General features: G+C 34.2%; 1 protein-coding gene across 8 annotated transcripts; it reads right to left on the reverse strand.

The window, feature by feature from the left end:
- Window positions 1-11,837: 11,837 nt before the first annotated feature.
- Window positions 11,838-107,464, reverse strand: LOC143253282 (uncharacterized). 8 transcript variants are annotated; one of them, XM_076506891.1, is made up of 15 exons: window positions 107,270-107,464; window positions 104,996-105,071; window positions 93,478-93,638; window positions 91,959-92,015; window positions 90,972-91,049; window positions 77,382-77,556; window positions 68,701-68,764; window positions 63,956-64,055; window positions 63,638-63,831; window positions 49,287-49,351; window positions 43,682-43,744; window positions 40,821-41,039; window positions 16,490-16,648; window positions 16,215-16,300; window positions 11,838-13,847 (listed from the first exon to the last, which is right to left on the reverse strand). In XM_076506891.1, the coding sequence occupies exons 1-15, from the start codon at window positions 107,327-107,329 to the stop codon at window positions 13,842-13,844; spliced, it is 1,563 nt and encodes a 520-aa protein (XP_076363006.1). In that variant the 5' UTR covers window positions 107,330-107,464; the 3' UTR covers window positions 11,838-13,841. The 8 variants fall into 8 exon arrangements, with proteins under 8 accessions (XP_076363006.1, XP_076363007.1, XP_076363008.1 ...); XM_076506892.1 differs by lacking the exon at window positions 91,959-92,015 and having other exon boundaries at window positions 107,270-107,463; XM_076506893.1 differs by lacking the exons at window positions 104,996-105,071; window positions 107,270-107,464 and adding an exon at window positions 96,607-96,900.
- Window positions 107,465-144,179: the final 36,715 nt, after the last annotated feature.

Raw genomic sequence — 144,179 nt, forward strand, 5'->3', positions numbered from 1 at the left:
TTTTGCACTGATGAAACAAGAGATTCCGCACTTGCAAGGTACTCACTGTTTTCTTTATCGACATGCATCAAAACATTGCCTCCAAAGTTGAAAAAGGTCCTTGACACTACCGTGAAGACCATCAACTGGATTAGGGGTCGCGCTCTGAACTACCACTTCTTCAAGTTGGTTTGTGAAGATTTTGGAAGTGAGCATTCAATTTTGCTTTTCCACACAGAAGTCCACTGGCTGTCATGTGAGAGAGCTTTAACGCGCTTCTTTGAACTGCGAGAAGAAGTCAAAACTTTTCTGAAGGGACGTGACTATGATCTGCCCGGAGAAATAGAATCACAAGAATTCAACCGAATGCTAGCCTATTTGAGTGATATTTTCACTCGTATGAATGACCTGAGTGTATCTCTTCAAGGGAAAAACATAAACATATTGAAATGCTGCGAAAAGTTAAATGCTTTCAAAGAACAGGTACATCTTTGGTATCGACGAGTTAAAAGAGGGAATCTTTCAAATTTTCCATCACTCGAAGAAATGATAGGTGAGGATGAGTCCCTAATTCCATGTGTGTGTGAAGAAATTGTGGATCATTTGCAAGTATTGTCAAAGTCATTTGATGGATATTTTGGAGGAGAACTGGAAACTTCTGAAGAATGGATTATGAATCCATACTCCTTCAATTTGGATAACATGTCGGATGATGAAAAAAAAATCTTATTGAACTGCGCACAACTCGAGTTCTTGAAATGCAGTTTAAAAGCAAAACTTTGGAACAATATTGATGTTCGGCAATGGACATGTTTCCAAGACTTTGTGAAAAAGTACTAAATGTGCTCATCCCATGCGCGACGACACACTTATGCGAGTTTAAATTTAGTGCCTTTTTGTCAATCAAGACAAAATTTAGAAATCGCTTGGGTGCACAGACAGAAGTGCCACGCTTTGAAAAACTTGTAAGAAATAAACAGGAACAAAAGAGTCATTAAATTTAAATTGGCTTATGAACATTTGAACATTTCAAATTAAAAAAATTCATTTCATACATGGATGAATTTTTTTTGTAGGCCATGTAGGATTTATGCAACTTTTAGTTTGTTGTATTTTTTTTTATTTTCCAAATGTTTCGTTTTTATTTATATATCATTAAAAACTAATTATAAAATTTTGTTTTGGCTACCTTCACCTTTATTCTCAAGTAAATAATTACTGTGAGGAGTGCGAAAACATATTAAAAATTTTTTAGGCGTGCGGGGCATAATAAAGGTTGGGAACCACTGTCCTAGACGAATGCTCTTAACAGTTTTAGAATCGGAAGCTCAAGAGCCGTTCGCTGCATGGGTTCGTCGATTAGAAAAACATTGCCTTATGTACATCTTTCTTAACGCCTCATAAAATGCTGTCACAGCGGTAGATTGTTTGTTTTTGAATTTTGCGCAAAGCTACACGAGGGCTATCTGCGCTGGCCATCCCTAATTTAGCAGTGTAAGACTAAAGGGAAGGCAGCTAGTCATTACCACCCACCGCCAACTCTTGGGCTACTCTTTTACCAACGAATAGTAGGATTGACCGTCGAATCATAACGACCCCACGGCGGAAAGGGCAAGCATGTTTGGTGCGACCGGGATTAGAACCCGCAACCCACAGCGGTAGAAAAAATAATACATTTACAAATACACCACACTTATAATCGCATTGTTATGTTTTTAATGTACTGTTTTCATTTATTTGTATTATTTTTACATTTTTTGTCATACATAGCTTTAAGTAATTCTACGCTCAATTTTCAGATTTTTCTGGAATTAAATGTTGTAATTTCTAGCAATTTCAAGCAGTAAATATGATTTATACTTTTCAGCACTGAATTCAAAACTATGAAATTGTAAAATTTTATATATTCGCATTATATTTAGAGTAAGTTATTAATAATAGGTAAAACAATTGCTTATTTCAGTTTTTACATGAAACAGTTAAATAAAAATTATTTACATAGGAGAAACTGCGATCCCTTTAATTTTCACACTTTTAGATCCTGTCTAAAAAGAACCTTACATTCCACAAACATGGACAATTCTATCAAAGTACAATTGTTCTAACCTTGTTTGAAATTAATTTCAGTTTCAATAATCGCCGTTATGATAATAGTATTCCAACTCTTTAGTACACTTTCAACACCAAAAGGCAAAACAGAACAGCAGCAGTATTACTACTAGAAGAAGTACAATATTCTCCACTGATATTTTGATGATATCGGAGTAACGACATAAGCATAAAAACATGACAAGTTAAACAAACTAAATATTTCAACCGGCCTTCTCGAGGATCAACAAAAGTGAAAGCTTACCCATACATCTTAAAAGCAGATCCCAGAAAAACATCATGGTAACACACGAAATTGTAAAACGGTGCTCTTCTCGAAACATGGACCCCGCATGGTCAGGTGGTTTAAGGTGTTCGAATCGTAATTCAAGGTTTGCGAGTCTGAATCCCTGTCGCACCAAACATGCTCGATATTTATTTTAATTAAAATTTTAATATCCGTACCAGCCGTCTTGAGAATACATTTTTATTTCAAATGAGTTTCTCGTCATCACAAATTATGGTGCATCAAAATAGCTGTTATGTTGATTTTCAGATCTGCGCTAGCCTTCCCTAATTTAGCAGTGTAAGAACAGAGGGAAGGAAGCTAGTTATCGCTACCTACCGCCAACTCTTGGGCTACTCTTTTACCAACGAATAACGGGATTGACTTAACATTATAACGTCCCCACGGCTGAAAGGACGATCATGTTTGGGATTCGAATCCGTTACTCTCAGATTACGGGTCGAGCGCTTTAACCACCTGACCATCCCGAGCCGTTTGTAAGTAGCTAGCCAAAATGCATGTGCCACATAGATAAAAACAGCAACAACTGTGGACCACAAACATAAGTTTGCACAGAACAATCTTTCAGAGTGAATGCTTATGTTCTATACATGTTTTGTTACAGGAGTAATGGGTTGAACATACAAATATTTCATTAAGATACTCTGATAACATACAAAAACTTTGCTCAATTAATCCTCATGTCTTGTCTTCAAGTAAATACTTTAATTGTGATGATCAGTAATGTGTTTTCATAACAATATATTTCTGATCACTGAATATTTTAACACAAAAAAAAACAACAACAAAGGTTCAATACACATTAACATTTACTAACCACAAAACAACTAATCTCTATTGAAAATAATATACAATCTTATTGTTACCTTAGAAGTGCTCATTAGTTTACATTTTGATCTTTCCCGAGAAATCAAAATTATATTTTATGCATAAAGTAATTACGACGCTTCTAAGAATCTAACTAATGAAAGCAAGATTACTCATAATACAGTTATTCAAAAACTATGTCCTATAGAGAAGTATATAGAATGTGGTGAATGCACCGTTATAGAGGTAGTATGTGTTTCTCATTCACTGTAAACTGTATTTGACCCAGTGACAATGCTTTCAGTTGTCCTGGAACATGATGTCATTAGCGTACGTAGCCATATGGGTCCAGTTACTAAATCACATCCAGTTGACCCTTAATGTTACTGAATTTAATGAAATTGCATTAAATTTACTCCATGATGTCATAGGTTAGATAAAACACAATGGCAAAAACATATATGTGATGTTACTCCAGATTGGTCTTAAAGATGGTGTTCTCTTTTACTTTTAGTTGCAGCGATCATATGTATTGCTACATCCCATTGACTCGACATAGCATGTTTATGTTAACGTATCCTGAGATAGTAAAGAGTGTCCTTCAAAGAGTGCATTTAACTGAAATGATTCCTTTTTAGTGAAACATTTCTATGCATACTGGTCAATATAGCACTCACCAGTTTATAACCATCTTGACAATGTATCCCTTTCTCTTGTTATTATATTCCCAATGGCATCATTAGATGCTATTTCATAACCTCATTTACGAAAGGGCCTGGCATGGCCTAGCGCGTTAAGGCGTGCGCTTCGTAATCTGAGGGTCGCGGGTTCGCGCCCGAGTCGCGCCAACATGCTCGCCCTCCCAGCCGTGGAGGCGTTATAATGTGACGGTCAATCCAACTATTCGTTGGTAAAAGAGTAGCCCAAGAGTTGGCGGTGGGTGGTGATTAGCTACCTTTCCTCTAGTCTTACACTGCTAAATTAGGGACGGCTAGCACAGATAGCCCTCGAGTAGCTTTGTGCGAAATTCCAAAAACCAAAACAAACCATTTACGAAAGTTAATGTGTGTTTGTGTTTTGTGTTTTCTCATAGCAAAGCCACATCGGGCTATCTGCTGAGCCTACCGAGGGGAATTGAACCCCTGATTTTAGCGTTGTAAATCCGAAGACATCCCACTGCATTAGCAGGGGGCACGAAAGTTAATAACTGACTCATTTAACTACGAAAATACTTGTGTCTTTAAGTTTAAAGGTAAAAGCCTATACAAAATTTGAAGTGTATTATATTTTACGCTATTTTTTTATCTCTCTTCTCGAGCAAAACTCGTATAAAAACGCAATCGATTTTCGGACAAGTTCGTGTTACCATACATAAATTTACGGTAATCGAATGAGCCATTCCTGTGTGATGGTTGCTAAAACACACGCACGCACATACACAATGGCTCATTTTTGTATTAAGATTTCCATGAAACTGATTAAGCATGAGATTGATAAATCGTTGGACTTGAAAGAACTTTTTCCAGATTTCGCGTCACTAAAAGTCCGAAAAGTTAATACACTATTGGTCTAAATGATTGACGTTTAAAGACCAATTCTTCACTGGCTCGTTTTGAATTGATGTCAAAGTTGGGAAGTTTTTACCAATCTGATTTCATATTTTCTTTTTTTTTATTCAGCTCCGTTAGCAAGTTTGAAAGTAACGCTTTCTCAAATGTTCCTCCTTTATCGACTTATAATTTGTTGAAATAATTAGAGACATAGTATGGATGAAATAGGTTTATATTATGACAGAAAGTTTCATTTAAAGTGAAAAAATATATTCATGTGATTAGCAATGTGAAAACCTTAACCGTAAAACTTTTGTCAGCAGTGTATTTATGAAGATGTAACGCTAAAATCCACGGTTCGATTTCTCATTGTGAACAGAGCACTGGGAGCCTATTCCAAATGTTTTGTGTTAAAATAAACAAATAAAAAGTGCGTAGTGTGTATATATTTTGATATAATTGACTAGTGATACTTTAAGAGAAAGTAACATGCACGAGCATTAATGTAAATATGAATTGCAACGTATATAACGGCCCGGCATGACCAGGTGGGTTAAGGCGTTCGATTCGTAATCCGCCTGTTACAGGTTCGAATCCTCCTCCAGGTCAATCCTACTATTCGTTGGTAAAAAGAGTAGCCCAAGAGTTGGCGGTGAATGATGACAACTATCTGCCTGCGCTAGCCGTCCTTAATTCAGCAGTGTAAGACTAGAGGGAAGGCAGAGTAGCTGCGCACGAAATTAAAAAAACAAACAATCAAGGTATATAAAATTTAACTATTTGATTTTTATAGTTTAAATCATTACGTTTCAATAACAATAACTTAAGTGCTCACCTAAGCAAATGATTTCAGATTACTGAATACAAAAGCCTATTTTTCTACGCAACTTTGTATTAATTACACTATAATGAAATAAGGTTATAAAACATTGTCGCTACGGAGATAATTTGGTGTGATGATATATATGTGTTGTTTATTTAATGGACTAGCAATCAGCTTTGGAGTTGTTAAAAGTTATGATCATTTCCATTATTCGTTGCTAATATCGTCTGTGAGATGACCATAAACATAAAACATTTTATTTTGCTATTTCTATTTCTTCATTTATTGAATTTATAGACCGAAGTTCGATAATACGCATTACTCCAAAAATAAACAACACATTCTCAGCAATAGCTTAGTTCAAAAATGTTTATAAAAGCCAGCACTGCCTTTCACGCGTAAGAATGACCAATTGCTCTTGTCTTGTTTGAATCGTTGAGTGGAAGTGGTGATCAAATAAAAACTTTACTACGTTTTGTTGTTCTTCTTGCATTTTAATGAATATTTTATTTGTAGATTGATCATTATTCGTCACATATTCGTTAATACGCTTGCCAATTTCACGTTTCTCATTTGTTTTTAAGATTTTTTTGTGCTTTGAAAGACAGGCAGGTCGTTGCCCTTCTCACAAGTGGTAGATAGCCATAATTCTCGAGCGAAGTAAGCGCGAAAACAAGAACGAAAAGTTGAGCAATCATAATAGATGTGATTTTCTGAAAAGAAAGAATAACGTTATAGTTGTGTCAAATTTATCTTTTATATGATACTAATAACGTTTTAAAGCTTTGTATTTTAAAAACGGCTGCAATGGATATTAAAAATTTATTTTAATTAGAGTTTTAATACCCATACCAGCCGTCTTTTGAATACGTTTTTACTTCGAGTGGGTTTCTCGTCATCATGAATTTCTGAAGTCTTGCTTTACACAGAAAGTAACATTTTTTTAGTCTTATCAAACTGTTCAAATATAACTCTTTGATCAAGGTAACACTTATTAACTAATGAGCACAGTTAGCCCATTATGTAGTTTTATGCTTAATTCCAAACAAACAAAATTATTTGTAAGCGACTTCTAATTTTTAAGAAACTAGTTGAAAACTAGTGATAGAAATATAATAGACCTAAAACTGAAGTTTTATTATAAGAAGGATTACATAATATTGCTTTTCCTCAATGTTCCCAAAAAACCAAGAATTAGACCTTAAACTGTCAAAGTAATTTTATCCTCACTCTTATTTGTTTATGCAAGTCTTTATCTGTTCATCACTATATTTTATGCAGAAATGCTTTCACTTTTGTATCTTTCAAACTCTTTATCAAAGACAAAATTGATGGAAATCTTTGTTTCGTGTCAGCAAGTTCACCAACCCTGAACATATCTCCCAGTTATGTACATTGTACTTTTCTATTGTTAATATTATTTATACTTAGTAACGTTTCTTTTCAAATTTGGTTTGTTTTCAGGCTATGCGTAAAAAAGTTGAGTATTGGAATTTTTCATTCGATATTCCCATAATTATTGAGAAATTATTTTCAATTTCAATATTGTCTCAACTTCAGACATCGACCATCCTGTTATAATACAGTTGACACATGGAAATTTGCAAGTGAAAATGGCGCCTAAAACTGAACCATATTCAGGTCCACAGGAACGAAAATAATAGTGATATTCTTCTAAGCACATACCAAATGAAACTATGTTGTTACAACGGATAAAGAACATACCTACTTAAGTAACTCTAGCAAAGTTTACACAATTCATCATCCTACGGCTGGTAATATGTTTCAAGTTTCGTATATATCGCAAATGTATGTTCTTGCAACTTATGGTGGGTGAAAGTTTCAGCGATAATGGTAAGTTAACATCTGTAGACTTGAGGAAATACCATATTTGTATGAACTGCAAGCTGAAGAAGATATGGCTTTACCAAAACAAACTATTCTGCACACATGATAGATCCTTTACAATATTGATATACAAACAGGAATTAATTTTCGGAAGTCTCACATGAACTGCTTTGTTCATGTTGCTGAAACAAACTCTCCAAACTTCTCCTGTGTACACGTTTTATGTCAATGCGCTTCCAACTAAATTATTAGTTGTGTATTTCCTGATATTTTTCTGAACGTTGTGTGGCATCCTTAGCCACCAAACATGAAAAGCATAATAATTTAAAAAAATAGCGATAATTTGCATTTTAAACTTAAACTCTTACATATCATGTAAACTTTCTCCTTTTTTCCAACTTTTAAAAACACGCAGTTTTGGTTCAGTAGGGATTTAAAGTTGGATTATTTCGCTAAAATGATAAATAAAAGGTTTTCTCCATGATACGTTGCTTGAACAAAAGATGGTTGTAAGAATTTCTGCAACCACTAGTCTTTTTTTTTTTTAATTCTGAAGAGCATGCTTTATAATTTTATACTTTATTTGAATTATGATAATGAAGTATGATAGGAAAATGAATGTTTTTGTAGAACAATATGAGATAGGCATAGTTAAATCATTTTTGTTTGACAATACTAAGTTTAGTTTCGCCGTTTATTGTTTAATTTATATCACAACGGCTTATGGTCCTGCATCAATGGGAAAAAGAAATAATCGAACATAAATATAAGCATATATATATATATACTTATAAATAGAAATAAAACGGTTTAAGTTTTACTACGAGTATTAAATCAAGTTTGCTTATAACAAAAGTAATGCTAAAACTTGTTTCTATTGTACGCCAGTTATTGTAAACAAAGTCAAATTCTGTCCGTTGGTTTTCGAATCAAAATTAAAATATAATTTGCAGTTTTATAAAACATGGAATCATCGGAAAATTTTAAAATAATATACGAAGAAATAACGTAATTAATTAAAATCTACAACCGTTTTGTAACGGATTTACTAATTTATATTTATTTTGATATATATATGTTTCTCTTTGGTATGTTTCGAAATGCATGTTACGTGTATTGTTGGATGTCTACTGTGAAAGTACCACCTGTTCTCTAAATTTTTAGTTGTTTTTTGAATTAAGCAGAAAGCTACACAGTGGGTTATCGGTTCTCTGCACAAGGTATCGAAAGCGTAAAAATCAACAATATCCGATGTGCATATGCAAAATACCAGTATTGTTGCTAAAATTTCTAGAAAATCTCCTGTCAAGCTTATCAACGATAACCAACACTATGTGGGGACACATTTTTAATAATATTGTTGGTTTACTACAGTTAGTACAGTGTAAACTTCGCAGGCTATAATTGTGATAGATGTTAATTAATAGGAAAACTACAGACATTTGACCAGGAACGTTTACAGATTTTGATCAGTATGAATCGTTCAACTTTAGAAAATTAACTTTGGACGTTAGTATTTCCACGAGGATATTAGATACCTTCCTCGGTGAAAAGTTAGCTCATTAACCGAGTTAGGTCAGCCATGTCCCGTTAAGATAAGTATACTTGTGTATTCTATAATATAGAATTTTCTCCGTGAATCGTCGGTAAAAGATTCAGTATCTAACTAAACATAAGACTCAATATTATCTGTAAGTTTGTAAAATTGTTGTGCATAAACCATTTTCGTCAAAACTATTTGTAATAACCATTATTATAAATTGTATTGTTGTTTATATTATATATTTTGCGTTAAGAAAGAAAATTGTGAATTTCAATCTTGTTGGCAAATATCATAAATTTTATATATATTGACATCCAGTTAACTTCTAAATTTCAATTCCAATTATTTGAAATCGTAATACGTCAATGTACGTAAAATAATAAATTGAAAACTCGTCCTTGTGTTTTCTCATAGAAAAGCCACATCGGGCTAGCTGTTCTTTCCATTAACAAGAAACGAACGCCTGATTTTATAGTTGTAAATCCGTAGACTTATTGCTGTTCCATCAGGGGACGAGATTTGACCGAGATAAATTATAATACGTAACAGTAGAAAGTAATTCTAAACTATATTCAGTTGGTTATCTCACAAGTCAATAAAATAAATGACACAAATACATCTTGGAAACATATCCAAATACTTGAAATAGCTAATTCTCGGCATCATAATCCAAATATTATCTAGAAGTTTAATCATATTGGAATAAACTAAGAGGCATCATAAAGGTTTAATTATCCCTCTTTGCCTTTTCCACTACATTTTATTAGTATTGTATATATAACGTTTTTTTCTCATGTAACATATATACTGTTGCACATTTATTTTAGTGCCTACGCTTGTTTCTCTATAGTTTTCTTTTTCACATGTGACATATATTCTTAGCTGTGTATTGTACAAGTTCCGCCTGTCCTCCAAATTTGTAGAACGTTCTTGAAAGTGAGAATCGACAATACTTGCTTACGAAAATGCTCTAAAATATTGTTGAAGTGTCGAGAAAATTGCGTGATTCCTATGAAAAGCGGCTAAAGAATATTATTGGACAGCTGCAGTCAATTTGCTATAGGCCTAAGAAGCTATAATTGTGGTTAACGTCAGTATTTGACCAGGAACGTTATAGATTTCGAATATTACAAACTGTTCAACTTCAGTGAGTTACTTTAGACGTTACTGTTTCTAGGAGGTAATTAAATATCTTTGCTGTAAGAAGTGAGCTTTAAGCGGTATTAGGCCAACCGAACTATCTAGCTTGAAGTGAGGTGTGACAGTATTAACTCAGAATAAATTTGCTCGAGGTGGACCTGGATTGTTAATAAAATATTCAGTTCTAGATCGAATACAAGACTCAGTACTGTCTGTAACTTTGTAAAAACTGTCGTATATAACCCATCATTTGTAATAACTATTAATGTTGTTTTGAATTAAGCACCAAGCTACACAATAGGCTCTGTGCTCTGCCCACCACGAGTATCGAAACCCGGTTTTTAGTGTTGTAAGTCCACATACATACTGCTGAGCAACTGGGGGCATAACTATTAATAATAACCGTTATTACGAATTTGGTCATTTTTTTGTATATTAAAATATATTTGTGTGTATCAATCTTGATTACAAATAATACAACTGATAAGAGTAGAGGAAATAATTTGTCTTGTCAATTGGATCCTAAAGTAATTGAATCAGCCTAAGATGGCTGTTGATTAATAATAATAATTTATAATTTTAGATACAACTAAGATATTCAATAGTATAAAAATTTGTAAATTCACTTGGCTCGTTCTGAATATAATATTTTAAAGCAACTGGATTGTATGCCGTCAATTTATTGTTCGAATCTATCGCCAATAAGTCATAGACACCAACTACCATTGTACTTCCTTTGTGGACCTAGAGGCCATAAATTGAATTTGAAGGCAAATACTAATTTGTAAGAAATATCTTAAGTCAGAATGTGAAAACTGCTCTAAGAAGAGCTAAAACCATACGAGAATATTACACTTAAATATGCCAGTTTATTTAATTACATAAGATGTTACTGTATCACCTACATATTTATAAGGAATGTAAAAGCTAATGGTGTGAGATGAGAAATATCCTTTTGGAAATCCAAAATCATACCACAGCAGCTTGTTTCATAATTAAAAAATAAATATGATTACAAGTTATTCCATGAGACTAAAATTAAAGTGGATAAATATTTTTAGTTCTTAATTCACTTGACATAAAAAGTGCTCATTTCTACTATCTAGATTATTTATGATTTAGTTACACAAATTCTGAAATTTCTTACATCTATGCAGGTGTGGACATAGATATTCTTCTCTCTTTTAATATATTTGGTCATAACTATAGATTTTTTCAATTATAAAGTAAAAAAAGTTCAGCTACAGTTTCTTTTTCACATATTTAATGCTATTCAGATAAGATCATTTATGAACTTTCATTTTCGTTTTCTTGAAGTCACTTTATGCAGAATGGAAGAATTCCTCTTTGAATTGCAAATATGAGAGTAAGTAACCATAATTTAGGTGTATTAGTATTATTTAAAAGTAAAATAGTATTTTCTTATAAGCAACTCTCTTAATTAAAAAACAGGACAAGGATCTGTAAGTTTACTTGTAATTCTTTAGTATTATTGTGTGCCTAAATATATCAATATTCAATACATTTTCATTTTTAGGTACATTAAAGACTATAAATACCATAAATCAATTATAACAGTACTTTTTCAACACTTTTTCATGTTTCGTCATGACTGGTAATTTTGTTTTGTATAGTTATTAACTGAAGAAATTCTCTGGGATGCCAGTAAGAAAGGGTGTGTTCTATAACTGCTGAGAAGCTGATAACACAGATATAAAACATGTGTTGAATAAAAAACACAATGCTTTGAAATTTTTAAAAAATAGTGATATTTACTACATTCTAACTGTACAATCATATGAATTTCTACACAATTAATTCATTAAATAGAATAATAAAACAAATTACTACAGTGGAACCCCTCTAAAGCAGCCACCGAGACAAACTGGCCTGATTAGAGGGGTTCCACTGTACATAATTAGGAATTATGTGAACAAAAAAAGGGACTGTGATTGAATGACCACTTTCAAGGGGTGACCGAATCTGAGGGGTGGCCACTTAGAGGGGTTCCACTGTAACTGACAGTTTCAATAAATCACTTGCTTTATACTGTGGTCTTTTTTCATACAATTTTCTTAACTGTTCTGCAGCTTGTTATACAATTTATTACCAGTGTAATGATGTATTTAAAAAATTCATATCACTGCATTCACTCTTTTATTAATATAAATGCATGACTATTTTATGCTGGCATATCTGTAAAAAACATTATATGCAGAATGGAAGGAAAAATTAACTGAGATATAGGAAAATGACAAACTCTAATTTATGTGGATTATGCGTCAGTTCAAAAAGACATGCTCAATCTCAATAATAATGGAAATATGTATTATTAAAACAGTTACATGAAATATCTACACAATGCTCTCAATTCATTTATGCAAATACTACCTCACAGCAATCTATATATGTTATCAAGAGTACAAATATTAATGTGATTTAAGAATAAAGAATTTGCATATCTTAATTATTCTAAATAGTTTTATGATAAATCAGTTTAATGTAATTTACTCCAGATGAATTGCAAATGACTTCAACTAACAATAAGTAATCATTGATTACCATAATGTTTTACTTTAGGTATAACAATAAGGTAGGAATAGTTAATTTTTTTATGCCAGTTTTTTACCTAGACTGAAAGCTAAAGCTATATGACTAGTAAAAGCATGTTTAAAACATTTTCTTAATTTGAATTTAAATTCCTACTGTCCACTATATTCTCTCAGTTAATTATAAGGATTTGACTAAATAGTTCAGTTAACATTTGAAGAAAATTCTTAGGACCATCATGGAACTGGTTTGCTTGGTCAAAGTTTCATTTTCTGCTTTTGTTTTGCCAATTCAATCAAAATAAAATATGATTTAAAAAGAGAATCAGGGGCTGGATAAAATACCTCAGAGTCATATTTGAGCTATTATAACACCTACTGGTAACTGTATGATTATTTACTACCACGTTACTGACGCACAAGTAAACTTGTGATGCCAATTCCAAAACTTAAAAATTTAAAGATTTTGTATACATATTATCAAGATATCTCAGTAATAGTAGTTGTATGACTATACATATACCATTATTTTATCTAAACCTAGCTTAAGTTTTAACTTTGTTTTAAAAAATAAACTTGAAATCACAGAATGAAAATGTAGGTTTCACTTTAAAAGATCAAGTTATATTATCACAGAATTAAAAATAATTACCACAACATTACAAAAAAAGGTAATTCATAAACATATTTACATATCTACACATGCTTAATGCACACCCAGTATTTTAATAAGCATTACAACAATATATTGTATTTTATAAAAACTTGCACAGAAAACTACTCATAACTAAATGCTGTTTATAATACAAAATGATAAATAACAAACTTTACAAAATAACAAAACAGCAAATCTAAGCCTCAACAATTATTATGAGCTTTGCCCACAACTACATTGATAATGCAATCTACAGATATCAAGATTCATGAGAAGAATTAGTAGTAATGTAACCATAGAAATAAATAATAGTGAGAAGAAATAGTGGTAATGTAACCTACAGACGTAAAGCCTGATGAGAAGAATTTGTGGAAATGTAATTTATAGACATAAAGACTGATGAGAAGGATTAGAAGGAAGGCCAAAAACCTTGAGCATCACAAGCTTTTGCTTCAGGAAATGTCTATCCTACAATATGCATTAACTATGTCATTATTAATGATGCATACTAGGTGTTCATCTTAGACACTGAATGAAGGTTGTCAGTTGAATCTAAACCTGTTAAAATATATTAAAAAACTGTAAAATGAATCTCCCAACACAACATCAATTCACTACAGAAATACAATGAGCAAGTACAAAATATATCAAAAACTATAATAATGGCAGAAATGAGAAATTTAAGAAATAAAGCTCTAATCTGTGGACTATGAAATGAAATAACATCTTTAATGTTATACTATGGATATTATTTTAAGTAATAAACTAAATTTCTAGACCTGAACCATGACAATATTAGTTACAATTAATATTCAACACTACATTTCTGAATATTAATAGCTACCCTGTCAAATATGATAGAAATGATATACAAAACTTTATATGTGGCAAAATAATTCTGCTTGTGTTTGATAATTTCACCAAGCAAACCCATCTTCAGTGAAGGTACCCAATGACCTATGGCAGAGTTCATAGAATCTTTTTGTGGCTTGTCTGTGACATATAATTAAGACAACTTATTGGTAACAGTAATTATTATTGTAGAGTTTAATTCAGTATCTTGATAGATGTTATTACATGATTGTTTTTATATTTCCAAAATGAAAATAAAGACATTTATGTCTTACAATGATCACTGTTTGTTAATTATATTTATTAAAGGGTAATTATGATCCAAGAAATTTAAATCCTTCAATTTTAATGTGAGTAATAAACATAAGCAAAAATAAAATTTCAAAATTTTCATTTTGAAACAATAATTAAGAAGTTCTGACCAAACACAAGTTGTTAAGGAAAGGGTCTCTTTCCTTCAATTGTAGAATAGCGTTGTAGTGTGTTTGTTAGTAAGCAGTGCAGGCAGCATTGTAGAGTCCCTAATTTCAAATCACCAACAATAGGAAAAGAACTGGCCACAAAGAAAACATTTACTTTATAACTTATTATTACTTTTAATACCAAATATCCAATGTAAGTAAGATGGTTTTCACAATATTACTTCTAAAACCATTTTAAAATCTTTTCATCAACCAGCACAGGCTCTTCTTCCATCAGAACTTTGTAGAATTGACAGCAACTGCCTGTTGTGGAAACAAGTGTAGAAAACAATGAATGGTGGAAGACTTTCAAAACGTCATCCTCTACACTTGTGTCCCTACAACAGGCAGTTGCCATCCATTCTACAAAGTTTAATCATGAATACTCTGCCTAAACAATCTAGCAAAGAACACCTTAATGTTATTTTAAACATGTTACTCAATTGAATTTCATTTAATAACATACATTCATGCTTGCTTTACTACTGTCCTTCCACCCTCTTTTTTCTAGTGTTCCATTCTATTTCACTGCTAGACAAGTGTGTACTTGTATACTTCACATTTTACTCTGAATAAATTGGAATGTCTAGTTACAGCTGCTGAACATTCAACACCTACATACTGCTCCTGCCTATACAGTCGCTACTATCCTGACTAAGCCATTTTTTGCTACAATCAATATTGTTCTCTGCTTGTATATTAATTTCAAGACTACTATCTGTGCATCCCACTGTCAATCTTTATTGTTTAACTTAATGCTATCTATTTGATAAGGATAAGACCATGGCCAGAGGCTTTTGCTAGCTTTTTGCAAACCTTCCTTCAATTAAATTGGTGTATGAAATGTTTACAACAATTATATGATCACTATATATCTTAATATGTGTGTGTGTGTCATCACTAGTCTTACAGTGCACTGACTAAATCAGCTATGTATATGTTGAACAAGACATGATTCAAGAGTGATCTTGATTGCAAATCAGAGTTGATTTCAAAAGGTTGAGGTCCATCTGCCAAATTTCAAAAGATAGTGTCTAGTGTCCAGCATGGCACTATCTATTGTATGAAAATGTCCAAGATTCATAGAGCCTTTAGTTTGATTGCAAAAATTACAATAACCATTAATTAAATGTAATCAGTGTGATTTAATAAAGTAACAAAAATTGCTTATTAACAAAAAAATAAATTCATAATTGTCCATTGGGAACCCTTGCTACTAATGATTATGTAAGCTATAAACCCAAAAATATCTCTTGGAAGTTAGTATGATTAGAAGACTTATGTTAGTTTTAAATCCTTACACTGAGCCAAAGTGCAAGATAATCTTCATAAGAGAAGAAAAATTCTAAAACTATAATAAGCATTATAACCAATAATATAGAGTTATCTAATGAGACAGAAATATTCATAGGTGTTAAAATTAATTAAAACTATTTAAATGTGTATAAACAATATAACAAATAATACCAAAGGGACAAATGAGACATAGAATGTTCTTTATCCACAAAACTATAAATATATTTGCAAGAGACATCCAAATATTGATTGTAATATTCTTAATGTCACAAGCTTATATAATGTTGATATAATACATTGTAAACAATCTACTTACACCTGACTCTATAAGTTCTCCGTTTTGTGGAAAAACATCAGCTTTGACTAGAAAATCTGAAGGATACTTGCTTCTTTTTGCATCAACTGTAGGATAAGGTAAAGCATTCTGAGACAATATACATTATTTTTAGTTAAAATATTACTTCACATGAAACTTTAATATTAACATAGGTGTTTCTTCCTTAAGTCATAAAATAAACTAATAACCTTTGGCTGTTCTGAATATGTCTAAACTCACTACTTTGTTTAAAACATTAATTTTTTTTCATTTACCAGGAATATGACCTTCAGTCCATTCAAGGTCTTTACTGGTCTCTAGTGGGATTGTCCAAGTTTCTGGATCAGGAGATTTAATACCTGTGACCTCTTCTGGTGACTTAACTGTGGTTAAAGGAACAGGTCCAGTGGGAGGTGCAGGAATAGGTGATGGACCTGTCCATATTAAAAAACAAAGTTCAATTATTTGAATTAAAGTTCCATTTAGACTGTTTCTTTTTTACCCAAAATACATGTTGCATAATTTTTTGGTATTATTACAGTTGTAAATCCTAATAAAAAGTTCTGTACTCTAATTATCTTAAGCATATACTGATAAAGGAAGGTTATTTTAAAATATTCTGTCAGTAACACGTCTTTGTTTGTTTAGAATTAAGCACAAAGGTACACAATGGGCTATCTGTGCTTTGCCCACCAGGGGTATTGAAACTTGGTTTTTAGCAGTGTGAGTCTGCAGACATACTGCTGTACTACTGGGGGTCTAACACATCTAAGTGACAGCTTTTTTTTTTATTGTTGAATGTCAGAAATGAATTATTGTGTTCTAAAATTACACATATATATACATTCTGTTGGAGGGAATTAGTTATCAGATCATCATCTATTACAACTATAGTAAGTAGAAAACGAGTAATTACATAAATACTAGCTAGTTATTCAATATATAATTCAATAACATAAAGAAGTAAATCAACTGGATATTCAATTCAGTGTTTGCAATTATTTAGACAGTGAGAGATAGTGCATCTGTCATTGAAGTTTTGTAAGTTTTGTACTTGTGAAACAGGAATACTTGAATTTCTGAAAAAGTTCTGTTAAATGTTATTTGAACAGTTTTATTTGAAGTTAGGTCTACAGGTAAATGCAGTCTGTAAAAAACGTTATTTACTTATTAAATAAACAAATTAATTTATCACAGTACAGTACTAAACTTATGATTTTTATCAAGTAATCAAAAAGTAAATGCCCAATGATAAAGCAATTTACAATTACAGTTGGATGATTAGTGGTATTTGCCAATCGATTAATGCAGTTCACTTATAATTCTTAGAAGCATAAGTGTGGTGGTTTTTACCTTCGTAATCTCTTCTTCAAATTGGTGTACGCACATTTTGCTAAAATTATTTTGCCACACATTTTGAAAAATTCCTACTTGGCAAGTGTTTTGCTAATGTTGATTAAATACCACCACACAATCCCTAGTGTGTTTCCTTTTCAAAATTACTGTAGTACCACACTGGTCTTCTATTAATCGAATGAAGTTACAATCAAGTAATGAAAACATGCTTTATTATTACTAATAAGGGTAATACTAATAATATATGTGAAAAGTAATGCAAAACTTGTTAATACAATTAAATGTATGAACAGGTTTTGCACTACTTTTTGCATATATTTTCATGTGGAACAGAACTTACTTTTAAATTCTACCCCAAAACAGGATTTCCTGTTCAAGTAATGTAAATAACAAAAAAAGTCCAACTTCTGATTTTTTGTTTATGAAAATAAACATATAGCTTAGTGACATTTTCAAGCACAAGTTTCTACATAGTTAATAAACTTCAATACCTTAAACTATCAACAGTAAAATACTTAAAAAGAGTGACTACTTTCAATTACAGGTCAACATCACGTGTCAAGTAGTTGAATACTTCTTTCACTGCTGTAAATAAACTTATCATTAAAAACGTGTACAAAACATAATACACGATATATGATGAACAGTACTGATGTTCATAACAATGAAATTAGAAATGCCATAGCTCCCTAGATTAAGTACTTTTGTTAAACATCTTTTGAACATATGATTCATGGATGTTTCAAATTATATTAAATGTTGTTGATCCATACTTTGAAAAACTATTACTCAAAAAAAAGAACAGATCAAGCATGTTGTAAGGGGGAAGTGGGTGGTTACAACAAGTTTGGTTTTGCTTTCATTTTCATGCAAAGCTATATGAGGTGTAACTAGTCAACACCATCCATGCACACTTTTGAGCCACTTGTTTACCAAAGAATAGTGGGGTTGACCATAACATTATAACCCTCCAGTAGCTAAAAGAGCAAGTATATTCAATAACGAGTTCTAACCCCGCAACCCTCAGATTAGGAGTTGAGCACCCTAACCACCAGGCAATGCTAAGCTGGGGTCTAACTAACTAATGATAACTTATATTACTTCCAGACTTAATTTTTCTTGTACTTACTCACTATAAGTAGCAGTGAACTGGTTAAAAAATTAACTAGGAACATTATAAAAATCAATATGAGTATCTCAGCCGAGTTACAAACCAACAATTTCAAAGATTATATCTTTATTTCTAGTGATGTGGTTGATGTGAAAATACAGTTAAAATCAAATTGATTTACGAGAGAGTAATTGATGTAATCGCTCCTCACAAGGAATCTATTAAATTGGGACATACTAATATTGTAAAACATTTCCACTACTAGTACTACAGTTTTGCTTTATCCTTTTTACATTTGTTCAACTTTTTCATTCTGTTTCTATAATAATATCTGACAATCTTTTAAAAGAGTAAAAGATCTTAATTACGGGCATCAATATCATAGTTCTATGGAATGTTACAAATATATCTCAAAATGTTATCGGCTTATGTCCCTGATATAACAATATACACATATTGTTCATGTAGTATAACAACATGAATGAACATTAGGTATACGTGTGTAACTGCTTTTAAGTTCAAGTATTAGAACTATGCATCTTTGAAATAGAGGTATAACTGATTACATTACCAGCTGTAGTTACAACAATATATATATAACACACATCCACACACACACACACACACACATATATATGCTTTTAGCACTAATGTTACAAACTTCTGACCAGATATATTTTTATATAAATATAAAGAGTAAAGGTTGACACCTAAATCCACATTTTAGCGTTCTAAAAGTTTGTTTTCAAACACAGTTACAGTATTTGGATGTTAATATAAAAAACACCTCCAAAGTATTCTAACTTTCAAACAGTATACTTATAACAGCTGCATGTGTTGTAAGCAATACTACTTTGATCAAATAAATATTTTAAAAGTCTAAGCACATTTTTAGAATCTAAAACAGGCAGGGCATGAAAATATATTATGATGATGTTTAACTAGGGTTCATACTGTTGTAAATGCTAGAGTGTTGACTTTAGAAAAACTGAAAAATACAGGGTGTCCCAAAAAAATGTATAACACTTTGAATGATTATAACTCACTCAAACTTTCTTTTTTTATAGATGCAACTGATTTGAAGTAATGTGAGAAGCAAGACTAAGCTTCAAGAAGAGGTAATTTATCTTAAAGTGCTACTGGAAGTGTGAGAATGTAGCTGAAGTGCAAAGACAGTTTAGAAAGGAGTTTGAAACAGATCCACCAATGCAACTCGCCATAACTTGCATCAGTCCCATATGAGAAGCAGAGCTGTTGGAAAGTCTCCATTGATCTCCAAGAAAATCTGTGTGGCAAACAGCCCGTGAAACAGGAATCCCAAAATTGAGCATCCATCGCATGTTCATTGAAAAAGTTTTATTCCGGCTTTAGGCCACTCTCTCATGAAGATGATTCTAACCATAGAGTTGAATATTGTGAGTGGTACCTGGCAAAATCTGCAGAGGATGCACAGTTTCCAAACAAGATTGTTTGGAGTAATGAGGCCACATTTAAGTTAAATGGCTCAGTTAATCACCACAGCTGCACCTACCGGGCACCTCAGAACCCATATGTTATGAATGAACACCTGCAAAATTACCAGGGGTTTCAGTGTGGTGTGAATTATCAGCATCGGGCATAATTGGACCATTCTTTTTCAAAAACACAGTTACTGGTCTTGTTTATCTGAACTTGCTGCAAGAATCTGTCATGCCACGCATTCAAAAACAATTTGGAGATGAGTTTTATTTCCAGCAAGATGGAGCACCTCTCCAGTACCATCGTAATGTGATAGCCTATCTTGATGAAAGTTTGCCAAACAGATGGATTGGGTGAAGAGGTAGCACTGAATTTCCCCCAACATTCACCAGACCTCACATCTTTGAACTTTTTATTTTATGGGGATATGTCAAAGATAAGGTTTATATCACAAAACCTGCAACAATCAATGAGCTGAGAGCAGCAATTGTAAGAGAATGCACCTAAATACTAAATAAAATGATTCGTGAAGTTTGCAATTCCATCTGTCTGTGTTATCAGCAGTGCCTGGATCAGAATGGTCATCAGTTTGAATACCTGCAATAACTCAAAAGATTTTACACTTGTTTTCTTAAACTTGGATTATAAAACCAAGATATATCTTAATAAAGATTGTATTTATAATCATTCAAAGTGAGTACTGGATATTTAAGATTATAAAATGATTTAAAATATCAACATTAATTAAAGTTTATAGTTTTATATTTGTTTTGAATTTCATGCAAAGCTACATGAGAACTATCTGTGCTTTATAGTTTTAAGTAAAATGATATATCATAGTCAGTTTTTTATTTTTTATTTCTCAAAACATTTATTAACAATTTATTTTACACTAAATGTGATATAAATATCTTCATCTGGAAAACCAGCATAATATAGCATATTTTCAATTAATTACATAAATTAAACATAACGGAGATGTCATGATATTAATATAATCACATTTTATTGTTTTATTATTAGTGTATAAATTTATCTTTATTCAAGTGCACATCTAAATTTTCCTACACATTCTGCATATGAGCAGCATATTCCTGATAAACTGAATATATGTAGGCAGGAAACATGCTCTGCTCAAACATATAAAATAGCATCCTGTAATGAAGCTTAGCTGTGATTTTATTAAAATTGTATATTTGGTGACAAAAGCATCAAAGTTGGTGGGTAACTGGAGGAATACATACCCATTTATAAAATAATGTGATGCTTTTAAAACTGTATCTGTCTGAAGTTTTTAGGAACCCAAAGTGATCACTATATTTTTGTATATATAAGCCATGCTTTAAAATATATAAAAAAAATGTAATTCTAATAAGCTTTTCTCCCCTTAAACTTGTCCATTTGGTAAATTTTGTGCAAAGCTATGTTATTTGCACAAGTAAAGTCACACACTTTTCATGTTTTATATAATCTGCAGACTTACTTTGAACTACTACATTAAAAAAAATATAGAACTATTTTAAAATCAAATTTTGACCATTAATTACTTGTTCAAGTTTATAAATAATAAATCTCTTGGTCATATATCATATAGAACCTACCACTGTGTAAGTGAGCAAATGAGCACACTGGTTTAAACAGCCTATCACTATGTAACGTTACATGTTTGTTTGTTTGCAATTAAGCAAAAAGCTGCTCAACTTGCTTTCTGTGGTCTTATCACCATGAGTATCAAAACCCGATTTCTGATGTTGTAATTCCACAGAAACACTGCTGTGCCACTAGGGGACCAACGTTACATGTATAAGTGTCCAAAATTCATTTAATATTGACATACATAGAATGCGTAACATATATTGTCTTCTCACTACACATGAAATAATTAACTAGTTCCATGACACAATGATAATTAGTCAAAGTCTATATCTTTTAAGATTATTATTATTATAATAGAAATCCAATATTGTGCATATATATATTGTTATATAATAGTGCTTGTACTAATGTTTATTATTTAATTTTACTTATCAATCTTTTAAAAAGTTTCTTATCCTATATTTCAATGTAAAGATTAGTGTAAAGTTACGGTGTTGGTGCATGGTGGTGAAGTGTAATGTGTATACACTAACAGTAGATATTATAGCAGTGGTAGACAGTAAATACAATTAATGGTGTCAAAAACAATCAACCTTGTGAAGGCAGCATAGCCATCCATATCGCAAAGCAATCCACCCCCAATAAACTCCAAACTATGTCAGGAAGACACAAACAATCCTATCCAATGTCCAAGTCAACAAAACAAACTGACTGCATACAAGACACTGGCTAAACACCTAATCTGATTCTATGATTTAGGAAGGATACCAAAGCTAGATGAGGGTCACAGTGTTGAGGAGAGTCTTTCAGCCAACAATGTCAAATGGCACTAAACATGTAGGCTACAATTTAACAATATCATGCTAAAAAGGCCAGAAAAGAGACAACTACAAGGCAGTGGTTGTGGAAATAACAATGTAGAGCAAGTGTCTGTAAATGCACCAGATCAAGGTAACCAGTATTTCTGAAGATGCTGTGGATTTGTGTTTCTTCTGTGGACAGGCAATCAGTGGCATATTAGGGGCCCCAGGGCCCATGGTCTTAATGGAGACCCATTGATAATTTTACCCCATGTAAAATTATATGGTATGTAGGGCCCACAAAAAGTATTAGCCCCTGGGCCCACACAACCTAAAATCCACCACAACAAGCAGGTGGTTCTGATGAACTTCACAAGGCATCCACCTTTGATTGAACAGCCATGTGTGTATGAATGCAACCATCATCAGAGACACAAAACTTCCAGGCAAACTCCATATGGGAGACACAAGACTGCTCTTGAATGCTCAACAACAACATATGACAAGACCATTACCACCATCATGATCAAATACAACTGCATATATGGCATTTGCAAAGGATATGCAATATCTTGTAGCAACCACGAAGAAACTTGGAAATCTTTTTCTAGAAGAGAGTACATACTTGTTGGTTCTGTATACCAAGAAGATTGTTAACCAGTGAAAACTGTGAAGGATACACACATGATTTTAAGCTAATGGATGATATCAATGTATGCAACGTGGTAGCCTTCTTTATGAAGTCCATGTTCAAGACTTTAACTGAGAATAAGCAACAACTGGCCTCAATAAAATGAGACCTGCAGCTCTTCTCACACATGTGCATTGTACACCAGATACAAAATGAAAGGCCAGATGAATTATTTTGCTATGAGAGTCAAGCCTGACCACCATCACTGTTACAAGGAGGATCACTTCACCTGGCCACTAAAAGTGATTTGCTAAATTGTCTTGAAGGCCCAGCTGAGGCTAGTTCCTAGCCTTCTGATGTCAGTTGCACAATAATTGACAAAGCAGGTGTTGAAGCCCAGAACTGCAAAAACATTTGATGGGTATTTTCAGTATGCATTTATACTCTAGGTCATGACACAACCATAATGAGTGAAACACCTTGACCTGGTTTTGAACAGGTGTGTCCTTGGCATCCCAAAAGGCATTGGCAAAATGAGTGCATACTTATGTCATTGGTTCTCAATCTATATCAAAACTAACAGAAATGTTGTGGATGCGTGGATGAAAATAAGAAGGTAGTCTTTGACTTTCTTTCAAAGTATTTCATTAGCTTACTAAAATAACAGGACAAGGAAGTCAAAGCCACCAACAGGTAACAAATTCTTTGTGTTCCTACTCGAAAGGATCTTGTCTCACTAGTGCCATGCAACCATGAAAAGGCAGACACCCATTTGCTGCTCCATACCTCACAAATCCACTAGAATACACTCATAAACACTGTAAACACAGATGTCATGGCCTTTGTCATTATGGTTTCCATGCATTTCCTGTTCAATTTCAGCTCTGGTTGGCCTTCAGATAAAAGAAGAGGTACTGTTATCTTGCCAAACATAAAAACAGGCTAACCTCATTGAGTTTATGATGCTTACTGTTTACAATGATGCCAAATAAGTAACCCTTTCCACATACATGTTTTCATCTAGAGATGTTTCATAAAGAATTGGTCTGAATTCAACTTTGCAATATTAAGATAGTACAACTCTCAAGTTCCATATTTTAAAAAAATACAATAATGAATCAGGCAGCCTACCTTTAATAAGAACTTTAGTCAGATGAAATTGGTGGCATTTATAGCTTATGTACTTTATGTATTTACTTGATATCAGAAAAAAATACAAAGTAAAAGAACTGCTTGTTGCTCTACGAGTTGGTGGATGGAACTTAGAAATCAAAAGAAAATTGTGTATGAAGATGACTGCATTAATGTTTGGTTTGAATTTCACACAAAGCTACACAAGGGCTATGTGTGCTAGCCATTCCTAATTTAATAGTGTAAGACTAGAGGGAAGGCAGCTGATCATCACCACCCACCACCAACTCTTGGGCTACTCTTTTACCAATGAATAGTATGACTGACCATCACATTATAATACCCCCACGACTGAAAATGTGAGCATATTTCGTGTGATGGGGATTCAAACCTGCAACCCTCAGATTACGAGTCAAGTGCCTTAAACACCTGGCCATGTCGGGCCAAACAGAAAGGAAAAAAGCTGATGCTTTTCTTAAATTATTTCATCATCTGTAACAACATTAAGGCAAAAGGAATTTACATGAGTACTTTTAAACCAGGAGAGAAAACTCAATTGAATTTGAATAGGTAAACTGATAAATCTGATACTTTTTATGAACTGAAATTGGAAAAAAAATCAACACAAAATTTAAAAACTTTAATTGAAATTCAGACTCAAATTGAAATTACATAAAAACTGAAATTCCAACTCAAATTGATAAAAAAATATCAGTTTGTATTTTGGTTTTTCACAGGACACTTTTGAATATCTAACCTTTCACTGGTAGAGGATCACTCACTGCATGTGTTAATCCCCTGACAAACCCAAATCATCAGGTCAGACTGGACCTTTCATTTGTGTTTGGGTACCCATTATATCAACCATCTTTCTTTTTCTCTACATTCTTACTGACTTCATTATCCCTCCCCCTACATCTGTCCTATCATATAAACCTCTTAAAGGAATGGTATTCTTAATAAATTCTGTTTGGCTTCCACTGTTATAAGTTCTTAATTCCCTAATGAGGTTGCTGCTACCTGAAACGTGACTGCTGACTGTATTTGTAGATGTGCCAACATGGAACAAAATGAAAAAGGAAGTGCACCTTTCTGAAAATTATAAAAATGACCTTGTTGAGAGGATGACCGGCTGACTTACCTTTCCAAATCATCGGTCAGTATATAATCAGAATTTGACCTCATTAAACCTAAAATCGACTAAAATTTCTGTTGTTTTTTTTTACAAATTCTTTTTTTTTTTTATTATTATTATTTGAAACATCCATACACAGCACAATTACTTGGCATGTTAGCTATTTTTTTTGTCTTCTTAGAAAATGATTGATACTTAAAATGTTTTCCTCTAACATTTTTATAGCATATGACACAAAACAGGCCATGATATATCAATGGAAATTCTGTGGAGTGAGTCAACTGTGCTTAACTGAGGTGCACGCTTAATGTTACTAAGCTACACCCATATCTGATCAAACTGTCAAAAGCTGTGCATTAGGCTATATATAATTCTTTCAATGCTCATCTGTCATAGATAAAGCTAGAGAGAAATAGTGAGTATCACTTAGTCCCGCTGTATCATATTGAGGAAAACTTTCCTTTGCATATTTTGTTTGGTTGCTATTTTCTACATTTTTCTACCCTTTTTAGATGTGGGGTGTTACAAAACTAACAAAGTGTATTCATATTTTACAATTTCTGGTTCTTGTGAACATGCAAAAGCAACTTGCAATATAACTGGTTGCACTATAAATTTGAAGCATCCTTGTGCTACCAATCTAACAAAACATCTGGAAAGACATCATAAAGCAGAATTTGAAAATCTCCTAAGAAGACGCAAAGCTTCAATGATGAAAAGATCACTCCAATACAATGAGAAGACTCAAGACCATACTGAGACCAAGTGCACAAAAATCATTCAAGAGTTTTTTGCCCAACAATAAATATCTCAAAGGACATAAAAATGTTTAATAATGTTACGATTAAGTTGGTGACCCTAAATGAGAGATATTTTTCTGCAATAAACAGTGGCTTATGTAAAATAATCAATCCAATTAAAAAGGCACTTAACACAACAACGGATCGGAAAAAAATTGGGACTTTAGTTAACGAAAAAGTTACAGAAAATGTGAAGCAAATAAGCAAAGAGCTGCAAAACATCACATTTTGACTGGAAAGACCTGTGTTAGCCATTAATACCTAAGTCATTAATAGAAACTCTCTACAAATAAGAACATTAGCTGTCAAAAACTTCTTTTCAGCTCATTTGGGTGAAAACATCACATAAATAGTTATAAATGTGATAATGCTGTGGTTAAAGCTGTGGAATTGATTACCAATGAAAGAAGTGAGACTGCTAATGCTGAAAGTGATACAAGTAAACTACGTTATATTAAACTAGGCAGTTTTTAATTTTTCTGTAAAATGTGCTGTTCATGCTTTGCAACTTTCAATAAAAGATGCTTTAAATGGAGGGCTATGTGAAAGTACCGTATCTTAGGCACAAAAACTGTGAACTCAATCTACAATGAATAGTTTAAAGCCAAAGAAATATTGCATGCCTGTCATAGACGTGGTGATGCGATGGTGCTCAAACGTGATACGATTTCCTGTTTAATGGAATTCTGTTTATTGAAATAACTGAATTGGACTTAAAACTCTCTTTAATTTTGGAAGAAATATCAAGAAATTATGCATATTAGAACTGGCTAAAAAATCTCCAGTACAGTAGCAAGATGTTTTAAAGCATGGTTTGTTTGTAAAAGTGAAATATCCAACATCAAGTGTTTGCTGGCTCACAACATCATAAAAGCAATGGATGCGAGGGAAAATAATCTTAGAAAGGAAGTAATATTAACATTATTATATGTAGAGTGTAGATTTAGTGTCATGTTATCTGAAGCAGAATAGGAATGAGCCATATATTATTTGATCAAATTTGATGGCAAATTATGTGCAATGAACCTCAAACTTGAACTTCAATTAACTTCAGAACCTGAAGAGTAGATGACATCTATTACATCAGAGGATGAGTTGGAAAACATGATTATAATGGCTGCACAAAGCAAGAAAAATTCAAGCACTCTAAAAAAGGCCATTGCTTTGGCTCTGAAGGACTTTGCTGTCTGCTGGAATGCTTTCAGTATTTACAGTCTAGCTTCATGGCGGAACATACTGAAGATAAAGCATGAAGACTATTGGCTATAGTTGTGCATATTGTTCCAGTGATACAAATCAATGTAGAAAGATTATTTTCTACATTTAGAATGATCTCAAGTCCCAAAAGAAACAATTTTGTGGCCTGAAAACATTGAGAATAAATATCTTATTTGTTCATTCTAATTTAGAGATGCCAACTCTTTCAAATGACTGAGCGTAATGATTGTAGACAGAGCCCTTTATCATTTGCAGCTACTACGCCTGACCTAAGCTGTTTATTATATTATTATAACTATTATTATTTATTACTGCTATAAATTGCTCATTTATGACTGTGTTTTGTGTATTTAATAAATTAATTTAAAAACTTATTTTGAAATTATGTCTTATTTAGTTCAGAGTAACAAACATACTGGTAAAACAACATTGAACATGCACAAACAGTAAGCAGAAAAAGCCTTTGTGTAAGGACTAGTTTATATCATGTTTATGACACTTATTGTAATAGTTTTGCAGCTGTTGCAACCTTTGCTTTCATGAGAATGTCTCTGGATGGTTGGGAGTTATAACATTGTCCATTTGGCTGCATGCACATCTTGTGTGTTATAATACTGCTCAAAACTGAGGTGCTCAAGTTTGGTCGGAACTTGCTTTTGTTTTTAGTCACTAAACTAAATATCCTTTCACTGTCAGCGTTAGAATGGAAGATTGTAAGAATTCAAAGCATAACCATACACAGAATGTCATACTTCTGGTTGCCATTTCCATCCTTAACTGTAGACAGCTGAACCCAAAACTTGTCAACATTCAACTGAAGGACAGTTTCTGAGAAAGTATCAGTTTGATAGTTCATATATTGCCCTTCCAACTTGTCAATAGTGTCGTGCTCATGTGTATTGACAAGGACAGGATACCTGTCTGTGAAGAACCGTAGAGAAGAGAAGTCTTTGCTGACATTCAGTTTTGGATCAGCAACCTTTGCATGAATCAGTAGTTCATCATTTAGAGGGAAATGTTTCATCATGTAATATAGTATTTCTTGACACTGGTGTAGAAGCTGATCAGGTCCAGGTCCTTTTCATATTTAACAATGTATTCCTTGGCAGCATTTCCAACAGAAACTGCCTCATCAGATTTGTGTAAGGATTCATTGTTGTAGTCAAGTTCAGTGATGTTGTCTTCAAGATATTCTGGCTTGATGTATCTGAAAAGTATATTTTTAACTTGTGTAACCAGAGTTCTATGCATAATGTGTATGCAAGGTTCTCTTTGCAATATCAAATTGGCTTGCTCAAATAGAGGAATTGCAGACTGAAGAAAAAGGAAAAATAACAAGTTCATTTTGTTGTCCAAGAAAACTGTTACCTTATCTAACTTGCTCTGCACATAACTTTTCTTGGTTACTTCCTTGCTAGCCTTTGTTTTTTTTTTTTTTTTTTTCATCGATTGTCTCTTTAGTTCAAGGTCAGACTGCCTAAACACATACTGAGTTATATCAAATGTTTCTTTGTCTGCTTTTGGAGACTGTCGTCTTATGTCCCTGTGTGGCTGAGAGGATATCCTGTCTGTTAAAGTCTTGCTGCCTGACTGAGCTGCACGTTTATATCCTTTTGAATCTAGTTTTTCCTTTTCACAGTGAAAATATTTCTTCAATAGCTTCCACATGTCCAATATTCTGTTGAAGCACACCCCAAGTGATAGCCATCTTATGTTAACAAGTTGTAAAATTTTTCTTGTTTCTTTGTCATACATTCCTTGAAACTCTTTGAAATGTTGCTTTCTGCTAGCACTTTTGTCCAGAAAATAGTAGATATCAATATATCAGAAACTGGGCAGGGCAGTTCTTTGTAAGCTTTCTGGGCAGCAATATTCATGAGGTGACAGGCACAGCTCATGAAGTAAATGCTAGGCTGTTGTCTTTAGATGTATCCCATCACACCTTTACCTATACCATACATAACTGAGGCATTGTCTGAAGAAAAACTACGACAGTTTTCCCATGAAATTTTCCTCTTTGTAAGTTCATGGTCCAAAAGCTTCAAAATATTATCTCCCATTGGAGCTTCTTCCCATTCCACTATTGTCAAAAGAGAACAAACAATTTTTCCAAGCAAAGGGTCAAGATATCGTACAACCACTGGATACAGTTTTGAGTCATCCATGTCTGTGGATCCATCTGTGGCTAAACTGTAAACACTGTTAGTAAGTATGCTTGAAATCATTTTGTCATCTTCACAACTCAACATTTATACAATGGCTGTAGTTTTGGTTCTAGCACAGCCATATTTTTTTGCTATATCAGAGTCTGGGAACATTTTTCTGAATAGATGTCCTGCATGATCAGCTATAGCTAGGGGTACATTATGAGCAATGACGAATTGCATGAACATCACTTATGTATTTATGGTTTCATATTCTGAATTCTTACTCATAAATGTCGTTATCTGCATCGTTTTTGTCTTCGCCTCAGCCTTTTGTTGGTGAGATGCCGATTTTGTATGTCTGGAACAATCGTTTATCCCGCCATGAGCCACAGAAAAATCGATGTGACTGCCACTGACTTTTGATGCAATGACTGGATATTTTGCACTATACTCTTTCCTAAATTTTTGATTCACAGTTTTAGTCCTTTTAGATTTGCCAGAAACAAAACAATCTGGTGAACAAGACCTTTTTTTCCAGCTTGTGAATGATTGCATTGACGTTTCTATGCCGCTTAGAAAACGAGGAATACCCATCTACGCGAGCACTGATTGGATGACAAGCACTGATGACGTAACTATAGATTCCCCCTTGCACCCAGTATGGAGAAGAACCGCACTTAAACTAATGGTAGACGTCAGAGATACAAATATTTTTTATTATTTCAAGCACAAACATGATTATTGCAAGTAACCATTTGGACTATGTCTTATTTATTATCAAAATTTATTTGTATCTCACTAGAAATTTTCTTTTCACCCCTTTCAAGCCCTGGGGGAACAATTTATCACTTTATTGTATAGGCCTATATAATATATAATAACTTGGGAGTTGCCACAAGTCGTAATATTTGTCTGTATGAGCGTATAGTCGTAATGTATACACCAAAATCGTAATGGTTGGCATATTATACAATGCTTGTATTTTTTCATATAATAAAGGAATTGCATTAGAAACTCATTTTTACCATTCATATTTTAAAAATTGATGTTTGCAAAACTATGAATGAAAAAGGTATTAAAGAATTTAAATAAAATAAAAAAATTAAATTTGAAAATAACAGAAAGAATGAGTGGTTTTTCATTAAATCCAATGGTTTTTTGTGTGTATTTATAAAAACTGAAATTTAACAGAAGCAAAAAGAAGAGTAAATAGGAGTAGGCAAACTCACTGCTTTATCCCCTAGAAAGAGAGACGAAAGGGGGCAGGGAATATCTGATATGTGACATACATTTCTGAAGGAAATGATCTGCAGCTTGAGCAAGTCAGAATACCAAAATATTTGTGTGTTTTTGAGTAGAATGCTAACTGCAAAACCTATCAATTCACAAATCTTCTAAAATCCAGTCACAGAGGACTACTGGATCTGACCACTAAAAATATGTATCTACATGTTCATTATAACATGCCTGAGGTAACAAAATTCAATCCTCAAGATGCAGTGATGACATGGATAAACAATATACCAAGATGCACGAAGGAACATACTCAAGACATTTCATATGATCAACCCTACTTTAAACACATTTCCTCACAATGAAAGAAAAGAAGATGATGAACTCAGTGTTGTAATTAGAAGGCAATGTCTTTCGTAGTTCTACTTACATGACATAAGAGTGTTTAACAGAAATTTTATTTCCATCCCAGAGTTGATAAATAAATGCAATAAAGCATCATGTATTTAAAACTGAAGATATAATTATGTAACTGAAAAAATTCCTTAGGAAAAGGCCTGTAAAAACAATTTTTGGTAATTAAAAGACTAATCAAATAAGAACTGACATCTAATGCTTCTTTTTTTGACTTAGTGTGTGAACATTTGGCTGCTGTTGTTTTTTTTCATTAATTTCTAAAAGAAAAAAAAAAATTGAAAGGTTCAAACCCTAAATCTTTGCATACATATAGAACCTTCAATAACAATTAATTTCTGAGAAAGAAACCCCCTGGACACCTCCCCTAAATCTGTGCCTACTTGTAGAATATTAAAGAATAATTGTTAATTCCTTCCCAAAAAATTAAAGGAGCCCAGACCATCTAGCATGATTGAATTAAGGAGTAGTATCACAAAATTATAGTTGAATAGCTGGAGTAATCAAAAATAGTAAATAATTGGAAACTCTAATTCAGATTAGATGACTATTTTCATGATATAAGTTGATTAATCATAATTTTGATGAATTGATTAGTCTATGAAACATCAATTTTTGTAATTGCTGCTTATAGGTAATAAATTAAATTGCTCAGCTCTAGTTTAGAGCATGCTTTTTGCACCAATGTTACAAATGTTTGACCTGAAGTTAGTTGTATAAAATGAAATGAAAATGATTTTAAAACACATTTATACAACTAAAAGAGTAATGTGTGTGAAAAGCTTTTTAAATATCTTTAAACTCCACAAAAATAAAATTAAGAGTAGGCAAATGTGGACAACATCACCATAGGCATAAGAAAGGGATTGGTAAAGATAATATATTGTTCAATAAAAAGGGAATGTTATTTGGAGAATAGATCTGTCCTCCATCAGAATCAAATTTCATAAAGCAGCATTTAAGTGTTTTAAATTTTTGTGTGTGAATTTTGTCATTTACTTATAGACACTTGGAGAAGAGTACTATCACCCCACTGTTGAGTTTTAATATTTGTCCCTGATATCCAGGTTTTTGAATGTCACTAGATCTAATATCTCTTACTGGATAAATTGATTGCTTTGCCATTCTTCATCAAATCATTTTACTGAAAGTGTCTTTTGTAATAGAAGTGTTTGATGGGTATCACATGCTGTGGAATAGGTTTAATCCACTTACATTTAGCTTTGCACATTCAGTAGAAAGGTGTCATGTTAGATTTGATTCTCACCAACACAAAATTTCACCTATGCTACATCCATCATAGATATGGAAACTGGAAGCCCATACATGGAGTATGTAATTTGAAGAAGTCCACAGACTAGTTCACAAGCACTGGTATCTAAATAGATGCAAGGATTGGTGAAGCGGGTGGAAGAGGGAAGCTTGGAGTCAAGTGAGTCACTGTATCTGTGAGAGGTGAAAAGAGGACAATGTATTTCTGGAGACATCTGCATTGGCACACCAGTAACCATTGACATGGATACAAGCACTTTCAAGAGGAATGAAGTACTCAACAGAGAGTCTTGATATCAAAAGTTCCATGTCACAAAGAAAAAGTAGTCTGAGCCTGTCCTGCATATGAAGTAAGAGGTCCCCAAGTAAAGTTGGGGGGGGGGTGTTGAGACTAAAATGGAGGGCTGAACCAGTCACCCAAAATAAGAGGACTTCCAAAGAAGAACAGAAGTTACAACAGAGGAAAACAAAATGGTTGAACAATATGCCTCAGGAATGTAACTTCTGAGTTACCTACCAGACCTAATTAAAAAAAAAAATTAAGTCACTGTTTCTGTTGCTGTTGTTTTCAATTAAGCACAGAGCTACATAATGAAATATCTATGTTCTACCCATCATGGGTGTCAAAATTCGGCTACAGCCAACTCGAAGGGAAAGACTAATGCAGATGAACCAAAGGAAGCAAAAGGCAAGGAGCTAAATAGGGCTGAGGCATCCATGACTGGGTAGAGTGAGAAAACTGCCCATCTGAAATTAAGAAAAGGCCAAATCAGGGTCAAGAGAGGAAGACTAAAACATGATTAACAACTTCTTGTCTTTGTGGGATTGATAAAAGGATATATGTTAAACCCTAAAAGGAGGGCTGAGGAATTGGGTCATATCATTTCAAACAGGTTATACAGGGAAAAGAACAAAAAAAACAAACTTGAAAAAGAACTTGAGGATTTTCAAAGGGCTGTAGCATGTGGAGTATATCAGTAGACAAAGTGGAAAAGAAGAACTCCCACATGGCCAGAGCCAAAAAGTTACTTCAGAAACATATCACCTAAAACATCCCTGACAGTTAACTCTCACAGTGGATGAGCTTTAGGCAGTAACACAAAGACATGGAATAGAAGAGGGAGATGACCCTACAAGGCTGTGTATGATGAAAAGTCTGGTAGGGGTCCTTGCTACCAAGAAGAAGAATCCAAAGTGAGAAGTGATGACTGTTGAAGATTTGCATCAGTTTAAAATGCCAGGTATACCCAAAAAATACATCACAAAGAAAAAATAACAAGACAGATGTCCTGGAGACAGACACAAAGGTCAGAATGAAAGGTAAAGTGACAAAATACTCCCCAGAAACAAAGATATCTTGCTAACTGGGACAAAAATGGGAGAAAATAGAAGGCAAGGGGGAAAAATGTGTGTGTCAGATGGCCTACTAAAGTTGATAACACTTTGACGGAAAGCCTCCAAATGAAGGTGAAGCATAAGAATGAACAAAACAAAAGTTGAGCACAAGATGAAGACAATTAGATGAGAAGAAAAAGGTAGTAAAAATAGGAGATCCTAATCTAAATGTAAAGATTCAGTTAAAGGGGGCTAATGTAATAAGAGAGATCTAGATTGAGCAAAAATTACAGGAAAAAGATAGAAGAAAAGTACCAGTGAAATCCAAGTGAAGGATGAAATGGGATTATCTGCTCTACAGTGAGAAAACGGAAGCAGATGTGGAAAAAACAGTGGTGAAATAGTACCATGATAGAAAAGGCTCATATGATGTAATAGAAGCAGCAGGTTAAGGATCCTTGATCTAAGATAAAAATGGAACCAACCATATGGTATGTAATGGCAGTAGTATCACTGACCATCAGAATGTCACCAGTCACCTTTATAGTATTGGGTGACTACTGTGATTGAGTGTTAGAAATCTAAGGAAACATCAGAAATGTGGTAATGTGAATGTGCAATCCATGAAACTAACTTTGCAGTGGTCCATTTTTTGTAAAAAAACGTACAATTTTGGTTTATTAGTAGCAAAAAACGAGCTAGGTATAGTGATGGTGTTTTGGTCTAGTGATAACCTTGAAGAGCACCTGATGAAACCCACATATTGGATTAAATAACAAGAACAGACAATGGTGCAAGTGTCCCAAACATCCACAGTCAAATAAAATAAAACCAAATTGAGCATAATTCCACTGAAATTAAACTGATAAAGTTTAAAATGTCCTATTGTTCTTTCTTATAATAATGAAAACTAAGGAAAGAAAAACTACTCAATGAAAAGTAAAGAAAGGTTAAAACAATACGTGTAAAAATTCTGGCATAAATCACGAAAAAACAACTGATGACCAGCAATGCCAAGGAAATAACAAGTCTATTTTGAAACATTAATGCTCATGGAATTACTGAGAGTGGTAGATTTGTAGACCTGCTATTGATATACTATAGTCCAACGATGATTATATAATACATTGGTGCAATACACATTATAATATGTAGGGGAAACTTTCTTCACAGCTTTTAAGATTGTGCAGAAATTTATAAGTCATTTCATGTGAGGTAATGGCTTGGTGGTGCAGAAAAGTGGGTAACATTTCAAAATACTTTGTTGCAGATTAGAAATTCTCCCAGAGATATTTTGAAACGTATCTCAGTACTTCATTTTTTGTTTCAATTCTTCTATTTTTCAGATGGTTTGGATTCATTTAACATAAGACCTATAATACACATCCTTTAGTTGAAAAGAGAAAGAAAAACAAAGATTACTTAAATTATATTAAACAACTATTTTGTAACCAATAATTTTCAATAATCATGTAACTCACAAATCTTGTACGATGTGAAATTCTTTTAAATATATATTACACTATTAATGCACATACCAAGAATATACCTATATGTGTTTAAAGTACTTAAGCTGCTTTCTTCGTCTTGGTGCAACCTACTTAGAAAGATCAGTTGAATCTCTAAATATGTAATAAATATCCATAACCTAAGTATATACCCATATCAAAAAATTAAGGAATAACATACATTTTCAAACAAAAAATAATCAATTAAACACAAATCATTAGCACAAATCTAGACATACTGACACAGTGGAAACTTGAAAATTTACTAGTAATTTAGGTAGAAAAATAAGCTCTTTAGCATTTATTAGATGAATATTTCTTCCCATTACAGCTTTCCTTAGAATTCAAAATAATATAATCTCCAGAAAAAGTAGAAATTGATATATAAGCTGCAGAATAAAGTTAATGACAAAAAAACAACAAAAAACAACATATAACACTCTACAAATATAAATAATTTTCAGATGCTTACATTTAAGCCCATCAAAACAATGGGAATGTTTCCCCAAGGCCATGATTGTGGCACAAGAAAATTTGTAGGAATTCATCAAATCAGTATGAAACATTAAAGCAAATATTAACTGCATCTTCAATTGCTTATGCATATTCATGAATTGTTTCAAAAAACTATTCAAGGTAGGGGGACAAGCACAGTTTTATTCCTGGGACCCAAAGTGGCTTCTCCACAGCCCTACTTACATGTACCTATTTTTATCACACAAAGCAGGATTATATAAGATATATGACTAAGTTTATAACCATTCCTTTGTTCTTTATATTAAGTTACAATTATAAATGATGTTGGTTTTAACACCTGTTAATATTATGTCTTAATTCTATAAATCATCAAGTACTTGTCATGTCATCAGTTAAATCTTACTGAGTTATGATCAGTTAACAATGTTTCACTTTAGACCTATACCAACAAACAACAAATCTCTAATGCCTAATAAAAATACAGAAAACAATATTATTCAATTAAAATCTACTTTTATTCTGAAAATGCTAATTCCACTAACAGGTAGTTACCACAATAGGGTAAAATTTAGAGTGTGTGTTTTCTTATAGCAAAGCCACATGGGGCTATCTGCTGAGCCCACTGAGGGGAATCGAACCCCTGATTGTGCATTGTAAATCCAAAGACATACCGATGTACTAGCAGGGGGCATAAAATTTAGAACCCTACAGTTATGAAGAAGAATTGTGAACTACGAGTAACTAAGCTGAATAAATACTTGTATGGGAAAAGAAGTTAAGCCACAAGTGAATACTGATTACTTGATCTGTTTAATGTCTAATGAATCAGAATCCTAACACATCACCACATCTTATAGTTGAAATATATAAAGTTAACAAACACAATTATAACAGCCTCCATATTAACACAAAACCAAAATATCAGTTTTTGAGAATATTAAAAAAGTCCAAATAAATTCTGTAGTGAACTGTGAACCTTAAAGCAGTGTTGCTAACTCTGTTACATACCATTTAGTTACTGATAATCACTCCAGAATTCCACATTTATTCCATGTATAGTGGACTAGATTTGTCATGTTATTGCTCTGCTTACAGTGAAAAATGCACAAGAGTTAACCTATAATAATCTTCTCCATGCTATCTAGTGAACAGTTTAATTGTATGATGTATCTCTACAATCTTCTCACTGCAGATTTGAAATGAGATGCCATTCATTTCTTTCATCTGAATAACTCTGACAGTTTGTACTTTTGTAAAAAACAAAACAAAAACACTTTTGCTCACAACGAACTGGTAGCACTGTCACACAAATAACTGGAAACTAACATTTGTTTCGACATGAATGTCTCACATAATGAAAACTTGTATCTAAAATCAATTTTACATATAAAATAAAAAGAGCTTAAAAATGGTAAGCTATTTTGGTAGCAACTGAACATTTCTGAAATTGTAACAAATATCACTAGAAGAATGTAAAAAATTAAAAACTGAGAAAGATATTCAAAGTGACAATCTTTGACTCTTTGCATTGTGTAAACTAAAGCTTTTGTATAAATAAACACATTGGCCAATGCAATGTAAAATTCTGGACACCCCTAATATTTTAATATTAATATTACTCTCCTAGTCTTACCATTCTCATCATTAGAAAAAAAAAAAGCATCACCACTATAATTCCCTCTACCTCAATCAGATTCCTTCCAACTCCTATTTTTCTCATTATCATTCTCATTTTTAAAGTAAAGAGCTCAAGACTGAACACAATACTCTAAATGTGGCCTATTTAATGACAACTTAAATTCCATTTACCCTGCCATTAGCAACAGCACATTGCTTGGAAGGCTTAAGAAATTGATGAGCCAAAACACCAGGACCTTTCTATTCAATAACATTTATAAGGTTATTCCTTCCACACTTTTACCCACAATTCAAATTGTGATAGTCCACATGCATTTTATTGCATTTATTTTTATTAAAATCATGTTGTTTATTTTCTCTACTCACCAAATAATTCAAATCTTTTAGTAAAGCAGTAACATCCTCACCACAGCTAGTAACATCCAAAGCTTTAATGTAGCCAGCAAATTTAAATAATCTACTGACTATATTATTTATGTAAAACAAAAAGAGTAAAAATTCTAATACTGAGCCCTCAGGTACCCTATTCATGTCATTAATCTGGTTTGACTGATTTTCATTTATGGCAATCCTCTATTTTTTCCATCTAGTCAGTTTTGTGTTTAATGAACCAAACTATACCCCACACAGTGACAATTTTTAACAAGTCTTTTACATGGAACTTTGTCATATGCTTTCTGAAAATTCAACTTTACCAAATCTACACCCATGCCCTCATCTATGTACACAGCAATATCTTCAAAGAATGTCAAAAAATCACTAAAGCAAGGCTTTGCCCCTAGTAAAACTACTTCCAATCTTCTAGCACCTGCACACTGTTCAAGGACTAGGAGACAATAATAGCAAACAGTACACATAATCAATATGTAACCTCTTTCAAAACATTTGAGTAAATATTATCTGGCCAAGGAGTTTTACAATTCTTTAAACTTCCTAATTTTTTCTTAAGAAGCTCAGAGTTTATGTGATCATACTGTTCAATTGTTGGATATACAAGAATGCTTAGATTTAATTATTAGTTAGTTTATTTACTGATTTTATATTTAATGAATATTTAGTTTTCATAAACAAGTGTTAAAAATTAACTATTTTAAAAGTACGAGTTATGACAGATTTCATTATATAACTCAGTAAAAGTCATATATTGTGTACATTTCAATTGTTGACATCATCTCTCTTGAAACTTCTGTTTTTCTCACTATCAGAGTATTGTTATACCATAGTCTCATAATTTGTAGACACATTGAGGCCTCATTTGAGTAATATATATGTGACCAAGCATTAATAACTCAACCATCGCCTAATCATTAGATATTAGCTTTGTATCATTCCTCCAAGGCCCTATTCCCATCCTAACATTTTGCATGCTCTTAATATATTTGATGAAATTCTTACATTTTCATCCAACCTTTTGCATGTATTGTTTGGATTTGTCAATCTCTTGTTTGACCAACTCTTTCAATTCTTCAATAATATTCCAAATCTCTTCATTGTAGAAGTCAAACTTTTTATATTTATAATTCTTTTCTTTGATTTTATCTTTTGTGAGCCATCCTGCTTTCTTTACTTGCAGCAACCCACTTTTTGGAACATGCCTATCTTGCATATTTAAGAACTTAATTTAAATATTTTTACACAGTTAATCAGTTCCTCCAACTGATTCAGCTGCAATTCATAATTGATAATTACTGTGTCATATCAGCTTGTTTTATTTTTTTTAAATTTGGAATTAAAATCCCATTTTCATTATTTCCATATGCAACAAAATATCAAATCTAATTGGGCAATGATCATTTGCATCCAGATGTTTCTGCAGTCTCTAACCTATCAACCTTTTTTTTTTTTATTATAAATTAACAATAAATCTAAAATAGCATTGTTCCTAGTAGGTTCATTAACTAGTTGTTAACAAAAACCATCACAAAGTTTTTTAAAACCTGTCTTAATTATGTCTTGGCTTTTAATATTTCCCAATTTATTTTCCTAAAATTAGAATCTCTCATACTTATAACCTCATTAACAATTGGATTCTTTATCACACAGAAGAATTTCTTATTAATTTCACCAGTTTCATCTAGTGTTCTGCAAAAAATTCCAACTAAAACCTTTTTTGCCTTATAACCACTAACAAAAACAAATAGAATCAATCACATTGATATTAGTTTTCACATCCTCAACTACAAATCACATTTTACATATAAATTCACTCCTCCCCCTCATTTTAGAATTCTACCCTCATTAAATAACCTATAACCCTGTGCTTCAAAATTCCTTTAATCAAAATTGTCTACATTCATCCATGTTTCAGTAATTTTCATGATATAAAAATTATCTGTTACAACCCTTAACCTAAAGTTATCCATTTTATTTCTTATACTTCTAGTATTATAGGTAATTTTAATGGTAGGCTAAAACTGTTATTATTATATCTTGTTTCCATGCTATACCACTTTCTAAATCTTATTTTTTTTCACTATTAATAAGACTCTCTCTTCCATCTAATCATAGATTAAAACTGTCCTTGCAAACAAGCCTGCCCTTACCTTATTTAAATGTAAAACTATTCATTTTAAAAAGTTCCCTTTTCCCACTGAACTGATCCCACAAATTCTACCAATCAACCTGTTCTTCCTTAAGCCCAGCATTCAGTCCTAGTGACCTATTCATAATTTCATCCCAACAGTTTCATCTCAGCAGTATCCCTGACAGGATTAAGTTATTAATGCCTTTTTATTTGAATGCCTTTATCAGTACCTTATACTTAACAATAACCTCTTCTGACTTATCCTTCCCTACATGAACTTCAAAGACTATCACTGTTAGCACCCTTGCATCACTTGCTCTGTCAGTAACACCCTCCACTTCTGATTCTGGGTGCCGTAATCTAATTATTTTCTTCCTATTCACTCCACAGACTCATACCTACATGCATACTAAAGAATTTCATACAAAATATATTTTGCATTCCCATTCCTATATGTTCCTTTGTTACACTTCCATCCTTGAGTTCATTATTTACACAAACTAAAGAGTGAAATCTGTTACTTAAATACTTCCTCAAATCTCATGAGGGTTAATAGGATAAGTATGTAATTAAGAGTTTTATTCTAATTATAAAGTTTCAAGTAATAGTAATAATTTAACAATCTGTAAATAAAGCATAACACTGAGCATTTTTTAAGACCTGATTATAGCACATTGATTTAATTATTGAAATCTAACCTAATTTTCAACTTGTGAATGATACAAGAGGTAGAGAAATATTAAAATGTAAATGAAAACCAATAAAATTCCTTGAGAAACACAAAAATTCAGATTATTGAAACAAATTGTGCTTTTCACTCACTTTTGGATTCAAGATCTCCATTCACAGCCTGAAGAGAATTAGGACGAACTGCATCCTGTGGAGGAACTTTTAAAATCTCCTTATTTTCTGACTCTACTAGTTCTTTTGCTGCATCTCTTTCATCTATATCCTTTTCTAATTGTTCTCCATTTATCGTTTCTATCCTCGTATTACCTGTTGTTGTTGGTTTTGGCAATACCTTAGGTTGCTTTCCATAAACTATGAATGATGAACACCATCACAAACAGTTTCTAAAAACCTGTCTCCATTATGTCTTGGCTTTTAACATTTCCCAACTTATGTTACTAAAATTAAAATCTCCCATACTTATCCTCATTAACAATTGATTCTTTATCTCACATTAGAGATTCTTATTAATTTCACCAGTTTCATCTAGCCTCCACTAGAGACCTGCAATACAGATGATTCAACCCGAGATATAGATGCTACTAATAAGTAAGTACATCTTATTTTTTGTAGTTTTTATTCTAGTGATTTGTAAAATAAAATTCCAAATTACAAGTCATCTTTACACAGGCACACAGGGCTCCAATTATTACATTCCAATTCAGTGTATAAAGCTGTTTGTATGAAATCTATTGAAGCTTAGTTAAGTAAATAACAACAGCAACAAAAAACATTAAACAAATTGTTAACTGATGGGTGAAACAATGTACAAGTTTTAAAATTCTTTAAACATACAATACAAATACATCCATTGATGAGCACATGTATAATAAACCATTTGTTTCAATCATGTGAAAATATCTTTAAAGAAGAATGTTTTACATTTTAGACTAAAAATAATCATTAAAATCTTGTATATATAAATATACCCTTGTGCAAATTAATTGAAACAAATGGTCATTTTACAATATTTTCAGCATGGTGGCCAGTGTAGGCTTGCTGGACCTACTGATTTCCTTTAATAGTCAATTTTTCACACAAACGGCATCATTAGCTGTGTTTTGCAGTATGGGTCAATCTATTTTTGGCATGTATGACGAAATTTTGAGGAATATTACATCTTTTGAAATTGCGTTAGAAGGGCAAGGAGACCAGTCAAAAAAAAACTTCTTACCAACTCAATGAAGAAAAAACAGTATCAATGGGATCTGAAATACAAGAACTGGGCGTAAGAACAATGGAGGAAGGTGTTATTCAGTGATGAGACTCGTTTCTTCGTACAGGGCCAAAGAAGTCTGCATGTTCGCAGATCTCCAGGTGAGAAACTTCGAGAATCTCACATCAATTAGTTCATAAAACATCCCTTAAAAAAGATATTTTGGAGCTTTTTCAACTACTATGGCATTGGAGGCTTACATATCGTATAAGGTATGATGCAAGGACCACAGTACATCAAAGTTTAGCAGAGAAGAGTCGTTCCAGAATTGAAAAAGAGATTTCCAGGTGGATCTGGCATTTTTCAGCAAGATCTGGCTCTGTGCTACACATCGATACTTGTGAAGAATTTTATGACTACAACACGAATAAAGGTGCTGGACTGGCCTGGAAACTCTCTGGACTTAAATCCTATTGAAAATCTTTGGGTGATTTGTAAAGAAAGACTTCAGGGAAAAGACTGTACTACGAAAGATAAGCTAATATAGGTGTGGCACCGCGATCCAAAAATTAGTAAATATTACAGTCAACTTGTGGACTCGATGCCAAAGCGGATTAATGATCTTCTGAAAAATAAAAGCAGTCATATCATGTATTAATTTGAGAGTAATTTTTGGATTCTCACAAATAAAATGCAAAAAACTGAAAAAAATCGTAATTTTCCATCTTGTTTCAATTAATTTGCACAAGGGTGTAGCATCTGAGCAAGTTCAGATACTTTGTATTTTGAACTTCAGTGGCACCTTTATGAAACACATGGTTAGAACAGATAGGTCTATAATCCCAAGAATAAACACAGCTATCTTTAATTTAGAACTGCTGATCAGAGGGTGGAAATTTAGTCTGTAGTATTTGTTATCTATGTGGGTAATTATACCAAAATTGTGGGATTAAGTGTCATAGGTTTAATCTTTCTATGGCTGAACAAAGCAAAACGTGGAATGCTAATCACTAGACCATGCTTGGCACTGAATTAGGTTTAGAGTATTAAATAAAGTGATGATGAAAAACAGAAATGTCAAAGAATTTTTATATCACCAATTCAATTTTTAAACAAGTTCTCTTCTTATGAAAAAATAAAAGCAACAAAAATCATCTGTAAATTACATACATAAAAATTTGTCTTTGCAATTGTATGTTCTGCTTAGACCCCTCCCCTTTGAAGATAAATGATAGAAACAGTTTTAGTGGGATATTTATACCATATGAACAAGTTGTGATACTTGTTATTTTTAACTTGAATGCCATGTTAAACATGATTAAAATGGTCAGATTAAGGTTGATGAGAGTGAGTAAGAAGGTCAGTTTTGGACTAAAAATGCTTCCTTCTCTGTCCTATGCAAAAACAAAATGCACAAACTGCAGATAAAACGTAAAAGACTGTTTATACTTTCTTAAATAGCATACATGTCTTTTTAAAATCCCATCTTCCCATGTACACTTTCATAAAAACTTTTCGAATCCCCCTTGATACATTCATACTATATGGATGCTCCTATATAGTGCAATGAAAAAAACTAACCTGCATAACTGGACTATATTCTGTAAAAGAAACAAATTTTATGGAATCTTAATGCTTGCCTGGAAACATGGCTTCATACAAAAAATGTAATGTACTATTATATTTGCTTGCAGATTATTTTATTTTCAGTTAAGTATCAACAGTCAAGTTGATATTAAAGGATATTTTGTTTCAGACATGAAAGTTTAATTTAGGTTAACACATTCATACAACTGACCTAGCTTAGAAGGTTTTGATGCCTGTCCTTCTGACTTAACTTTAGGCTGTCGGCAAGGTGACACTGGTAAGTAAAAAGAAATAACTGAATTATAAAATCAGCTCCTGCTCATATCATAGATCAGTTTAATTTAGTAACTTCATCCTACCATCGTTTAATCAATAACCTTTATATAAAAATTAACTCTTCATTGTTGTTAGTTTCCATACAAAATAAAATTTAGATCAGTAACCTAAACAATTAATACTGCCTTTACATAAAACAAAGACATGAAATGAAACTGTCAGTAGATTTTAATTTCGTATTCACTCCTTTATTTGCTAAGGCTACATTTGAAGTTTAATTATATTTCACTTCATACTGACTATAAGTGCCAAAAAATGTATAAACAAATTCTAAAAAAACTGGTTTAATATATACGTTTGACTACATATTTTTCTGAATCAAGTTATAGTAGACAAGGTAGCAAAAAGTTTACATCAAGGCAGGTACTACACTTTGCACTTCAACAATCACTGGTATGTAAAAACTTGATTTTTTTTTTTATCGATTAATTAATTACAAGATAAATTCAACATAATAACATTGTAATAAACATGTCAACAATACAGTGGCTCAGAGCTACATGGGATAGTTCTAAAGTTGATTAATTGTACTGGTACACTAAAACAAAAGCACACAGTGTAGATTAATGACACACTGGGAGAAGACACAACAGAACAGTCCTTAAAAATAAATGGACACAGTAATCAATTTTTTTTGCACATTATGTCATGGAATTGTGATAATAAAATCTAACAAATGTACTTACTACTTTTGGAAAATCTATGATAAAATGATGAAACTTTGCTTTATTAATGATTTAGAAATGGATTATAAACCAAAAGCAGATGTTCTGAGGACATTAAATTAGATATAAAAGTGTTGGATACATGTACAGGTGTGTATACAAAATATATATGTAAATGTACTGGTGTTTGCCTTCTTTAAGATTTCACAGTACAGTATTGCTGGCACACAAAAATATAGCTAATAAAAAGAAAAAAAAAGGTGTCATTGATTAATTTACTCTAATCCTGACTGAAAGAATTTCAATTGTTAAGGTTATTGAGAATTCCATCTTGTTTAGTTTGAGCTAACATCTCATTTGATTGTATTTTCCTTTTTTTATTCAAGACATTTAACAGTATTAAAATTTTCAAATCAAAATAATCTGTATATGGTTTGCCTTCATAAGCCACTGTTCATAGCTCATCGAAACAAAATATTCACCTTATCTCAAGCACCACCTTAGTTTAAAAAACTGAACATAATATTATGATATTCTATGGTACACTTGATCAAAATATCAGTAAATTAAGCACTACGATAATGATTTTTAGAAAATGCATACAGAAATTGAATTAGTCAAATTTAACTAAAAAAAAAAAAAAGGAGAGAGAGAGAAAGGATGAAAAGAGAAGTATTTTATTACCAAAATATTAAACAATTGCATGAAATGACTAGTGGGAAACCTATTAATTAATTAATTCACAAATATGATATCAGCAACTTTTATAGTATGGAAACTAATTTTAATTATTACAACATTTTGACCCAAACTATTTAATCAACCTATGATAACATGTTCAGTTTAACAAAGACATTCTATTCATAGTGAACATCTAGACAGAAGCAGCATGTACTAACATATTGAGGAACATAAATATACTAACTAAACTGCATCAATTTTTTTATGTTAAGAATGGGATACATCTATAATGTATGCATGATGCAACACTGTTGTCATACTTTATTAAAATTCAAATGTCCTCTTTGTTGTATTTATTACAATAACATTATCTATTCTTTGATAGATTGTTTAGGCAGAGTATTCCTGATGAAACTTTGTAGAATGGATGGCAACTGCAGTTGCTGTCCATTCTACAAAGCTTCAACATTATTTATTAACTTAATACATTTATAATTACTGGATTAAGTCATTAAACAGTATTGTTATTTACACATTTTTATTTTCAGATTATCATACCTTCAACTACTTCTTGAAAAAAAAATGTTCAAAGGTAACAGTTTAAGTGGGCCAAGCATTGCTTAGTGGTTAGCATGCTGGACAATGGATCTGAGGCTTTATGATTCATGTGTTCTTACCAGAAAATAAAAAATAAAACCTCTTGCTCTGCAACTTTGTTATTCTTATAACATACCCATAACCCCAGAGAAATCTCACTAATCATCTGATAAGAGTAGCCCAAAAGTTAGTGGTGGGTAATATTGACTAGCTACTTTACCTCTAGCCTATCATCATAAAAGTAGGGATGCCTAGCATAAATAGTCCTCCTGCATCTTTAATAACATTCAACAACAACAAAAAACACTTTTGAGAACATTTCAAAGCCAGTAAAGAATATATCTGTACTATATAATACAAGAATTAAAGGTGTGCATCTTATCTGAAGCATGCATGATAACTGGAAAAATCATTATACAATAGCACTACTTAAGAAAATCAACTAATAGTGAACTTGTAGATATTTCATTCTCAACTTATTTGTTTCTTAAATTGTCATATGATATTTTCATTTACATTTTATTATCCATTTCAGTAAAAATGTTAAGTGTTGTTTTGAAACGTTACTATGGCTTTTAAATTAATAAAAAACAAACACATGCAAGACTAATAATTATAATAATATCCACAGTATTTGTTTGTTGAATTTCACACAAAGCTACATGAGGGCTATCTGCACTTGCTGTCCCTAAATTAGCAGTATAAAACTAGAGGAAAGGCAGTTACTCATCACCATCCACTGCCAACTCTTGGGCTACTATTTAACAATGAATAGTGGGATTGACTGTCACATATAATACCCCTATGGTTAAAAGGGTGAGCATCTTTGGTATGATGGGAATTGAACCCATGATCTTCGTATTACAAGTTGAGAGCCCCAATAACCTGGCCATGCTGGGCCAAATAGCCACAGTGTGATGAATTTACTATTATACACTTACTTTAGTACCCAAGCAAAAGATAAAAAAAATATTATTATTGGTCTGCTACAGTCAGTGTGCTATTATACCTCAGAAGCTTTAACTGTCAGTAAAAGTAAAACTACAGAATTGGAACAGAAACGTTTACAGATTTCAAACATAACAAACCATTCAACTTCAGTGAATTACCTTGGGTGTTATTTCTACAAGGACCCTAAACATTTTTGCAGACAAAAGTCAGCTTGTAAGAGTGTTAGGCCAAACAAGAATGGTTTGTTTTTCTTTTGTTTTGTTTTGTTTAATTTTGCGCAAAGCTACTTGAGGGATATCTGTGCTAGCCATCCCAAGACTAGAGGGACTGCAGCTAGTCATCACCACCCACCGCCAACTCTTGGGCTACTCTTTTACCAACGAATAGTAGGATTGACCATCACATTATAACGCTCCCACGGTTGAAAGAGCGAGCATGTTTGGTGCGATAGGAATTCGAACCCACAACCCTCAGATTATGAGTCGAATGCCTTAACCCACCTGGCCATGCTGGGCCTAAACAAGAATGGAGCTAGCTAGCATTCCCACCAAGTGAAGTATACCTGTGTATCAACATAAAAGTAATTTCCTCATTATGGACCTGGATCGTCTATGAAATATTCAGTTCTAGACCAGATATAAGAATCAGTATTGTCTTTAAATTTGTAAAACTTTTATATAAACCATCATTTGTAATAACTATTAATAATAACCAGTATTATAATTTGTATTATTTTGGGTTTTTTTGTATACAAAAATACACTACATGTCCAAAAGTACTTAGAAATCTGACCATCATACCCATATCTGTTTGTTGAATATTTCATTCCAAAACCATGGGCATTAATACAGAGTTGATCCTCCTCTTACCACTTTTCTGGGAATGCTTTTCACTAGACTTTGGAACATGGCTTCAGAGATTTGCTCTTATCCAGCCTCAAGAACATTAGTGAGGTCAAGCAAGAAGGCCTGGCTCGCAGTCGGCATTCCAATTCATCCCAAAGGTGTTCGATGGGGTTGAGATCAGGGCTCTGTGCAGACCAGTCAAGTTCTTCCACACCAACCATGGCAAACCATGTCTTTATGGACCTCACTTTGTGCATGGGGGCATTGTCACACTGAAACAAAAAAGGGCCTTCCCCAAACTGTTGCCACAAAGTTGGAAACACACAATTCTCTGAAATATCATTCTATTCTGTAGCATTAAGATTCCCCTTCACTGGAACTAAAAGCCTAGCCAAAACCATGAAAAAGTTTACAGTTGGCACTATGCATTCAGGTAGGTAGCATTCTCCTGGCAATTGCCAAACCCAGATTCATCCATCAGACTGCCAGATAGTGAAGCATGATTCATCACTCCAGAGAATGCAGTTCCACTGCTCCAGAGTCCAATGGCAGTGTGCTTTACACCACTCCAGCCAACACTTGGCACTGCACATGGTGATCCTAGGCTTGTGTGCAGCTGCTTGTCCATGGAAATCCATTTCATGAAGCTCTTGATGAACAGTTATTGTGCCAACATTGCTTCCAGAGGCAGTATAAAACTTGGTAGTGAGTGTTGCAACTGTGGAAAGACGAGGTTTAAACACTACATGCTTCAGCACTTGGCAGTCCTGTTCTGTGAGCTTGTGTGATCTACGGCTTCATGGCTATGTTGTTGTTGCTCCTAAACAATTCCACTGCACAATAACAGCACTTACAGTTGACCAGGGCAGCTCTAGCAGGGCAGAAATTTGACAAACTGACTCATTGGAAAGGTGGCATCCTATGACAGTGCCATGTTGAAAGTCACTGAGCTCTTCAGTACAACCCATTCTACTGCCAATGTTTGTCTATGGAGATTGCATGGCCGTGTGCTTGATTTTATGCACCTCTTAGCAATGGGTGTGGCTGAAATAGCCAAACCCACATGCTTTTGGACATGTAGTGTATATTTGTCTTAAAAAAGAAATTTGTCGTCTCAATCTTGTTGGCAAATATCATAAATTTGATACACATTAACAGTTAATTAACTTCTAAATTCAAATTTTATGATTATTTGAAATTGTAATACATAATGTACATAACATAAGAAATCAGAGACTCATCCATAACAATTCACAATACATAACAATAGCCAATATAAACATAACTTGCTACCCTATGATTTCTTGAAATTTTATCAAAAACAGGTGAAGCAAATTTGCTACAATACAGTATATAGTAAAATAACAACTGAAATCTTTTTAAAAATATAAGTGCAAATATTTTCAACAAGATGTTTTTAATATAATTTTGAGTAATTGAGATTTTCAGAACTCTAAAAGCAATAATGTATAACTGATTATCCTAATTTAAAACACACAAGGAAAATACAAGTTTTGTCTGACTTTCTATTCAACAATTATATTATAAGTTTAATGTCGTTTTTTTTTCATTGTAATAAAAATACCTTATTGGAACTGGAGCCATCAATACAAGTTTAAAACAATTATGAAGTTACAGTGCTATCACAAATACTCATATATAATATTTTGAAAGAGTGAAGAAGAAGTTCTACAAAATAAAATTATCTTGAATAATGTAAGATACTACATATTTAGCTAACCTTCATGCTTGGCTTCAGGAGTTTTCTCTCTTTTTCTCTCTGAGCTAGCTGAACGAGCAGAGGACCTAAAAAATGCAACAACTTATAAAAGAGATACAACTGATATAAAGTTTTTATCTTTTGTCTTATTTAATAGTAAAATAAAGATTATATTATGCTTCCATAACATCTAAAATAATTCATTCTGAATAAGGTTAATTTTCATGGTTTACAGGTAAACAATCAGATAATTATCTGAATTGTGACTGGCACACCAACACTTTATTAAATGGCTAAAGAAAAGATCAAATTATCACATCTTACTCTTTTTGGTTTTTAAAGCTATGATGCTTGAAACTAGATACTGTTGGAAATTATTTCATACACAGATTACGTATATTTGCTATTGGGTGAATCTCAGTCAAATGGAGAAAAAGAACTATAATATCACTGCAGTACAGTAAAAGAAAATGAAATATATTTCCCTAAAACTCTTGTACTATGCTGAAGAATTAACATTTTTCTGCACTGAAAAGGTATTTCCAATAAATACTTACCTCTCTCACAAATAGCTTTTCACAAGTTATACTGCCCTCCTTTTGTGCAAATTTGTGCCCACCACTAGCGTTAAAACTCCTACCTACCCATATGAACATTTACATGAGATATCTGTATGCTATCACATGCAACAACCCTCCACAACAGAAGTGCAGCACAACTCTTAACATCACTAGCACCCACTCTTCCATGCAGTGCATAATCACTTTGAGATTGGACAGCACACACAAAACCTACATCAGAAGTGAGGAAGTTTGGAGGAAAATGTAAGGAGCGCTAAGAAATACATTTCTAGTGTAGAAAAATCTTGCCTCCACTCATAAATAGCTAAATTCCACAATGAACTGACAAAGGGTCCACTGAGAAAATGAAACCATTTAGAAAGTGCCCAAAGGAAGATCATGCAGCATGAAAACAGACATAAGGCAACATCCCCATGAAAAACTGTACCACTTCTGAGCCAGATATACTTTTTGTCCACATGCAGATGTGACACAATAAGGACAAAATTCACAGAAGGGTCCCCCTCCATCATTATGGTTGTGCATATCCAACACAACCATCACCATATCTGGTAAGAACCAACAGCCAAGGAATGGTAGGAAGGTGAAAAGCAAAGTGGAAGTGTATCTCCAGCCCATCACCAGGTAGCATTGCAAATGTATTGTTCAGTCAAGAGTAGGAGAAGGGAACTTGGCCAGACAGATGTGAAATTAAATGACCACAGGTGTAGAGTGGCTAGGGAGTGTCAGACCATAAATGGAAGATTGACCTCAACCAACACTAGTCAAACTGCGATAGTGATATCCAGCCCAAGGTAGAAAAAAGGTTCATTATCTTTATGGAAACTAGTAGGGAAAATAAGCCCCCATAATAAGAATTCACAGCATCATGTGTATACATCCAACCAATCATCATAATACCTGCCAGGAACAAACATCCAGGGGATGGTAAAAGTGGACAGCAAAGTGAGGGTGCACCTTCTGTTCATGACTAGACAGCACTGAAAATGTATTGTCTAGTATGCAGTAGGAAGAAGGTATCCAGCCACACAGAAGTGATAATTTATGTGGTTAATCCACCTTATCCATTGGAAAACAAGCATCTGAGGGATGGTAGAATAGAGTGTGCAACTGTATGTTGGTAGAATATATTTTCCATCACCTGATACATTTGGAATTTTACATTAGGTCCAGAGGAAGATGAATATAAATGCCATCAACACCAGCAAAACATCACTGGCCTACTTTGAACTAAGAAGGATTGAGCACAATTGAGAAGAAATTCTCTATGGTCTACCACTCCAGAAGCTAGGAACTGGTAAGTGGCAAAGACTCCCCTACTCCACAGTAAAATGGAGGACACAGTGTGTTAGAGAGTGTAGAGGAATGCTGCATTGGAGACAGTGCAATGAGTGACTGCAACACCTTATTTTGAAAAGCAGACATATCCAGTGGCCTACCATACAAGGATCCACACCTACTTGTACTCATATTAGTCCATGTGTGCAGTCTAGAGCAAACATTTTGTATGAAGGAAAATAGCACAAGGAATACCTACAACCAATATTGTAAAACACCCTATCTCAACAGTGAGCATATCTTATAGTGCTGATTTATGAATAAGTATACCTGGTCAGGCAACACTTGCCACAAAGTGGAATCTTAAGATGTGAAAAAGGGCTCTTACAGAAAAAAAATGTTGAAAAATCACCAAAAAATTGTGGAGCACATAATGGTAGCAGGGGAAAAGAAAAAATCTGTACAGTAAGAAACAACCAGGTGGTGAAGACAATGATCGGTGAAGGTATGGGGAGTGGTCCACATACTGACATGAATGATGTCAAAAATGAGCAGCATGGGACATGGTAAAGTGACAGATTTGACATGAAGATACATGGACAACAAAGAGCTGGTGAAAGGGAAGAATAAACAAGAGAAAGCAGCTGGCAAAGCCAACTCATAAGGAGAATAGGAGAAAGGTCACATAACTGGGAGGGATTATAAGGAATAAACAAATAGAAATTGAACAACAGAAGAAAGCAATATATGCCACATAACAACAGAAAGCCCCTGACCAGACAGAGAATGCAAGCAGGATCATAAGTCATAAAGGTGTAAATGGAGGAAAGGGAAATGGGTGTGAAGGTGGAATTATCATCCCAACCAACCAAAGTTTTGGGTACGAAAGAACAATCAGAAAAAAGGCAACATTGGAACAGTGAAATAAGGTGTAGCGGGTATTTGTTCAATGACAGACAAGTTGTTATAATGAACTGTCACTGACAAGCTCTGAATAACTAGAAGGAAGTGAGCTAAAGCCTGACAACTAATGAGTTCCAGTAGCCTGATATATTGAATGAACGAAATCAGAAAGGCATCCAAGGGATCCAGAATGAAGCTTCATTGGTCCAACAAACCCACTGAAGATGATGTATGTTGGCACAACCAAGATCTATGAGGCCTTCCAGTAAAGCCCACATCTCCAGAAGAGAGAGATAACCTCTTGCACAAGGAAAAGGAGAAGATAAAAGATACAAACAGAAAGCTTCATAGCCTTCAGCCATATAAGAGAAGGTTGAGCCCAACTGAACAGAGAATTGGATAACACCAAGACAAACGAGGTATTGTGTGGAGTGTGGGGAAATCCTCCACTTTCACCAACCAACCCAAGTCACTTCACTTAGAAGAAACTGAATATGAAGAGTAAAGTTGGCCTATAAAAAAGCTAGAAGTAGCCAGGTTCCCATTTAATGGTGGGCCATGAATGAAAAAGTGAGCAAATGCCTGGACCACCTGACAACAAATGTTGGAAATCAAGACAAGCCTAAAAGGCAAACCTCAGAATCAGAGCACACATCTCAATTGACAAAACAAAGAATGTCTGGGTGTAGTGGAGATAGGAATGTGTAGGTATGAGCCTAAAGCATCGATCTTCATCATCCACAAACCAAGTCTGAAAACTCAATGATGGGCTAAGTATGACTCTATGGTGAAATATGAAAGAACCAAAAAACAGTTCAGAGTCAAAAGATTGATGACAAGGTGCGAGTTTCTGTTCTTCCTGAGGACAACAAAAATAAATAAAAATACAGACAAAAAGAATCCCTTGTAGAATGGCACCCTTGCAAAGCAAGTTTCAAACTACCTTGAAAAGCTGCAGGATGAAAATGAGATCCCGAGAAAGAGGGAAAGAAACTGAATACTGAGACAATAGAGGAGGAGTTTCAAAAATAAGGACCAGGCTCTCCAAAATAATTTTTAGAACTCAAAGGTCTGTGTTGAAGGATCTGAACTTGCAACAAACTCATAGTGAATATATGTTACTCCTAGGATGGTGTCTCAAGAACTGATGGTGAACCTCAGGAATAAAGGGAGAGGAAAGAGGGCAATTAAGACACAGCAACAAGTTCAGTAGAAGCTGGGAGAGAAAGGGAGCCAAGTTGGAAAAGGAGGTATGCAACAATGCTGACATAGAAAAAGTTGAAAATACTCAAAAACTTCCTGGTGCTGAAAAGAAACTATGCAGAAATCACATAATAAGGATCAAGGCAAATACATTCAACACAAACTTGAATTATAATAATGCACTGATTCACGAGTTGAGTATCCTCATTTTTATCAATATGTAGCCATAATCCCATTAATATCTCATAAAATTTGACCAACTTAAAATACTTAGGTTAGTCCTAAATCCATAGACCAAGCTAATAATGCAAAATAATCTTCCTAGTGAAAAGTATATATAATACGTTAATTAAATATATATGTATTAACTAATTTAACAATGCTGTGAATGAAATAATTTACCTAGAGAACACAGAAAATTGTTTGCTTGATGAGAAGCATGACTCCAGCATATATAATCCTCCCTAGCAAATTCTAGTTAACCCACACCTTTATTCTTAGTTTTAAGTATGTATCAATGACATCGTTGAACCAACATAAGAGTTCACTGCTATCTTGCTTAAATACCTTTATTTATATATGTTTCAAACCTGTGAGAATGACTATTGTTATTGACACAGAATAATAAAAAGGAACTAAAGGATTTTTACTTTATATCAGCAGTCAAGCTTTAGTATTCCTTTGCACAGGGTACAAGTTCTCCTGTTAACATGTTTAAGCTGTTTCATAATAAACTGTAATACATGGTTGTCTTTGGACTCAAATTACAGAGGGGAAACTCCTTGACTAAAATATGAAACCTCATATTTGTTGCATTGTTTTGCAGTTGTGGAGGTCAAGTTTCTTCATAGCTCTTCTGAATAGGAAGCTCAAAACAAAATATTAAATTTGGGCTTAAACCTAAAAATAGTTAATTTAAATTCTGGTTTTGCTCCTTTTGTAGTGAATTGCAACTAAATTCCTTCCAGTACATCAGGTGACTAGAAAATAACAAACTCGAGATGTGAAAAATGGATTACAAGTTACTTAAATACATTTGGGAAACCATTAATTTATGCACAAAAACTTCATTTTAGTAAATTGGTGTATAAACTTGACTCCATTCTTTGCGATATCTATAAGAACAGAATTAAAATGTATTCACAAAAATGCCTGACAATAAGCATAGGATGATTGGTTCAATACACAGGCATACTTGTACTTGCTACACCAATTAAGTTTATTAGCTACAGTTAAATAATTATAACAAAGTTTAGAGACAGCATGGGACCTACTTGTCCTTCTTGGCTGTTCCACACTATAAACTAAATTAACTATCCAAAACAAATTCTAAACTTTGTTATATGACTTTGCAAATCATATTTTAACATACTTTTCAGAACTTTTCCCACAACTGATACAAGACTAATAGGTCTATAATTACTGAAACAATCTTTATCACCTCCCTTGAAATGAGGACTGACATTAGCAAACTTCCAATCTTCTGATACCTGTCAACTATTAAAGGCCTTACAAAACCTTTAAGGAAATATTATCTAGTTAAGGAGCATTCTTGCTTTTTAAGCTTCTTAATTTTTTTTTAACCAGCTCAGAATTAGTAGTCATCGTGTATGATATTGTTTTTATTTATCAACTGTTCAAAGCGTGAAACACTACTTAAATCTCTGTTAGTAAAAACAAAAGAAAATACAAAATTTAATAGCTGAGCCATTCCATGACCCAATTCTAACATTTTTTGTACCCTTAACATATTTAAAAAAATCTTTGCTGTTAATTTTCACATTTTCAACCAACCTTTTCTCATACATCCTTTCTGATGTTCTAATTTCCTGTTTCACCAACTTTCTTGATATTCAAAGACTCCTGTCATACCAGTCAATTTAAATTTATGATGCTTTTCTTTTTCTCTTAAATGCTTTGCGAGTCAACCTGTTTTTTTCACTTGCACCTATCTTTTTCTTCCTATATAGAATATGTTTATCTTGAATGTTTAAAAACATATCTCCATATCTTTTTCCATATTTTCCATATCTGATGAGTGTCTCCAAATAACTCAGCTGCTCAATTCACGATAAATAAATCTTGTCTCATCCCTACAAAATTTTTTTGCCCGTTCTTTTCTAATTTGTAACCAAATTATCATTATTCCTCATTTTCATATGCAGCAAAACATTGAAACCAATATAGAAATTATCACTTGCACCCAGATGTTCCCCAATTTCTACTCTCTCAATCATTTTTATATATCAAGTTCACAATGCATTGTTTCTAGTAAGTTTTTGGCTAATTCCTGAAAATTGTGTTGTTTTTCTTTTTGTTTTGAATTTCATGCAAAGCTACTTGAGAGCTATCTGTGTTAGCCTTTCCTAATTTAGAAGTGCCAACTCTTGGGCTACTCTTTTACCAACAAATAATGGGATTGACTGTCACATTATAATGCCCCCACAGCTGAAAGGGCGAGCATGTTTGGTGTGATGGGGATTCAAACCCGCAACTCTCTGATTACAAGTCAAGTGCCTTAACCACCTAGCCATGCCACCTATCGCTGAAGAATGCCACCTTGAACAGTTTCCAAAAATCTTTGTCCCTCATGGTTTGATTCTGGTATTTCCAAATCTATATGCTTGAAATTAAAATCACACATTATTATGACTTCATAAACAGCTGAAATTTGAATTTCAATGTAATGTTTCTCACTAATTTCATAAGTACCATTGGTAGTCTAACAGATTCCCACTAAAATCCTTTTCCCTTTATATTCACCAACAGAAACCTAAATGGATTCAATTTCCTTGCTATTATCTTTAATATCCATAACTTCAACAGAAGAGGGTGCAATTGAATAGGAAGTGCATTGAAATGTTAGGCTTTTACAGATTTTTGAAAGTTATTTACTATTTATATTATAATTTGTTATAATTTGAGTTAAATAACACAATAACTTAATACAGTAATTTTGGTAACTAAAAGTAAGACTGTAAAAGATTTTACTTTTACAAATCCCAAATTGCAATTAGGCAACATTAAGCTAGGGCTTCATTACATAAAACTTCATTTGATACAATGACTACATTAGAGGGCCTGGCATGGCCAAGCGCATAAGGCATGCGACTCGTAATCCGAGGGTCGTTGGTTCTCGCCTGCGTCGTGCTAAACATGCTCGCCCTCCCAGCCGTGGGGGCGTATAATGTGACGGTCAATCCCACTATTCGTTGGTAAAAGAGTAGCCCAAGAGTTGGCAGTGGGTGGTGATGACTAGCTGCCTTCCCTCTAGTCTTACACTGCTAAATTAGGGACGGCTAGCACAGATAGCCCTCAAGTAGCTTTGTGCGAAATTCCAAAACAAACAAGACTACATTAGATATTCACTTTTTTTTTTTTTTTTTTTTTTTATGAGTAATCAATGGAGAATAGTCATATTTCTGCAATTCTTTTATGCTAAAAATACTGTGTACATTTATTTAAAAATGCTAGAAACAAAGTTCACTTACTGTGAATTATAATATACATGTTGTAATTACTCAAAATGAATCAAGAATTCTTACCTCAGTTAGGGCAAAGATTACTTTTTGTATATAACATTTCTGACATGGTGCTATTCGAATTACACTGAACAAGAAGCACTAAAATGTAATAATAACTAACTTGATAGGCCTTTGTTTAAGCTTACATGTACAGATCATGAATGTTACCAAGATTTTTGTAGAGGTTCGACTGATCATTTCTGAAATCAATAATATATGTAGGCATGAAAAAGCTGCTAGTCAGTAGTGGTTCACTACGTGGTTCATATTAAGGCCTGTGTTAGATTGAAGAAAACACATAAAAAAATGAAAGATTAGAAATATAAAATTACAATGCCCCAACCAGGATTTTTCACAATTTATGTTGATTCTCTGTTTATTTCAATACCTACTGAAAGATATTATACCTATACATCAAGTGATAAGAATTTGTTTACAATAACATGTATTTTCAGACTTCCTATTGAATGTTTTAATACAGAGTATACTATAATTCAACATCAAAACTGTTAAGAAACGTTGTATGTTTCAGAGTGCTCTGAAGGTGACAGCATCTCCCTTAAAATTATTTATTGGGAGTGGACATGATACTTATCTGCCTTTTTCAAAAGTACTATTTTTAATTTTCTGTGATCATCAAAATGCAACTGAGGATCAGAAGAAGGTTGTTTTCACACATACACAAATTCCACCCCATGACAATACTCATGCAGGTCCTTTATAAATGTTATTTTCTGGATAATAATATTTGTTTTATTGCTTTTGAAGTCATGTACAATGTTGTTACAATCTATATTCGACCCTAATTTTTCAAACATAAAAATAAATATTTAAAGAAAGAAAACAAAGCAAATTAGTTGGTTGGTTGATTAATTTAGTGTTTCATGGCACAAAGCATCTAGGCTATCTGCACAAAACACCCAGTAAAAAGTTCAAATTAAAGTAAATTTAGTAAAATTCATAAAAGGAAATTAAGGTAAAATAAAACAAACTTAAATAGCATAAAACCAATGTTTACATCTAGTCGACAATATTAAGAGAAAAACTACAGTAATACAAGTGGTAAAGGACTTTCTGTAGCATAAATGTGATTGTCATAACTCGCCAGGAAAACTAACAGATAAGTACAAAAACCATTGTCAGTCACCTGAAGTTAGCCTTTCCAGTCCTGGTTCCGAGTTACTTGATCTTATGGCCATTTTCAGAAAGTAAAATAATAAAAGTTTTAAGACTTTGTAGCAAAATTTTAGTAATAAATCACCAGGATGACTAGTGGGTAGTTCAAAGAGCAGCATTAGTCACCAGAAGTTGTCCTCTCCAGTCCTGGTTTCAAGTTATTTAACATTATGGCCATTTTCTAATTTCAAATCAAACTAGATGGACTTTGATTCTTAAAAGGGAATCACAATAAAAGAGATCTAATGTATAAATTAAAAACTTAAATGGCATTAAAAAGAAAAATGAATTTAAAAAACTAAAAACATTACCAAGGTGGACAGTTTCTCCATCACCAATAATGCTGTCTAATGTTATGGACAAACCTTGGGACAGAACGTGTTTAAAATGGTGCCGTCGTTGAGAGTCATAACAATGGCAAGAAAGTAAAATATGGCTCAATGTGATCTAAGTGTTACATATACTACACACTGGTGCATCAGTTTCACATAGAAGAAAATGATGAGTTAAAAAACTGTGACCAATGCGAAGTCTAGTCAGAATAGCTTCCTCCTTCTGATCCTCACGGAAGCAAGATGGGCAAAGTCCAGTACAGGGTTTTATTTGGAAAAGCTTGTTTACACGTTGCTAATTCCAAGGCGAATGCCAACTGACACAGAGCAGAGCTTTGAATACAGAACCAAAGTCAATGTATAGAACAGGCACAGCAGTGATTGTGCCAAAGCAAGTAGATTTAGCTGAGGTTTTGGCAAGCCCATTCCCGCAGATACCAATGTGGCCTGATATCCAGAAAAACTGGAAGTAGATGTTAAAAAGAAATGTGCCAGTTCTTTTGAATATTGGCAAAAACAGGATGAGAACTAACGTGAAGCAATTCCAGGGCCAGTAGAGAACTAAGCAAGTCAGTATAAATAGAGCAATATGAGTACTGCTAAGCTTCTCAGTGATTCAGGGCAAGAGAAATGGTGTACAGTTCAGCAGTGAACACAGAAGCTGTAGAAGGGATTCTGCGTGCAACCACCAAACCACAACAAACCATGGCAGATCCCATGCAGTCACCTGATTTCCAATCATCCATATAAGTAGGAATGGAAGGATGGTTTGAAAGATGTTCAGCAAATAGCAGACAGTGTTTCCAATTGGGAGTGTCTGCTTTTCTCAGCTGACTTAAAGACAGGTCACATTTGGGAACTGTAAGAAGCCATTGTGTGATGGGCTGACCAGTGTGTACAGCAATGTTATCCAAGAACAGACCCAATTCATCCAATTGAGTCTGGATATGAAGGCCAAAAGGAGCAATAGCAAATTGTCAGTTCTGAAAAAGTATGGCCCACCAAAAAAGGAAAACACAACCCCAGGTGGGATGCTTTCGTAAGGAACTAAGTTTTGAGCCCTACAGTGAAGAAGTTGCAAAGGACAGAGGTGCAAAGAAGGTTCATGAGACTGTATGTATAAGCTCTGAACTGGGGAAGTGCAGAAAGCCCCAGTTTAGAGCCAAAGTCCTTGATGATGTATTGGGTCTAGCATCTTCAAGGCCGAGGGTCTGACAGAGCCATAGACCAGTGATCCATAGTCGAGTTTTGATTCATTAAGAGCACAATATATCTTTAGCATAGAACATCGACCTGCTCATCCAAGTGGGAGAAAAAGAGGACACAGAGGATGTTCAGTGCTCTTGTACATTTGACCCATAGCTGTTTGATCTGTGATATACACTTCAGCTTACAGTTAAAGATAAACTCCAAGAAGTTTGTCTCAGGGATAACAGATAAAACAACTTCACCAATATGGAGTTAAGGATCATGAGGAATACCCCATTGGCAGCAAAAATGCTTGCAAATGGTTTCAGCGAGAGAGAATTTAAAGCCGTTTGCAGTGGTCAACTTCAGTAAATAATTGAGGACAGTCTGTAGCTGCTGCTCAATATACCTCATGTTCGACGACTGACATGAGATGTGAAAGTCGTCGACATAAAGTCTGTTTGCAGCTGTGAGAGGGAATTGTTCAGTGATGGCATTAATTTTTATACTGAAAAGTTTAACACTCAAAACAAAGCCCTGAAGAGCTTCAAGTTCCTGTAGAAAAGAATGGGAAAGTGTCCAACCACATGAACTTGGAATCTCCTGTCCATTAAAATTGTTTTAATAAAAATGGGCAAATGGCCACATAACCCATATATATGGAGGTCTCACAAAATGTCATACCTCCATATTGTATCACAAGTCTTCTCAATGTCAAAGAATACTGATAAGATGTTGTCATTTGAGAAAAGCTTCTCTGATTGATGTTTCAAGTCAAATCAGGTGGTCTGCGGTGGAGTGCTGTCATCAGAATCCAAACTGGGTGAGCGAGAGGAGGTTGTTTGATTCAAGGAACCAAACAAGACAAGCATTAACCATCCTCTCTAAGGTCTTACAGAGACAGCTCATCAAAGCAATTGAACAATAGTTTGAAGGAATCTTGGGATCTTTTCCAGGCTTAGAGAAAGGTAAGACAACAGCCTGACATTAGGAAAAACATTCTCCTGCCAGATCCAGTTGAAAACAATCAGAAGAATAGCAAGAGAAGCAGGAGATAGATGGTGCAGCATTTCATAGTGTACATCATTAGGTCCAACCAATGTACTGCCAGACCAATGAAAGGCCATTTTGAGTTTAACCAGTGTAAATGGACGAATATAGTCACAGAGACAATCAGCTCGGATGGAAAGAGGTAATCGCTCTGCCTGATGGCTAAGAAAGTGTACAAAGAAGCAGAAGTGCTATGTACCCAGCAAAAGCTTTCACTTAGAGTATCGGCAATGCTCCTGGTATCAGCTACTTCCTAGCCATCCGAGAGCAGGATCTAGAGGGGGACAGAATTTTATTGCCCACTGATCTTCCGAGTCTTGTCCCATATGACTTTGGAACAGGAAGAAGATATGCTGGTTGTAAACTTAATTTGGCTTTGACATCTTACCCACCAAGCATGTGCACGAGTCTGCTGGAAAGCAATGCGGTTCGAGGGTGTGGGATATCTACAGAAAGTATCCAAGGCCTGTTTTTGAGTCTTCCATGCCATGTGGCAGAAAGGATTCCACCACAGACAAGGATATAGTGGAAAACGTGTCGAGGTTTTAGAAATACATCAAGCAGCTGCTTGTATAATACAGTCAGTTACTGCTGCCACAAAATGGTATATTGATGGTTTATAGACAATGGCAGGATCAAGTTCTGAGAGAGTACTGAAAGAGGACCAGTTTGCATGATCCAACTTTCACCAGGCCACGTAGGTGGGATGGCATCGACCATAGCCAGTCTCTCAAAATTATAGGAAAATGATCACTACATCGTGGATTATTATCAACCCATCATGACAAATTGGAGAATAATGAAGGGGAGCAAATTAAGAAATCAATAGCAGTAAAGAACTGACTAGGTGCATGAAAATAAGTATAAGAACCAGTATTGAAAAGAGAAAGGTTGTAATTAGAGAGTATATGCTCTACAGAGCGACTCCTACTATCAATATGAGCACTTCCCCAGAGGAGATGATGTCTATTAAAGTCCCCCAGGATTGAAAAGGGAGACAGCAACTGTTCAATGAGAGCATTAAGATCTGATTGATCATATGTCTCTCCAGAAAACAGGTAGAGAGAACAAACAGTGATGGTATGACCCAAGGAAACACGGATGGCTACTGCCTCCAAGGATGTTTTGAGTGGCAAGGACAGGGTGGGCACATGCTGATCAACCAAAGAAAACCACTGAAAGGTGACTGTATCGGCAGGTTTCAGAAATGTTTCCTGCAAGGAAAGACATACAGGATGGTAAGAAGCAATCCAATTTTTTGATGTTATCCAGATTAAAATGTAAACCTCAACAGTTCCATTGTATCAAGGTGGCCATTTTTATTTATGTGTAGGTGAATTGGGCGTAGAAATCTTCTGTTTACGACCACGTCTTTTTTCCTTACTGTTCTTATTTGAGGGAGGTCATTCAACCTCCTTGGATTCTGCCTTGGAACGATTCAGCAAGTCTTTGCTGTTGGAAGGGGATTCAAGTGACTGAAGACATGAACAAATGATCATTTTGCATCTTGGGTTGGAAGAAGAAGATGTATCCAAGGAAATGCCTGTAACCAGAACGGACAGATATGGGTGTTGAAGTTGATTCATCAACTTTCTTGACTATGAAGGTCAAAAGACGTTTCATTTGTTTTGAGAACGATTCTCTTGGAGGCACAGAGACATCTGTCTGCACTCCCACTATAGTTGTGGAATGAAGTGCAGCAGCATATGTCCGAGATGAAGTGGTGGACAGCAACTTTTGAGCCTCAGGGTAAGTAATGTGAATCATTTTCAAATGCTGCACATCTTTTTCTTCTAACCATTTAGAACACGAACGAAAGTGAGAGCCATTGCAATTGATGCAATGAGGGTCTGTTTCACACTCATAGGCATCATGGTCCTTGCCATCACAGCGAGCACATGTCAAGGAACCATGACATGACATCTTTGAGTGACTGAACTGCTGACACTGGAAACATCAGAGAGAGTTTGGAATGTATGGCTGTACCCTGAAATTAAGATAACCTGCCTTGATGGTGACAGGTGAACGTGGTGATGTAAATGTCAGAACAAGGATATTGGTCGGCATCATAATTCCATCTTTGCTTGTGGAGATACGCATCACTGCAGAAACTCCTTGGGTGGAGAAACCAGCTAGAATCTCTGACTTGAGGATGTTCTTCAAATCCCTCTCAACAATAACTCCTCATGATGAATTCAAAGTAACATGAGGTATAACCTCAATAGGTATATCCCCAATTGCCTTTGAATGCAAGAGGAATTGACTATGTTGAGATGTGGATGTTTCCATCAATGTGTCACAAAATCGAAGCTTCTCTACTGACTTTGGAGAGCCAGCAAGTCCCTCTAGTCCCTTCTGAATAAAAAGGGAGACATGTGCCCTAAAGGTTTGTGTGAAAGAGAATGTATAAGAAGAAAATGAGGTGTTACAGGTGTTGAAGATTGCTGCTCAGAATCTCCAAGATGTGGTAGTTTACCTATGTACTGTTTTTTCACCATTTAACTTTTTATTTGGAGGATCCATAATAACAAAAGGGAAATTTTGGTGCCTGCTGATCCTACCCACCATGGAACCCTATGAGGGGATGCACTACAATGTCAAACAAGGACACTGCTGCAATGCCAGGGTTTCATGAGCACTATACCCAAATACCAACATCAGATACAATGTCCACAACACCTGATGAGAACATCCAACACTGGTACTCAGTTGACACTAGCCCAAGTGGACCAGTCAACTGACCCAAGGGGGGCCACACCCCAAGGCTGCCTGTCTTCAGGAATTAAAGACAAAAGTGGCGTGTTAGGGTTGGACCCCTCAACCACCAGGATCCTCTCCTCCCCTTTACGGGTTGCCACACACAACAAACACGTGAGTGGATGTTTAGATCCCAAAGGAGGTAAAATAAAAGAACAGAACCTTTCCTGGGAGGTCCTCTCACAATGTAGAGGAATCCACACCAATGAGCAAAGCATTTTAGATGCAAGTAGTTGTAACAGTTCTCTTATCAGTTAATTTATACATACAGGTAACAAAACCACTGTCCATATTTTATTCAGGAAAGGTAAATAATGATTCTGTATCTATAATACGAAAACTACTGTCAAGAAAAGTTATAAGGCATAGCCAATATTCACCTTGAGGTAGCAATCAGGACATAGGTAGGAAGATGACTTTCATCTTCAACAGATTTTCTTGTAATCACAGTAGACTGGTCTCCATAAAAAGGTCGTCCCTGGGATCGGACACGGTACTCACCTGCCTTTTTTATTCGTTCTACAACTTCAGAGTACCAGGGATTTGCTTCGTCTAAATGCTTTCCTTCCATCTCCTGTTGAAACAAAAAAAAATTATTTGTTTGCAATAAGTCTCATGAAAAAGAAAAATTGTTTTGTAGTTATCAATGAAATAATAATTTTATTTATTCAACTTCAATTACAAAATAATTTTGTTACCCTCAATTTCTCAGTTTTTTTCCAACTGCCATCCACATAAACATAAGCTGAGAATGGTTGAAATTTCGATTTATATTCTGTCTTCTTGCCCATAATTTTTCTAATTGAAAAAAAAATAAAAATACAACAAATATTTATAACCTGATTATAGAATATAACTAGCATATCATATTATCCTTTCTTTAGAATTATCAACTAAGGCCCTCACTATCCAATTAACTGACCAGATCAAAATAGCTATATTGCCTTTGAATGTTTTTCCAAGATTTATCTTTTAAAATTATATTTAATTTCCCTTTCTTGAAATTGATATACTAACATGTCTGCTATTCTGAATATAAAGATGTATTCAAAAAAGTGCTGTACTCGCAATCAATAATCAATAACAAATAAAACCAGCGAGTCATGATGAGTTTAAATTCATAAAACTCTAATTTAAAATTACTTAGTCTTTGAAATGTACTTTAAGTGCAGATTAAAATCAACTAAGAAACCCCAAAATTCATCTGACTACATTTACTGCTTACTACGTGTAATATTTGACCATTTATACAAAGCTTCCTCAATCCAGTAACATTTCAATTGAAATTAAACATGTTATCAACTACCTACAGTTGAAACCTCAAAGTATGATAAGATTATGTTCCAGTATGCCTGTGTTTGAATGCTCTGAAGATGACAACATCTCCCTTAAGATAACTTAAAATGATTTCAAGTTATGAATATGACATTTATATAATGCTTTTACAAAGTTGTATACAAAAAAAACAAACCTTCTGGTAATATATTCATAAGTATGGAACTCTTGAGAGTATTAAATTAAAGTTTAAAATTTAAGTTACTGAACCCTTGAAATGTGTGGTATTTTGACCCATTTACAAACTTATATTTGTCTAAATTATAATCATGAAGATGGTCACTTATAATAGCTTAAATGTGTTATTTGATGCTTGTAAACAATAATTTTACAAATTAGGCTAGAAAAGAAAAGTGCTCAATAGATATCTTTCCAGAAATTACACAATCCTAAGTTTTTAATATTTTGTTTCTTTGTGGATAAGCACAAAGTAAATTCGCCAGACTTACCATTGAGTATTTATTTATTTTAGACTTTGCAGTAATTTTGGTTTTAAAGACCTCTGACGTCTGTGTCAAGGCTGGGAATGTCCAACTTACCATTGAGCCACTGGGCGACATTTTAAATACAAGTTTTCACATTAGTTAAAAAGTATCTCAGAGTGTAAATAGATATAGATTTATGATTTTAGGAACCTTTTCAACCAACTTTACCCACATTTATCATCAGTAAGAACATTATAAAACAAATTTAATAGAAAAACTAATAATGCTTACATTTAACTTAAAAAATACACAATCAATTATAATAAAACTCACATTTAAAAGACAACCACAAAATTGGGTTTCCCTTGAGTAAATATAATTTTCATGATTTACATAGCCTCTGTTTATTTCATTGCCTACTGTTAGGCATTATACCAACACATCAAGTGATAAGTCTCTTTACAGTGACATGTATTTTCTGACTTCCTTTTGGATGTTATCATATAAAGGAAACTATAATTCAACATAAATTTTATGCTAGGCTTTAAAATATACAATAATTAAAATTTTGCTGCTTTAAAATGTTTCACATTCTATTTTGAATATCATCATTATCATACATAAACGCTCCATTTATTTCTATCTTCTATTAAAACAGGTTTTATTCTAAATTTGTACTTTACTCCATATAAGTACAGGTTTCACACAACACATGGGAAAGATATTAAATTAATTTTATTGTAGCTGCCTTTATCTGCAATTTCTAAGAGGTAATACCTGTCGTTCCCATGTATATATATTACTGTAATACTGCATATCGTGTAATCGATAACAATGTCCTCAAATGGTGGAACAGACGATGTTTTAAAGTTACAGCTTCTTCTTATACAAGAACACTGATAGCAAGGTTCTTCAGTGGTAGAACAAAAGTGGTGTTTCAAGGATGCAGCCTCACTAACTTTGAACGTGAATGACCAATCATGTGGGTAATGCTAGTCACTTAAAGTAGTTATATTTCTTGTGAAGTATGAAACATTGAATTTAACTAGTCTGTCTAATACATACTCTTCAAGAGGACAAGGTAATAGTGACGGTCCAATAGTCAGAGTGTAGATACATTGTGTTTAGTGTTTTAATAAGAATTATTCAGTTTGTATTTTAAATTTGATCCAGTTTATTTATTTCATTTTCACAACAAAGTTATTTGAAGATTCATTATTATTCTGTAATGAATATCCTGATGGAAACTCCTATAATTCTGTGGAATTAACATAATATCAATTTGACTTGAACATAGAAATGGCCCTTTAATTTCTCCTCTTACTCCTTTATCTCATATTTTATAAAATTCTCTTAATATGCTAAGTTACCCTCCTAGATAATACACTGTTAAGCTATCTGTACATGAGAAACTAACTTCAATTAATGAATTCAACATAAATAATATGCTGATGACATAAAACAACTAAAAATTGCTTAAAATATACAAAATCTCAGGTTAACATTTATTACTATATTATTTTATGTATTCATCAAGAGTTAACAAACTGGATTTGAATAATAATAAAAAAAAATCAAATTTCAGGCCCAAAGATTGGAGGTAAATATTCAGTCAGACTTCTATATGAAAACTCTCAAATGCTCTCAAAGTCATAAAAGCTCATAGCACCAAAATATAGTTGTCTGTTTTTCAAAAGGTACTAATATTAGTAATTTAGATATATATTTAGGATCCTGGCAAATATTTAATCTCATTACTGAAATATTAAACATATTTAGAAGTTTCTATTGGATTGTTTCTTGGCAATATGCAAGACTACAAAAAATACTGAAGCTGGTAAAATAAGATTTGATGCTTTACAAAGATAAACAATTAATATCACAAGCACATTGGCCAACATTATATGAATGAAAACGAAGAAAAGGTTTAATTGTACATAAAGCCCACAAAAGTTCAATGCTCACAGAATAAACATCACTAGGTAACAAAATTTTTACTTTTTCGTGTTCCTGGGTAGAAAGTGTTATTTCCCAATTGCTTACGTCTAAAGTAAATGGAAAAGACCTACTTTTCAAAATTTGCTTTTGTGACCTGGGTAATGACATTTTTAAATTTACCCATTTTCCACAACATTCCGGATAGATTCAGCGCGTAGTAACTGATAGATAATTTTCTCGAACTTACAAGAATTTTCCAGAACTTCCCATAGTAATATACATATACAGGGGCTCACCACTTCAGTTTAGTTCTAGCTGCCCTCTGATTTTATCAGAGATGGCATCAAGAACCTGCAAGCATTCTCTAGATGCATTCTGCTATGTATACGGCCAATTTTCAAGACAAGAGCGAAAAAGTACTCTGACTTTCAACGACGCTACCAAGGAACGTAGAACGAAAACATAATGAGACTGTGTTTGGGGACTGATACGTGAAAGTGACTTACATTACAGTCGTAAATCTCGAAAAATTACTCACTTCTAAACATTTTTGTATAACTTTAGTATAAATACATGTCAATCTTGATTCATATGTTGTTTTATTCGGACTATGTAAATGAAGATGTGCAAATTTGCCCGTTTTTACACGGAAAATAGGTTAATTTCTAAATTTCATTAAATCAGGTCACAAAAGCACAGTATGAAGGACAAAACGGCCATTTTCTGTACTTTTACAACATCACCAATTACGACATAACACATACTATTCAGGAACAAACGTTGTGTTCGCGCCCGCGTCGCGCTAAACATGCTCGCCCTCCCAGCCATGGGGGCGTATAATGTGACAGTCAATCCCACTTTTTGTTGGTAAAAAAGTAGCCCAAGAGTTGGCGTTGGGTGGTGATGACTAGCTGCCTTCCCTCCAGTCTTACACTGCTAAATTAGGGACGGCTAGCACAGATAGCCCTCGAGTAGCTTTGTGCGAAATTCCAAAAAAACAAACAAACAAACAAACGTTGTGTTACATCAAGTATTATTCAAAATTTTTAAACCACAAAATTTTGTTTACTTTTTAATTACATTTTATACAAATTACTTATTACTACTGTTATTAAACTAATGAAATTCATGTCACAAATGACTTTACGTTCACCATAAACACACTTAACTTCACTGTATTTTTAAATTTAAAATGGAGTATTTCATTCATGGTTTACTGAATATAATCTTAACAGAAACATTAAAAAAAATTAATTAGAATGAAATTTCGGCAGCAGTTATTATTTATGTACTTGATTAGATAAATATATGGTAGGGTAGAATGAAAGCTTTCATCTAACCCATTTATGGGTTCGCGCCCGCGCCGCGCTAAAACATGCTCGCCCTCCCAGCCGTGGGGGCGTTATAATGTTACGGTCAATCGCACTATTCGTTGGTACAAGAGTAGCCCAAGAGTTGGCGGTGGGTGGTGATGATTAGCTGCCTTCCCTCTAGTCTTACACTGCTAAATTAGGGACGGCTAGCACAGATAGCCCTCTAGTAGCTTTGTGCGAAATTCCAAAAGCAAACAAACAAACAAACTAACCCATTTACAGGTATTAACATATTTATCCACAGTTAAAGATACTGAATTAAAATACGAATTCACACTTGTCTGGACAGCAACATTTATAACAATTTCAAAGAAGAAAAAATTATTAATAACTATGAAAAACAATGCTAAGGGTTTAAAATTATCTTCTCACCTTCGACTAAATTTCTCATCTTCATTCTGTTTCTTGAAGGTTTCTGGTGATTCAAAGCTTCTATCTACAGGAATGTAAACAATTCATAATCTATTACTTTTGGGTATAGGGTCGCGGGTTCGAATCCCTGCCACACCAAACATGCTCGCCTTTTCAGCCGTGGGGGCGTTATAATGTTACGGTTAATCCCACTATTCGTTGGTAAAAGAGTAGCCCAAGAGTTGGCGGTGGGTGGTGACGACTAGCTTGTCTAGTCTTTTACTGCTAAATTAGGGACGGCTAGCGCTGATAGCCTTCGAGTAGCTTTTCGCGAAATTCAAAACAAACCAAACCTATCGGAGAGTAACTAAATTAAGGGCTGCCCGTAACGATAGAAGTTAAAAGCAAAAGAATGTACAGGAAATAGTGGTATTTCTTATAAGGCTAGTCATGGTTGGTATGAGAAATTTATGAAACGAGAAAGTTTATCATTACGTCAAAGGACAACATTTAGTCAAAAATTGCCGTCAGATTTGAAACAAACTTATTGAATACGAATGTTTTGTTACTGCTCTACTCCAAAGGAATCAATCCTTAAACCAAATCGGTAACGCAAATGAAACAGTTTTTTTACGATATGCCGCGCATCTACATTGTAAATGCCAAAAAAGAAAAACAGGTGACAATTAAAACCACTGGTTATTGAAAGTTAAGAGTTAGTGTCATGCTATGTGCAATTGTAGGTGGAAATAAATTATCACTTCAATATGTTAAAGAGAAAAGCATTGCCAAAAAAAAACATTTTTGCAAAGATGTAATAGCTCGTGTACAAAAAAATGCATGGATGACCGCAGAGTTAATGGAAGAGTGGTCGGGACGTGTATGGGAACATCAGACTGGTGAATTATTAAAGCAACGGGGCATGTTTGTAATGGATGAATTTCGTCATCTGCCCGATAAAATCAAAAGTAGGTTAAGTAACAGTGATCTGGCAATAATTTCTGGCGGAATGACAGGTCAGTTTACAATCTCTTTGTGTCCATTAACTAATCATTCAAAGATCATATCCGTAAGCATTATGATGCTTGGCTGAATTAAGATAATTATGCTTTGACACCGAGTGGCAAAATAAAAAGAACATCAGCATCAACAATAGTGAATCAAGTTATGAAGATGCTTCAACTTCAAAATATAACAGTGAGTCAGGAGAAACATCGGAGTAGTATTATGATTAAATAAAGAAAGCAGGAAGAAACATTATTCTAATGAATATTTTTAATTTCCTGTATATTTTATACATTTTGATTATACTTCATTTTAAATACACTATTAACATTTTTTTCCCTTAATAAACTCTTTCAAAACATATTTACTCCTTTGTAATTATAATCCAATTTTTTTTTTCCTTTTTAAAAGTATCTTGGCTCTTAAATTAAAGAGCGACTTAAATTCGAAGTAATACGGTAAATATAAAGAAATAAACATTAGAGAAAGTTTAATGAAACTTTCTAATAACTATTTTCATTTATGAATAAAGTCATTTAACAACTTGACGCTACTTTATGCGAATGTACACCTTGCCGCATATAAAGGTTTGTTTAGAACATGACATCAGGGTTGCCAGATTGGGCTACAAGTAGCGAATTGGGCTACTTTTGAAAGCCCAGCGCTACTAAATTTTGAAACTTGCGACTTTCTGGGCAACTTTTAATATAAGCTGGGCTAACTTGGACTACTAATGATAAGAAAGTCAATGATTGATTACTTATGTAATGTAATATAATTACCCTTTGAAGACACATAAAAGATAACTATTTCTTATTTATCATATAATCCCTTTTTAAATTTCTCGCACTCCCATATTAATCCCTGATAGAATATTTAGTTCGAGCTGAACGTGCGAGATTATCAACCTCGAGATTCTCGTGCTGGACGCGTATGGTGCGATTGTAGCAAGTTTCCCTCTGTGATGTGCTGTCACTGTTAGTGTGGCTCAAAATTTCAAAAGCTTAGTTTCCCTGAAGTTTTCACATGTATAAGTCGTCTATCTGTTACTTTAGTAAATTTTTTAAGTGTTAAGATAAATAAATGAAAATGGGGAAGTGGTTTTAATACTCAAAAACATTTCAGATATCCTGGCTAAAGGATCCCGTGTTTGGAAATTTGTTAGCTGAAGTGAAAGGAGATTGAAATAAAGGCATGTTAAAAAGTTGGTAAAACTGACATAAGAGCTCACAGAAGTGATTTGCACAAACACTGAATCCTTAAAACAGACAAAATATATCGAAAGTAAGTCATCAGCAAATTAGCATCAAGTATATTTTATCAAAGAAGGAAGATTCTATCAAATGCATATGCCATTCCTTGTAATTGGCCTGTTCTCATGCATCTGACGAAATGCTTTCCAACATCGACTTCATAATAAGAGAAAGCTACAGCTGGTTCCACAGATCTACATTAAGGAGAGGGAGTTACCTAGAGATTTACAGACTGATGAATGATGGGAAAGATCCCTTACAGCTGATACCTTTGTTTGGAACACGATGGTTAGCAAGGAGCAATAGTGTAAAGCGGCTTTTATGTCAGTGAGATTCTTTAACAACTCATTACCAAATAGCTTCTTCCTCTTGTGATAAATACGAGATGTTGCAAAGCAGCTATTTTCAATATACTCTGACCCTCCCAATAAACTTTACTTCACATTCTTTAAACAAGTCCTAAATGATTTTGAAGGGATTAATTTACTCTATCAAAAAGATGAAGCAGATCATTGTTACCTTCACACTGACTTAGAAACTTCACTCTTGGAATGCTCAGAAGAATTGTGTATCCTAATCATGCAAAGCTTGGTGTTAATTTAAACTTCGATTCTATTTATCTGCCCCTGGAGAAAGTGAACTTTGACTGCGTATTTTCTACACTTCTGGCCATCACAACTGTACAGCACCCCCAAACCTCACAAACCTGACTGTCCACTACGACTCATAATGTCGACCTACGAATAATTCAACTTCAACTTCGGTAAATATGTAGCGTGGACATTTTCTAAATATGTAACATAAGCTAACTCCTTTTTCAAAGACTCTTTCAGCTTTAAATATATTCTTAATGGCCAGTTTTAATGTAATCTCCCTCTTCACAGAAGTCCCAACAACTGAATCCTGCAAGATAGCTTTAGAACTTTATATCCAAGACCCCAACCCATTGATACACATCCTCAACAACCAATTAGCAACCCTTATTAAATTCATTACCACCAAAACTAACTATGTTCAATAACTAAAACTACATACAGTCCCAGCCAACATTTTTATGACAGATTGAATCACAACCGATCAATTCTGCCTTACACCCACCACTATACTGGTACAGGTATGTTGAAGATACGATTGCTGGATTTACGTCTACAAAACACACACTTAGTTTTGTCAATCACGTTAACTCGATACATCCCAACATTAAGTTCACCTGTGAACAGGAAAAAAAACTAACCAAATAGCATTTCTTAACCTCAACATCACTAGAACTGATACACAATTCAAAACAGAAATCCACAGAAAAATCCCTCGTACTGGATTACACATTCCCTGGGGCTCAACACATGAAACAAAACAAAACCTTAACATATTAAGAAACCAAATAAACACAGCTACAAAACTATGCTCACCAGATAAAATTAACGATGAAATCAACAAAATAAAACAACAACACTTCATCAAAATCAACAAATTTCCTCAAAAAACCATGGAAAAAATTATATGCACGCACCAAGACCAACAACAAACAAACAATAATAAATGTTTTTGTTGTTGTTGTTTTTGAATTAAGTACAAAGCTACACAATGGGCTATCTGTGCTCTGACCCCCCCCTCACGGGTATCGAAACCCAGATTTTAGCATTGTAAGTCCGCAGACATACCGCTGAGCCACTGGGAGGCCAATAATAAATCCCAAGATACAACAAACCGCAAAACCGTATACTGCTGCATACCATATGTTCCTGACATCAATGAAAAAATAACTAACATTTGAAAAAAAATACTTATAACAAAACACAACATTCTAATAAACATCAAATTTATTCAAAAACCAGGTACAAAACTGAACTCCATACTATGTAAACAAACACAAAAACACAAAACAATTTATAAGATACAATGCAACAACTGCCGCGACTTCTATACTGGAGGAACAAGCAGAAAAATGAAAATTAGATTTAAAGAACACAACAAAACACCTTCACACGTTTCTGAACACTGCAAATCAAATAAACACAACATAACCATAGAAAACAACCAAATATTAAGTAGGGAAACAAATATAAACAAACGTATAATTAAAGAAGCCCTACTTATCCGGCAACTAAAAACAAACTTAAATCGATATAAAGTAACACTTTTATGCCTATACTAATTAATAACATTGATGACGAGAAATTTATATGCAAAAACGGCTCGTTTGGGTTGAGAAAATATTTTACATAGAAGAGCGAACAACGTTCGACCTTCTTCGGTCATCGTCAGGTTCACAAAGAAAGAAAGAAAGGGTTACTGACGATGACCGAAGAAGGTCGAACGTTGTTCGCTCTTCTATGTAAAATATTTTCTCAACCCAAACGAGCCGTTTTTGCATATATTTCTAAACAAGTGGGTTTCTCGACATCACTGATTATTGATGACGAAAAATCCACTCCAAATAAAAATGCATCTCCGAACGACTGGTATGGGTATTAACACTGTTATTGATAAAGTTTGTTTTTTGTTGTTGTTGTTGTTGTTTTTTTTAATTTCGCACAAAGCTACACGAGGGCTATCTGTGCTAGCCGTCCCTAATTTAGCAGTGTAAGACTAGAGAGAAGGCAGCTAGTCATCACCACTCACCGCCAACTCTTGGGCTATTCTTTTACCAACGAATAGTGGTATTGACCGTAATATTATAACGTCCACACTGCTGAAAGGGCGAGCATGTTTGGCGCGAGGGGGATGCGAACCCGCGACCCTCAGATTACGAGTCGCACGCTTTAACAGGCTTGGCCATGCCGGGCCTATTGATAATGAGAGAACAGTGCATGATCTTCAAGAAGCCATCTTCACCTCTTGGAATAACAGTCCAGCGAGCCTTCTGCAAACGCTTATATCGATCATGCCAAAGCGAATGTTTGCAGTTATTCGCAATGACGGCCGTACAACTCACTACTGAGACCTCCTGTTAGGCATTTCCTACCCTGTTTAGGGCTTCTTTTTGGTATGGTCTTAAACTTGTGACCAACTAGTATTTAGGCTAATTTCATAGTGTTAACATTTTCCATATTAAATGCTAAAAATGTTTATTTTTATTTTCCCTTTTCTTATTTTCAGCTTTCGAAGCTGTACTCAAACAAGTGGTTGAGTCTAACAACACAAAATGCATATTTTTTCTTTATTTTTATATGCAAAATATTTTCTTAACCCAAACGAGCCGTTTTTGCATATAAATTTCTCAACAAGTGGGTTTCTCGACATCACTGATTATTTTTTCTTTATGTTTATTGGCCTTAACATTTTGGCTAGCAGTGTACATACATACATTGCGAACAATACATTAAGTGTAAAACTTGAATAATCGTGACGGTACATATCGCAATCAATACAAATAATCCATGATCATAAAGTTACCTAGCACATGAAAGTGCATCAACACAAGTGTTATCAACCTCTTTGACATAGATTATCTTTAAATCCTACTCTTGTAATAATAAGTTCCAATTTAACAGTCTTCTGTTTCTGCCCTTCATTAGGTTAAAAAATATTAACACGTTATGATCAGTGTAAATGGCAACAGGTTATTGTGATGCATTCACACACTTTGAAAAGCCAATATTTATTTTTTCATAATAGAATAATTATTTTTGAGACAATTAAAGTATTTATAAAGGTGACAAACAGGGTGTTCAATACCTCTGTGTCTGATTGTAATAGAGTAGCACCAGCACCACAATCACTGGCGTCAATAGCTAATGCAAAAGGCTTGACAAAGCTAGGTGCCATCAGTACAGGGTAAGTGCACAATAAAGATTTGATGTTTTCAAAAGCATATTGACATGTTTCAGACCACTTGAACTTTTCTGACATCACTGTACTATTAACAAGCTTATTGGAAAAGTTTTTACAAAACTTTACATTATAACCATTCATTCCCAAAAATCTCAAACCTTGTTTTTGTACGAGTTGAATAATTCACAATACCATCAAATTGGACTGAATTGTAGTAACATGATGGGGATATTATTTAACAGAAGAAGCATCACCTACATCTACATCATGAACAGAAGTGTTGGTTTAATTGGGAATGTCTGTAAATATACATTGGTATTCAGTTAATGAACTTGCAAGTTTATTTTTCCTTTAGGGAGTCAAGTGATTGAGGTTTGAATCAAGATTGGCCAGAATGTCAGAATTACTTAGTTTCATGTTGCATTCATCTCTGAAATTTTCAAATTTATGGATGTCTGAATCAAACAACTATCATCAGTATGAGAAGAACACTCAATGGCTTCAATATTTTCAGATGCATCTCAGATTTGACAGGGCTTAAACATATTGATATGACACAGCTGTGTAGCTTTTTGATGATCAGGTGTTTTTACAATATATACTCCATATCATTAACCTTTCAAACAACCTTTTAGGGACCATGATACTCAGCTTTGAGTGCCCATATGCCCCACTATGCCCCAGGACAGAACTTAGTCTTTTGAGCCTTGAGGTCACAAATGTTTTTCATTTTAGCTTGAGATAACTTCAAATTTCCTCCAACCAATTCACAAACACATAAGAGTCAGGTGTAAGGAGAGACATCCCAGATCTTCTTCCCAAAGAGAACACAAGACCCATCCAGTAAGCTAACCACTGGGAATGGCTTGGTTCATAACATAGTGGGATGGAATGTACTACATCACCAGGAACATTCTATTCCTGCTTCCCATCAAGTGGTTGGTCCACTTGGTCTGAAATCAATGGGAATGAACTATTCCAGTAGAAAGTTTTCTATATTAATCTCTCCAGTAACTTTGGACTGGCAAAGCAAAGGCTTTCTCTTTGTTCCACTTGAAGAAAATGGGAAGAATAAATTTGTATTTAGGATAATGTTAGAGAGGTGGTTAAATTGATATAGGAATTCTAACATCTGCCTAGAACCCACACTGATAGTGTTACTGATTGGTTACCACAACTAAACAAAACTGAACATAATGACTATGAGCATAAACAAGGAAGTATAAAACCAAGAAAACTGAGGACTCAGGAGTGAGTGAGTGCCTCTCTAATGGGAATAAGAGAAACAGAGGAAATGACTGAACAGATGATGATAAGAAGACCAGACACGCAAAACAAAAATGATGGCAAGATTATGTAGTAGCTATCATCTTAATAATGTAGAAAACAATTCTCCTCTGGAGACCAAGTCTTGGAAATGGATTAGGGATCTTAAACTGCACAATTTTATGGAAAGGTATCTGGTAAGACTGGTTGTCAAACAGCAGAAAGTAACACAATGTACCAAATATGTTGCACTTACCTCAGATATGGAAACCTAATACAAATACACTAATGCAAAAAATGAAAGAGACATAAGAGCTTAGGTATCAAAATAACTGTTTTAAGAACATGCTAAAGTAGGCTTGTCCTGCACATGAAGTAAGAATGACTCCTAAGTGAAAAAATAGAGTAAAAGTGGAAACTAAATTGGAGAGCCAAATTGGCATCCCAAATGTGATGATTCCCATAAGAGAAGGGAGGTCAGAATAGAAAAGCCACTTTGAGGAAAACAAATACAGGCTAAGTATTCAGAAAGTGGTGGATCAATAGGTCTCAAGAATGTAACCTCTGGGCAATCAACCTTAATACACATTGTTGTAAATATATTTGTGATACAGAGAGACAAAACAAATAAACTTCAATTATTTCTCATGCTGACAAATCAGAAATTGTATCATAATTTTTCTACTCTGATATACTATTATGCTAGTGTTTTCAATTATGACAGAAAACTAAAGTATTAATATACAGCATAAACTATTTAGTGGTATAAATATACATAAGAATTTTACACACACATCCATTTCTTGATAAAGGAAACTAATTCTGAACAAATTTATTTAATATTAGTTTAAATATATATGAGCCCATAACTATAGATAATATGTAAGCAATAAAACCTTTCTTACTATTTACTGGGATAGTTAACATCCTTTAATGGCACTGAAAAACATTCAAATTTTTTTGTAAATCCTATAACACAGAGAAAAAGTAAAACTGTATATGTTTTGGAATTCTTAATGTAGTTTTCATCTTGAGGGGCATATCTTCTTTCTAAAAAGTACAACAATAGCATACAAATATTTTTTTCATAATTATTGTGTGTTTGTGTTTTTCTTATAGCAAAGCCACATCGGGCTATCTGCTCAGCCCACCGAGGGGAATCGAACCCCTGATTTTAGCGTTGTAAATCCGGAGACATACCGCTGTACTAGCGGGGAACCATAATTATTGTGAAACCTAAAGGAATAAAAAGAGAATTAAATTCTTCCAAATACTTTTTGTTAACTATATACATGATCATTTGTTTATCTTATAAAAAATGAATATATATAAAAATTATTTAATACTATAAGTCACAACTGAATACTATTGATGTGTTGGTTTTGTTTTATTATGCCGTTTTACCTTTTGTTGTTTTTGAAGTTGATTGGTCAAATCCATAAACTTCCTTGTGTGTTCCAGGTAATGGTGATCCATCAAGAGGCCATGCAAAATTTGAACTATACTCTGTCACTTTGGATATAACTATAGTATTTTCAACAGGATTTCGATTTCCAAGAGGTATAAAAGTAGGATAAACCTGAATCATAAACATTACAAAAGAACAATCAAAAATGATTCTCTGAAGCTAAAAATATCAAACACCACAGAAATATACAAACAAGTATTGCTTATTTCACAAACATAATCTAATATTTAACGTTGTTAAGTATGAGCAGTTGTTTAAATTTAAGTTTAAAGTGAGTTTTACGATTTAGACAGTGTGAGTGTTAAATTTAGTTATTTAAAAGTGATAGTTTATCACAAGTTTGTTTACAGAACTGTTTATGAATCACTTTGTAGTTCAGTAGCAGTGAATTGCTGATTGTTATATTACTAAGTCATGTTGTTAAAACTTAAGTTTTTCTCATTGAGTATTAATGCATTGCAATATTTAGTAGTGTGTGTGTGGACCATAGTCCATGTATAGAATGAGTAATGGGATGATATATCTAGAACAGAAAGACTTTGCTGCTCTGTTGGCCAGCTCATTCACACATATACCAACATGAACATTTGTATATATATTTGACTTGTTGTAATATATTATTTTAAAACAAGTAGACTGTTAGTTGTTTGTTCATTGCAGAAATATATCACCAACAATTCAGACATCTAATATAAAGAATCCAGTCCATATATAAAAACCTGAAAAGTAAGCGTCTGTCAGGTTCTAGTTAAATAGATCGATCTAGACTGTATGATTGCGAGTTTAGCTACAAAAAAATGGATAGTGGCAATTTTTAAAGTGAAATTATCCCAGACTGTACTGTTATAACTTAGAAGTGAAGAAATTGCTTGTCTTGTGAAGTGGTGTCCTAAAATAACTGAGCTAATCCATATAGACTTTGATGAAAAAGAGACAATCTCAAGATGCAACTGTGGTAATCAACAGTTATAGTGATGATTTTAAAGTGAAATTATCACAACCTGTATTGTAATAGCTGAGCAGGAAGAATAATTCATTCTGTCAAATTACTTTTTAAAATATCTGAAACAGTATGTGTGGACTAGGACAAAAAAAAGAATTATTTAAAGCTCTGGATACAACTGTACTAACTAACAGTATAATGAACATTTGTAGGTAGGTAGGTATACAATGTTTATTGACACAAAGCTACAAAGCTATCTGTGCCAGACAAGATGTGGTACAGTATAGTATAGGATAATTTAGGTAAAAAGTAAAATATGTAAAACTATGAACTGCCAGGAAGACTGAAGCAAGAAGTACACCCTTGCTGACAGTTACCTGAAGTTGGCCTTTCCAGTCCTGGGTTCAGTTCAAAAGAAAAAAAAAACTAAAATGTGTAAAATTAAGACTTGCCAGGAAGACTGAAGCAACAAGATCGATATTGCAGTTAGTCACCTGAAATGTGTAAAAGAAATTGTGTTAAAACATTAAAAATGTGTAAAAGAAACCATGCTAAAACACTATATAGTCCGATAAAAAAACCTTACATTAAGTGTAAAAGACCAATGGCTCTTAGAAATGTAAAAACATGAGTGAGAGGGGCAGTATCACCTATAACATGGGCCAAAGTCAAAGGCAAACCTGCCTTACAAATACCTTTAAAATGGTATCGTCATTCTAGGTTGTAACGACAGCATGATAATAAAATGTGGATCATTGTGATCTGAGTGCCACATAGACCACATATTGGTGCAGCAGTTCCAGATAAAAGGAAGTGGTGGGTTAAAAACTGTGACCAACGTGTAGCCTTGGCAAAACAACCTCCTCTCTTCAATCCTTACAGAAGCAAAAGGGTCAAAGACCAAGAGAAGGTTTGATTTGAAAAAGCTTGTTATTGTGTTGCTTATTCCAGGTTACCATCCATCTGGTGTACAGTCTGAATTTGATAACAGGACCATAGTCCATGTATGGAATGGGTAATGGGATGATATATCCAGAACAGACAGACTTTGCTGCTCTGTTGGCCAGTTCATTCCCACATATACCAACATGAACATTTGTGTATATATGACTTGTTGTAATATATTATTTTAAAACAAGTAGACTGTTAGTTTGTTCATTGCAGAAATATATCACCAACAATTCAGACATCTAATATAAGGAATCCAGTCCATATATAAAAACCTGAAAAGTAAGTGTCTATGAATGGTTTGTTAAAGTCTGGGATTCTAAAGATTGGCAAACTTCCTAAAATGTTCTCCAACTTCTGAAATTGCATCTGTTGTGGTTGTTCCCATTTCACCTTGTTTGGCTGGCCTTTCTTGGTTCATTCAGTAAGTGCTACAACAATTTCAATGTTGTTTGGGATGAACTTCCTATAATATCTCACTAATCCTTGAAAGACCTGATTTGCTGTTTCATTGTTGTAGCTGGGACATTTTGTATGTGGATTAGCTTCTCTTCATCCATAACTATCTGTCAGTTGCCCATGTTGTGCCCCTTGATGTGGATTCCCGTATGTGGAGAAGGGACCTTCTAGAGAAGGTTCGGTTTTTTCAGTTTACCTCCTCTGGGATCTAAACATCCACTCATGTCTTTTTCATGTGTGGTGACCCATGAAGGGGAGAGAGGACCCTGGTGGTTGAGGGGTCTAACCCTAACACAACACTTTGGCCTTGAATTCCTGTAGATGAATAGCCTTGGGGTGGTCCCCAAGGGTCAATTGGCTGGTCCATTTGGGCTAAGGTCAACCAAATACCAATGTTGGATGTCCTCAACAGGTGTAGTGGATATTGTATCTGATGCTGATGTTTAGGTATAGTGCTTACGAAATCCTGATATTGCTGCAGTTCCTTGATTGGCATTGTAGTGCATCCCCTTGTATCGATACGTGGTTGGTGAGGTCAATGAGCACCAAAAATTTATTTTATTATTATAGATTCTCCAAATAAAAAGTTAAATAAAATAGTGAAAAAGCAGTCCATAGGTAAACAACCACGTCTTGAAGGTTCTGAGCAGCAATTTTCAACATCTGTAACACCTGTACCTCATTTTCCTACACTACATTCTCTTTCAAACAAACCTTTAAGGCAAATGTCTCCCCTTTTTGTCTCCAAATGTCTCCAAAGTCAGTCAAAAAGCTTTGCTCTTGTGACATATTAATGGAAACATCCACATTTAAAGAAAGTGAACTTCTCTTATATTCAAAGGTGATTGGAGATATTTCTATTGTGGTTACGCCTCGTGCTGCTTTGAATTCATCACGAGGAGTTATACTTGAGAGGGATTTGAAGAACATCCTCAACTTGGAGATTCTCGCTGGTTTCTACTACCAAGGAGTTTCTGAAGTAAGGTTTATCTCCACTAGCAAAGATGAAATTATGATGCTGACCAATGTCCAAATTTTAACATTTACATCAACGTGTCCACCTGCTACCATTAAAGCAGGATATTCTAATGGCAAGGTATGACCACACATTCCAAACCCTCTCAGACGTTTCCAGTGTCAGCAGTTCAGTAACTCAAAAACATCATATTGTGGTTCCTTGACATGTGCTTGTTGCGGTGGCAAGAAACACGATACCTATGAGTGTGAAACAGACCCTCATTGCATCAATTGCAATGGCTCTCACCCATTCTACTTTCGTTTTTGCTCTAAGTGGTTGGAAGAAAAAGAAGTACAGCATTTAAAAATTATTCAAAACATTACATACCCTGGGTCTCGACAGTTACTGTCCACCACTTCACTTTGGATGTATGCTGCTGAACTTTGTTTCACTACTTCAGTGAGAGTGCAGACAGATCTCTCCATGTCTCTGAAAGAATAATTCTAAAACAATATGAAAGGTCTTTTGACCTCCATGGTAAAGAAAGTTGATTAATCAATGTCAACACCCATTCCAGCAAACCCACGTCCACTTCCTTTGGTTCCAGGTACATTTTCTTGAGTACATCTTCTTCTTCTGCTCCAAGATGCAAAATGATCATCTGTTCACTTCTCACTTGCTGTTATGTTATTCCAATGACAGAGACCTGCCCAATCAACCCAGGGCAGGATCCAGGGATCTTCAAATAAAGAAAAAAATGTGGTCGGAAACAGTAGGGCTCTCCAGCCATTTCACCTGCACACAAATTAAAATGGCCACTTTCATACAATGAAACTGCCTAGCTTTACATTCTTATCTCGATGACAAAGCACTGATTGCTTCTTACTTTCCTCTATGTCTTTTCTTACAGGAAAGATTTCTGAAACCTACTGATACAGTCACCTTTCGGCAGTTTACTTTCTACAGAAATGACAGGCTGTGTGATGGACAAGAGCATGGAGGAGTGGCACTGTTGGTTGATCAGCTTGTTCCCACCCTGTCATTGCCATTCGACACACCATTGAAGACCATAGTCATCCATGTTTCCTTGGGTCGTACCATCACTGTTTATTGTCTCCACCTGAAGTCTGGAGTGACCTATGATCAATCATACCTTAATGCTCACATTAAACAGTTAACATCTCCCTTTTTAATTCTGGGGGACTCTAATGGACATAATCCCCTTTGGGGAAGTGCTGATATTGATGGGAGGGGTCGCTCTGTAGGGCGTATGCTCTCAGATCATTACCTGTCTTTCTTCAGTACTAGTTCTTCTACTTATTTTCATGCACCTAGTCTGTCTTTTACTGCTGTTGATCTCTCAGTTTGCTCCCCTTCACTATTCTCCCACTTTTCATGGAGGGTTGACAATAACCCACGAGGCAGTGATCATTTTCCTATAATCTTGAAAGAGACTGGCCGTGGTCAATGTAACCCGACCTGCATGCTCCAGTGGAAGTTGGATCAAGCCAACTAACTGTTTTTCACTGGTCTCATAGAACTTGATTCTGCTATCACCTATAAGCCATCAATAGACGACTGCGTGGCAGCAGTAACTGACCATATTATTCAGGCAGCTGCTCAATTTATTCCTAAAATCTTCACACTTTTCCATGATATCCTCGTCCATGGTGGAATCCTGCCTGCCACATGGCACAGAAGGCTAAAAAACGGGCCTGAGATGCATTTCATAAGTGTCCCACACTCTCAAACCTCATCACTTTCCATCAGGCACACGCACATGCTCAGTGGGTAAGACGTCAAAGCCATAAGTAATCTTGGATTAAGTTCACAACCAGCATATCTTCTATTACCAGTTCATAACTCATATGGGACAATATCTGAAAGGTCAGTGGCCAATATAGTTCCGTTTCCCTCTCGATCTCGCTCTCTGATAGCCAGGAAGTAGCTGATACCTGGAGCATTGCTGATACTCTAGGTGAAAGCTTTTGTCAGGTATCTAGCACTTCTGCTTCATACTCCACGTTCTTAGCCATCAGGCAGAGCGATTACTTCTTTCCTTTCGAGCTGACTGTCTCTGACTATATTCGTCCATTTACACTGGTTGAACTCAAACTGGCCTTTCATCGGTCTGGCAGTACATTGGTTGGACCTAATGATGTACACTATGAAATGCTGCACCATCTATCTCCTGCTTCTCTTGCTATTTTTCTGATTGTTTTTAACCAGATCTGGCAAGATAATGTTTTTCCTAATGTCAGGCTGTTGTCCTACCATTCTCTAAGCATGGGAAGGATCCCAAGATTCCTTCAAACTATTGTTCAATTGCTTTGATGAGCTGTCTCTGTAAGACCTTAGAGAGGATGGTTAATACTCATCTTGTTTGGTTCCTTGAATCAAACAACCTCCTCTCGCCCACACAGTGTGGGTTCCGATGACAGCACTCCACCAAAGACCACCTGATTTGAACTGAAATATCAATTGATGAAGCTTTTCTCAAATGATAACATCTTGTATTAATGTTCTTTGACATTGAGAAGGCTAATGATACTACATGGAGGTATGGCATTTTGCTAGACCTCTGTTTATATGGGTTACGTGGTCATTTGCCCATTTTTATTGAAATTTTGTAATGGACAGGCGATTTGAAGTTCGTGTGGGTTCCCACTTTTTCGTTCTTTTCTAGAGAAACTTGGAGTCCCTCACGGTTGTGTTTTGAGTGTCACACTTTTCAGTATAAAGAGTAATGTCATCACTGAAGAACTCTCTCTTAATGTTGCAAATGGGCTCTATGTCGATGACTTCCACATTTCCCGTCAGTCGTCGAACATGAGGTATATTGAGCAGCAGCTACAGACTGCCCTCAATCGTTTACTGATGTCGACCACTGCAAACGGCTTTAAATTCTCTCTCGCTGAAACCGTTTGCAAGCACTTTTGTCGCCAATAGCGTATTCCTCCTGATCTTTAACTCTGTATCTGTGAAGTTGTGTTGTCTGTGATCCCTGAGACAAAGTTATTGGAATTTATCTTTAACCATAAGCTGACGTTTATATCAGAGATCAAGCAGCTACGCGTCAAATGTACAAGAGCACTGAACATCCTCTGTGTCCTCTTTCCCCCCCCCACTTGAATGAGCAGGTCCATGTTCTATGCTAAAGATATATTGTGCTCTTATTCAATCAAACTAGACTATGGGTCATTGGTTTATGGCTTTGCAAGGACCTTAGCCTTGAAAATGCTGGACTCCATTCATCATCAGTGACTTTGGCTTTGCACTGGGGCTTTCCACACTTCTCCAGTCCAGAGCTTGTACCCAGAATCTCATGAACCTCCTCTACACCTCTGCTGTTTGCAACTGTCTTAATTCTTGCTTCAAACTTTTATCCTTACCACAGCATCCCACGTGGGGCTGTGTTTTCCTGCCTTGGTGGGCCATGCTTTTTCAAAACAAACAATCTGCCATTGCTCCTTTTGACCTTCATATCCAGGCACAGTTGGATGAATTGGATCTGTCCTTGGATAACATTGCTGTATCCACTTGTCAGCCTATCCCACCATGGCTTATTGTAACCTTTCTTTAGTCATCTGAGAAAAGCAGATACTCCCGATTGGAAGTACCATCTGTAACTTGCTGAACATCTTTCAATCTTTCCATTCCTATTGATACAGATGGTTCAAAATCAAGTAACTCTGTGGGCTCTGCCATGGTTTGTTGTGATTTGGTGGTTGTAGAGAAATCACCTCTACAGTTTCTGTGTTCATTGCTGAACTGCATGCCACTTCTCTTGCCCTGGATCACACTGAAACAAAGCAGTAATCAAATTGCACTAGTTATACTGACTCGCTTAGTTCTCTACTGTCCCTGAAATCACTTCACATTTGTTCTCATCCTGTTTTTGCCAATATTTAAAAACAGCTGGCACATTTCTTTTTAACATCTACTTCCAGTTTTCTGGATATCAGGCCACGTTGGTATTCGAGGGAACGGGCTCGCCAAAACTACAGCTAAATCTACATGCTTTGGCACAATCACTGCTGTGCGTGTTCTATACGTTGACTATGGTTCTGTATTCAAGGCTCTGCTCCATGTCAGTTGGCAGTGAGCAACTTGAAAACAAGCTTTTCCAAATAAAACCCTCTATTGGCTTTGGAAATAGAAAGTTGTTCTAAGTAGATTATGCATTGGTCACAGTTTTTTTTAACACATTGTTTTCTTTAATCTGGGACGAATGCTCTAATGTGTTGTCTGTGCGACAATCAAATCACAATAAGCCACATTTTACTGTCATGCCATCGTTACGACTCTCCACGACGGCACCATTTTAAACATGTTTAGCCCCAGGGTTTATTCATAACGTTAGACAGTGTCATTGGTGATGATGACACTGTCCACCTTAGAAATGTTTGAGTTTTTAAAGGTCATTAATCTTTTTAAGGATATTTAAGTTTTTAATTTATAAGTTATATCTGTTTTTAATGTGATTCCATTTTAAGTACAACTAGTTCGAGTTGAAATTAGAAAATGGCCGTAACGTCAAATAACTTAACCAGAACTGGAAAGGCCAACTTCAGGTGTCTGATGCTGATGTTTGAACTTACCCCTTAGTCATCCTGGCAAGTTATGATAATTACAGTTATGCTACAGAAAGTCCTTTGCAACTTGTATTACTGTAGTTTTTGTCTTACCACTGTATCCTAGATATTAAAATTGGATTTAATGCTATTTTTGTTTTTGATTCAAAAATTAAACTTCGTTTTTTTACCTTACTTTCTTTTTATGAATTTTAATAATTTTACTTTAAAATTGGTACAGATAGCCTGGTTGCTTTGCACCATAAAACACCAAACAAACCAACCAACCAACCAACCAACCCATGTTGTGTCCAACAAAGTCCTGTACTGAATAACAAATATAGCACTTAAACTGTCTGATGGTAAGAGCTGCTACCCTTACTCACTTGAGAAGCTCTCCGAGTTTCTTTATGTCATCTTCCCATCTGGCTGCTCAATGTTTGCAATTTTGTGTAACAGCTACCTCGTGAGGAGGTTGAATATTGCTTCTGTGTTCACTAATCCAACTGACTGTCTTTAATCTATTTCCATCAAGATCTGCTAATAACTTTTACTAACATAGATCTTAGTAAAAAAAAACATGATTGCATCTAGTTTTGCTATAATAGACTCTGGGTTGTCCACAGGTTTGGAGTCAAACTTTGTCATGAGGTTCAGCTTATGTAACTTTATGAAGTAGCCATTTGTGCCATCCCTCTTCTATACAATTACTAAAAGTGACTCAGTGATTCCAACTTTTTGACATTACCTTAACTCTTTGCTTGATCAGATTTCTTATTGAATAGTATATCTGGTATGGTTTCACCTTGTGAAGATTCCTAGTTGTAGTTTCAATCTTGTGTTTTACAAAGTCTGTCTTGCTTGGTCTATCCACAAATATATTTGCATACTAATATATTAGATCTTGTAGCTCTTCTTCTTCTTGCCAGTCAGTTTTTCACTGATGTTTATGCCTCTGTACATTTTATCTCCACAGGTCTTCATTTTCTAGTTCTACATTTATGACAGTCACAGCAATTATGTTCATCTGTGCCTCAACAGTTGTTCACATTAGGTCTTATTCTTTCTTGAAGTCCCTTTAAAACAGAGTAGGATTGCAGATCTTAATCTTCCCATTCACCTTCACCTTATAGTCCATTCTGTTAGTCACTTTCTGCACTTCAAAATAACCTTTTCTAAGTGAGTTGATAGGTCTTCTCCAGTTGGTGTCTTAGGTTCAATATGTACTGGTGTACCTTACTTCTGACTCCTCTTCTTCTGTCCACAGCTATTTTAATATCTCTCTGGACTTCGTACTATTTTTCTAAACTGTCTCTTGAAGGGCAAAAACTGTGTACTTGCTCATGGAACTTCTTGGTAAGTAAATAATACTGCTCACAGGCATCTGTTCTACTCATATGTTTTCTCATGATATATTATGTTTGGGGGTTATATGGGGTGGTAACAAGTTGCTTAGTGCTGATGAATCTGCACACATCTTGCATCAATTCTGAGGTCAACTGTGTCCATCTGTTGCTCAAGACTTTTGTTGGAAAGTCTACTCTGCAAAACAATTTCAAGAGGGCTTTTGCTACTTTCTCCATTGCTATCTTTGACAATGTTGTGGTTTCTGGGTAACACGTCTCATAGTTGACTACTGTTAGCATGTACAGGTTGCCCTTGTCTGATATAGGCTATAGTGGTCTAATCAAGTCTTCAGCTACTCTGCTGAACAGCTTTCCTGTGACAGGCACCTCACCCATTGTAACCTTCGTTATCTTTCACCTCAGTACTGGGTACTGTCCTTTGGCATATGTAACATGATTTGCAGAAACTGGTCACATCTCTGATGATCCCCAGTAAATGGAAGTTGCTGTTGATTCTGACTACTATCTTATTTACTTCTATGTATCTTCCCACAATAAAGTTGTGAGCTAACTTCATCTCTTGAATCCAGTATTCTGTTGGTAATATGACCTGTTTAACATCTCTTGTAGATATACCTTAATAGACTGGTACAGCATTCATGTTTGGTCTTTCATTCTCTAAGTTCCTTTCCCATTTGTCTTGTGTTCAAAAATCTCCAGGTGACTGCCCCAAAGTCTTTCTTCTGTGCTTCCTTCAGTTTTTGTAGACTCAAATTTGCAATGTCACCTTTTAAGACTTTTAAACGCTTGATGTCTTGCTTGCTTTTCTTTTATTAAGTTCTTGTAGTGATTGCAGATGTCTCACCAGTCTCAGTTGTGTCTGATTTTTCCAAATGCCCACTGCCTTGTATATTGTCAATCACCAAGTTGTACAGTGGTGCTTTCATACACATGGCCTCAAGGTCTCAGATGTAGTATGGAGTATCCCCCTTTATTCTTGCTCTGAAAAACTAACTCTCCCATCAATCAGCACATACAGATGTACCTTGCCCCTTCAGTTGGTCATCAAATGCACACTAGACTGGTTCTCCTTGCTGCATCCAGTGCATTATAGGACTTTCACCTTCTTGTCTAAGATATAACTTACACCTGCTGACATGTGGTTTGTTGATGCCTTTCAATATTTGTCACATGCTCCATTCACATATGGCACTGTTGACCCATTTACTAACTTGAACTGACCATCAATCATGCAGTGTTTAATCATGATGGTAACACTTACTTCTTGTCATAAATATGGTTAGCTGTCTTTGGTTTGTTTTTTTGGTAGCAGAATCCATGATGATCATCACTCTTTTCTCGTTTCTTGCTATCACCATCTTTGTAGGTAGCTCCAGGTGCTTTATGCCCAAATATCTGCTGTTGCTTGTTGGGGAAAGACTTGCACTCATTTGCAGCGTGTCAAATTTCATAACAACATAACACATATTCTTGCCTTTTATTTGTTGACTTCATCTCACCTTTGGTGGCATCATGCTTCTGGCCAGTCAACTTTGGTTTTGACTGGTTCTTCTTGGAATTGCCAGTTATACCCCCTTAAAGGGCTTTCTTACACTGTTATGCTAACTTTATCATCTCATCCATGTCTTTTGGTGCCTTCTCTTTTAAAAGCAGTGATATGTCAGTCAAACACATCGTGATGAACTATTCACATATTAGTATATCTGCCAGGCCTTAAAAACTATATTCACACATGGCTATGTCAGTCTATTTTGTGAAATATCACCATAAACGTGCCACAAGCTGAAATACAGTTTCACCAGTGTCAGATTTAACTTGTCTAAACTTCAAGGAAAAACCTTCTTCAGTAAGTTCACACCACTTTAAAAAAGCCACTTTTAACTTAATATAGTTCATGGCATCTTCTAACATCATGCTTACCTATTGTTGTAAGCCTTTTACTCTGAGAGGGAGGCTTAGATAAACTGTCCAGTCATCTTTTTTTCCCAGTTCTGACTTAGAGCAAATCTTTCATACCTCACCAAGAAAGCTTCCATGTCATCTTTCTGTTCATCATATTTGGGCAGCTTGGGTTGGCTCACCCTGATACCATTGTCATTTATGGATTCTCCTCTTTCTGTTGCATGGGTTTAACAATTTCAATTTGTGCTCTTACACTTTTTATTTCCATTCTCACCTTTCTCTTCTTTTATTCTTTATCAACATTTTGGGCTTATATTTCATGCTCACATTCTCTTTTCAGTCGTTCTCTTCTTTGCCTCTCCAATGTTTATGCTCTTTTTTTCTCTTGGTCTTGTTGTTGTTTAAAAAATTCTCATAGATCATCATGTCTGAGCACAAGGTGCTTGCCTCCCTCTATCCATTTTTCAAAGTCAGTCAAAATCATTATATAGTGTAGTTGTGACCTCTGGAGTGTTTCTGTCACCACTGCAGTTATGCATATATAAGCCTATTTGATAGCTTTTTAAGTCTGTTTTTACCATCATTAACAACTGAAGAGCTGGACTGGCTCACCACTATCAGGTTTTAGGTATGGGCCAGATTCTTTACAGTAGATGTCTGTGACTTTTTGGCAATAAATTTCAGCTCACACAGTTCACTTGTTTTAAAATAATATATTAAAATAAGTCAAATGTATATATGAATATTTATTACATTATTAATTGTTACAGTTGTATCAAGAACTATAAATAATTGTATCATATCAAAGTCCATACAGGCTGGTTTCATTAATTTATGCCACAACTGGTAATAGGAATTATTCTTCACTACTCTCTTATTACAATACAATTGGTGATAAATTCACTTTGCAAAATGCCACTATAAGCCCTTTTTGGCTAAATTCACAATCACACAGTCTAGATCTAACCCTCAAACTAAATTTTCAATGCACATTTATACTTTAACTGAGATCTAGAATGTTCACCAGCACTATTAGATATTATGATGCAATAATACTCAAAACAGGTTCACAGAAATTTTGAAGCAATTACAAGAGAGACATTGTTATAGAAAAGGTGAGGCTTAGAACCCAAACTATTAGAATAAGCAATACACAATGTAACATGTTACAAGTATGTTTTAATCATTAAAAACTGACTGATTAAAAACAAAAATGAATTAATATATATGTAAAAATGGCTCGTTTGGGTTAAGAAAATTTTTTACATCACTGAAAAATGAATTAATGTAATTGAACTCCTTATGTATAATAAGACAAGACACAGAACAACAATTATTGAATCTATTTAACTCATAAAAATGAAAGCCAACAGAAGTCTTTGACATCAACTTATATTGACCTCTGAGGTTTTATCTCTCATTTATGTCTGTAGTTTGAAAGTAGTTAAACATATTAATAACAATGAAAATTGCACATTATGATATATCAAACCTGAAAAAAAAGACTTCAATCTTTCTTTAGTTTTTATTCACTATTTTTTGTTTGTCCATGAATGAAAGTGGCTTACCATCCTTAAGTATTTAAATTTCTCCAGTAGTGACATGGGCTCATTAAGAAAAAAAAGTCCACTTTTCAAGCATCATAAAACAATTTTGGGGGAAGATTAGAGGAGACTAGGGGGACTGTGTTTTAAGATCCATAAGAAGCTAGCAGATCCTCTTATTTCAATTCAGTTGGTCTTATAAATAATTTTATGATCTAAAATTATACAGTGAAGTTTTGCATAATAGCATTTAATAACATATTACAATTGTTTACTTTTACTGTAAACACTTATAAGACCCAGTGCTCCATTTATTTTGAAGCTAAAAACTCCCAGCAAGAAAGATGTTGAATCAGATGTATATTTTTGTAGTTGTTAATTTCTTTATGGCAGAAAAAACTTCAAAAATGGATATTTTGGAGGTATACGGGGAGCAAGGCAGGGGCTTGAGGCCACCACCCAAACACCTTATTGTGCACATCACTGAATTTTACATTCCTAAAATTTACACTGTTAAAGCAATATCAGTTACATGAGCATAATATGGTTAGAATGCATTCAGTAATTATAACAGTCATGTGAATAAATCAAATCTTCTGTGTGTGGCACATGTATCAAACAAATATAGTGAAACCAACAGATTCTTAGTAGCATTTAGTTGAGGTTTTAGTTGGTGTGGACCAGGTCAATCAGCCAATTAGTTCTTATACTAAATGTGAGATTATTTCTGCATACTACTTGTTTAAAATCGATATTGGACTGTAATAAACAAATCAGCACTCATTCATGATGTTGCATCTTTTACAGATAATGAATATTTAATATACTTACTGGTTCTACATCAACTCGAGCTTGTTTCACATCCTTCTTACGTGGATTGGATGTTCCATCCACTTCATGCTTTTGTTCCTAAAAGAATAATACTCATAGCAAATATGACGACTAAATACATAAAGAAATTACAAAACTGATTTCCACAAATATACAGGAATTACATAACTTACATATATATGAGACAAGTATTCTGAGGTAAGTAACTATTATTGTCTTATTTTCTAAATGATAAGATCTCTGATAAACGTAAATTTATTTATTTACTCAAACAATACTAATGAGATCACTACTCAACTTATACAAATTAGACAAGCTTGTAAAAAGAAAAAGATAAATGTAAGTATGAGCATTATAAAGAACTATCAAATAACGTAAAAATGTGAAATTGATTGGTCATCTATCATTATACAGATTTTGTGTGTGTGTGTGTGTGTGTGTGTGTGTGTGTGTAGTGTTACTTGCATAAATTAAATATTACATTGACAGCTAAGTGTAGCAAGAATGACAAAAAATTTTAGACTACATTATATGAATTATAATTTGATAAATACAACAAACATCACAGTTTCATGCATTTATACCACATAATCATACTACATGCATGAAACAACTTCTTGAGCAGAACTTTAAACTAAAAGTTTATTGCGTTCTTATGGTCAGCTTTGGTTTCATACAATAGCAACCTTTGTTAAGCTTCAAAGGATAAAGTAGCCCAACTGCCTCTGTACAAGGATTTGTAATTGCTTCACCACTAGTATTCAAAAAATATGAATAACTGATCTTTTGTAAGTAGTTATTACACAAAAACACAAACAAAGCAAACAATTAACAATAACAACCTTAATCAAAGAAATAATAATATCAGTTAAATGAATGCCAAATCTATAGGTATAAAAATATGTGATTGAATAACACTTTTTTAAAACTTTATCAAATTCTTACAATATAATAATTGAAAAAAAAAATACTCTGACAGTCACTCACTTTTTTGGCTTGTTCCCTTTCCTGATTAGCTGACTTACTTAAATCTGACCTTTTAGACTTCAAAGCAAAAGAACATTCAGAAGTAATAATAAATTATTACACAAGAAATATACATTCCTTCAAAAATTCCATGTTATCACGTGTGCCAGTCTAGACACCATCTATATCTAACTTAAATACAAAGCAGTTGAATTTTTTTAATTTTCATAATTCACAAAAGTTTATATATATATGTAATTCAGAAGGAAAATGAAAATCAAACTAGTGCTTTCACAGTATGTTATTATTTAAATGTTAAGCACTGATGGATGATGGTATACACTATAGCTAGCTTACGTTTTGTTTATTAATTTAAACTTGTAATTTATTTTACTTGGATCAATGCTTCATTGTAAAAGGTAATATTTGAATTATTAAAGCATAAAAAATAATTTTTCTCTTTTTCTTCTATGTTTGAAATTAGACTTGCATACTAAAGCAACAGACATGAACAAAAAGTACTTGTCATTGAAATCTCATCAGCTGCGACTTGTGTAATACTGGATTAAAACATTGTGTGACTAGATTTAGGGGCTTCCTTGCTCTTTCCTTTTAAAACAGAAGTATTTTTGTAAGCAAATTTTACAATATTTATTTTAACTATTTTTGAAGCCATGTGTGACATCTGAACAAAATATACTATAGTTTTGATTTTTTTGCTATATGTTCATTTATGTTAATTATGCTAATATTATTTGAGGCCATTTAGGGGTCCCTAGCTATTTAGTGCTCTTTGGTAGTGCCTAATTCACCTACGTCATGAGGTACAGTGTAGCAGAATAATATGTTTTGATAGGTGAAGAATTCAATTAACATTATTTTTTCCTTCACAAATGTGTCTGTTGGTACAATCATTATGTGACACATATTACCATACACTTTTATACTTACTACATTACACATAAATAACTTATGTTAATAATAACTTACACATTGCCTACTGATATCTTAAAATAGTGTATGATGTAGTCAATAATGATATGATATTGGTTATACATTGTTGATTGATTTATGATGTGTACTTCTGTTAAACCTTGGGAGCATATGGCATCAATGTATGCTGTACATAAATAATTGACTACTGAACTAGGAAACAAAGTTTTTGTATCACTTAAGCAGGTTTACCAAATAGGTTTCATTCTAACGTTGCCTGAGCTTGATGCACAAAATACATTAATGTATGTACAAGTGTTCAGCATCGTGCTGTTCTTTTAATCAGGGGATGATTAGATGTTATCTAAATGCATTCAAACAAAAGATATATATTTATGTAATACAAAGAACAATACTGAAACCTGATTTTTAAAAATTATTTTGATAAAGTTTTTTGCATAATAGTTAACAACTATAAAGATGACCTGTACAGATTGTCTAAAAGACACATTTTATAAATCACAACTTTATAATGTGTAATCAGATATATTACAAACTTTGTACACACTTTTCTTATGTATTTATAATTTTAGTACCATTTCCTTACCAGAGTCTGAGATTTTTGTTCTGAACTAAATATGTCAATTCCAACTCCTGTACTTTTAGAGTTACTGTAATCCATTCTCTCTTCATTGTTTAAGAGTAGATCCTTTTTACATGTCAAATCATGTTTTTTCTTTTTGTAGAGGGCTGGCTCCATGGCTTTAACTATGTATGTGTGAAACAGATTAATATGATGTTGACAAAGTTATAGCTCTTAATTTCCAAACTTAAAATGCCCAGCTCTAAAACCTTCAGTTACACATTGACTTTGTCTTAAATCCTCATGTTTCTGCACTAGAAACTCTTTAGCAGAAGATGTTAAAGTGATAACATATTTGTTTTGAAAACATGCAATTAATTGACTTTCTTGTAAGGGAGATAGAATATGGCATCCAGAAATAGAAAGATGTCTATCATACTAATGATCATGCAAGTTCAGAGGCAGCCATGCCCTAGAGTTACTTTCAGTGAACATAAATAAATCTTGAATGTGAAATAAATTTCATAGGCAAATTTAGCTCTTTCTTTCTTTTGTTTTTGTATAAAAAAAGAAATGATTACTCCTGTAAAAGAGAATTTTTAATTTTAGATACATCTTTTAAGCTTAACCTACTATTCTTTTTAAACTCACTTTTACTTTCTTGGTTAACTGTGTAGCTTTTATAACTTTAGTGTGATTTTTGTTTGTAGAAGACTGTGGACTTCATTTTAACTCATTCATTTATGATATTCCCAGCCTGCTTCTAGTAGTTGAATGTGAGTGTTCCTGTTTAAAGCACTCAGTTAGAAGGTAGCTTATGAATTTTCGTTAGTGTGACTAATATTGAATCAAACTCAGAAAAGTCTAATTGTCTTGTTAGAATCTAAGCCTAATGTTCAATTTTATTTGTTATAAACTTAACTTAGAAATTCACTTTTATATTTTAGTTTCAGGTGTTAACTTACCTTACAGGAAGGAAGGACACACCAAACTGATAACAGATTTAAAAAAAAAAAATTTATTGCACTCTTATCAATTTGATGTCCACCAGTAAATACTTGCCTTTATTCAATTTTTGTTTTTATAGTGTGTACAAAATTACATGTATTCAGAACAATACCTAATACTGAAAAACAAAAGAGAATAAAAGGTTTGAAAGTACATATAAAAACATTTGGTTAAATCCTACACATGCACAACTGTCAAAAATTAAGTTTTATTACCCTTCTATTATATAGCATTAATACAAAATATTTTTAATGTTTCATGTATACTGTATAAAATCTATATAAAAAGATAATGTACATTCTCCTTAGGGGATATAGTAACATGTAACATCCATGTCTACAGGATCATTGTCTGAAACATCCATTTCTGACCAAGTTGATAACATCTGTGTGTTATGTACAGCTGATAAATTGACCAAAATGGTATGCGAAAGTGCCACTAGGATAAACTAAACCATCAGCGACACCCTTTCACCATTTCTATCCTCTCCTCCCTTTCACGGATTGCCATGCACAGCAAACATGTGGGTGGATAAATAGAGCCCAACAAAGGTAAACTGAAAATACAGTACCTTCCCTGGAATGTTCTGTCACCATAAACAGGAATTCATTGCTTGTCCACTAATTTGAATAAATATTGCTTTCCTTTTCTGTAATACATGATGTGCAGTATTGCAAGTATTAGGATTAAACTCTTTTTACTCATGTTAATAATCGATACAAGTAAGGCTTCCTTGACACTATCCAATGTAATTTTGTTTGAATTAATGGATTAAAGGCATAACTGGCAGGTTTGTTTGTATTATATAATAATAATATTTCTAACACAAATGCGTCAGATTGTTTTTAACATCATACATTTGTAAGCTATTTTCATTGTTTTCAATTAAAACTTAGCTAAAGGGTGCATAAAGTTAAGATATAATAAATTCGACCAAGATTTAGTTGCGTACAGTAGTTATAAATACTTGTAAATAATTACCGAGTTAGTTATGGTTAGAGAGTGTCAGTTAGTCAAACTATCAAAGTACAGTGGTTCTTGTAGCACGAATAGGCCAGGTGTGTAATATGTGCAAAACAAATTAAAATCCCAAACACATTATAATGAGCATGTAAACAAAAAACTTTATAAGCACTTTACTCACACTATTGAATAGTAAACAAATCAACTGAATAGTAATAGCACCTGCAAAAAATTAGAGTAAAATAGAAAATTTCACAAAACCACAATTTTGCAATCTGACTGAGTAACGTTGTTGGAAAAACATTGCTTATGAAATCTAAATGCATTTGACTGAATTGTGCTGCATTCAATAAAAGTGCTTTTCTTAGTTTTATTTATACTTTTAATAATAACAAGTAATAATAACCATTTCCAACACTACAAACAAGCTGACAGTACAGTAGTAGCAATATTCTATGATTACAAGAATGCTCTGTGAAATACAAAGTGGCAACCCACCCTTATCTCATGTGCACGAGCTTATGCGCACGCGTTACACAATCAGCTTGCAGCTGAATTAGCTAAAAAAAAATACTTAAACTATGTAGATTCTTTAGATCTAGGTTTTAACTAAAATCTCATGCTGATAACCTTGAAAAGAGTTTGTCTTAGCAAAGAGAGCCAATACTGCAAGAATAGAGTTAAATAAGATTAAATGCAGTAATACTGAATATGCAAAAGAAGCCTAAGCCATTAATCCAGCCAAAAAAATGCTACCACCCTAGCTAGCTGGAAGAAAAAATGTACAAAGATATTAGTAAAAGCTAAAAAATGCCGAGAGATAATACTAAGAAAAACTTTGAGAAGAATAGGTCTAAAATCTAAATCACTCTCGAGACTTAGTACAAAACGAAACAAACAAAAACTACGAGAGAATTTTTTAAAAAATATTTTAGATAAAGTAATTAGAAAGTGGGAAGGGAAGCAACAAAAAGTAATGAAACAAGGTAGAAATGAATGAGATAACGTTACAACACTTGGTAGTTTTTAATACGGTGCAATTTCAAAATGGATGTAACCGTCGTTCTTTCTATTCATACTTCGTGTTTCACTTTGAACTTCGATCCAATTAAAGACTTCAACTAAGTTTTATTGGTAGTTTACTAAATTCTCAAAAAATTCAAAAAATCAGCAGTTTCATACTATTCTTCTGGTTCTCCTCTTACCAGTCAGCAAACTATCATGTATATAGTGTCTTTCTTAAGCAAAATATGACAATTAGAACTTCCTGTCTTATTTTCGACATCAAACGTGATGTCATGCACTCTTCGTTATGGTCATGTAACTTGATTACATAATCTACTTGTACATACTTGATTGCTTAAACAAAGTTTACAAAAAAGAACTTAGCTATTGTATCTCTCATTTAATTTGAACAATTACCAAGTTACAAAAACAACAGTATGAATGGGCAGAACGACAGCCACTCCCCCTTGAGGTTTTATAGTGTTTTTTGTTAAGTTAAGCTCAAAGCTACAGCATGGGTTATGTGTGCACATTCCTACCTTGTTTCCTTTCTTTTTGGTGTTCCCATTCCTACATTCTAATTTTTTATTTAAAATGTTTACAGTTGTTTAATTGAAACTAAAAGCTGTTGCGTCTGTTCAGTTGTAATATATTTGAAGCTTAATACCTTCAAGATAATTAAATGACGTTTTGCTACGGCTTAATCTGCAAGTCGAGGATTCAAATCCCAGTCACCAAAAATACTCTCCCATTCAGTCGTGGGTATGTTATAATGTGACGGTCAATTCCTTGGTAAAAAGTAGCCCAACTGTTGGCGGTAAGTAGTGTTGACTAACTGCCTTTCCTTTACTCTGTCACTTTTAAATAAGGAACAGTTAGTGCAGATAGTCCTCTCATAGCTTTGCATGAAATTAAAACCAAACAAACTCGTTTACATCATATGAGAGGTATAACTAAGATAAACCATTCATTTGTGCAAATTATACAATGTAACAACATTTTTTACTTTTCCTTCTTCATGGGCAGGAAATGTTATTTCCTAATTGCTTATGCCTAAAGTAAATGGAAAGTACCTATTTTTCTCTTCAAACTTTGTTTTTGTGTCCTGGGTAATGACATTTTAAAATGTACCCATTTTCCAGAACATTCCACGTAGTTTCAGTGCTGAGTAGCTGATAGAGATTTTTCAAGAACTTTCTAGAATGTTGTAGAACTTACGAGAATTTTGAAGAACCTTTCAGAATTTTCTAGAACTTTTCACAGTAATATATGTATACAGGGGTCACTGCTCACCACTTCAGCTTAGTTCTAGCTGCCTGAGTGAACACATAGACCTGTCTGATTAAGAAGCTGCAAGCATTCTCCAGATGCATTCTGCGACGTACGTGGCCAATTTTTCAAGACAAGAGCGAAAAGTACTCTGTGATTGTATCTGCTAAAATGTGTGAAGCCTACAAGGCATATTTCGGCATGTCTGTCGGGGATCAAGACAAACCCTGGGCATCTCATTTTACCTGTGAGCGCTGCAAAAAACTCTAGAAGGTAAAATGGACAATTTTTGCGTGCTTGAATAGTAAGATTTTATATTATACAAATTTTATACCTTTTTTTTTAAATTTCCAATAGTATAGAAAAAACATCACAAAATATTTTGCATAAACCTCTTACACATTAGTTGTGGATGAAATAAATTTGTTCTTTATAATAATTTTATTTTGCTCTTTTGCAGGATGGTATAGAAAGGATAGCAGAGCTATGAAGTTCTCTATTCCAAGAATTTGGCGTAAACCCACTGCAATTGCTACTTCTGCATGGTGGTCCCTTCCAAACGTCGGGCTGGCAAGAATGCATCTGCTATCATGTATAGCACCTTCCGTCATCCATTGCCCTAGTGCCACACTGCCCTACGCTTCCTGTACCCACTCTGCCAGAAACAAAGCAGCCATCCTCAGGAGAGCAGCAGATCAGAAGAGGAGGTAAACGTTGAAGATCCAGATTACAATTTCAGAGGCGCAACTGGTGAGGGAAACTGACACTACCCCGACCAAAGATACCTCAATGACTTGATCAGAGATGTTGGTCTAACAAAGTTGAATGCCGAGACTATATTTGGGGGTTGATAAGTTAAAGTGATTTACATTATAGTCGCAAATCTCGAAAAACTATTCACTTTTAAACATTTTTGTTCACTTTTGTATTACATTAGTTTAAATACACGTAAATCTTGATTCATATGTTGTTTTATTCAGACCTTATGTAAATGAAAATCTGCAAATTTGCTTGATTTTACAGAGAAAATAGGTTAATTTCTAAATTTCATTATCCAGGTCACAAAAGCAAAGTTTGTAGGGAATAATGGCCATTTTGTGTACTTTAACAACATAAGCAATTAAGAAATAGCACATACTATCCAGGAACAAAATTTGTGTGCATAGTGCTATTCTATATTACAGTCAGATGATGTAACTGCAGTACTCTGGTTGATTCAAAGAACCACTGATCAAATCTCAAGGTGATTTTTTTTATTTCATTCACTGAGCACTGTCTAATTCTAAGGCTACTTTTAAAGATTAAAAGTCATAACGACTCAGGTAGGCGTATTTCTTTTGTTTTTCATCTTTCAATACTGGATTTATTTATGTGCTTAAGTTATTATTTATTACACAATACTAATACTTTACTGTGTCCTATAAGCTACCTAGAAGTGTAGTAGTACTAGTAACAGTTAACAATATACTTACAACATATGTTAAAACAAAAGAAACTTTCAATGAAATAAAAAAAATATCCCATATCTCTTGTTTTATGAAATTGAAGTAGAACTTAGTATAAATTTTAAAAAAGCACCATATAAACTTACGCATCCAACCATTCTCACCATAGTCTGTCTGCACAGACTCGATACTCAAGTTAGCATACATCGAATATTGTTTCTACGTTATTCCAAACTTACATATAATACAATGCCCAAACATTGACTTTACTTATTCCTGCATTCCAAATACAAAAAAGAAGTTATGTGCTTTTAATAGGTAGAATCGAAGTTGAATTTCACAATCTCGTCGAAATAAATTGTATGAACTTTAATATGTTTGTTTTGAATTTCGCGCAGAGCTACACGAAAGCTATCTGTGCTAGCCATCCATAATTTAGCAGTGTAAGATTAGAGGAAAGACAGTTAGTCATCACCAACCACGGCCAACTCTTGGGCTACTCTTTTACCAACGAATAGCGGGATTGACCGTCACATTATAACCTCCTCTTGGCTAAAGGGGCGATGAGCATGTGTGGTGTGACGGGTATTCGAACCCACGACCCTCAGATTACAAATCGAACGCCTTAACCACTTGGCCATGCTGGGCCAACTTTAATATGTCTAATACTACTAGCAGTAATGTGTATTCTTAGGAATAATAGTAAAAGAAGGCTTTATTCCAGGCTGCAAAGTGGTCGAAGCCTTGTTTTATTATTAGTTTCTTCTTTTAGTTACCGAGGCGCCGATTTTGTTTTAGTTGTAATTTAGGCAGAAAGCTACACAAAGAGCTATCTCTGTTCTGCCCACCACGAGTATCGAAATTCGGTTTCTAGCATTATAAGCACACAGTTATAGTGCTGTACCACTCGAGGACAAGATGTCGATTGGTCCTTTGGAAGGGTTCTTTATTTCAAAGTCACTAAGTCGTATTCCAATATGTTTGGTAACACAAAATATCCACTACACTTTAAAGCTGTGAGTACATTTATTATAAGAGTGACAGTCAATCCATTAGTGAGTGATGGGTGGTAAGGTGTTGCTGATTGGTGGCCAGTAGTTTGAGGTTAGAGAAAGCGATGGCTTTGCCATAATTACAAATTTTTTATTTACACTTGTTTTAAGAATAATTGTATGAACTCCTTTAATTTATATCTATGTTTTTGTTTGTTACTCTTTAGTTATACTCAGCTTACTCAAGGCTTGTCTTAAATCTTTACACGTTAATATTTTCTTTAAATATTGTATTGTATTAAAATGTAGTTATATATTGTTCGAATGAATACAAATAATATAATATTTTTCCTGTATATAAAGTAGACTTTCAGTACTTCCCTTTTGTAATATCATGCATTTTTTGTAAGACATTTCCCATGAAATTGGTTATATATCTTTCTAGAAACATTAATTTGAATATAGGGTTACTCCAACAGACTAAAAAAGTGAGAAGCGTAAGTACGCATCTGGTAAACCACCTTGACATTTTTTGTACCAGACTAACAGTATGCCAATAAAACATTCACTGATGTAAATATCACATGCCATTGGAGTTTTTCATAGATTGCTATGAGAGAACTGCGCACCTGAATATGACAGGAGTTTTACTTCACCACAAGAAACATCCCTATAACACTATGTAACACAAATCTCGTTTCTGGATAGTATGTGTTACTTCTTAATTGCTTATGTTGTAAAAGTACAGAAAATGGCCATTATTCCCCTCATACGTTACTTTTGTGACATGAATAATGAAATTTAGAAATTAACCTATTTTCTATGTAAAAACGGGCAAATTTTCACATTTTCATTTGCATAAGGTCTGAATAAAACAACATATGAATCAAGATTTGCATGTATTTATACTAAAGTTATACAAAAATGTTTAGAAGTGAGTAGTTTTTCGAGATTTGCGACTGTCACATTCACATATCAGCCCCCAAATACTGTCTCCCATTATGTTTTCGTTATACGCTAATTGGTAACGGCGTTCAAAGTCCAGTATATCTTGATAGAAGCACTCGCTTTGCTCCTATGATTATACTCCCATGTTCTCCTTGAATTTATCAAGATGAGCATCAAGGATATGGACTTTCAGGGACATCCTGCAGCCCATTTTGCTGTTGTTCTTCGCCAGAGCCTCAACCAGTTCCACATAATTTTCGGCCTTGTGATTAATCCAAGAAGCCCCGAACCACTGCGACAAAGCTGCCCGAAGCTTTTTCTCCTTCCTGCTGAGCTTCTTGGAGAATTCTGTACAATCCAGAATCTTCTTCATTTGTAGTCCAACGAAGACACCAGCTTTGAACATTACCTCAGACACCTTAGGGAAAAAGTCTCGAAGGTACTTGAAGGCTGCAGAGGCCTTGTCAAAAACTGTGACAAATTGTTTCATAAGACCAAGTTTTACGTACAAAGGTGAGAACAACACCTTCTGGTGATTTACTAGTGGCTCACACTTGACATCGTGCCTCCCCATAGAGAACTCGGTCCGTTGTAGCCAGTGCTTCCTGCTGTAGTGCATTGTGGTGTCCCTACTGCCCCAAAGGCAAAGATAACGGGGAAACCTGGTAAAGCCTCCTTGGAAACCCACCAGGAATGCCACCATTTCGAAGTCTCCGATAACCTCCCAGCCATACTCATCATACTTCAAGGCTTCTAGCAAGGCCTTGACGCTGTTGTATTCCTCCTTGAAGTGCACAGAATGAGCCAAGGAAAGAGACGGATACTTATTCCCGTTATGGAGCAGCATAGCGTTGAGGCTTCTACAACATTTTGGAAAATTCTTGTAAGTTCGAGAAAATTCTGTATCAGCTACTCAGCACTGAATCTACCTGGAATGTTGTGGAAAATGGGTGAATTTGAAAAGTTCATTATCCAGATCGCAAAGACAAAGTTTGAAGAGAAAAATAGGTATTTTCCGTTTACTTTATGCATAAGCAATTAGAAAATAGCACTTTCTGTCCAGGAACAAGAAAGAGTAAAACTTTTGTTATTTCGTGTAATTTAATTAATTGTCTGCCACTATGTTGTTAAACACACTAGCTAGGCAAAATTCACTACCAACACCACAGTACTGGCACAACTTCACTGAATGATGATATACTAAAGATTCTGCTTCCTCTATATGCATACAATAGGTCTATCTAAAAAATAACTAGACATTTTACTTGTAAACAATGCACAGGATTATTCCATTAATTTCTACATAGTCCTCATTTCAATGGAATATCTAGGAATATTCCTCTCCGTAGTAAAAAAAAAAAAGATCTGGATCCAGTTTTGATTAGTGTCATACTACAAAATATTCTTGCACTTTAGACCATAGGTGCATTACAAGAGTTACAGTCAATTCCTTAGGATAGATGATGAGAAGTAGGATGTTGTTTACTGGTTGTCTTCCCTTTGGTTAATAGCTCAAAATTACAGACCGTGTCAGATACCCTTAGCAACATGTCGATTGAAAAAATATAGTTACAATGAAATGAAAAATATAGTTACAAGTATTCTGTATGCTATGCACTGTTAAAAACTTCTTGAAGATTCTATAGGACAAATAACACAAGAAATAACTTTCCACGGACAATTATGAGAAACTTTTTTTCTGGTTGAAACACAGTGTGAACACTAAACGCAATTAAAGTATTTGTAACATCACATAAAAGTACATAATCCTATACAGAAATTTTATTCTCTGGGTTGGGCCACCCTGTCTGAGACAGTTTTCTGAATGGAATTATGTGTGTGTAATGATCATTGTTTGTTGCTAAGACTGAAATTATTAGGAGTTAAATGAGTTGCTATAAGCTGCATTCTTGTATTTGTTATTCAAAAGCTGAAACGAGAATTTTTATATTAATTATTAATGCAGCATTTACCGGTGCACGTATTTTACACAGAGCAGTATTTAGGACCAACCTTACCAGAGGTCCAACAAATATTATTTCGCAAAGTTTTATATTTTCTGAGTCTCGAGTAGGTTCATGAACAAAGAATAAGTCAACAAAATAAGCAAAACCACAATCAGATTACAAATAAAGTACAATGAAAACAAGGACAAGTGTTTAAAGTGGGTGTGTGGAACTGGTAAGAGAGAGAGTGTGAACAGAAAATTTTATTGGTTCGCTTTCACCAGTTTAGTATGAGCCTCCTCCTACACAATAAAGAAAAATCATAGATAAACTAAAATAAGAACAACCACACAAAGTTAATAAAAGTTACACCTTCAGACAAAAATAACCGCTATATGCAAGTTTACAGAATTTGCAAGTCTCAGATCTAAGAGCTTGCAGAAAATACGTGAAAAATCTCTTTCTGCATCTTACCACATCTGCTCGATCAACAAGGGAGCGTCTGACAATAAATAAAAAAACATCAACAACAAAGTCAGTTTCCTCCTTGCACACGTGACCTAGAACCATACAAGTTTGATCGTAGATGTGAGGTCGGAGAAAGAAGTTATGGACCAATATCAGATTTGTAGGCAGAAAAAAATCAGCTGTCTATTTTGGGACATCACATTTGTCAGACTGTTTATTCTCTCCATAATAAATTACAAGTTAACGTCAAGGCGCAAAATGTGATATCTGTGCATCCATAACGCGTCAAAACCTCAAGTAACCAGACCCTCCTAGAATAAATATTATAGTAAATAAAGAAATTCCTTCAAGAGATCTGTGCGTGTGTAACCATTTCCCCAACTCTAAACAAAACTCATTAACCAAGTACACGAATATTTTCCTGCTCATGGAAAATGAGAGTTTGTTTTTGTGTTTGTTGTTAAGCGTAACATTACAGAATGGGCTGTCTGTGCCTTGTCTACCACGAGTATCGAAACTCAATTTTTAATATTAGAAGTCTTCAGTCTTATTGTTGAGCAACTTGAAATCAGGGTAGTTACTACTACCAGAAAATATAGTGCGTGTTTAAATAATTACAATAAACACTTAATTTAATATGTTGATCTAAGTTAAGCTAATAGAATGTTTTTTTTTATAAGATAATAAGTAACTTTAATTGGAAATTACATAGTCTGAAACGAGAAATTAAATTTCAGTTGGTCGTCGAACAACTTCTCTGCCGAGTTAGCGATAAGTTTTAAACTGTGTATATGCGTGATTGCTATCTACTCCGTCCACCGAGAGAAATCTAACCCCTGATGTTAGCTTTGTAAATCCGAAGACTTACCACTGTACCAGTGGATGACAAGTTTTGGACATACAACGCCAAAATCTGGGATTTATTCCCTCATGTTGAGCAAAGTGCAGATAACCCTTTTGCTCTAAAAAAATTGAACAACTGTATAAAAAATATGTAATCCTAAACTCAATCCCACACAGAAATTTTACGTTCAATCAGCAGTTACACTTCATTACTAATGAAAGTTACATGACGAATAATTACCGATTTCTTAAATTAAAACAAATTTATTACTAAGTTAGTAAATCCATAATTTGATTTCATGGAGTAATTTCGAGTAACTTTAAAAATAACGAAGGTCATAGTTATACTAAAATTTATAGCTTCTCTGTCTTGAATGTTATTTCATTTATTCGAATTGTGGTTCCACAATTAATTCAAATATCGCTCATATGCATATATGTTTGGCATTGTTAAAACATCCACCCAATATGATACTTAATAATCACGAATTCTGTGAATTCTGCTTTATGGTTATTGTTTGTTTGATTATATAAAAATAAGACATACATAGAATAATTACATTATTGTCTACATCTATTTAATCAAAAGTTTGTAGTGCAGTTTTATATCCATAGAGGGCTCACACAAAACAATGTAAGATGATGCCCGACTCACCGCTTTCTGGTGGTTTCTGGACAATCTCATCTGGATTTCGACGCCAAGTAAAGCTTTGTTTATACTCTGTATATGACTGAAAAGGTACATCAAATAATCACCCAAAATATGTTATCACATAATAATATTTCACTGTTTATACAGTTTACAAAAACAAATACCCGATTTCTTTGAGTACCCTAAAATGACACTTCACACTTTGCATACTATAAAAACGTAGTTAGTCAATTTCTTTGTATAATCTAAAAATGGTTGTACAATTATGCCTTAAAATTACAATAACTAAAATAAGGGAGAGGGAGAACTTACATTTACTAACCAAACAACAAGACTATTGGGCAAAATGGTCAGTGGGTAAAAAATAAGATCGGAAGTTTTACAAAAGGAAATTTTAAATACCAGGTGTTTCAAAATCATTTCCTCTGTTCAAATAACAGAGTTAAAGAAACAGATAGACACAGTGTTGTAAAACTCGTTGTGTATAAGCATGCGGAAGACTATTTACACTGACAACTACAATAAACAGCTATTCAAAAAAACATACCCTATTTGTAAACATGGATTCAATGTAGTGCGACCATCATGTCAACCAGCATGTGTGTGTTCTCTTCCGTACAGTCGAATTGGTTTACCAACCAAATTTTACAAGATTGTGTTCATCGGTTTCATGGCTGTAATGGCTTGACGAGCAGAAGTGGATTGGTTTATTTTAAATTTCGCGCAAAGCTACTCGATAACTATTTGCTCTAGTCATCCTTAATTTTCCAGTGTAAGACTAGAGGGAAATCAGCTAGTCATCACCACCCATCACCAACTCTTTGGCTACTCTTTTATCAAATAACGCCCCAACAGCTGAAAGGGCGAGTATGTTTGGTGGGATGAAGATTCAAACACGCAGCCCTTAGATTACTAGTCGAATGCCTTAACCATCTGGCCGGGCCGGAACAGAAGTGACTTTTGAAGCAAAAATCTTCAAATCCTGATGTAGAACCATTAATCTCTTTTTAAACTGTTTTCTGATAAGAAAGTTCTATCTCTCACGATATTACAAGTTGGTGCATAATGAAAATTTGGGTATAGTAGGTACCTTAAGGGGTTTGACAAACAAATTCGTTTTGAACGAAAAAGTTATTTTCTCTAAGAAATGCTTAAGGTGCCTGTTTTGGAAGAATTCTTTATATGGAACTAATTTCTTTGTGAATGGCCGGATAGGATAAGGTAATTTTGTAAATTTATCGTCAAAAGCATGAAACTGTTTAAGAAGAAAATAAGAGATTGGTTTCTTTTTCTTTACTACATTACTGGGTAGATTTACTGGACTTGTAAAATGTGTAAAATAAGAAAGAAATGAAGTTTCTCTGTCGAGGCTTTGTTTGTTGCCTTTGCTGTAATAGTGTCGTTAGCTTCTAATGACGTCGTAATAGTTAATCGCATTAAGTTATCGTTATGTATTAATTATTTACGGTTTTCAAGATACATACCATAAATATGAATAATGCGCTTCAAATAATATTCTAATTTAAATACATCAACAAAAGCTTTATTAATTTTTTGTGTTTATAAGTTATCAATATCACTATATATACACACATACATACACACACACACACACACACACACATTTTAATATTAACTTACAATAACATATTTTTCCATCCAGTTACATACAACAAATCCTCTTCTTTCACAGAAATTACCACATTAAAATTAAAAGAAAAGAAATAATACTGCAGTCTTAGAATGGAGGTACGTGTCTAAAATCAATATCGTCTGTTATAAGTATTTTTATTGACATGTTTCACGTCGTTGAGATATTTGAAGATTGTTATGTTATTTCCAAACATCTCAAGAGTCATAATAAGTGTTTCATATAGCTTTATGAATAGATAGATGTATACGAAATGTTTTGAAACGGCAACTACTGTCTAAATTGATCGATATAAAGAAGCTACATCCGTTTCTGATACCACGGCTGGAAAGTAAAATATTGTCTCCAAATGAGAGTAAAAAGCATTTTGGTTGCCTAAGTAACGGATAAATTCTTGAGGCATTCACAATGTACATATGTAATCTCACACCTTTTTCTTAATACTTACAGATCGAAATATTTCATATAATAATGTAATTAATAGAATTTTTTATTCCTATCAAAACATTTTAAGAAGAAATCGATCTAAATTTATTTTAACCAATTTATGGATACTACATATAAGCATAATCTATTCTTATCAAAGTTATGCGAATAAGTGATAAGGGAAAATAAGACAAGCTTACTTCTTTCTCATCCGTCGGCATTGGGCAAGCACGACATAGATTGCATACAGAATTAAGCATGTGACTGTCTTCGTAAGTTTCTAACTGAAAGTAATAAACTGAACTTTACAAATTTGCTTACTTCTCTACTGCAGCATATCAACTAGCACGATGCACCTACCGACAAGTACTCCAATATCTGCAACATACTGCGTTAATTCACTACTTAAGGTAGGTAAGCTCTGCCATCTATAAACAGTAAAAGTAAATAATAAAGGTTTCATGGTCATAAAACGATATATTTCAAGCTAACAAATAAATTTCTATGAGAAATTTATGAAAAAGTAGTTTTAAGTCAATTTCTAGAAATATTGAAAATTTAATAAGTCCTTTTGTTCGGCAAGTGGAAACAAATACTCAAACGCACACTTATTATTTTACGTTGGCATGAGGTGTCTCCCCCTCCCGTGGCAAGTCAGAGGGATTTTCATGTTAAACATTGAATTTTGATACCTGCGATGGATAAAGCAGAGGTAGCTAATTGTGTACTTTAAGCTTAACAAAAAAAACAAACAAAACGAAACCATGGTCGAAAATACCTCTGAAACTGGATACAAAATGTTGTATTGCTACATTTTCCATCTATTAGTAGTTTTTCATGTGATGGATTTACTGTCGTATATTTATTTTAGTGCCTACACTTGTTTCTGTATACTTTTCTTTTTTGGATGTGACGTATGTTCTTGACTGTGTATTGCGCAAGTACTGCCCGTTCTCGAAATATGTAGGGAATTCTTTTGACGAAAGGGCATGAAAATATTACCAAAACTTCTACAAATTCGCGTGATTCTTATAAAAATGTTGCTAGCCGAAGGGGGAAAAAAAGAGAATATTGTTGGATAGCTATAGTCAGTGTGCTATAAGCTTAGGAAGCTATAATTATGATTAAGGCCTACTCATCGGAAGACTACAAAATTTAACCAGGAAAGTGATAGATTTTAAACATGAAAAACAGTTTAATTTCAGTGAATTACTTCGGACATTATTGTCTCCACAAGGACATTAAAATATCTTCATTGGTAAAAAGTGAACTTGAATCGGTGTGAGGCCAGTCAAGCAAGCTAGTTCTAAACCGGATATAATTCTCAGTTTTGTCTGTAAGTTTGCAAAACCGTTGTATATAAACCATCAATTGTAATAACTTATCTATAACCTTTAATATGAATTATATTGTTTCTATGTTTGCATATTAAAATATATTTGTATTAAAAATGTAAATTTTGTGAATCAATCTTGTTGGAAAATAACATAAATTTAATACATATTGATATTTAATTAACTACTGAGCTCAAATTAGAGCTCGTAACATAATAAATCGGAGACTCATCCAAAATAAATAATAATACATAACATTTAAAAGTCACCCAATGAATCAACAGTATTCTTATGGATTTAATGCGCCAAAATCCGCGCTTCAATTATTGCTGGAGTACAGAGCACAGGTAGCCTGTTACGTAGCTTTTAGCTAAAACAAACTACATTCAACCAAAAATCTAAATCTTGGCAAAAGCTAAAAATTAAGTTACAGAAAAAATGCTAAACACAGAAGCATCTGAATTTTAATATAACAGTGGTTTTTCACAAAGCCATGTTGTATACAAGATCTCTTCTGCAATTGGCCTTTAACCATTCATGCTCGATCACCATGGAGGGTAAGCTCTTGGCTATAAATTGGTTCACGAACAGTTTGTGTGTGTGTGTGTTTCTTATAGCAAAACCACATCTAGCCACATCGAAGCCCTGATTTTAGCGTTGTAAATCCATAGACTAACCGCAGTATTAACGGGGCACTTCACGAACAAAAAAAAAAATTACTTTGAGACGTCACAAGCTATCTTTCCTGCAGTAATATGCAGTTACTTGCTATCTAGTAAATTAGTTTCAATAAGCGCAGAATCAGGAAAAGCTAGTGTTTATTTGATTGATTTTTGTAGGTATAATTAACTGACAGAAAAGCAGAAATATCAAAAACTTTATGCATTAACTACGAAAGTATAAAGTACATGTTCAATCCTGTACCACAAAGAGCACATATATTATGCACTCCAGGCTATTAAAAGTAGGAGTAAGGGCAGCGTATTCCCCTGTTTGAAAAATGAGTTAGCTATTACCTCTTAACCTCCTGTTTTACACGCATATTTGTTAATTGATAAACCAGTATTAATTTACACTGTGTGTTCGTGAATTAATTTGTTTGCTTGCCTTCGAACTCTCACAATTATGAAGCTAGTAGGATCAAGCTTAGAGACAGATACCAGGGGAGGCTAAAATACCCTCAGGTCACTTAGACATATTGGTTATAGGGATATGTTTGCATCGCCACTAAACCCGCATCTAACATATTGTATGTTCCTGGGACCCCATTGGAATCCCAAGGCCACCATGTTTGAAATTCTATTTATATTCCTTTTACAAAGTAGCGGAAACAAAGGTGGCTCACGTGTTCATGTAACACGGGCAGGGTCCCAGTGGGTTTTGTTTTCGGGCATAATCCATCCCATGTACGCTTGTAGTAACAATAATATTAAAACTGAAATGGCACGAAACCTTTTTTATATGGCGATTTAATTTTTAATATTTGACACCTCAGCTGTTTCGTTTTTTACCAAGTTTTTTTTATCAAATGCTTACTCCAGTGAATGTCTAAGATTTAAAAAAAAATTAACTAATAAGAGTTTTCCGAGTGTTTAATGCTAACCGCACTCACATGCTACTACAAACGTCACAGTTTAAGTGTTTCCCTTATATAAACTTGTTGTAGATGTACATACAAAAAAGTTCTTGAAACCGTACATTTAACGAAAGTATTTTAATAAAAACTACCTGATATTCAGATATGTTAACGTGTACGATATGTTTTGTAAAGGGTGGAGATATGCGTGCAGTAAGAGGTTTATGATCTTCAAAGTTTGATACTTCCATTACATTAATTTCTTTTTAATGGAGAATTTTGTAGCTAGAACTTTTGCAAGTCATAGTCTAAATTCTACCACTCTGTGTTTACTAGTATACCGTTCACGGTTAAGTTTCTTGCGCGGAGATTTATCATGTCAGTTGAACTTCCCATATTGCTTAAAACTGTTTCCTTACATATTTGCATACATATCTTTTTGAATATGGAGTTTATTATTCACAGTCCTATATCTACAAAGGTATAGTATAAGATTATGTTGTAAAACAAAATACAATTAATACAATCAATTTTGTAATTACTATAACCATCAAAACTGAAAATGCCACTTCTCTAGTTTTACTGAAATTGATCTATTAAACGACCTTTAAAGGTTTTATTTTATTCATCCAACGCCATTAACTTTCTTATTACCACAGACAAATACTATATTGACTTCAATGCAAATCTTTTTTCACAACACAACCATGAGCATGAAGAGCAAGTAATAATCTATACTTAATGAAAACTAACCTACTTTCCTAATTAAATAACAATTTGTTTGTTTAAAAGTTCGAAAAAAGCTACAAGAGGACTATTTGCGTTAACCCTTCTCAATTTTGTATTGTAAGACTACAGGGAAAGCAGTTAGTCATCATCAATCACCGTCAACTCTTGGGCTTCTCTTTTACCAACGAATAGTTGGATTGACCGCCACACAGCCGAAAGGGCAAGTGTGTTCAGTATGATAAGGATTCGAATCCGTGACCCTCAGGGAACGAGACGAGCGCACTGTCAATGTTCAGCCAGTTCAACAAAGGTAGGCATTATGTAGGTGCTGAACGAATAACATGATACAGTAATGACTCAGCATTCACAATTATGAATTATTTACAAGGAGTCCCTTGTATTCAAGACTGATGTCATCACCCTACCAAAGCCATCATTAAATGAATTGTTTGCAAGCCATTTTGTGGTGCTTTTGTCAACTTACCTAAAAAAACACCTTTGAAAGTGAAAATTGATGTATTTGCAGAAATTGTAAAGATATATTGCAAAACCAGATGTGACAAATAGTTTTTCGTGTCATAGGGAGAATAGAATACTTTGCATTTAATATACATGAGGCAGACTGTATGTATTACTATTCTTCTGGTGTTATCTTTCAGATTGGGAGAAACATTCCTTAAGAGTGTGTGCATCATCCAAAGTGCAAGAACGCGAAGGTTGGTCAGTCACAAAATGACAAGCAAAAAGGCATTCTTAGGACCAAACAATGAAGAACAGCTATATCTGATCTGTTACTTGTAATAAAAGCCTTCTTCATAGGTACTGACTGAAAAGCATATAAAAGACGACACATGAAACTTAAACTCATATATTAATAAACAAAACCAACATGATAAACATACATTGAGAGAGACACTGGATCGTATACTATAGTGGTATTACAAGAAAGCAAGACATGTTCATGAGATTGCTTACAGAATTCACATCACTTGCAAGTAGTATAATTGTTATTGAGTGAAATTAAAACTCTTATGCATATTTTTAAAGGTGAATATTCTTTCAATTTCAGGCTTAAGTGTAAAGCCAGATCTTCAATTCCTGCTAAACAGTTTCACACTTCTTTACATGAAATCTTTTGTGCGAGGAAAAACATCATTGTATCATACATGCAGTTCATCTTAGGATAGTAATTGCTCCCCTTCAAATTGGACTTGCAGTTCAAATACATTGCATTTTAGATCTATTTTTTTACTGACACTGTATTCAATGAGATTTCACTCTTTTTACAATGAAGTGAAAATGTTGGAGTGCAATACTATATGCACCAATGACACCAATGTATTACGAGCACCTCAGAAAAGCGAAGTTTTTCAAGTTGCAGCCAATGTTCATCAGAATATTCTCACCTTGGAAGGCACTTATGTATAATATAGTTGGCTGCTTGGCGTTTTATAACGCAAAACAATTAGGCTATTTGCGCCAAACAACTCGTAAAAATTGAAAGTAAAGTAAAATTACACTGCACAACAAAGGTTTTGCTTCTTGAACACTGTTGGGTGTTCCTTGTAGATTTTTGGCTGCTGATCACAAAAATCGCATCGAAATTTATCCATCACGTACCGTTTTATCGAAATCTTCAGTTTTGCTACAACGGAAAAATTATATCAGGGCAACTGGAATCCGTCAATGCTTGCTGACTACTGTTGGACACTGCAACGTGATGCACCGGACATTGAATACAAACGAAAATCAGGGGCAAAACACTTTTAATTATGTTGAACTTAATAGCGTATTAGAAACATGAACGCAATTAAATACGTTATTGCCGGTAAACAGTTAACTGTCTATTTCTCAGAGTTCCTACGTGATGAATCAAAACCCAAACTATGTTTGTGCATACCCACCAGGTACCTGTCACAATCAGCAAAAACTTTTCAGGAAGCAAAACTTTTCAAAAAAATTGTTGTGCAGTGTTATTAAAATTTTGAAAAGGGATCAAGGTAAAATAAAACAAAGTTTAATTTTGGAATTAAAACTTAAATAGCATTAAATTAAATTTTTAAATGTAGTTTACAGTACTGAAAAAAGAGAAGGTTTTTTTTTTTTTTTTGAATTTCGCGTAAAGCTACTCGAGGGCTATCTGTGCTAGCCGTTCCTAATTTAGCAGTGTAAAACTAGAGGGAAGGCAGATAGTCATGACCACCCACCACCAACTCTTGAGCTATTTTTTCACCAACGAATAGTGGGATTGACCGTAACATTATAACGCCCCCACGGCTGAAAAGGCGAGCATGTTTGGTGCGAAGGAGATGCGAACCCGTGACCCTCGGATTACGAGTCTCACGTTTTAACCCACCTGGCCATGACGGGTCAAAAGAAAATATAAAGTAACACAAGTTTTAAAATACTTTTTTGTAGCATAATTATAATTATTATAACTCGCCAGGATGACTAATGGGAAGTTCAAACATCAGCGTTAGTCTCCAGAAGTTGTTCTTTCTAGTACTGGTTTCGAGTTATTTGACGCCACGGCCATATCATAATTTCGTATTGAACTAATTTTACTTTAATTCGTAAAAAGGAATCAGTAAAAAAACAAACTATAATTTATGAATTAAAACGCAAGTAGCACTGAAAAAGCCAATGACCTTTAAAAACCTAAAAACATTTGTTAAGTGGATAGTGTTACCATCGCCAATGACGCTGTCCAACGTTAGGAATAAACCTTGGGTTAGAACATGTTTAAAATGTTGCGTGGTTGAGAGTCGTAACGATAATATGACTGTAATACGTGGGGTATTGTGACCTGAGTGTCACACAGACCACACATTGATGCATTAGTCCCAGATAAAAGAAAACGATGAACTAAAAATGTGACCAATGCGTTGTCTAGTTAGGACAACATCCTCTTTCCGATCCTTGCGGAAATAAGAGTCCAAAGCCCAATAGAGGGTTTTATCTGGAAACTTGTTTTCATGTTACTTACTCCAAGTCGACTGTCAACTGGCACGGAGCCGATCTTTGAATACAGTACCATAGCCCATGTATGGAACAGGTACAGCAGTGTTAGCGCCAGAGCATACAGACTTAGCTGCAGTGTCGGCTAGCTTGTTCCCGCAAATACCAACGTGGCCTGGTATCCAGAAGAACTGGATAGAAGTAAATATTAGAGAGAAATGGGCCAGTCGGTTTTGAATATCTGCAAGAACAGAGTAAGAACTAACGTGAAGCGATTCCAGAACCAGTAGGGAACAAAGTGAGTCAATATAAATAGTGCAATATGAGGACTGCATAGCTTTATGTGATCTAGGGCAAAATAAATGACATACAGTTCAGCAGTGAACACAAACTGTAGAGGAGATTCTGTGTGCAAGTACTGAACCACAACAAATCACAGTAAAGCTCACAAAGTCACATGATTTCGAAAAATGTTCAATAAATAAAAGATGGTACTTCCAATCGGGAGTATCCACTTTTCTCAGATGACTTCAAGAAAAGTCACATTTGGGGATTGTAGTAAGCTATGGTGGATTGGACTGACCAGTGGGTACCGCAATGTTATCCAAGGACAGGCCCAATTCATTCAACTGCACCTAAATACGAAGGCTAAAAGAAACAATGACAAATCATCTGTTCTAAAAAAGTATGGCCCACCAAGAAAGGAAAACATAATCCCAGGTGGGATGCTGTTGTAAGGATCGAAGGTTCGAAGCATACAGTAAAGACAGTTGCAAACAGCAGAGGTGTAGATGAGGTTCATGAGACTCTGTGTACAAACTCTGGACTGGAGAAGTGTAGAAAGCCCCAGTGAAGAGCCAAAGTCCCTGATAAAGAATTGGGTCCAGCATCTTCAAACCATAGACCAGAGACCCATAGTTTAGCTTAGATCGATGTATCTTTAGCAGAAAACATCGATCCTCTCCCCAAGTGGTAGAAGACAGGACAAGGAAGATGTTCAATGCTCATATACAATTGACTCATAGCTGCTTGATTTGTGGTATAAAGATCAGCTTATGATCAAAGATAAGTCTTAAGAGCTTTGTCTCAGGGATCACAGACAACACAATTTCACCGATATGGAGTTCAGGATCAGGGTGAATATCCCGTTGGTAGCAAAAGTGCATGCAAACGGTTTTAGAGAGAGAGAAGTTAAAGCTGTTTGCTGTGGTTCACTTCAGTAAATGATTGAGGGCAATTTATAGCTGCTGCTCAACATACCTCATGTTTGACGACTTACAGGAGTTGTAGAAGTCGTCGACATAGAGACCGTTTGCAACAGTAAGAGGAAGTTGTTCAATGATGGCATTAATCTTTATACTGAAAAGTGTGACACTCAAAACAGAACCATGAGGGACTCCTAGTCTTGAAATCGCCTGCCCATTATAAATTTTTTGATAAAAATGGGCAAATGGCCATTTAATCCATATAAGTGGAGGTCTCGCAAAATGCCATACCTCCATTATTGTATCATAAACCTTCTCAATGTCAAAGAATATCGAAACAAGATGTTTCGATTTAGAAATACATTGAGCAGCTACCTGTATAATACAGTCAGTCACTGTTGCTATGCAGTTGTCTATCGATGGCTTACAGGTGATGGCATGGTTCAAGTTCTGTGAGATCAGTGAAAGAGAGCCATTTGGCTTGATGCAGCTTCCACTGGGGAACTCGGGTCAGGTCACATTGACCACGATCAGTCTCTCTCAAAATAATAGGAAAATTATCACTGTCCTGCATGTCATTGCAAATCCTCAATGACAAATGGAAGAATAATGAAGGGGAAAAACTGAGAGATCAATAGCAGTAAAAGACTGACTAGGTGCATAAAAATAAGTATAAGAACTAGTACTGAAGAAAGACAGGTTATGATCTGAGAGCATACACTCTAAGGATCGACCCCTTCCATCAAAATCAGCACCTCCCCAGAGGCTATTATATCCATTTAAATCCCAGGGTTAAAAAGGGAGATAGCAACCGTTCAACGAGAGCATCAAGGCCTAGTTGATCATAGGTTTCTTCAGGAGACTAGTAAAAAGAACAAACAGTGATGGTACAACCCAAGGAAACACGAATGGCTACAGCCTCCAAGGGTATGTCGAGTTACGAAGACAGGGTGTAAACATGCTGATCGACCAACATTACCACCCCTCCATGCACTCGTTCATCACACAACCTGTCATTTCTGTACACAAATCTCCAGAAAGGTGACTGTATTTGCAGGTTTTAGACATGTTTCCTGTAAGAAAAGACAGTCGATGGTATGAATCAATCAGTGTTTAGTGTCATACAGATTAAAATGTAAAGCTCGGCAGTTCCATTGTATCAAAGTGGCCAGTTTTATTTATGTGCAGACGAAATAGGTGGAGAGCCCTTCTGTTTTCGACCACATTTTTTTTCTTTATTTGAAGGGGGTCTATCGACCTTCATGGATCCTGCTCTGAGTCGATTTGGCAGGTCTCTCTCATTGAAAGAGACAAATTATCCTTTTTCATCTTGGGACCGGAGAAGGTGGTGTACCCGAGAAAATGTACCCGGAACCAAAGGAAGTGGATCTAGGTTTGCTGGAATGAATGTTAGAGACAGAGATGGGTGTTGACGTTGATTTATCGACTTTCTTACCCATGGATGTCAAAAGACTTTTCGTACAGTTTGAGAACGATTATTTCAGAGGAACAGAGAGATCCATCTGCACTCTCAATGTATTGGTGGATCAAAGTCCAGCAACATACATCCAAAGTGAAGTGGTGGACAGTAACTTTCGAGACTAGGGTAAGTAATGTTTAGAATCACTTTTAAATGCTGTACCTCTTTTTCTTCCAGCCACTAAGGGTAAGAACGAAAGTAGGATGGGTAAGAGCCATTGAAATTGATGCAATGGGGGTCCATTTCGCACTCATAGGCATCGTAGTCCTTGCCATCACAACAAGCACATGTCAAGGAACCATGACATGATGTCTTCGTGTGACCAAACCACTGATATTGGAAACGTCTGAGAGGATTTGGAATATATGGCCTTACCTTGCAATTAAAATAATCTGCCTTGATGGTGGCAGATGGATGCAGTGATGTAAATGTCAAAAAGATAAGATTGGTTAGCATCATAATTTCATCTTTGCGAGTGGAGATATACCTGATTACAGACACTCCTTGGGTGGAGAAACCAGCAATGATATCTGATTGGGGGATATTTTTCAAATCCCTCTCAACAATAACTTCTCGTATCGAATTCAAAGTAGCATGGGGAGTAACCTCAATGGGTATATCACAATCGCCTTCAAATACAATAGGAGGAGTTCACAGTGTTTAGGAAAGCCAGCAAGTCCCTCTAGTTCTTTCTGAATAAAAAAGGAGACCTAAAAATTTGTCTGAAGAGAATGTAGTTTTAGAAAATGAGGTACAGTGTTTCAGAAGTTGAAGATCGTTGTTCAGAATCTTCAAGACGTGGTCATTTACCTTTGGACTGTTTTTCACTATATTATTTAAGTTTTTATTTGGGAGACCAGTAATAAAGAAAAAGTATTCTGGTGCCCACTGGCTCCACCCTCCATGGAGCCCTACAAAGGAATACAGTACAGTGCCAAACAAGGACAGTGCAGGAATTCCAGGATTTCGTGAGCACTATACCCAAACACCAACATCAGAATCAATGTCTACAATACCCGTTGAGAACATCCATCTCTAACCTAAGTGGACCAGCCAATTGACCCTAGGGGCCACCCCGAGACCGCCCATCTACAGAAATTCAAGGCCAAAGCAGTGTGTTAGGGCTGAACTCCTCAACCATTAGGATCCTCTCTTTCTCTTCACGGATCGCCGCGCACAGTAAACACGTGGGTGGATGTTTAGATCCCAGAAGAGGTAAACTGGTAGAACAGAACCCCCTCTGGGAGGTCCCCTCGCCGTATACAGAAATCCACATTGAGGGGTATAATATAGAATGGGAATGATTGCAGCAATAACACCACATAAAGCAGTCACTCATCCCATCACCGAGAATAATATTTTGAAATGTGATGTGAAAGAAACAGCAGCAGTTGATAGTCATAAATACCATGTTGCATTCAATATTCTCAGAAGCAAGAAAAATGATGCACCTTATAGATAGTCATCAAAGTCTTCAATATCCAGATCACTACTCTATAGTTTTTCTGCCAATTCCACACAATAAACCTAATGACATGATATGCATCTTTTAAAGCTTAACACATATGAGTAATTTAATTTTGAGAACATTATGGTATCAGTCACAGTATTGTACAAAGGATAAGAGAATATTTCATCACTCTTTCTATTTTATGGAACTAATTCTTCCATGCCATTATAAAATGTAACTTACAACACTGAGATAATGATTTATCGATCCCTGTTACCAAATGTATGACCAGGGTGAGAATACTTATAATTCTTAAGAATTTCAATGCACTTTTACCAAGGGCATGCTAGAAGAATTCTGCTTGAATGAACATATTGATCAAATTTAGAGTCTGAAATAACTGTCATGGTAACAGTGCAGTGTTTTCACTATACACAAAGAGCTAGCAAAGAGCTATCACATGGTACCAGTATATGCTATAAGAAATCAATGTAATAGCTTTCCCAAATAAACCTTGATAAAACAGGGTTTAAGATGATGTAAGAACATGCAAATAATGCGACAGAAAAGAATTGTGAGAGGTCCACATACCAGTCTGCACAATGTACTCCAGTGAGTAATTCTACTGGGCCACTAAGAACATAAATATGAAAAAAGCTGATTATTCGTGACTCGCAGAAGATTCATTGCCTTCGAAGAGAAACAGAATAAAAGTTCATTGTCTGGCATCTCTAAAAGTATTAGTGAAGGCAATAAAATGTTCAACACCCTTCCTGAACATAATAACAATCAAAATATAATAGGACGTAGAAGTAAGAAGTGACTTGTAAAATCTGGAAAGTACTGCGGACTCATAGAATATTCTGTTGCAAGTATTGAATAGTAACTGACAAGGCTGCCTTAAACAGGGTCAATTCCCAGTGACACAGTGGTATCTCTCCAGACTTACAATGCTAGAAACACTGTTTTGTGCTTAATTTCAAACAAAGTAACTACCAGAACAATTGTAAATGATGCAAAAATTCCTGCCAAAGCACCAGGTAAAGAAAACGAGTTATGGTTGGCACTTCTGATGAAAGTGGGTTCAATTCCTTCTAAATACACCATTGCCAATATGCATGTCATTTCATTGATAAATGTTCATCTCGGGACAATGCAAAAACAAACAGATACCCGGCAACCTCAGAAATTAAACCCCAAGGCTGTGCAAATAACTGCATAACCTCTATGTCTAAACCTAGAGCTCCTGGATAGCTGGGTGTACTATGTTAGGTCATGGTTGCTTCTATACAGATGGCCTAAGAAATGGAATAGGTGTAATTCACAAAAGTACTGCAGAAGGTGCCAATTGGTGCTATAAACAGGACCTGACAGTGGGTTAGAACAAATCATTTAGTATCCTGGATACAGGGGCGTAGATATTTTTTACACCCGATGAAGGGGGGGATGATTTTTGCAAACACTTATGTGTTCTGTTCAATTTGCAAATTGGTAATCTCTAATTACATGAATCTGAAAGCTGTAAGCATGCAGTCACAGAGTAATCTTGTTGCCACGATACTTCAAGGTTTCCATGTAGGTTTGAATAAGTGAGGTGTTGTGAACAGTTTTCAAAATGTTAATAGAATAAAGACAAATGTGTCACAAATTAACTACCACATGAATTTATTTCTGCACACTACACAGTATAAAAGATGGCCATTATACTTGACAAGGCTACTAATAACTTTCATTGCATGAATTACGTTTTCAAATATTAATAAAATTAGTAATTACCCTTGATAAGTTTATATCTACTGAAAAACTGTTCATGTCGTTTGATAAAAATAATTAAAATGTCTTTGCGAACTCTTGAAAATTACACATCAGTACAATGTAGCACATAATTATTCATACTTTTCATTTCAGGCCGTTGAAATCGCATCTTTTGTGTTCTAATTATACTAGAAAATACAATATTTTTACTATCTATGAGAAGAGAATGTATTGTTCTTTTACCATAAAGCACCAGCACTTTATTAGAGGGCGGTGATAATCTGAAATTTTATGGATTAATGAGGGCCACAAACACAGGTCTAATGAGCCCTGTTGTAAAATCAAAGCTCAGACGAAAGGGAGCGGAGGGGTGATGTAGGGTGCGTCTGGATTCGAGTGGGCAAGAGCGCGTCTGGATCCGAGCGGCCCGAACCTGTCGTTAACTGTACACTAGACGTACACTATGGTCAGCGACTTCGGCAACTAAGGAGAGTAAGGCGTTTGACAATAAAACCAGCTAGACATGCATAAGAACAAATGACGTAGGAAAACCGCAGAATATACACATAAGATTGATGCAGCTACAAGCAACAAATGGCCTGCCAGATCTAGATCACAGGAGTTTACGCTTGGGAGTAATATTTTCGAATTTCACACTCTGTTCAATCTGTTATGTTGAAAATTTTACTTAATCTTACACTACGTACAAGACGTAGATAGATTCTGTGATAGTGCTTGCAAGCCTTGCATGTATACTTAGGTCTACTGACTGATACTTACGAACTATCGCTTAGATCGAAAAGCTTAGAAGCATGCCTATATTAAAGATGTACATTTCGGCCACTGAAAAAGCCTACATCTAGGCCTAATTATATAATTCGATTGGTAAGAACACGAGAATCACAAGAACAAACACACAATTTGTAGGCCTGTGATGCAATAAAACAATTCAACAGACCAAACATCTAGGCCTAATTATGTAATTCGATTGGTAAGAACACGAGAATCACAAGAACAAACACACAATTTGTAGGCCTGTGATGCAATAAAACAATTCAACAGACCAAACTGTAGGGGGGATGATTGTATGCACCATACCCCCCACCTAAAATGAAGGGGGTATGTATCCCACCCATCCCTCCCAGAATCTACGCCCCTGCCTGGATAACATATGAATTGAAAGAAAATCCTAGAGCTGTAATCCTATCCTACCTTAATGGTAAAGTCTGAATTTGAGGTATTTGAAACTAAATTTCCAGCATTTGGGTGATACAATGAAAGGCTAACCCACCAATTAGAGGTGCAATGCGAGAGGAAATCTAACAGAACACTGCGATGCAGCATTTATTCTGTCAGGACAATCCACTTACATTAATACAATTGACCTATTGACAGCAGGCATCACTCGTGGAACATTGCAAACTAGGAGGGTGATATGATAGGAATGTTCCCGAGAAAGTAGAGCCAATATCCGAAAGAAGGAGCTTTGGACCAAGTGTATCCTTGATAAAAAAAAAAATCACAATACATCACCACAGAATTGCAAGAGTGAAGCCTGACAATTTTTCCTTTTTTCTTCCGCCACATGCATGTATCTTTCTCTTAAGAGAATGTGGCATCATTCAAATCCCTCACAATTTTGGGACGAAAGTACAAGATGTCCATTTTGTGGTCTTTACGTGACTAAGAAATCATAATCATTAATACACTGTATTCTTCATGTTCTTTAGCCAGGATCATTCTGTAATCTCGAGGGGTTGTTATATCAAGACACTACTAAGATACAGATTCCTCTACTACTATTTCCTTCATGGTTTCCTTTCTTCACGAATGTCTTGCTTCAGGGATGGGATGCATATACAAACAGTCAAGAATTCCGAATTCCAGAGTCTACACCTGGACAACAAAGACTTTCCACACAATTTTAGTCCTTCTTGCTATTCAAAAGATAATACCTCATGGTCTGGAATTATTCTCCCAGACTCCTCACCCACCCTAATTGTTGTGCAATGTTGGGCATCAGATATGGGAGAGAATAGACTCAATTTGTTTTCGTGGCTGAAATAATAATCCCAGCATTCAGACCATAAATCGGATTGACAATCGGAAATTTATTATTATTACGATAATCAACTAGGTAACACAGATAACAATCAAAGTACCTCCAAACAATCATAATACTGGGAAACTCGTTACTGAATCTTTGTCGAGAAAAAGTATAAACATTATCTGAATGAGATGCTTATACACAGCACTAGGATAGAGAGTGGAGAGTGTCATGAGATAAGCATCATCAAGGGTAATTGAGCGAGATATATAAGACAGAATAAAGTGAAAAAAATCACTCCAAAACTTACATGGACAAAGGAAGAAACCATAAAAGTCGTGTAACAGCTATAAGTGTGAGTGAAAGTATGTTTTGGAATTCTAGAGGTTTATGAAGAAGATGTAGTCGCTTAAATGATAAATGGAAAACCTGTATATCAAGCTTTTAGTGGAAATTTGTTTGTGAAAGCATGTTTAAGTGTAAAAGTAACATCACAGGTGTTCTTTAAGGAAATCAATCAAAGCAGTATGCAAATTCTCAATAAAGTATCATCACTGTAGAAGTTGCTTGTATCCCCCAAAACAATACAAGATATCGTTTCATGTGAGATGTTGTCTCGGACTGACAATGGATTGGATGATAATAAGATCCAGTTGTGTGCAAAAGTGAAAAAAAATCAGTTAATTATTACATGTCAGAGAATGTGGATATTGCTCATAAAATCTTCACTGCAAATTAAATAGGATCACGCTCCTTTTTCAGCTGCTGGTTATTACAAAAACTTGAAATCAACAAACATCTAACTGCAGAATCAGCTTCACTTGACTGCAGCTAATTCCACGGTTTTAAGTATGTTTAAAAATGCCTTTCATGAGATACAAAGAAGTAACAAGCAGTTAGTTGGACTAACATTCGACCTGAAGATGCACCAGATTGTAAAAAAGTCACTGAAAAGTGCATGAAGTCTGATGAGATAAGTAGTGTGGCTAGTATACAAAATGTAATTTGGATTTTATCGGCACCACTATTTTCAAACTACAATCTTGTAATGTTAGATTTCGCAGATGTGTTATGTTCACATAAAGCAACAAGACTAAGAAATGCTCAAGGTTAGGCTGAATTAGAACAGAAATGATTCAGAAAGTCTTCAACAAGTTGCAGTCATTCTTTCCATTTACACGTGATACCAGGCATCGAAACAATGTAACACAGGCAACTACACACACACACACAGATGTAAATGTACATAAACGATATTTAGTCGGTACTTAGATTCTTAGCAAACTAACAGTAACAAATTATTTACTTATTCTGGTAAGGCTAAAACACTGGCCTCTTCTGCATTACAGATTCAAGAAAAAAATTAAAGAAGCACAGACCAATACTAATGTTCCAAAAACTGTTTGTGGTTGCTAATACAGGTGTAGTGAGAGTGAAAGAAATGAAGTACAAATTTTGCACGTTTCACCTTTACTATTTTAATCCTCTTATATACCCAGGAAGGTTGATATGCCACAGCTAGCAAATGTCATCTAGTTTATTAGATAGAAATTCAGTCCTTGTATCAATGATGGCATATCTGAAATTTACCAGTTTGTGTTAGATAGTAGTTTACTACTCCATCTCCTTAAATAACCAAACCTATGAAACAACTACATATTCCTATGCTACCTCCACAAGGTGCCATTATGTAGAAACCACCACTGTATTTGACTGAACAATGATGAAAAGAAATATTTGAGCCCTACTTTAATTTTCACTCCATACACAGAATTAAATGGAAAAAAAGATGAGTTCATGTGCGATAATAGATGCTGATATCAAAATGATTAAATCATCAGTAACCTTATCTCAGATCTGTCTCACAGTGCTTAACTGCAGAAGAAATTTAATTGCTGATTCTGCTCCTGTATCACTGAGTTCAAGGTGTATCTCCATAAAGAAGAACAAGTAAAATTAGTGAACAACACTTTTGATTTCAGTACCTTCTACACGCTAATAGATGAAAACGCCTGCAAGTATCTACTCTTTCTCCATGCTTTCTCTATTTATGACAGCGCATCACAAATATCAATCTGTGCGACTTGCAGCAGTTTTCTACTTAGACGGTCAACCACCTGCTGAGATGAACACGCTAAGTAAAAGACAATTGTGTAACTATTGAGTGGACAACCAGCTGGCTCCCTCATCAAATGTTACATGTAAGCAAGGTAACATCAGCTGAATACTTTCTTAAACCAACTGAATTAGCAACAAAATGTCATTTTCAACACTTAATATCAAATCATGAAATGTCACCGCAACAGTCAATCCATGAAGCTCACAGATTGGGAAAGACTTTTAAATGGAGGCATCGAGTTTCATCAAGTAATGCCATATTTGCATATTGCCTCTGATCTCCGGTTGAAATGTGTCTCACTGCAGCTGCAGCATTGATTGTTTATTATGTTGCAGCTACAAGAAAAATGGACAACTATGCCCAACACAATGCAGTCACTGTCAAAACAGTGGTTTAACAACAACCTGTTTATTGAACAGGTTATACTCGCCACTTGTGTGAATTTACAGCATGGGTCGAGTTGTTGTCCATTCCAGTTTACTCGGAATTGAAATACGTTCTATCTGTCCCTTATAATTTTTATTAATGAATTGTTTGTGTGTGTACACACACACACACATAGAATTCTTCTTTCTTCGTCCCAAACCTCGCCAAAACATTTACTATATGAACAAAAAAGGGCATATCCTTTCGACTCTTCTTCCAACAATGGTAGAAGTTCATCTCTTGTCTCTATACAAAAAATAATTTACATAATTTTACGGGGAGAAAATGTTAAATAGATTGTTTTGTTTGTTTTTGAATTTCGCACAAAGCTACTCGAGGGCTATCTGTGATAGCCGTCCCTAATTTAGCAGCGTAAGATTGGAGAGAAGACAGTTAGTCATCACTACCCACCGCCAACTCTTGGACTACTCTTTTACCAATGAATAGTGGGATTGACTGTAACATTATAACGCCCCCATGGCTGAAAGGGCGAGCATGTTTGGTGTGATCGAGATTCAAACCCTCCACCCTCAGATTACGAGTCGAGTGCCTTAACCGCCTGGCTATGCCGGGCCAACACTAAGAGAAAAAAAGCACGATATACTTTAATTACAACCTTAATGAACCCACATTAATTAAATTAAAATTCATTTAAACGTATTTTCGCTAACCTGAAATAGCTAAAACTTTAGGAGGATAGTCGTCAACCATATTATTGGCATGCTTCGGCATTTTCTTTCTTTATTTATTTTTTGCCAGCCCACTTTATCATTATAGTTTCACTTATTGAATATCTTCTCAGCCATTTTGGTTATTTTCAACGAAATTACTTTTACATATTTGAACTAAATTTTTTCCATAAAAATTAAAGTAAGAAGAATTTAGCTGTCTTTTTAAAGTTTAACATAAAATTAAGAACTGTGTCAAGGGTACTATAATTTGTCTTTCTCCACGTGATTCTTATTCTAATGAGAAAGTACAATGAAATAATAATAATAAAAGGGTACACGCATGACATTTTATTATTAACCTTATTAAGGCCCGACATAGCCAGGTGGTTAAGGCACTCGACTCGTAATCCGAGAGTCGCGGGTTGAAATCCTCGTCACACTAAACATGCTCGCCCTTTCAGTTGTGGGGGCGTTGTAATGTGACAGTCAGTTACATTATTCGTTGGTAAAAGAGTAGCCAAAGAGTTGGCGGTGGGTGATGATGACTAGTTGCCTTCCCTCTAGTCTTACACTGCTAAATTAGGGACGATTAACGCAGTTAGCCCTCGTGTAGCTTTGCGTAAACACACAAACTGCACTCCCACAACAGCACCAAAAATCTACAAAACATTTGTTTGTACACTAATAACAGAATATGGATGCCAAATGGCCTACAGCGTGTCAAAATATTCCTTTAAAAATTACAAATTCAACGAAAAAAAAATAAGATTATCCCTTAGGTTTATTAAATTTACCCAAGTAAAATACTTACACAAAATAAGCAACATACCCACTTCGAAAGATAGTCTGAATAAATTGACATTCAGTTACTATACAAAAAAGCAGCAAAAACAAACAGCTTGACTGCTGCATTTCACACAAAATTTCAGGCTCTCCCACCAACTACATCCCACCACACAATCTGTTCTACGAATAACTAGTTACACGAAGAATCAAACACTCACACAAAGGGTTGATTGCTATATCTTCATGTCTAATAATCGTGTATTATTTTATGGCTAGGGTACAGGGCAAATAGATTATTCGGCGTCTGTCCTGTGAAAGTGGGTTTTCTCCGATCCCCCCTTTCCATCAAAATTCAAAACGGCATTGGACCTTATAGTCTCTGTTATCTGAAAATAGCCTCAAACACAATTCAGTATGGTTCTAAATTTAATATAATTTTAACTTAATCAACATCACTCCTTAAAAACCATCCCAATAAATTATACTTAAAATACAGATAAACTTCTGAACTCACCTGCATCCATGTTGGGATCTCTTTGTTCTGCCTCGTCGACCGGGCCGCGATTTGCTTTCGCTTGATGTATGATATTGGTACGAATAGAGCCTGCTGAGCTCCTGTAACAAATTATATTATTCTCACGTGTGAAGTTGAAGGGTAACAATGGTTCCCTAGCACCCCTTTTGCAAAGGGCAGAAAAATCTGTTGTTGCTTTTTCTTTCTTCATACAAAACTACTGTTACATTTAGTTGTGTTTGTTTTTCTGTAATCCAAAAGCTTTCGAAAGGTGGACGTTTTTTCTTCATGGTCAAAATAATTTTTTTTCCATTTCGCTCAAAGCTACTTGAGGGTTATCTGCGCTAGCCGTCTCTAATTTAGCAGTGTAAGACAAGGGAAAGGCAATTAGTCATCACCACCCATCGCTAACTCTTGGGCTACTCTTTTACCAACGAATAGTATGATTGAGCGTTACATTACCAATGCCCCACGGTTAAAAGGGTAAGCATGTATGATGTGGTTAAATTACAAATACATATATATATATATATATTTGACCAACTTTGTAGCGCGAAATCCCACAGTATAAACGTTTTGTTCAATACGCATGTGTATAAAACATAACAACAGTGTATTTGAGATAGGATTAGGGTAGTGCGGTTATGAAATTTGTAACATTTCTAAAGATACAAAATGTTTGCAACAGGAGTTGCATCTAAAATGTTAAAGAATGCAGACGGTTTAAGTTCTACTGGAGAATCTAATGAAAATAATAGAGCATTTGATCTTCAAACTCAAAAATCGTTAGAGGAAATCGACACTTGTCAGAATGAAATTGATGTTTTGAATGAATAACTGATAATTTAACAATTTACATTAAGCTCTTGCTTAGAGAATTTATCATCTCGTTAACACTTATTAAACATTTTTTTCATTTTTAAAATATGCACTTTTGTACTGCAATGCATTAAATCAGAAAAGATATACTGTAATTTATCCCGACTATTTATTACTTTGCCAAAAACTAATTTTATGCTCATACATCCTTGTGCAAATTAATTGAAACAAGATGGAAAATACGATTTTTTCAATTTTTGGTATTTTATTTCTGAGAATCCAAAAATACTCACAAATTAATACATAATATGACTGCCTTTATTTTCCAGAAGATCATTAATCCGCTTTGGCATCGAGTCCATGAGTTGACTGCAATCTTTACCACATCTCAATTAGCTATCTTTCGTAGTACAGCCTTTTCCCCAAAGTCTTTTTTTACAAAATGCCCAAAGAGTTTCCAGGCCAGTCCAGCACCTTTATTCTCGTTGCAGTCATAAAATTCTTCACAAGTTTTGATGTGTGGCACAGAGCCAGATCTTGCTGAAAAATGCCAGATCCATTTGGAAATCTCTTTTTCAATTCTGGAACGACTCTTCTCTGCAAAACTTTGATGTACTGTGGTCCTCGCATCATACCTTCTGCGTAAGCCTCCGATGCCATAGTAGCTGAAAAAGTCCCAAAACATCTTCTTCAAGGGATGTTTTACAAATTGATTCATGTGAGATTTTCAAAGTTTCTCACCTGGAAATCTGCGAACAAGCAGACTTCTTTGACCCTGTACGAAGAGATGAGTCTCATCACTAAATAACACCTCCATTGTTCTTGCATCCAGTTCATGTATTTCAGACCCCATTGATACCGTTTTTTCTTCATTGAGTTGGTAAGAAGTTGTTTTTTAACTGGTCTCCTTGCCCTTCTAGCGCAATTTCGAATGACGTAATATTCCTCAAAATTTTGTCTTATATCCCAAAAATAGATCAAGTGCAAAACACAGCTAATGACACCATCTGTGTGAAAAAATGACTATTGAAGGAAATCAGCTGATCCAGCGAGCCTACACCAGCAACCGTGCTGAAAATTTTGTAAAATGACCATTTGTTTCAATTAATTTGTACAAGGGTGTACAAAATACACCATCATCATAAGTTTTTTAAGGAAACTAAATCTCTATACATTGACTGTGCCTACTGAAAACTGGTAAAAAATATCTCTGAGAATTCAAATAAATAATTTCACTGACTGTTGATAATGCAATTACCACTCTTGGCAGCTCTAGTCAATAGTTTATAGAAGGACTAGCTGACTTCATCTATAAAACACTTGAGGAATTCCACATTGTCAATAACTGCATTGCTCATATTCTCAATTCATGAAAATTTGATTATTAGTGCCTTTTGAAGATCATCATGCAAGCACTGAATAAAATCCAAAATAGAGGTTGATTTGCCTAACTTCAAGAATTCTTAAACTGCTCAAAATTTTCTTAATATATTTACCTGATGCAAAAGTTTCTTTGTCAAGTGTAATATTTAACAGATTTAGAAGACTATATGTTATAGCTGTGAAAAGACTAATACAGCTAATATAAAATAACAGTTGGTTAAAGTTTTGGCTACAAAACAAAACAAAAAATCCATGGGCTTGCTCTGTACTTTGAAGAAAATAGGATGTTAAAATTTGGGAAAATGATATAGATTCCAGTTAAGACAGTTTTATTTTTCTATCAGTATTAATCATTTACAACATTAGTTGCTATCACCACAATTTGTTTTTAATTTTTTTAAATTAAAAAACTGTATAAAAATTAAATTGTCTCATTTCTTGTGCACCTCAATACAAATTTAATATACAGAATCTGTCATTATACATATATCTTTTAAATTTTACTTGGAGAATCACCTGACAAAGAAAAATTACATGGTCATGTTCCTTACTATGTTTTTTCATTGGGCAATCACTGTAATTGAGATTTGAAAATATGGCCAATAGGAAAATAAAGAAACAAGATCTTTATTATGATTATGTTCAAGACATTTTTTATTACTATTTTACAACTACTTCAGATTTTAACAAACTATACTTATCTATGGTTTAAAACGTTTTTCTGAGCCTTGTCACCTTGTATGGAAAAAAAAAATTTCCAGTTATTCATTCTACTTGATATATATGGTTTACCTGCTGTTGGGACCCTTTATGTCAGATGCTATCTTACCTCAAACCTCTTTACCTGCTTTTTCTCTCTGGAATTTGCATAAGTTCCAGTTTTGAACCTTTTTTGTCTTTGATACATTTCTGGGGTCCTTGGAGTCTTGGGTGGCATCTATCCAGCAACAATCTACCCTTTCACATCTGGGACAAAGTGTAATGCCAATTCTGATTTTTTATTTTTCCCCTTCCCAGCTCTTACATGCTATTTCTTCTTGCAGTTCCATGATTCATTATTTTCTCAATGACACACAATAAGCTGCCAGCAGTTTATGTGACTACCGAGTAGGTCCAGACATGTTGGAAGCTTGACTTGCAGCCTTTGTTCAGTAGTGGCATCCTTTTGACACTGGTATTTGGGTTCTTTTGGTTTTGTCAGATGGACTCAAAAAATCCATTTCTCAAGTTGCTTCCCTTGATCCAGGTACCTGTTTTTTTCCCTCTTCTTTGGGATCCCATAACTTGCCAGTGTCTAGCAGAGGCACTACAGGACATTCTTTAGCCAACAGGCTATTGTACCTGTTCCACATTATTCACTGAGGTTTATTCTTGTCTGTTTGTGGTTTTTCCACAGACTGAGGTCTGTCATCAATCTTTTCTGCCTTAGTCATTTTGTTCACCTCCTACCTACTCATTAGAAAGGGGTAGTTTATATCAATCACCAAGGAGGCACCTGGTTAAAATACCTGTTTGCATACATTGAATCTTGTATATTGGGCCCAGGCTCAGGGATTTCATGCTATTTGGTGTACTTTTGCTGATGTCTCTAAGTTTCTCATGTGGTTTTTTTTTAACTCCCCAATTTCTGGTCATAAATTTCCTTTTTATACCAGATGTCACATTGCTGGATCAATATCTCAGAACTGATTCTGTGTTATATTCAGGAATCAGAGTGGTTCTCAGTTTCTCAGTTCTTGTGTTTGAGGTGAAGATAATATGATCCTCATCCTTCTCTTGCAAGAATCTCAGTATCCCACTAGGAGGTTTTGGATGTATCTTACTTGCTTAGCATGTTCTGCTGTGTCCTAGCCACTCTACATCATTGGATACATCTTTGTTTACCCACTTTTCTTATTGTGTGATTAAATTATAATATATTTCTCTGGTTAGGATTACTTCCATATCACATTCTCTCCACTCAGACATGCTCCTCTCATTTTCCACTCTGATTTCATAAACATTTTACAAATTGGTGAAGAGTATATTTGAATCTGAAGTAGTGCAGTTCCTTCCTTTGGGTATTCAGAATCAATTCATCAATGGAGGTATCCTTTGGATACTTTCAGGAGGTATATCTGTTCTTCTCTCCCACTAGTCCCTCATCCTAATCAGTGTGAGATTCCAGCTAATTTTTTAAGCAGAGCGACATATCTGTCAGAAGTTGTAATTTTCCTATATTCAAAATGTATTTTCAGAAGATAGTTCCCTCTTCACTTATTACTGGTGCTTCTGTCATCTGCCAAACTTTGAAGTGACAGTTCAGCAGAGGTGTGTAGAGAAAGGAACATGAATGTATTATGCTCCCATTGGTGGAGAAGTGACAGATAATGACTTGCATGAAACACATTGGAATCATAGCTGCTATGACTAATTTTCAAGTGCTGACTAAATGTGCTGGCTACATAAGCATTAAGATAAGATGTAAATTTTCTTTCCTTTTTGGTTCTACACCTTTTTTTTTAAGTAAGTGTTAACAGTATATTTTAATATTGTATATGCAGGAATGGATCTAGGTGGAATATACCCCTCCATCTAGTTTTTTTCCCTGAAATTAATAACTGTGTTTTGTAATTTTGTATAAACATATTCAAAGATATAGATGGAGTCCAGGGGAGCAATACTTTTTTTTAAGGAGCAACTGTTATTCATTGTTGCATAAACAGACATGGATCTATTTGACTATGGTCCAAGGTGCCAGCCTGTGTCCATCAATTTCTTTTCAGAAATTATTAACTGTATTGTATAATTTTTTACAAATAAGGACACATCCATTTCTGAACCCCTTAGGTTTTTCCAGAAATTAATAAGAAGCAGCTAGCCATCTTTATATTACCACATAGTATTAGAAAGAAATATTAGATGTCATTGCTTTTAATGGATTTCACTGTTAATTATCAAACTTTTTGAGATTTTATTTGGAATCAACACAGATGGGATCTACAGCAATCCAGTTAAGACTTCAGCCAATAACTTATTATTTTTAATAACTCAGATGGCATAATATTTAAATGTGTAGGAAGTTGGTAGTATATAAATGTATTCTGTAAGATTGATCTGACATCATCAGATGATTTAACTGGAACCTCTTTTTTTCTTGTTTTGTCACAATGTCAGCATAATTTTCTGGTCTACAGAGATGTAACATATTGAGGTGTTTCAATGATTAATAAGAAATGTAAATGTTTTTCCTTTACTCAACAGTTTGTCAATCATCCATAAATTTCAGCAATTTTGGAGGAGGAGGAGGAAGATTGTTTAAGTTTTATGTGCAAATTGGAAGTGGAGGAATTTGAAGACATCAAGTCTGGTTACAGAATCAAATTTTTCTTTGATGAAAATCCTTACTTTGAAAATAATGTTATTGTGAAAGAATTCCAACTGGGATCATCAGGTATTTTTACTTTTCATATTTTTTTATATTAGGAAAGCATCTATTTTCTTAAGTAATGTGAAAATAGCGAATTGCAGATTATGGTAACTGATTGTTAGTTTGATAATTTTAGATAATATTTCTATTAGTATTTTTAATTTTTGTTAAATGTTTATGTAACTTATGGACAGCAAAGGGACAGTTTATTCTGTCAATACTCTCCTCACACTCAGCTTGAGGAAACTAAAAACTGAAACCTACCATTGTACATCTAACATATATGCTGAAAAGAACATTTAATGAAACTATAAAAAATTTTAAAATATGTTGTTTTTTCTATTTCTTTTGAATTTCCCATTAGATTGCTTTAAAATTTAAGTTTCTGTACATAAAAACAAATTGCTCACTATACCATAAATTACTGTGCAAACAACTGTGTTCACATTGAAATAAATAGTTTTGTCTGGCCATAGACATCCTCTAGCTATTATTTACAGCTGTGATTCATTAGTAAGTGTTCACACAAATTGTGACTCAAAAGGTTGGGAACTTTGGCTCTTATAAAATAGTATCAAAACTGTCATAAGAGAAGTAATGAAAAACAACACATTCATAAATGTATTCTCAAAGGATAACAGTTTTTTAACAAGCATGAACCTATGTTTTGAGATGGGTAAAGAAAAACGACAACGAACATGTCCTTGGAACTGTGCATAAATGAAATTTCAAACCTTTTTTCTTTACAAAATGACAAAATATAGGTTTTAAAATACCTTTATTTAAAGTTTGTTGAAATAGTTAGAATTTTTATTTTTGCTTACATTTTCAAAGTTGATGTGCACAATTGTAAATGTTACCTGAAAAGTGCCTGCTATTTATGATGGAGGTAGTGTCATGTTACAATATTTATACCTCTTCAGTTTAAATTTTTACTTGTACTGTTTTTTCTAACTTACTTTTGACAATACCGTGTTATCATATACACGTAAAGAAAAACTGTGGATTTTACCTTAAGGGTTAAATATTAGTATATCCAGTGAAATTTAATAAAATTATATTTTATGTTTGATGAAATACAGATTGTTTAATCAGAATGGTAACTTAGTCAAACATGTCCTGAGAAGAAAATATTTGTTTTTAGTCCTTTTTTATGCTTCAAGATTAAAAAGAGTGAAAATTATGTACACACACTCATACACATATATAGGATATTAAAAATTCTAGAAATGAGGTTTCCCAGGGATAAGTTTACATATAGTGTTTTTATTGTATCTACCCAAAAATGCAATTTTCTTCAAACATTGTATTTCTTATTTCCATTATAATTTCCTTTACAAATTTATCTAAAAAGCACCTTAAGAAAGTATGGTGGTATATAGTTTGCACAAAGATTGTTTTTTTTCTAGACTACCAGAATTAGTAGCCAATAGGGCTAATGAGATTTAATTCTTAGTAATAGCTAGACCAGTATCTATCCCGTGATTGATCATCAAAAGCAGTACAGAATCATTTTACGTTACATTTTTATTTCACTTACTCATCTGAAGTTTCATTTAAACCATTTAAATTAAAAAAAACTTGCAGTTTACTTCTTGTTGTTGACCTGGCAAAATATATTTAAAATACTTCTATTATATTGTAATATCGTAATTATATTAGTAATTGGAATTAGTTGTAAATTTCTTATTTGTTGTTAGTGAATATGAAGAGGTAGTGGTTGAAGAAGGTGATGATGATGAAGGAGAAGAAGAAGGAGGTAAGCCTTTGCACAACTTGAGCAATAAAAAACAATTTTCTGAAGTTAATTTTCATTGTTGGATATATAAGGTGATAATGATGAAGGGGAAGAAGAGAGAGGTAAGCCTCTGCACAACTTGAGCAATAAAAAACAATCTTCTGAAGTTAATTTTCATTGTTGGATATATAAGGTGATGATGATGAAGGGGAAGAAGAGGGAGGTAAGCCTCTGCACAACTTGAGCAATAAAAAACAATTTTCTGAAGTTAATTTTCATTGTTGGATATTTAAGGTGATGATGATGAAGGGGAAGAAGAGGGAGGTAAGCCTCTGCATAACTTGAGCAATAAAAAACAATTTTCTGAAGTTAATTTTCATTGTTGGATATTTAAATTGTATATATGTGTATGTGGCATTTTCATAAAAAATCATTATTATTTGCAGATTTCTTTATTAGAAAAAGTATATTCATCATTTAATGTACTCTTACACAAGGATTAAAATTTAAGGTTTTGTGTACATTTCATAGAGAATTGGAAATTAATATAAAATTACATCAAATATAAAATATTTCATACTACGAGTGTTATAAACAGAACTTATTATGTACTAATGAAGTCTAGAATGACTGCTTTAGTACATTCTAATCACATCACAAGCATTACATTTTTTATGCTTTTATGCTTTTTTTATAGCTGGAGTTTGCAGCTTTTTTGGACAATTTTTGCACCTGAGATATAGTACTTGCACACAGTCATCCATTTAAAACATTTTTTTTTGCAAGGTGCAAAGTGTGAGCAGCACATTTAACAGAAATAAAATGCTGCATAGTTTTATATCGTCTAGTTCACTTTAATCACAAGCAGACTCACTTCCTTCATTGGAAATCAGTTCCACACCTTTAACCGTATTTCTAGCATTATAAGTAGTGATAGAATACACTTGATTTATACTTAAGTTATATTTCAATAATACATTTATATCTACTCCTTTGATGTTTTCATCCAAAGGAGCTGAAGAGAAGTTTGTAACAGCTAATGTTTTTATTTGAAGAGAGTTTCTATTAATGACTTGGATATTAATGGCTAGCACAGATCTATCCAGATGAGATGAAATGTCAATTCACAGTTGCTTCACAATTTCTGTAGCTTTTTCATCAACTAAGGTCAAAATTTTCCTCTGATCCATCGTTGTGTTAAGCACATTTTTAATTGGATCGATTATTTTACATAAACCACTGCCCTTTACTGCAGAAAAAGATCTTCCATTGTGGGTCACCAGCTTAATCATAGCATTATTAAATGTTTTTATGCCCATTGGAATACTTACTTTTGGACAAAAATAACTTGAGTGTTTTATGTCACTGTGGTTTTTTCTTCTCATCTTGCAGAAGTGATCTTTTCTTTATTGAAGCTTCACGTCTTTTTACTAGATTTTTCAAATTCTGCTTTATGATGTTTCTCCAGATGCTTTGTTATATTGGTAACACAATGATGCTTTAAAACCATAATGCAACTGGTTATATTGCAAGTTACTTTAGCATGTTTGCAAGAACCAGTGATTGGGAAATATGAGTACACTTCATTAGTTTTGTAACATCTAATATTTGAAAATGGTAGATAAAGTGTAAAAATTAGTGACCAGACAAAATATGCAACAGAAAGTTCTTCCTCAATACGATACAGTTCTGTGGTCTCCAACCAAGTGGTCTTATCACATCAGTATCCTAGAGCTTCTGGCCTTGCATTGTACTTGGGATAATTTTCTTCATCTTGCCAGCAGTTGTTTGTTTATGATCCATTCCAACAGTTGTATTTGGGAGACATCTATTTTATTCCCTTTGTTGGTCAAATGTTTGATCTCATTTTTTGTGCTTACACTTGTGGTATTCATCTTCTTGTGTGTCATGTATTGAGTATTTTCAATCTTATTGTAGATCATTTTTCCAGCCTAGACAAAATTTATTCAATAAAGTGGTTTGTAGATCATCGAATATTTCAATGGTTATGCAGTCTGTGGGGTACTTCATTCCTGAATGTATTTGTCACAGTCCTCAATACCAAGTTATCATGGTTTTGATCTCCAGTGCGTCATTCTTTTACACTGGCTATTGATGCATTCAGTCAAGATTGAACAAACAAATTCCTTTATGTGTATCCTCCCATCTAACTTCTTTCCTGGGTGATTTCTATCAGCAACACCACTCCATGTCAAATCCCTCTGATTGTTCTGACTAATTGGCCCAGCCATAGATTTTGTGGTTGCTCCAGGTCCAGTCTTCTGTACAGTTGCCTCTTCTCATCACTTCATCCCTTCTATGGCAACCTCAGTCTAGTCCCAGATAATTCATCCAGCCTATCCTACCCTTCATCTTCAGGCCGGGTTTTTTATTTAGTCCTTGGTGGTGATGGGATTTCTCCCTTAGGTCTGTTGAACTTGAAAGCAGTACAATCCTCTTTCCAATCCCCACACTGATGTTGGTTCTTGATGTTTGAGTTTTGAATTTTTAGTCAACTTAATGATGGTATGATTCTCGTCCTACTCCTCACATGGATATCATTTCCAGGTAATCAACTGTTTGATGCATTTAATTTATCAGGTACAATCCATCTCACCTTAGACGTCCTACACTTTGGAGTATATACCTTAATTTACCCAAATTCCATTCATAAGTTAGATAAAGTTATTACATGCTATGGTTCAGATCATTGCCCAAACTGTATTCTTTCCCATTGGGATGTGGTCCTCATAATTTTCCACCCAGGTCTGCCACACTTTTTACACATCTGATACAGAAGTGGTGTGGCCTCCTTATTGGAGGGTTACCTTCTTATTGTGTCCTTCTGACACTTTCAAAGAAATGACAAAGAAACCTGAATAGTGGTAATTAGTTTTATAAGGTACAACATGAAGTTATCAATTATAAAAATGGAAAGATAATTGAAAATGATGATATTTTAAGTTTAGTCAATTTTTGGGTACCCAAGATGTAAGAACTTAATATACCACTTATTATTAAATTGTATTCTTGAAACTGCCATTTGTTTACAGAAAAGTAGAAGTAAGTAACTAGTTTTATAGAAATCTTTTAAAAGGTTAGTTTGATAAGTTAAAAGCAAATTCACTTCCCAGAAGTAGTATTGAGATTACGTATGTAATACTGTATGTAAAACTTGTTTCTTGTAAGTAACAGACTAGTTTACTCACTCTTCAGAAAAGGTGATATATCTTTTGAGAAACAAATTACAATGTTTGGTTCCTTTTTTTAAATTTAATTAGGTGGCACAAATATAATGTTTTTCATTAAACTTTGGAAAAGTGCATTATTTTTATTTCTGAAGAAAACCAGTACGCTGGTGTGTGTAAAATATGTTAAAGATACCATAAAATATGAAAAATATATTTTATGTTCTGAAAATAATATTAAAAAATATTTTGTTACACTGGCAAAGATACTTGTGACCATTTAACATCAACTCATGCAAAGTGGGCTAAAATATTCTTTTTTGAAGTCTTAACAGTCATTGTCTACTTTCCCTATGGTTGTTTCTGATCTTATAACAATCATTTGTATTTAAAGAACTTCGAGAGTGTTAATGATGATATAAACTTCTTTCTTAATAAATCTTTATAAAACTATGGAACTATGGGTTAAAATATTATTTTTTGAAATCTTAACAGTCATTGTCTACTTTCCCTATGGTGGTTTCTGATCTTATAACAATCATTTGTATTTAAAATCTTGGAGAGTGTTAATGATGATATAAACATCTTTCTTAATAAATCTTTATAAAACTATGGATCTTCTCTTTTATATGTCACAGAATAGATACAGGTAGGCTTCTTTGAGTTCTATGCAAGTCAGTAAAGTACAAAATATCTACTATGTACCATTAGTAGCTGTAAAAAACCATTGTATTAAACAAAAACCACAGGTTTTATGCATTATTATTTTAATTATAAAAGATAGATATAAAGAACCTTCTGTTTCAACTTGTGTTTGAAGTCCTCCCTTTTACTCCAAATTAACAAATTTCATTTGTGTTTAACAGCCTTTAATCGCATGTACTCTTGGTCATGTGTTTAAAAGCTCGTTTGTGTTTAGAAACATTTGGCTCATTGGTGATAATTGTAGTAAACAAGATTCTAGACTTCCAATATTTTAAACACAATGAAATGTCATGAGAATTTAACTGCCTGCAATCTGAAGAATATAATGCACTTTTGAATTTTTTCTGTGTTGCTGTATCAGTGTTAAACTTTGAATAGGTTTTATATTAATTTATTGTTTTCAACTTTTTTATTTTGAAAATTACACGAATTTTAAAGTAGGAACAATAGACAAAGTAACTTTTACCATGATATTTTAATTACTTAATTTCTCACTTAGCACCTAGGTATACAGTATAGTTTCTTTGGTTCCCAAAGTTTCTAATTGTGAATTTGGTATGTGTGGATATCATTTGACTAAGCCATTCTGTGCTTGTACATGCTTATTTTATTGAAGACTTTGCTGGGGTATGTGCAAAAATGTGTCTTGATTTATCATTCTGTATGCAGTTTACATATTAGGCTTGTTTGCAGAGTTATACTCTTTAAATGTAACTTGGGAGATTACACATTGAAGAAAAAACTTTTGAGTACAAATAATTCTCTAATTGTAAGTTTGTAAAGTATACATTTCTGTAGTTAAATTACATTTTTGAACAATGAGTCTTTACACAGTATCAATAAATTTAATTTTATTTAGAGCTAGAATTTTTTTCTTTACTTATAATATCACTGTTAAAGATTCATGGAGATGTTACTTCATCACACACTTATAATGAAAGGGAATGCAGTGGTTATTGCATAAAGGCCTTTGGATTGCTTTCTCTTGAGATTATACAATTGCTAGTGTTGATTTAGTCAGAATAAAATGCAAGTCTTGTCAGCTCATAAGATGTCTTAACAAGTGTTACTAATTTCTATGAACTGGAATGCAAAGTCTAACCACTTGTGTGCAGTTCTTGATAATGGTTCAAGGGTGATATATAACATGTAGATCTGAGTGGTTTATCCTGAATTTCCAAAGTGTTGGTTGTAGAAGCATAATGTGTGCTTTGCAACTTGACTAATGCTTTAAACATTACACATTTGTAACCTCAGTATATGATAAAGACCCATGCATTATTCTTGTGTGTGTGTGTGTGTATCTATATACTGGGAAATAAAATTACTTTAGCTACAGTCCTGGTCACATTGTTTAAACAGCTTAGCATAAAACATTAAAAGCAAATTGAAAAGAAAATTAAGCTACGTAGCACTAGTTTTTTTTTTAAACCTAAATTTTAATACCAGGTCCAAACATTTTCCTGAAGTGGCTGATGCCATATTTTTTACAGGTAATGGAAGCAGTCAGCATTTTCTTATGTATACATAAAATATGTAAACTACTGTATTTGTACTGATTTCTAAAGTAAAACAAACACATTACCTATGTATTTGTAGTTTTTGCTCTCCAGAATGTTATTATTGAATGTATATTACCTTGGGATTATTTTGACTGTCTTTGGAATGCTGAAGAAGTCTTCATATCAATAATACTTAGATGGCCTCTTGAGATCTCCCTTTTTCTCAAGAGGCAGGCAGATTATGACTTTTAAGTAATACATTTGAAAAGAATGAGGATTAGTAAAAGTTTTTGTATAATTATAGTTTGAGCAGGTCACTAAAATCCTGTTACTCCAAGCAAAAATTGGACAGATTGCAACCTTGTAATTACAAAATTACTAAGGTTTACCAAGCCACTATTCCAGTTGTGCCATCATCAGATGTACATAAAAGCTTTGTGCTTCAAGTCGAGGATACCACAACATCCTTGCTTACCTGATCCGTGTGCTAACTAACATAGTCAAGGGTGATGCAACTTGCTAATAATAAGTTTATCAGTGTTTTCATTCATGGAACAAGAAGAGCTGGTTCTGTAATATAAATATCCTGAACCACTTTTTCTACAGGGATACACAACAACAGAGCTAGTTTTTTCATGGGAAAAATGGCACTAAAAAAGGAAAAATATAAATGGAGAATCTCCAAAGCCAGTTTACTGTAGGGGAAGTCTGTCTAAAGAGCCATCTTTCCAACAGTGAAGTTGTGGTGAAAACCTGGTTTTGTTATATTCTTACATTCACTGATTTCCCTGGAAGTGATCAGCTAAGAGTCACAGACTAACTAGCAATTACCAGAAAGTATTTTATAAATTAAACCTGAATTTTCTAAATTTCCACAGAGTTTGAAGTGAGGAAAAGCTTGGATGTAATATATCACACTGAAACAATGTTTATTCATACACTCTAAAACATAATAAAATAATTTAAAGGCAATTGTAATTTGCACCTTGATTAGAAATATGTTTGTGTGTAAATTTGTATTCATCTTAAAGTAGCTTTCTATTGGTTAAGAAGTATTATTGGGACCTTGTATGTTTTTTGGTATAACAAAACCTTAGATTTAGACTAAGTAGAAAATGGGTGGAATTTAGGTGAGCTTTCTTTTTTACATATATGCATGTTTTCATAAACAAATTATTTCTAATTTGTAATAATGAATTATTAATCAGAGTATGAGTTTCCATTGAAAACTGTATTGAAAATGTAGTTCAAAATAGCACACCTTTCTCAAATGTACCTTGGTATTTATGTTATTATAATTTACTATCTATACTTCATACTGATGGCATTTTGGGAAGCCCCTCCACAGTTTACTTCAGTCCCCCAGATGACAATATCCTGGCACTGCCACTGCACCCATTAGATCAAACCCCAAACATTTTTACCAACAGTTCATTGCAGCCAGTCTCTCTTAAAAACAAATGCAATATAATTGTACTTAATGAAATAATACATGGTGTAACAAAAGATGGTTGTAAACCAACCATTAAACAACCACATGGCATATAGTCTGATTCAAGGGATTTTATTGACTGCATTTTTTTATATTTACTTATTTACTTACTGTTATTTATCCTAAAAACTGTAATGAATAACTATAAAAAAAACAGCTTTCCTGGTAAATACTCTTCCCCACATTAACTTTAGATGTTGGAGTTATAAGTAAAAGTATACATATTGTAAATATCATTCCGTAATATCTTATATAAATGATAATGTACTTTTACTTTTATTTACATCCTGATACTTGTTTAAATAGCTTTCTTTTATATTTTCCATGAATTCTATCTCTTTTGATCTTTGTTTAATTTTGACCAGGAAACCTGTTGATTTTTGGCACTCTTTTGGGATTTTATGATGATTTCACTAACTTATAACAAATAATCATTTATCTTGGCTATCTTTTTTTTCTGGCACAATTACCTCTCTAGCTTCTCTAGTTTGGATCCATTGATTATGCCCACAATAGTGGCCTTCTGAGGCATCGCTAATTATTTTAGATGCTTCATATTATTATGTCTAATAAGTAAAGAGTTAAATGAATATTTAGTGAAAGTGTTAAAGTAAAACAAAAGTTAATCTATTTGAAAAGATGTATGTTGCATGTAGCTATTAAGTGTGTGAAGGGAAAGTCCCAGGTTCTTATCTATGTTCTCCCAAAATAGATCACTTTATTGTACTTGTAAATTGTTGTTTGACAACTTATTATATCAACATAATGAAACAAAGCAATGTAGTGTTGCAGTTAGGATAAAGGGGTGATTTTGGACCATTTAATAAGTGATTTAATGAATATAATTTTATTTTATTCTTGTTATATGTTCGGTAATGAATGAAATGACCATTATAACCCCACATGATTCCAAGATAGAATTAAATTCATGTATTATACAACATGTAACTGAAATTTGTATGTAGTGTTCAGTTCCTGGGTCTCTGAAACAACTATCATAAGATTACATGTAATTTGAATGCTGCTCACAAAGACACAAACAGCATGAGGGAAAGAACTCGAGTTTCGTATGTGGTGTTCCTAATCACCAGTTGTGAGTCCAACTCTGCACAACCATGAAAATTAGAACTGAGAATCCCTATTTTCTTCTAGGAAACCACAGTGACTGCTCAATGATGGGCTGCAACATTTGCTACAATTAAGGTGGTGATAGAGCCTCTCTTTATAGTCTTTGTACAGTTTGTCACATCGATTTTTCTGTGGCGCATGGCGGGATAAACGATTGTTCCAGACATACAAAATCGGCATCTCACCAACAAAAGGCTAAGGCGAGGACAAAAACGATGCAGATACCGACATTTATGAGTAAGAATTCAGAATATGAAACCATAAATGCAGAAGTGATATTCACGCAATTCGTCATTGCTCATAATTTACTCCTAGCTGTAGCCGATCATAGGTGTCATAAACTAGTCCTTACACAAAGGCTTTTTCTGCTTACTATTTGTGCATGTTCAATGTTGTTTTACCAGTATGTTTGTTACTCTGAACTAAATAAAAGACATAATTTCAAAAGAATTTTTTAATTATTTATTAACTACACAAAACACAGTAAAAATGAGCAATCTATAGGAGTAATAAATAATAATAGTTATAATAATAATAAACAGCTTAGAGACATTGGTCAGGCCTAGTAGCCGCAAATGATAAAGGGCTCTGTCTACAATGATTACGCTCAGTCATTTGAAATAGTTGGCATCTCTGTGGAGGTAATGAGTAGGGATCACATAATATAGCTAGAGTTTTATTTATCGAGTATACATTCATTCTCTAGAAAGAATCAGGAATGTATCTTACTATTGCTGGCAAAAGTTTTTGGTTTAAAAGCAAGTGGAAGACACAACTGAATAATGTGGAAATGACTATAAATAACCCTTGCCACATTATTCAATAGTGTCTTCAGCTCAATCACAGCTTTTCCCTCCCCTCCATAGTAAGTTCTATATGGTCTTTAAAATTGTCCTTTAAAGTCAATTGGAAAAAAAAAATTCTGAAATAAATTATAATGAACAAATATTTCGAATACGACAACCAAAATGTAACGTGATAAGTACAGTGGAGCGCCATTAAGCCGCGGACCAGTAAACCGCGAAATCGCTTAAGCCGCTGTAGCAAGTCTTGTCACCGTTAATTTAAGAACGTGTAAAAACGTGGCTTACGAATTTAATTCTGGCTTTATAACTTCAAGGGGATATTTAAAAAGGATTTGCTTTAATTTGGGAAATAAATAAAATATATTACAATAGAAATTGACCGTTAATCTACCATATCCGCTCTCTATGTCAGCTTTATGGAGGCCGCCATTGTTACCGAATCACATCTCTCTATACATTAAAGTTAATTCGCGGTAAATCCGTGAAAAAAGTGATCAATAATTAAAGTATTATTTTTAATTCGATAATCCGATATTTTTGTGTAATTGTATAAATATTGGCCACAAACCCAATAGAAATCACTCCATTGATGATGATGTACTAGTAGATTCCTCAATTTTCCACAAAGGTTTAAGCCGCGGTTAAACAGATTGACCCCCCAAATACCGCGGCTTAACGGCGCTCCACTGTAGTTTGTGGTGTTCAAGTATACTGATATATATTAGATAATTACAAGTATGTGCAAAACACGGGTTCTAGATGTGGTATGAAGAAAATTATAACGAACTCAGATAAAGAAGCTCTAAGATATAGATAAAGCAAAATATTTGTTCATATGATAATATAACAGGTGTATGAATTCGTCATTCGTTACAAAGGAATTTTATTGGATTTTAGGTAGTACTTTTGCGAGCACAGTACGTAGGCCACTAACTCGAGGAAGTTTTACACGTTAATAAGTCTTGTAATATGGAACCTTTATATAAAATAGGGATTACTGAAAGTTTATTACCCTTATACATCTTACTTACATGAATAGCACTATGTACAGATTGAAAATTGTAAAAATAACCTCGATCTGCTCATATAAATATATATTTTAGTTATGAAAAGAGTCAAATATAATGTTTATATCATCACATGTATACTGTACTAAAATGATAATACACAGAAGTACTAGAGTATGTCATTTAAAAGCAACTAATTTCATACAGATAATAGAAAATTAGCAGTTGAAAATTCGCATATATTTTTATATATAACAACTACTATAACATCCAAGACAAATAAATTATTAAGATTCTACTTGAGGGGCCCAGCATGGCCAAGCGCGTAAGGCGTGCGACTCGAAATCCGCGGGTTCGCGCCCGCGTCGCGCCAAACGTTCTTTCCCTCCCAGCCGTGGGGACGTTATAATGTGACGGTCAATCCCACTATTCGTTGGTAAAAGAGTAGCCCAAACATACAAGTTGTTCTACTTGAGAGATATAGCTTTTATCCCATTAGAGGGATAATTGCCAAGGGCGTATCATTGGAAGAACGTGATATTATATATGATTACATCATCAACACTGGAAAAGAATGACAATATATGATGTTATCAATAGCATTATAGTTCTTCACTTCTATACGTTAATATTCTAGAGGAACTAATTTCGCTTATTCTTTTAAGCACTTTTAACATAATAATAGAAATAGTTTGTCAAAACATTTTATTTTTGTGTACTTTTCATTCAATTTATAATTTTTCCTTTATAATTAATATATTGTTTAACATGTTCTTATCTATCGTTCCTGAGAAAGGTGTTGATTGAATTATCTAAATAATCTATAAGAAGCAGTTAATATATGTTCGTAGAAGTCTATTTCTCAATAGTTGTAGGATATATA

This window comes from Tachypleus tridentatus, chromosome 6, assembly GCF_004210375.1.
Source record: "Tachypleus tridentatus isolate NWPU-2018 chromosome 6, ASM421037v1, whole genome shotgun sequence".
NCBI lineage: Eukaryota > Metazoa > Arthropoda > Merostomata > Xiphosura > Limulidae > Tachypleus > Tachypleus tridentatus.

Bases quoted from the DNA above. Each gene is read 5' to 3' on its own strand.
- LOC143253282 (XM_076506891.1), bottom strand. From the start codon at position 107,329: ATGCTTAATTCTGTATGCAATCTATGTCGTGCTTGCCCAATGCCGACG. The intron at 93,639-104,995 runs GTGAGTCGGGCA...ACACATACATAG, and splicing joins CCAGAAACCACCAGAAAGCG to TTAAAGCCATGGAGCCAGCC. The intron at 16,649-40,820 runs GTGAGTGAAAAG...TAATATGGACAG, and splicing joins TGGAGATCTTGAATCCAAAA to GTCCATCACCTATTCCTGCA.